This window comes from Talpa occidentalis, unplaced genomic scaffold, assembly GCF_014898055.3.
Source record: "Talpa occidentalis isolate TD23 unplaced genomic scaffold, MPIMG_talOcc4v2.1, whole genome shotgun sequence".
Lineage (NCBI taxonomy): Eukaryota > Metazoa > Chordata > Mammalia > Eulipotyphla > Talpidae > Talpa > Talpa occidentalis.
The window spans coordinates 49,625,095-49,769,273 of record NW_026555331.1 but is presented as its reverse complement, the minus strand read 5'-3'; the positions used below and the strand labels follow the sequence as shown (position 1 = coordinate 49,769,273).

At 40.0% G+C, this 144,179-nt stretch overlaps 1 protein-coding gene across 5 annotated transcripts; it reads right to left on the bottom strand.

The window, feature by feature from the left end:
• Nucleotides 1–64,239: 64,239 nt before the first annotated feature.
• On the bottom strand, nucleotides 64,240–143,611 carry JPH1 (junctophilin 1). 5 transcript variants are annotated; one of them, XM_037505222.2, is made up of 6 exons: nucleotides 142,958–143,611; nucleotides 136,751–137,510; nucleotides 84,311–84,429; nucleotides 72,987–73,633; nucleotides 66,637–66,732; nucleotides 64,240–66,221 (listed from the first exon to the last, which is right to left on the bottom strand). In XM_037505222.2, exons 1-5 carry the CDS (start codon nucleotides 143,334–143,336, stop codon nucleotides 66,652–66,654), a joined length of 1,986 nt encoding a protein of 661 aa, XP_037361119.1. In that variant the 5' UTR covers nucleotides 143,337–143,611; the 3' UTR covers nucleotides 64,240–66,221; nucleotides 66,637–66,651. The 5 variants fall into 5 exon arrangements, with proteins under 5 accessions (XP_037361119.1, XP_037361129.1, XP_037361136.1 ...); XM_037505232.2 differs by having other exon boundaries at nucleotides 64,240–66,224; nucleotides 142,958–143,410; XM_037505239.2 differs by having other exon boundaries at nucleotides 64,240–66,074; nucleotides 142,958–143,410.
• Between the last annotated feature and the right edge of the window lie 568 nt (nucleotides 143,612–144,179).

Genomic DNA, 144,179 nt, shown 5'->3' with positions numbered 1-144,179 from the left:
TTGCAATTTGGTTGAAAATAATTGAACAAGTTTAACATGAAATTCAAAAAGGGGGTCAGGGATATTCTAAGTTTAAAATTCTGAGATAAATTCATTTGGCTCCATGCTCTTGTTAACTGTCTGATATTGCCAAGTCGAAGAGAGTAGCAGGGTTTTCATTTTTCCAGAGTGTATATCTGTCTTGTTAAAAGAAGGTTCTGCTGAATCATTCTTGTTATTTCTTTAGAAAAACATTAAAAGTCAGTGGTCTCTTTACCATAACAAGTGAGATATGCTGAATTCTGCAGTAGAGAAATGTAGAGTATAGAAGGGGTTCAAGCTCACTCCTTCCAAGAAGAAAAGATATATAGAGAGAATGACTTAAGTTATGTTGTCCAGAAGCAGACTTTGAGAGAAGGTTTATGTGCAAGTATTAAAAACAGTTGTCAGAGAGAGGAATGACGGAGGAAAGAAGAGGAAAGAAGACATTAGCACATGGAAGGGGACCCCACAGTAGAACTCCAGGTTGTGCTCCAGACTGATCCTAACCCAGTGATTGTGTAGAGGCTTTTGTGTGCCCGCCCCCATTAGTTATTTATTGAAGACCTTGTGGGAAGAGGTTGGGCATGACAAACCTAAATTCTCAGACACTTCCAATTTCCACGTTTGCAGGCAGAGTAGGCTCTGATAACTCTTTCAGAAAAGATCCTTAGGTGCTAGCTGCTGAAGGTGAAAACCAGGGAGCATACAAAATGATAGAAAGGGACCCCAAGGGACTTGGGCAAAGTCCTGGAGAAGAAAAGAAAAGGTGCTGGGGCTCCTTAGTTTTTCTCCCTGCCTCCTCCCTGGAGCAAAGTTTTAATGGGTGGTGGTTGGGGGGTGGTTCGAGTAATATCTGGATAGGTCGGAAATGTGCAAGGCTTGGCCTATAACAGGGGTCTTTGGGCAGTGGCTGGAGTCAGCCCTGAGTCGTCTTTGTGTTCCAAAGGGCAGGAAAGATGTCTAGACATTCTATAGTGGGGGCCAGGGAGGGGACATTGCACTGGTTCAGGGACCAACTGGGAGTCAGCAGACTCCAGCACTCTGCGTGGAGCTCATGAGAACCACAATGAAAAAATGAGCCAGTCAGCAGGGAAAGATAGCAAGGTTGTGAGGCCAGGGGTGTGGAGATGCAGGTGAAGTGAGTCTTTGGTGTAAGGCATCAATAGGACACACACAGAAACAAAAACTGAAAGGTCAGTCTCCCTTTCTTCTTTGTGCTCTTATCTCAGTGTGGGTTTCGGTTTAGAAGGCACTTTCTGGACAGTGAGAAGGGCCAGACTTGCACCTGGAGGAGAGGAAACAAGGAATTGAGTGCTTTGGCTCTCTAGTTCAAAAGTGAGAGAAAAAGAGGACTTTAGAAATCATCATCAGAAGAAGGGAGGCAGGCATGGGTTCCAGCAGAAGCTCCAACTGCTCATAAAGAGCCAAAGCACTTGTAGCTGTAGGGTCCCTCTGAAGTGTGCCCTGGGAGCTGGCAGAGAAGGATGGATGACAGGAGGGAGAGGGGAGAGGCTAGTTAATCTCATCACTCATTTCTGCAGAGCCTTCTTCCTCTGCTGGACTTTGGGCACCTTAATCATAAAACTGGCCCCCCTCCTAGGTGGGTTTCACCTAATGTAGAATAATACTCTTGAAATATGTCAAACATTTCCTCCACCTGATTGGCTTTCCAACAAATTAATAGTAAATATTAAAACCTTCCTCTCACACTCATAGCTTAGTGGCCTTCCTTTCCCAAAGTTATTTGTAGAGGAGAAGGGTGCAATCCTTTCATCTTTGAAAAATTATTTTAACTTTTTTTCCTTATTGTAACAATATCTTAGTCAATAATTCTACAACCTAAGAGATCTGTGATTTAAATTTTGGGATGAATTCTTATCTTTTTATCTATATATGTATGTACATATATGTATGTACATATAAGCAATATGTACATTTGTATTTTATTTATTTTTTTTAATAGTACTTTTTTTTTAAAGATTTATTTATTTATTTATTTATTTATTTATTTATTTATTTATGCAAGCACTGGGTACAGTCAGAAGCGCAGGAGGGTGAGAGAATTCACCAGAGCCAGAGCGGGGAACAGAACAGGCAGAAGGACCAAAGTACACTGCTGAGGGGAGCAGCGGGCAGCAGGAGGGGTCTACGCGCCATGTGAGACCCACCTCCGGTGGCCGGGGAGCAGCTGGGGATCGAACTGGCGCTGCAGAGGCTGCAGGCAGCTTTACAACCCTGCGGCACCACCAGGGGAGGCCCATGCTATACCTTTTAATTACTTTTGCTCTGTCTTAAGTGGGCAGAAGTGCACCTGTTGAGTTGGCATGAGAGACTGGGATTTAAGCAGGTTAGGTTTAGGCATAGAGACTCAGAAAGCAGGGAAGGCAGATGGAAGTCAAGGGTAGAGCAAGCCCAGACTGAACTTCCAGTAGGTTTTGTTGCCTGGACAGGGATCCAAGTCAATTTTTGTTTACTGACAGCTGAGATTCTCTGAATTTGCTTTTGTCCGCATTTTAAAGTTTTATTTCAAGTGTTAAAGTTTCAGATACTCTAAGAGATGCCTTTCCCTTTGGTAGAGGTAAAAATTCAGTTTGTTTAGGAATTGGCAGGTAATGCATCAGACTAGATTCACCAGGAAGCAGATGACAGATGGAGCTTAGTGAGCAAAACCTTGATTGGGCAGTGCAGCCATGTAAGGGAGGGAAAGGATGCAAGATTGAGTAGGAGAAGCTGATGTGATGCACACTGATAGCATCATCTAAATTCATCCAAATAGCCCTTCAGAATTACCCTGTATTGGGTCAAGATGGTCTGGATATTATCCCCTTTATACCCTATCAGCCAATAGATGTGGGCTACCCTGGAATGGCGTGACCTTGGGGAAGAAGCTCCTGGGACCTTGGTTTTCTACGAGTTTGTGAGAATTAGGCTCCTTCCTTATCAGTACCTAATTCTTTCAAAGACTGAAATCTGTCCTGTTTTGGGCAAAGATGTTGATTACTCTTATGGCTTCCCAAGAATCCATATCTATGCTGCACCATTTGACTGTAGGCGAGCTTCACAAAAAGAAAACATTTTCCTTCCTCCTACTTCTCCCATGATTCCTTCTGTCTTTGAACTTTTTTTATGTGCAGGCTATTTCAAGATCTACTTTCATACTATGTTTGCTGTGGCACATGTAAACTGGGAAACCCTTTGAAGCAGGATGGGTAGGAAGGAGTAGTGATGAGCTTTATTAATATTCAGAACCTCTCCTATCCCAGCCCCAGAATGCAAAACTAGATTAAAGTGGATTTTACGTATGGTCACTTTTGAGACACTGCCTCACTCTTCTCCATGGTCAAAGTCCCGGACTGAGGCATTGGGAGTGATTTATTTCAACTGTGAGTTCTGGTGTTTCTGGAATAGAGGCGTGGCATGAGGCCATCATATTAGGTAGAGGGTGGTATGCAAATGCCCAGAAATATCTGGGTTTTTTTTTTTACCCAACAGAACTATCAGTATGGGAAGATACAGAACTTGGAAGTTGCTATTAATGTGGCATAACTAATTAGCAATTTAAGGAACTTTGAAAGCACAAGGAGTTCCGTAACAAGATGACGTTTGCATTAAAAATGATCCTGGGTTGGGGAAATGTACCAGACATGCAGTTTATATAAGGAAAGAACATCCTTCTCTTCCTGATTAGGCCCCTGCTGCTTTTAGAAAGTAGTTGGACTTTATTTGATGGATGGATGACTAGTTCATGCTCTATCCATAATGCTGTAAACAAGAACCAAAGTTTCTTCCTAATTGTTATTGAATCATAATGTGCACTCATCAGGGAGTCCAGTCCTCACCAAAGAATGCATTTATGACTCAGTTTTTCTGGCTGAAAACAGGTAGCTTTTTATGTTTATCTGGTTATTTTTTCTTAAAATTTATTTGATTTTTTTCTCCAATTATGTTTATTGAAGTAAAGTTGTTTCATATCTTTATATTTGTCTTAGGGATTATAGATCCAAACCTCTACAAATGTAGAGATTTTCATACCACGCCCACCACCAAAGTTTCAGTGATCATCTTTTTCATAGATTTTGATCACTATCAATTCATTTCAGAACAAGGTCTATTGATTTTTGTCCCTGGGTTTAAAGTGGCCTCCATTTGGGACTTTTAAGCTGTGATTATTAAATGTATAAATTTAAGAAATTTAGAATCATACATTCCTTCTAGGAAGCCCTTTTATGATTTAATTCATGGGGAGGCAAATTCAGTAATTTTTTATAATGTGCTTTATGTTTCAGGGACCGAAGACTTAGGACTTTTATTTTTGTTTGTTTTTAAATACATTTTTCCACAGATAATAGTTGCACCTGGCATGGAATACATAAGATATAAAATCAAATACAGTGAAAATGAAGCTTCTAGAAAATTAAGCTAGCCAGTTTTTCTATGCTACCTCGAGATAACCCCTTATTATGAATACAGATTTTTCTGAAACATTCAATGCATATCAAGGCTAAAAGGTATATGTCATTTTTTTTTAAGATTTATTTATTTATTTATTTATACAAGCACTGAGTACAGTCAGAAGTGCGGGAGGGTGAGAGAACTCACCAGAGTCAGAGAAGAGAACAGAGCAGGCAGACTGACGAAGTACACTGCTGAGGGGAGCAGCGGGGCAGCAGGAGAGGTCTGCGCGCCATGTGGGATCCTCATCTGGTGGCCGGGGAGCAGCTGGGGATCAAACCGGTGTTGCAGAGGCAGCGGGCAGCTCCACAACCCAGTGCTCAACCGCTGCGCCACCGGGGAGGCCCTATGTCATATGTTTTTAATAAGAATAAAGCAAGCTTTTAAAAATAAAGTTTTGTTGTATTGAGCTACTCAAGTATGGGGTTATTTGTAACTGCATTACAACCTAGGCTTTCCTGGCTTATATGGAGTACTTTATTAGTATGTGCAATTCTTCCAACTTTTCAACAAATGAAAAGGAAACAAAAACTCTTGTTTATAGATACTGCCATTTATTTAACTAATTGCCTATTGATGGATATTTAGTGGTTCTATATTTTGCAATTGCAATGTGTTGTTGAATACATTTGCAAATTATGTTGTCTTTGGGCTGGGTCACTTTGATTCTTCATTGATTGAAGTGGAATCCTCTTGAATCAGCTATTTATAGGAGTGTGTGTGTGTGTTTGTGTGTGTGTATTGGGAAGGGACTGTGTTGTAGGAGTAGGTCATATTCACAAGATGATGCTTGTCCTTTTCAGGACCTGCCATTTTTCATTTTTTCTAGACCAATAGCTAGAATTATGTTTAAGTATGATCCAGGTAGGGGCAGACTTTCTCTGTTATGAGAAGCAAAGGAACATTTATCAAGAGAGCTGCAGGACAGGACTTATAGGTACCAGTAAGAATAAGAAGACTTAGTCTGGGAATTGATCTTGAGAGTTAGGACAAGGGAAAGCAGGATGTAATAAACAGATATTGACACGGGGCAGAATTCAATATGTCCATCAGAGCACCTCAGAGTCAGTTCTCATCTGCTGATGGGGTAGCCCTGGAAACTTGCGAACAGTACTAACACCTGTGCATGCTTGAACTATATTGGAATTGAAGAAAGGGGTCATATGCTCAGAAAGCTGGATTTGTCTGAATGAGGACAATGTAGACATAGAACTACATAATTTAAGAATGAGTCAGTCTGGGCAGAACTGACCGGGGACATTTCTCTTTATATTTAACTCACCAAAGTTCCTCAATTCATTATGATGAAGGATTAGAATCAATACCCAAGACAAATTAGAGCTGTATATTACTTAAAATTACTAATGGAAGCAAGAAAGGTGCCCTCTATGTCCCTGTTGGGGGAGAGCAGTTAAGATCCTCCATCTGCTTTTTAAAGTATTTGGAGTCAGAGCAGGGGGTTTTGCAAAATTCTTTCAGTTACCTTACCACTGGAAATTTGAGGTGTCTTCTCTTAGCTCCTACCTTGGGATTAGGAGAGAATATCCTCCTGAACCACACAGATTTTCATTGGAGACCTGTAGACAAGAGTTGTCAGAACAATCAAATATCCAGCTCCGTGGGCTCTCTGACACAAAATCTATTTCCTATGCATACATTTCTTGGTATTTTAGCATGTTTCTTCCTTAGCTCTGAGTCAAAAACAACTCTTTGGCTTTTAACACATGCACAGTCGCATTTATTAAAATCTCGATTCAAGTCTAACCACTATAAATATTTGATTTATAATTACATTGTAGAAAATCTTATCTATAGGAATAAACCAGAAATCATGTTCTTCCTTTCATATATGACATGGAATCTCTGTTACAACACATCAGGTTAACATATGAGTTATTAACATGAGTTGTGGAAGCAAAAATAAACCCCTACTGCGAGCAAGGAGGAAGCTGCCTATAACAAGCTGAACCACCCAGCCTGGGAAATGCAGCGACAACTTAATTGAACAATTGGTTCAGCAAGTGGTGGAATTTTACATTTCCTTACAAGACTATCTATTACCATAAAAGCAGAACATACTGTGTTTTTTTTGCACTTGAAGCACTACATAGCAATTAGGGGATGGGATCTGTTGTGTGTGGAGTTCAAAGAAAAGATGAAACCTGAATTCTGATGAACTGTATGGAATTTCAGTTTACTTTCCTGCAATGATCCTCTTGTGGAAACTCATCACTGCTTATTTATCTGCTGTTCTGTGCCAGTTAGAGGATTTGGGGTGGTGACCTTGACCCAGATGGCCAGTTTATCGTGTTCTGCTTGTCACAATTATTTTTGAGTAGCCTCTGATATTCTCACATGGAGGTTGCTAACCAAAGCTACAGGTGAGATTGCAAGTAGAGCTGGTATGATGAGGAAGTGCATGAATGGATTATGGAACAGGCAATGCTTTGGGAGAGCAATGACAATGACATTCCAGTGGTTTCTAAATTGGCTGGGAGTATCAGGGCTACCGTACACAGAGCTGACATCTCTAACAGTTAGCACCTAAGTCATCCATCAACTAAGATGCATATCAAATGTACATAATCGTTTAGATTAAGATGAAGCAGGATAAAGACATAATTAATGATTAACCTCCAAAATGACTGTTGAGCTTATGGATAGAGCCACATCAGGTTGTTATGAAACAACAGATATGTTGTTCTTTATTGATAACAAAATGGCAGTTGACCCAGTGCTTATGTTTGTATGTACAATCACCTTCAAATATTGACAGCTGACATTTATTGAATATTATGACATACTTATCACTGTCTAAATGATTTACAAGAACTAATTAACATACCCTATATCAGACCTGTGTGATAGATACTGTTATTGTCCTCATATCAAAATGAGACGCTGAGTCAGAATGGTAAGAGACAAACCTGAAACCACAGAACGAGTAAGTAGAGAGCTTGAACCAGGTTACCTCCTACTGCTCACTCCTAGGTAGTAGTGATGCTTTTGGCTATTTATCCTGAGATGATTTGCTGGTGGTGGTATAGCACTGAGCTTAAGATATCAAGGTTTGGGGGTAACCCTTCTGTGTGAGTCCTTCTTTTCTACAGCCTTAGATTAGGTAAGACTGGTTATTGGCTTACCATGAGCGCTAAAGTGAGAGTGTGAGGATGGTTGAGTGCAACTCCATTCCCATTACTAGAAATACAACTCAGTGTGCTCAATGAGAGTAGGTAGGGTCAACTGTATGTTTATGGAGATCTTCCAATTCCAAACTAAATAGTCAAATGCAAACCCTTCAGTTCAGTTATTCCCATTTCATAGGAAGTCATATAGAGTGCAATGTGAAATATGAGATAAGAGACATGTCAGACAAATGATAACTTCCATTTGTTCCAGTTGAGAAGTCTGTCTCTATTGGCTCAAATGGAAAAAGCAGCAAGATTGAATGGGGGGAGTTAATAAAATTCCAAGTATTGGGCTGTTAAAAAAATCACAATTTAATGTTCTTTTCTTCCTGGTTCCAATTCCAAACTGAGTGAAAGATGGAAGAAAGTGAAGGATTGATGCCAAGAGCCAACCTGGCACTAGATGGCATTTTCACTCAGTCACTGGAACAGCAGGGCAATAGCTGGCCTCATCTGCAGGTGTAGACTCCTTACCATGCTCCCTTGAGAGTGACCCCAAAGACAACTGCGTGCAGGCAGGCTGACTCTGCGTGAGAACCCAGAGGGGCTGAGCTTGCTGAATTCTTTTTCTAGACTCACTAGTTACATAACTCACGTCTTCTCCAGGATATGAGGGGTTACTGAGGAGCAGGGTGAGTGAATAGCAGTGTTAGTGCAGTTGATGGTCTTCTTGGGGGGGCACAAATGGAGATGAGTGGGAAACAAAAGTTAATCTTTGTTGACTCCAGGTCAAACTTTGTGTATGTGATAACACATGCAATCAGATAGTGGGAACAAGATTGCCAATTTAATAAAATAACACAAGAAGATATAACAGTTACAAAAAATTGGAGGTTTGACAGTGTAGACAGGCATTTGGATAGCCTCACCAAGGAGCTCCCTTAAAGCATTACATAAAAAGTTATATTGAGAAAAAGATGCAATCGTCCAAAATGATTGCTTAGCTGGAGGAATGCAATATTGCATATCCCCCTCCTTTCTATTTCTTGGAAACTGGAAGTACAAATGGAAATTTTAATTTAGAGTTATTTCTGTCACTTTTTTTTTTATTGAGATAACATTAGCTTATGACACAGCATGCAATTTAGGGGAAGAGGTTCACACCTCTTCAGTTGTATGTCACCACACCACACCACACCCACCACCATAGCACTCAATCCTCCACCATAGTGGAAGGATTTTAAAGTTAGATCATGTGTAAAATACCTAGTGGAGGACAAGCCAGAAAAAACTAGATTTTTCTTGTGTGTTCCACATGTCCAAAAGTTGGTGATTCAACTTAGATCCTGAGGAATAAGTCCCAAGGAGATATTCCAATTGTTTAGCCTCATGCATCTGATAGAGGACAAATACAGATTGATAACCTGGGGAACACGGGGTTCCTTGTGAAAATGCTGGGTGAATTTTGTAATTGTTATTTTTAAATTTGTATTACATTTATTTTCCAAAATTTTTGTAGTCAGGTTGTAGGTTGATATTTTAATTATTCCTAAGGGTCCTACATAAGTACTAATGGTCTGGAGAAAGCAGGTTAAGTGAAATGATACAATTCTTTACAATATGCAGCAAATGCATGTGTTGTTTTGCTGATTACACAGAATACATGAACGACTAGGAGGTGAAGAGAAAGTTGTCATAGCCTAATCTCTCTGTGCTTCAGCCTCCTATTTGCAAAGTATTTTATCTCTTTTTCTAAAGAAATAAAAGCAAGTGTCTCATGTTCTTTGGAAGAAAGGAAATACTTTAACCACAGTCTCTGTAAGATAGCATGTGAAAAGACATTAAATTCTAAATACCAATTTAAAAACATGTGGCTTTGCATCTTTGGGGTGATTGATTCTTTTTGAAATGTCACATCTTGCATATTGCTACAGTAGTGACTTTTAATTAGGCCCCCTTTTTATTTAAGGCTCATATAAGCATGCTGACAATTGTCCTACTCCTCCACACCTATCTTTCAAACAGTGCCCTTGTCCCCAAAAAGCATATATGATAAAGTGTGGTGAACATTCCTCCACTGAGCTACACCCATCCTTAGTTTTTTGCACCATCAAGAATTTCAAATGAAGATTGTCTAGACCTTCATCTATTGCTTCTTGTTTGGATTTGTGGGCACACACAGGCACATCACACCAGCCCTCCCTTCTACTCACTGTTTTCCTTTTAGGAGAATTTGCAGAAAATTGCATATTGCAAGAAAAAAACTCCCATGTTGCAATCTCTTTGCTCACAGCACAAAGTTACCAGAATAGGAAATGGACCAGGTAAAAGCAGCCAGGCAGGTGTGACCCAGGACATGTGGGGGGCCACCCTACCTCCTAGGCTGTGTGGAGACTCAAAGAAATAATTCAGGTAAACTATAAAACAAAGCCTGTTATACCATATGTGCTCCAAAAATATATGTTATCTGTTCTGAGAAATTGCACATGGCCTAAATTTTCAGCTTATTTAAAATCATCATAGTAATGGAAAAGACCCTGCAATAGAGTTCTCCAGCCCAGAAATCAGACATTTTAGTCTGATTTATGTTAGCACTTAGGTTTACATGAAAGATGTTTTTAGTCTTGTTTAAAATAGTTATAGTAATAATAGCACCAACAACAATGTCTATTGAGATTACAAAATTTTTGCTCATGCGATTTTATTGGAACTCTCAATGACCCTAAGTTATATTTATGAGCATTTTACAGGGGGCAGAGATGAGATGGTGAATTGAGGCTCAGAGAAATCAAACAATTCAATGATCCAGTGAGAAAGTCAGGAATAGAATTCAGATTTTCTGATTCCAAATTCTGCTATCTTTCTATGAAAACTATATTCTCCATTACCATTTTACAGACGAGGAGGAAATAACCAAAGTCACAGGGCTTATAAAATGACAGAGTTGGGATTTGGACCCCTGTCTGGGACTCTGAAGTTCAAGCTCTTAACCATGGCATTACATTGCCTCCCTGAGATGTGGTTTAATCTTGATGACATTGATAGCCACCTTTGAAGCCAATAAGTGAGAAATTGGAGGGCAGACTCCCATAGGTGCCTGGAAAACACGTAATGGATCCTTAACTCCAGGGCAGGCAGGGCTTTCTCATGCACATGGAACCTGATCTGCTGATGCAGGGAAGTATGTGCTGTGCTGTACTGGGGTGAAGCCCAGGACTTGGAAAGACTTCCAGTGTTTACTATTGGTCCTTTTAAAGGCAATTAGAAGACAGAGAGCCTGCTTAGGAAACCACAAACTCATAAGCAAATTTTTAAAATGTCTAAGGACTAGCTGCCATGTCTGAAAGTAGATAGAAAGTAATTCAATACCTTTGATTAGCTCTTTTTACCTAGTTGTTGTGCTAGAAAAAAAAATGACACTTTTTTTTTAAAGATTTAAAAATTTAAGATACTGTCTTGGTTTATATCTTGTGTGTGTGTGTGTGTGTGTGTGTGTGTGATTTTTAAAAAAGTAAAGTTGCTTCTTTTACTCCAAAATATAGCTCATTATTATATCAACAAACAACTCCAGCAATAAGATATTTTTCTTGCTGTCTCTTAGCAAAGACACTTGCTTTGGGCACATTTCTAGGGAGCTTCCTTTATAGTGCACCTGGGAAAATATGATCTACTGTTTTGTTCACCAACTTGAAATGTTGAAAAAGTGAAAATTTCACACAAGTTGGTTCCATCTGGCCTCTGTCCTTTTGGATTTCTGCCACTGGTATTGTTACAGGGCGGGGAAAGGGGCAGCCCAAACCCCGCAAACCTGCCTATTCTAAATAGGTTCTGCCATCTGCCGCATCAACACAAAACATATGAGACTTTAACGGAAAGGAACTTTAATACAACTAGGAAACAAGACAGGAAAGGCAAAGAATCTAGTTTCTAAATCAAGCACCCAAAGTTACCCGTCCCCTCGAGTAAAACTCCATCCAAATGGGATTGGCCCAGAGCAAGGCCCCAAAGCCTCTCACAAGTCTAAAGCACCTTCCAGTGGGGACCCACAGAAAAGGGTCAAGCCCGGAAGGAAAAGAGCAAAATCAAAATCAAGATAAAACCTGCCATTGTCACCTTCCCAAGGGAATCACCCACATCTGTGTCACCCAGTCCAAGACCAAAAGGCAAGCACAGTTTCTTCACATGTCTCTAGGCTCCATGTGCCTCCACCAGGTCTCCTGACTCTGCATCCTGTTTCTTTCCTTCCTCAGTTTCCTCTGCAGCTTCTTCTCTCCCTGCTCAGCTCCACCCTCCATTTGGGTGGGGCAGGGAACCTGGAACCTCCCCCTTTCCTGGGGACCACCCTGTTACTGTATGTCATGATGTAACTGATCAAAACTGGTGTTACAGTTATGTTTTGTATTACTGAAGGAGGTAGAAGCAGCTTTTTTTTTTCTTTTAAGATTTATTTATGCATACAAGAACTAGGGTACAGGCCAGAAGTGCAAGGGGGAGGGGTGAGAGGATTCACCAGAGACAGAATGGGGAGCAGAACAGGCAGATCTACTGAAACACAGCAGGTGAGTCAGAAGAGGTCTGTGGCACTGTATGGATCACCTCCCTGGCTGGGGATTGAACTCTTGCTGCAATGGCTGCGGATTGCTTCAAAGCGCTGATGCTTAACCCCTTGTGCCACCAGGGGGGTCCTGGAAGAAGCATATTGCTTTAGGAAATTATGAAATACAAATTCCTGTATGTAGGGTGACTATACTATTTATTGTGCAAACCAGGATGTTTTGGAGAGGAAAAGGGGTCATTATGACTTATACCAGAGCTTCAGCCTCAATTGCAGTTGTCCCAGAGAAACAGGACAGATGGTCACCCAGTTTTCCTGAGTCATGCTTTGCAAGCAAGAGGTTCTATAAGCTGAATGCCATATGTTGTCAATTATTACCCCTCACACCCTACTTTTCCCCCTTCCTTTTCAGATGAGCTGTGTGGTTATGTAGGGATCATCTAGTTAGAAACACACCATTCACTGTTGAAAGGTATACCACTCTGGCACCCTCACCAGGGTTCACTGGCTTTTGCTTCCTTGACAAGGCAGAGGAACACCCACCACCCCAGGAGTGTGTTTAAAGCCCAGGAGCTGGGGCGCCAGCTGCACTGGTGTAGGGAGTCAGTCCAGGGCTCAATACTTCGCCGCTCCTTCCCAGATGTAAGTTTAGAGAATTAATTACTTCTCTGAACCTCTGTTTTGCATTCTGTGGAATGGGCACAATGATAATACCTCTTTAGTCCCTTTTTTTTTTTTCAGTTGTGAGGATTAATGATACAGAAGTGCCTGATAAACAGTATTGTATTATACAAGTGTTGGTTTTTAAGTTTCACCTTTGCTGTTCACTAGCTGAGGAACACTGGGCAAGTTATTTCATCTCTCTGTCTCCTTTCTCTTATCTTCAGAAGAGGGGAATTACATGTTTCTCCAAAGAACTGGTTAAGCCTATAGAGCACCTACTCTAAGTAAACATGAATTACTTTCTTTTGAAATGGGGCTTTTCAAGGAACTTTGTACTTGAGTGACATAGGAGTTATTTCATCTCAGCTTAGTGGTTAAGGGAGGAGCTCTTGCTGTCTTAAATGTCCCACTTCAGGCAAAGGAACTGCAAAGAAGTGGTGTGGACTGCTTTGGTGGCTCTGAGGCAGGGGTCTGAATGCTGACTGGTGCAGAAGCTGGAGGGAGTGACAGGAGGATTCAGGGGGACAGGCTCCGAGTGGCAGACTATGAGCCTGCCAAGAAGCAGCTCTGGGAGCGCCTTTCCTTACACTGCTAAAAATACTGCCGGGGAAGTAATTTCTCTGGTCCTATTTTAGAAATCGGAGACAGATCCACCATATTCCTATTTGGATCCTGGTCAGCCTTCTGGTTTGAGTTTTAAATTTCAGGAGAGATTTTTCTGGGGAGAGTTAAAAACAGTATTTGTAGAGCTCTAGAATCAAAATGTGAAAGTACTGTTAAGGAAGATTTATGTTGGGCATTCTTGTAATTACTAGCAATTTTTAAACAAGCTTTATTAGGGACAATCAAGATGCTACAGTGACAAAATTCTTTGCACTGTGTCCTTGCCTATGTAAATAAATCAATAATTATATGATATAATTTTTTTATACCTAAGATAGTTTTATTAAGGCTATCTTCTTCTTCCTTAGTTTACCTTCCTCCCTCTTCTAAAATCTTCTGACCTTTTCCTTCCTCCTTTTCTCTCAGTAGATCTTGGAAGGTTTCTGTCTTTGTCATTCACTGCATCTTTTGTTTACTTGCTTTCTTTGGCAAACATTTACTAAGTAGCTATTTGCATAAAACCCTGTCTGGTGCTCTAGGGGAGGGCTGGGCAAAACACAAAGATGAGTAGCACATGATTCTGGCTTTCAAAGTTTCCCACCATGTAGTGGGAGAGACATTAAGTTCAAAACCCAAACAAGAAGGAAATGCCTCAAAGGTAGGGGAGTATTGACTGTGGAAACAGGTCACTTTACCAAAAATCAACTTGCCAAAATCATTTTGCCAAATGACCAATGTGATGAAAGACTAATTCAGATTCCATTTTCCATTGGCCCAGAGCTGCCGAGTACTGCTTGGGAGAAATAGTTTACTCTAAAATTTCCACAAACTAACCTTGTATTATGGGAGAGGCCACTTATAATTGCATCCCAGGGATATATCTATGGTTGAGTTCTCTTGATTCTGCAATAGAAGAATATTTTGTATGCATCTTTGTTGTAATCAGAACTTGGTTTACATAAATAACAGACTACATTTTCATCTTATTTTTGATTTGCCAGTCATGGTTCCAGAAGGAAACAGATGGCAACTATAAACTTGGAAATGTGAAGGTAGACTAGTAAAGGGACACTTTCCAAGCTGTGGGCAGGATTAGGGAAACTAACAAGGAAGAGCAGTTCCTTGGGGAAGGGTAGCTATAGATAGAGCCACCCAAGTGGGAAAAGGGTGTTTGGCTGTCACTTCTCACTTCATATCTCTTTCAGGAGCTTCTTAGTGGCCATACCCAACCACAAACTGAGGGAAAGGATTTCTAGGATCAAAGAAGGGGCAGAGTAGAACTAGAGGGCATTTGACTTGGTAGGTTATAATATCAAAATGTGGCACCAATTTACCATTTTGTTCAGTCAAGGAAGAATATATTTGTCATTTTGGACTTAAAGCTCAGTGTCATTTCAATTTCTTAGTGGCACCAAATTTATTAAGAATCAAAATGCACAATAGGAGGCCTGATCAAATTCTTTTTAAGCAAGACAGATTCTCACTAATGCACCAAATAGGTGGATATAGCAAATAATTTTGGTGTATGTCTTTGTTTAGGAAAGAGTCATTTGAGTGAAACTCTGTTTAATGCAAAGCCTTTTAAGAGGGTGTAGTGGAGGGCCTCCCCGGTGGTGCAGTGGTTGAGCGCTGGGTTGCGAAGCTGCCCGCGGCCTCTGCGGCGCCGGTTCGATCCCCGGCTGCTCCCTGGCTGCTCCCCGGCCACCGGAGGAGGGTCCCACATGGCGCGCAGACCTCTCCTGCCGCCCGCTGCTCCCCTCAGCAGTGTACTTCGGTCCTTCTGCCTGCTCTGCTCCCCGCTCTGGCTCTGGTGAATTCTCTCACCCTCCCGTGCTTTTGACTGTACCCAGTGCATGTATAAACAAAACAAACAAACAAATAAATAAAGAAAGAAAACATGCCTCTATAAAAAAAAAAAAAAAAAAAAGAGGGTGTAGTGGAATATTTGGTTTACCAATGCAACTCTGTAGAAGTTTTAGAGTCCAGCAGACTAATCTGAATTAGGTATCCTAGACTTCTCACAGAGACTCACAGGGTTTTAGGAGCAGGCTGGGACACTACATGATACGCTTGAATCTGTCACTGGAGAACAGTCCGTGAGCATATGGGTCTGAAACAGGAGAGATGGTTTGAAAGCAATTTTATAGGGAGCTGGCTCAATCAGAGCATCGCTGCAGCAATAAATCATTGTGGACACTGGACCATGCCAGGCCAATGTTTAACAGCGACACCATGTGGTTGGATGAAGCATGATACTAGTTCTCTAGAGGCCCTTCCTAGGGATTAAGAAAATTCCTGTGATTCTTGGGAATGTGAAAGAAAAGGGAGATTTTAGGGGCTTTGAGGGCTCAGAGTAACAAGAGTCTTTTTTTTTTTTTTTTTTTTTTTTTTAAGGGAAAGGCAGGAGCAGTGGTTGCAGTACAGACAGAGGGAACACGAATAATTTGTGCTACTTAGATTTTTCTCCCTATTTACTTCTGTCAGCATCCCTACACCAGCTTCAATTTAGAAGGCAATTTAGGATGAAAGGAACACAATCAAACTACAAATCAAGTTAAAGTTTGCATTTTCAACCTCCCCATGGGTCTCTCACCCACATCTCTTTCTTTACATGTTATCAATTCCATGTGTCTCCTTCCACATATCCCAAATCCCTGGTGTAAGTCCAAAGCTGAGAAGCAAGCAGCCCGTTCACATATCTCGCTTCTCCACTGTACCTCTCCCAAGCCCTTTCCTCCAAGTTTCTTTCTCTCTGCTCAGCTCCACCCTTCTTTAGGTGGGGCATGTGGAACCAAGCTTAGCCGAGGTTTCGCCATTTTGTATATCCTCCACCTTGCTATGTTAGTCCTTGTCCAGCCGCATTCCGGAGATAGTTTCAGCAGTCACAACCCTCACTCCACTTGGTGACGAAAAAGCAGACCACCCCAGCCACCAATGAGGGCAGTCCTGTCCATAAATGGGACAGCATCTCTAACCGTCCAATCAGTTTGAAACTGTAACCGCGCGCCAAAATGCCTTTGTAGTAGCCAATGAGTAATTGCCAGCTTCTTTCAAAGGTCGCGCCACTCGCGACCCTATAAGATACCCCTGCTTCCTCTGTTCGGGGCTCTCGACCTCTGCCGTTGCATCAGTGCGTGTCGAGGGCCCGGTCTCGAGCCCGTAATAAACTCCCTTTTGCATTTGCATCAGCTGTCTTTGGATTCTTGGAGGCTATGCTCGCCGAGTCTGCTGATCTTGGGCACAACAGGGCAGAGAACATGGAAACTCCCCTTTTTATGGAAATTACACTCTGTAACAGCGTTTTCTAACCCCTCCTGAGATAAGTCAGTCTTCCCTGGTTGATTGTAGTGCCAGGATGGGCACAGGGCAGGTTCTTTATGATTCGGCAGACCGGGATAAAGGAGGAGTCCTGGAACCCTCAGTGGGCTTCTCAGGCTTTTATTGAGCTTTATGTGTAGTGTGGCAAACACATACATGGCAGGCAGGGGTACCGGGGGGCCAGGAGGCCACTAGGCCTCCAAGCCCCCAGCAAGTCTTTCCTTCTGGGCTTCTCTGGCCTTCTTTCTCCCCTTCTTTCTCCTGCCTCTCTTCTGCTTCTCTTGGTGACCATCTCAATACTCCTCCATGGCCCACAGAAGTGAAAGACAGCTTGCAACAATGTTATAACTGACGGGACCCCATCAGGCAGGGCGATTCTAATGGTGGGAAGGCAGAAAAGCTTGAAAAGCCATTTAACCTACATTGATGAAACTCTCTGGGGAGGAGATTTATGATGATTGTGTTCCTTTTGGAAAATCTGTCTTTAAGGAAATTCAGAGAAATCCTCTCACCGCATTTGCTGTTTTTCAAGTTCCTACAAGTCAAAATAATTGATATCAACATGATATATTTGGGGGTAGAACTCCTATAGCCATATTTTGGGGTGGCATATTCTGCTCCTCTTCAACTACATCCCACCATCGTTGAGTGTAGGCCAATAGGCACCCACAGAAGAGCCATCTCATAGCTGAGTGGGACACTCACGCCTTAAAAATAGAGGGCATAATATAATGCTAAGCAAGGGAGGGAGGAGACCCAGAAATAGTTGTGGGGTGAGGCGGGGGAGGAACTTTGCAGGGAACTGAAGTTTCCAAAATGTAGAGTAAGGTTAAGGGAGTCTCATGTATAGGTAAGGATGATTGATGAAGGACTTACCTCCCCACATGAAGAGAATTAGTTCTATGCATCCATATGTCTATGCTTACAATTTACCAGAAGTGGAAAACAAGACAGAAAAAGAAAATTATTTTTATTGAAGTAACATTGCATTATAACATAAGTTTTAGGCATGCATCATTAAAAAGCAACTTATGTACATATTATTAATACATTAAATTCACCACTGAAAGTCCAATTCTATCTTCACCATACAATTGACTTTTATCCCATTTACTCACCACCTCTCCCCCTTCCTGTCTGATAACCACTAATTGGCTTATAGTTTCCAATTTTATTTTTGTTTTATTTAGTTCATCTGTTTGTTTGGTTCTCTATATATCACCCAAGTGAATTTATATGGTGTCTGTCTTTCTGTGTTTGACTCATTTCACTAAGCATAATACTCTTTACTTCCATTTATGTTGTTGCAAATGGGAGGATTTTACCTTCTTTTCTTCCAGCTAAGTAATACTCCATTACGTACATACACCACATCCTCTTTATCCAGTTGTCTGTCTATTGGCACTTAGATTTCTTTCTCAGCACTTGGCTATTGTAGACACTGCTGCGTGAACATGGGGGTGCATATATTGTAAAGAGAGTTTTTCAAAGGAGAAATCCTAGAGATTTTATCACAAATGGCCCCTTGGGTAATGGAATAATGGGGTGACAACTATTGGTAGAAACTGGCAATAGCAGCTACTTCTAGATGAAACCACGGCAAGTTTTCAGTGTAGCTTGCTTTCTTAAAGCAGAAATCAATACCCTTTTTTTCCCCCTTGGCTTTATGCATTTGACTTGGTAAACATTTATAACTTAAACAGAACAAATCCAGAATTCATAGTTTGGGGATGATGTCCTCTCAAAACAGCATTGATTTGCATGGAAAAGGATGTACTGAAGGCTCTTATAAATACTGTTATATAGTATCAAGAATTTGGAAGGAAGAATGTGAAACCAATGAAGAGTAAGATGAAGCTAACCCACTTGGTGAGGGGTGTGAAAAAAATGCAAATTTTATTCCTTTTGGAAATCCAAAAGGAAGAAAGGTGACAGATTAAGAACTTCCTTCACAATCACATTTTTTTTAAAAATACTGGGAAAAATGCTATCTTAAAAATAAAGTTTAAACAACAATAAATAAGAAATGGTGGCTTCAAGTAGTCTTTAAGAACACTGATGTTGTCCATTGGTATGGGCTAACTGGACAATTTTAAAAAGAGCAGATCTAAAGGTTTAATTTCAAAGCTAAATTTCTTCTCATTGGTAAAAATGTAACAAAAATGGTAGAAAGAAAACTAGAAGATTAGTTGGGAGATTAGATTTAAATTAAGAAAGAAATATTTTATTTAAAAAGTACATTTTTTATACATTTCCTTGATAATGGGGGGGGGTCTTAAAATATTTCAGAAACGCTCTTAACTGACAGTCTGCCATATTCCTTTGATATGAATTTTCTACCTGTCTCAAAGCACTGTTGACTTCTCTCTCCTGTGGTTTGCTTTTCCATTTGTGTTTTATTGTGAAGTCAAGGACAGTATCCATTGTCATATATGGTTGGTATCTCAACATGCTAACTTGCACAGGGTGGAGAGTTTTCACTTACAACTCAAGCCACTCACATATAATTACAATATGGTTTGTTGGGGCAATTATAATAATAAAAGCATACAGTTCAGTTGGTACTCAAAGGGGGAGATATGAACAATTAAGATAGGGTTCAGGATACCAGAGCCAGAGCTGCAGAGTTTGGTCAGGAACTTCCCTGGTGGCTAGCTCACTGGAGAGGAGTGTTGCTTCCCTGACACAGCAGACATTTGGTAAATGTCAAAATCTGGAGAGGAATTAGGAGACCCCATGGGCATGGAGTCCAAAGCATCTCAGATTGGCTCATTTCAGCTTCTATATTTATACTGCTTCAGACATGTGTTATCAGAGCCACCGATTAGGTTTTTTTTTTTTTGGGGGGGGGTGAGGTGGGGGTTGGACTCTCAGAACAGCTAGGCTTTTATTTATCCTTCTCTCATGTCTTATCAGTGTCCTCATAAACAAGTGGTTGCTTTCATTTTAAGTTACTAACTCACTCCATTTCAGTTATACCCATTTCTTTATCAGCCAGCAAGATTATAATATCCATACCTATAACACCCACCTCCAGCCACCCTAGCTCAGAGTCTTGTTTCCTCTTTCCCATTCTCAGAGTGCAAGGGAAAATTTTCCCACCTCTCTGGGTTTTTCTGAAATTGTACAAACAAACAAACTAACATCAGACAGATTAGGAGGAAAAACGACAATTTAATAACGTGTGTCAATTTATTGGCTGTAAATTCTAAATTAAAAGGGGGGCAAACCAGAGGTTGCATGCATGCTGAAGGACCTTGGCATCAATAAGAGGGGGTTTTACATAATGAGAAGGGGTTGGATTCAGATGGCAAAACATTGCCTTTAGGTGCTTGTCCTGCCTTAGATAGATTTCACCAATAAAAAGATTGTTTCTGGAGATAGTCCTAAAGCAAGGTAATTGTCATTCTTTAAGTAATTGTACCAGTTTCTGAGACCTGCAGGGCCTCAACTGACCTTAATTCCACATACCAAGGGGGTCATGCATTGGAAAAAGCCTACTCTGATCATCTTGGGAAAAGCCTATCTGCACCCTTGTGGGGACACCAGTGCCATGCCATATTCAATCTGAGCCAGACCCATGGCTTCCATCTTTGTACTCTTACCTCTTCCTATCATCAGCAGCTTCTTCGGTTTTGTTCTGTCTCCACTCTGCTTTTTCCTCACCCCAACCCTTTCCATTCTAAGCTGCTAGATTAATTTCCCTCAGGACCAGTTCTTGGCACTCAGAAAGCTAGGCTTATCCTGTCCCCTGGAGGAGCCCCAGATCCTTGATTAAGAATGGAAAGTGCTCTAAGGCCCCTTTAAGAATTTAAAGTCCTGTAAGATCCCTTTTCAGCCTCATTTCCTACTATTTCCTTTCACAGATGTTTAGCGCTGGCCCAAATCCAACTATTTCTATGCTAGGCTGGCATGAAACTTTCCCTGATTGCTGCCAGGTAGACGAAAATTCCACTGCTTCTGAATTCTCACAGTACTCTCCTCCTGCCCCTTTCTTTGGCATTTACCACATCTTAGGTTGTCTTATAATTTACAAGGCCCGTGTTCTGTCTCCTCCTCTAGACAGTATGCTGTGTCTGTGTACCTCTACGTCTGCCATCTTTGGACCTACTTTGCTCATGTCTTGGACAGTAGCTTCTGAATAAACATTTAAAACCAATTCATTCTACTGGATTCAGCTGGCATATTAGACTGATCCTAGGTTTGCTGGTCCAGCTCTGTGATGTAATGAAATCTAGGATTGATATCAAACCTAATTTATTCAGAGCTTTTGAAAATCAGGTGAAAATATGGGCATGGAGCCTCCGTGGTGGCGCAGGGGTTAAAGACAGTGCCATTGCAGCACAAGTTTGGCAGGCCAGGGAGCAGCCCACATGGCGCAGCCAACCTCTCCTGTCTTGCCTGCTGCCTCTCCTCAGCATTGTATTTCAGTAGATCTGCCTGTTCTGCTCCTCACTCTGTCTCTGGTGAATCCTCTCCCCCCCCACCCCCCGCACCTCAGGTCTACACCCCAGTTCTTGTATGCATAAATAATAAATCTTTTATAAAACATATGGGAATTACCTTTAGTTCTTAGGATATCCTTGAAAGGATTGGGTTCCCTCAGGTTTTTCTTGTCCAAGTGCTGACTCAGAAAGGAGACTCAATCATGTGGGGATCGGTCTGGGATGCAGGCGGGGGAGGACCCTTTGGATTTATCTATCTATTTATTTATTTTAATGTCAAATTTCTTTTTTTTTAAAGATTTATTTATTTATTTATACAAGCACTGGATATAGTCAGAAGCACGGGAGGGTGAGAGAATTCACCAGAGCCAGAGCGGGGAGCAGAGCAGGCAGAAGGACCGAAGCACACTGCTGAGGGGAGCAGCGGGCGGCAGGAGAGGTCTGTGTGCCATGCGGGACCCTCCTCCAGTGGCCGGGGAGCAGCCAGGGATCGAACCAGCGCTGCAGAGGCTGCGGGCAGCTTCGCAACCCAGTGCTCAACCGCTGCACCACCGGGGAGGCCCCCCTTTGTATTTAGCATGTAATTTTGGAGAATGATGACCACTGTGTTTGTGTATTTCCTTTATGTTTCTTTGCTTCCCTGTTAGTTCACCAGGGGGACCCAAGAGGCAGGAGGAGAGGGTCAGTAGCACAAGCAGTGCTGTGGTCAGTCACTGCACTGAAATTAGAAGGGATGGGAGACCAGCCCCAAACAGCAAGGACCAAGTCACTCTCTTCAAGTGGGGTGCTAAGGTCACCCTGTCTTACGTGATGGAAGACGTGGGGGTGTTGAGGTCTCCTCTCCCTTTACTTGGTCATCTCCACATTAGCAAGTTCTGCTGGTTCAGTCAACAATAAGATATTTACTGAGCACCTACTGAGCACCTACATAAGGCACTGGGCTAGATAGGGTAGGGAAATAAAGAGATGCTTAAGTTTTAGGCTCTGCACTTTAGAAATTTGTAATCTCATTGGGGAAGGAGGCATGTTTCATATTCAAATAGGCATGGAAAATGTCAATAATAGAAAATAGCATTGAGCATATAACATAATAATAATGGGGAACCTTGCTATAAACTACTGGTGGCTCAGAGGATTAAATCCACACAATGAGAAATATGATGAACATTGATGTAAGCCACTCCCCTCCAAGACAGGACGTTTCTAAGTTTTGCTTGGAATGTTTCTTAGACGTTTTTAAGTTTTGCTGAAGAACTCAAATAAATGGCAAATCATACTGTGAGTCAAAATATCTGATATTAACTCATACTCTGATAGCTTAAGCCATTCAATATATTTAGGACCTCTTTTTAGGACTCAGTAAAATTGTTTGCAATGAAATCTCAAGGTAAAGAAATGGTGGACTGCTGGGTGAAACTGTCTTTTTTTGGGTGAAAGTCTGAGACATAAAATCTTGAAAATATTTGGTGTTCTGATGAACAGTTGCCACATTCCTGCACATTGCAAATTAAACCTGGAGCATTTACTTGTTTTTGGCCTGAAAAAGATCCATGAATGACTATTAATAGATTTAATAGTTTGGTGTGAATGGAGGTCATCCACCAAGAGATACTAATTCTTCAGCAAGAATTTTCAAGGCGTTCCATTGATTACCAAAATTAGAAAGGTTCTTTGAATTTAAAATGACTAGTTCTTACAAAGCAGTCATAAAATCTATAAAAAGCTGTCATTCATGTATCTTAATCTACAAACCCGGAAGAAGCAGCCTGAGTTCTAAACTTGGAAGCCCTGAGGGTTTGCAGTGTGACTCTGACTAGAACGCCTTCTTAGTATCCCAAATCTCTCTCTCTGAAATAATTATACTAATATTATCTACCTCCTAGGAACATCAAGAACTGACAGGAGTTGAGACAAAGGAAATGTTCTAATTATTAGTGAGCCCAATTCTGACATTTAAAGGGACCATAAATGTTTAACCACACAAAAGGAATGCAGATGTCTTTCCTTTGGGAACTAAGAATCCCAGCTGTGAATTGTGTAGCCCTAGAGTTTCACTGCCCAGCACTTTTTGTCTGTTTCTCTTGGAGCAGTTTCGAACATGGTCTTTAACTGAGTGCACATTTATTTCTCTTTGAGATGGTTGCCCTAGCCTGTCCCTTCTTGCTGCCCTTCCAGCTCACCTCACTACCACTCCTTTGACCTCCAGGGACTATGTTCTCTCCCTGGATCTTCTTTTTCCCACCTCTAGATGAGTGATCTCAAGGAAAAGGAACCCCCGCCTAGTTACTAGTCCTAGGCTGCTCAGTCAAATCTCAGTAACCTCTTTGTTTGTCTGGGCTCTGCTGATCTTTTCTGGAGTCTCCACAGAACAACTCAGCTTCGCCCTGTCTCCTAGCAACCTCACCCTGGTACCTACACCAGCCAGACCCCTTCTGTTAAAACTGAGAAAATGCGATAATTCAGAGGGATTTTTATATAAAAAGAACAATAAAGGGAACAAATTTTTAAATATAGTTGAGTTTCTAGATTCTAGATTTTGATACTAACTTAACTATAGATTTGCTTGATTGGTGCAATTTCTGGGCATCTCTTCCTGGATCCTTTGGCTTGTGTAGACCTGCTTGAGGTGGATACTTATCTTTTTGTCCCTTCTAGATTCTGGGTGATCCTGCTGCTGGGTCTAGGGAGATTTAACTATCCTTGATCTTGCTTTTTTGTTTAGTCTCTGCAACTTTCTCCTAATATGAAGTCAATTCTCAGGTTTTAGCCATTTATCACCACCTACTACCCTATATTTAAAACTTTAACTAGAGTCAGATCACAGCATGCCCCATGAGGCTGATAATAAAGTTAGGCCAGGAAGCAGAGGCTTCCATAACAAAGGACTGTGGGGTTTTGTTAATTCTATCATCAAAATCCTGGAAAATATATATGAAAATGAATTCTTATGGTATGCTGCCCAACTAAGGAGGAAGAAAATCTACTTTTAAATCAGACTGATTGGGCCTGTCTGAGTATCTGGAATCAGTGTACTAGTTTCAGCAACCGAGAATTATTCCAATTTTTAGCTTGATTAGTTGAATAAAACAAACAAGTTTCAATAACAGCTCCCATCAAATGAGACATTGATGTGCTAAAAATCTTTTTTAAAAAGATTTACTTATGCATACAAGAACTGGTGTACAGACCAGAGGTGCATGCATGTGTGTGAGTGTGTGTGTGTGTCCTCACCAGACAGAATGGGGAACAGAACAGGCAGATTGACTGAAATACACTGCTGAGGGGAGCAGTGGGAGAGACAGGAGCGGTCTATTGTGCCATGTGGGTAGCTCCCTGGTCAACAGGGGATCAAACTTGTGCTGCAGAGGCTGAAGCATAGCTTCATAGTGCTGTGCTTAAACCCTTGAGCTACCAGGGAGGCCCTAAAAATCTTTTGCAAGCAGGCAGAGCACAGAATTCAAGCAGCTAGGATTCCTCGAGTGACCTTGCCATGTGTAATTTGCCAATCGCCAGCTGGTTTTGCCCCTCAAGAATGCAGAGAGGGTACTCCCTGTGTGCTACCTGAACAATACATGGGTGAGGGGAGTCTTTTTGTAAAACTCTTTTAGTGATATTCTCTGAAGGCCAGAATTTCTTATAGGGATGTTGTCATTACGATGGGGTCTCTGATTTCAGTGGCAGGATGAGTAGGTTGAAGAGGCTCCTCCAAATGCAAACTAAGTCTGGTTTACCACACTAAAAAGAAGGCATTGTATATTCCTTTCAAAATGGAAGACAGGTTGCTGTCCATTGCACCCTTACTATTTAAGAAAGAGAGTTAACAGAGGATATATTATTAACACTCAATGTATCAGTCACTGGATCTTCATAACACTGTGAGGCAGATATTCTTTGCTCTCCATTTTACAGGAGAGCACAGTGAATCACAGAGGTTAAGAATTTTGCCCAAGGGTCTCCCTGGTGGCATAAGGGGTTAAGCACAGCACTATGAAGCTATCTGTGGCCTCTGAAGCTTGAGTTCGATCCCCAGCTGGCTAGGGAGCTACCTACGTGGAGCAGCAGACCTCTCCTGCCTTGTCTGCTGCTCCCCTCAGCAGTGTATTTCAGTCAGTCTGCCTGTTCCGCTCCCCACTCTGACTCTGGTGAGTCCTCTCACCCCCCCATACCTCTGGCCTGTACCCCAGTTCTTGCATGCATAAATAAAGACATCTTTAAAAAAAAAAAGAATTTTTCCCGAGATCTCACAGCTACTAAGTTGAGGAACGAGGATTCAACTCTTCGACAGTTGTGTTTTGGAGTCTGTGCTATTCCCCCATGTTTAAATTTGGAGAAAACCCGAACACCAGGTGTCATCAATTCATGGAATTGCCATGAAGCTACTGATGTGTGAAGTTTAGGGACCCTTTTCTGCTGGGTCTCCTCCTCAGGCCCTCAGAGAACCTTAAGAATGTAGTCACATGGTACTATGTTTTTAAAGATATTTTCATGGCAATTCATTATGACTGCTATCTTTTTTACTCAGGTTCCTTCATTTCTCTTCCCCTTATGTCAGTGTTGTGTGTATTTTTGGGACCTGCTAAGGGGAAGTAAGATGGGGATTCATTTAGTTTAGTGGGATATATTCTGTGGTTAGCAGTCATTCTGGTGACTTATTAACTAAAGTCTATACAGATTTCCTTAGTTTTTTTTTTTTTAAAGATTTGTTTATGCATACAAGAGCTGGGGTATAGGCCAGAGATGCAGGGAGTGAGAGATTCACCAGAGACAGAGTGGGGAACAGAACAGGCAGACTGACTGAAATACGCTGCTGAGGGGAGCAGTGGGCGAGGCAGGAGAGGTCTGCTGCGCCATGTAGGTAGCTCCCTGACCAGGAACCAAACTCGTGCTGCAGTGGCTGTGGATAGCTTCATAGGTTGCATCTTAACCCTTGTGCCACTATGGAGGCCCGATTTCCTTAGTTTTTACCTAATACCCTTTTTTAAACAGTTCCAGGATCCTTTCCAAGGACAACATATTACATTTAGTTGTCATGTCTATTTAGGCTCCTCCTGGCTGTGACAATTGCTCAAACTTTCCTTGTTGCTGATAACTTTGATTGTTTTGAGGAATATTGATTGGTTAGATATTTTGTAGAATGTCCCTGTGTTGGAATTCATCTGGGAGTTTTCTTAGTTATATTTGGTTTATGTGTTTTTAGGAGAAAGGGCACAAAGGTAAGTTGCCATTTTCATCACATCAGCTATCAATATAATTTAGCACTGTCGATACTGACCACGGCTTCTTAGCTGAGATTGTGTTTGTGAGTCTCAACAAAGAGGGGAGGTGCTCTCCCCTCTCTCCCTTTTCATGCTACACACAGTTACTCAGGGAAAAGTTACTCTGTAAAGAGGTACAATCCGCACCTATGGAGTGGGGAGTTGTGTTCTCCCTCCTTGAGGATAGAATATTTACATAAATGATTTGGAGTTCTTGTCTCTCCTCTCCCATTTATTAATTAATTCAATGGTTTATATAAGTATGGACTCTTGTATATTTATTTTGTACCTTGGGTTATAATCCAATACTTCTTGATCTGTTTTGTGGCTCGAATTGTTCCAGCTTTGGCCATTGTACTCTTTCAGTTGTTTTGTTTTTTTTTTTTTAAAGATTTATTTATTAATAAATAAAATAGACAAACCCCTAGCCAGGCTCACAAAGGAAAAAAGGGAGAAAGCACAAATACACAGAATCATAAATGAAAGAGGAGAAATCACAACGGACACAGCAGAAATCAAAAGAATAATCAGTAACTACTATGAACAGTTATATGGAAACAAGTTCAACAATCTAGAGGAGATGGACAAATTCCTACAACTCTACAATCACCCAAAGCTAGATAAAGAAGAAATAGAACACCTAAACAGACCAATTACAAGCAGCGAAATTGAAATGGTAATCAAAAACCTCCCCAAAAACAAAAGCCCAGGACCTGATGGATTTACAAATGAATTCTACCAAACATTCAGAGACGAATTAGTGCCTATCCTTCACAAACTCTTCCAAAAAATTGAGAAGGAAGGGACAATACCAAACACGTTCTATGAAGCCAATATTACACTAATACCAAAACCGAATAAGGACAACACAAAAAAGGAAAACTACAGGCCAATCTCCCTAATGAACACTGATGCAAAAATCCTCAATAAAATTTTAGCTATCAGAATCCAACAATGTATCCATAAGATAATTCACCACGACCAAGTTGGATTCATTCCAGGGGCACAAGGATGGTTTAACATCCGAAAATCAATCAACGTTATCCAACACATCAACAAAAAGAAATATAAAAACCATATGATAATATCAATAGATGCTGAGAAAGCTTTCGACAAAGGGCAACACCCATTCATGATAAAAGCCCTTGAAATTCTTGGGATACAAGGAACATACCTCAACATCATAAAGGCCATCTATGACAAGCCAACAGCCAGTATCATTCTCAATGGTGAAAAGCTGAAAGCAATTCCATTAAGATCTGGAACAAGACAAGGATGTCCACTCTCACCACTGCTTTTCAATATAATACTGGAAGTCCTAGCCAGAGCAATAAGACAAGAGAAAGACATCCAAGGAATCCAAATAGGAAAAGAAGAAGTCAAACTATCACTATTTGCAGATGATATGATAATATACATAGAGAACCCCAAAATCTCCACAGAAAAACTAATTCGACTCATCAATCAATTCAGTAAAGTGGCAGGATACAAAATCAACACGCAAAAGTCAGTAGCCTTCCTATACACAAACAATAAATCTGAAGAAGAAGAAATCAAAAAAACCACCCCTTTTATTATCGAAACAAAAAAAATCAAATATTTGGGAATAAATCTAACAAAAGAGGTAAAGGACCTATACAAAGAAAACTATAAAACACTGTTAAAAGAAATAGAAGAAGACACAAAGAAATGGAAAGACATCCCCTGCTCATGGATTGGAAGAATAAACATTATTAAAATGGCCATCCTACCAAAAACAATATACAGATTCAATGCTATTCCAATCAAAATCTCAATGGCATTCTTCAAAGAAATAAAACAATTATTGATGAAATTCATATGGAATCACCAAAAACCCCGAATAGCCAAAGCTCTACTGAAAAAAAAAGAAGGAAATGGAGGCATCACACTCCCAGACTTCAAACTATACTACAAAGCCATAATCATTAAAACTGCATGGTATTGGCACAAGAACAGACATACAGACCAATGGAATTGAATAGAAAATCCAGAAATAAACCCACAGATTTATGGTCAACTAATCTTTGACAAAGGAGCAAAGACTATGCATTGGAGCAAAGAAAGTTTGTTCAATAAATGGTGCTGGGAAAACTGGGTCGCTACATGCAAAAGAATGAAGCTTGACCACTACCTCACACCATACACAAAAATCAACTCAAAATGGATTAAAGAACTAGACATAAGACCTGAAACCATAAAATACATAGAAGGAAATATAGGCGAAACACTACGGGATTTGCACATCAAAGACATCTTTACAGACACATCACCCAAAGCAGTGATAGTGAAGAGAAAGATAAACAGCTGGGACTACATCAAATTAAAGAGCTTCTGCACAGCAAAAGAGACAATAACAAAAACAAAGAGAAACCCCACCAACTGGGAGAACATTTTTGCACCCAACACTAATGATAAAGGACTGATCACAAAAATCTGCAAAGAGCTGATGAGACTCAGCAACAACAAAGAAAATAACCCAGTCAAAAAATGGGCAGAAGAGCTAAAAAGAAACTTCTCTGAAGAGGAAATGCAAATGGCCAACAGACATATGAAAAAATGTTCAACATCACTTGTCATCAGGGAAATGCAAATCAAAACTACCATGAGATACCATCTCACACCAGTGAGAATGGCACATATTAAAAAAACTAGCAACAACAAATGTTGGCGAGGGTGTGGAGAAAAAGGAACTCTTGTGCACTGTTGGTGGGAGTGCAAACTGGTCCAACCACTATGGAGAGCTGTGTGGAGATTTCTGGACCTACTAAACATAGAGCTTCCATATGATCCAGCAATTCCACTCCTAGGTATTTACCCAAAGGACACAGAAACATCAATTCCAAAGAGCACCTGCACTCCTATGTTTATAGCAGCACTGTTTACAATAGCTAAGCTTTGGAAACAACCCAAATGCCCAAAAATAGATGACTGGATCAAGAAGATATGGTACATATATACCATGGAATATTACTCAGCATTCAAAAAAGATAAACACATGCAATTTGCAGCAACGTGGATGGCACTGGAAGGGATCATGCTCAGCGAAATAAGCCAGAAAGAAAAAGAAAAATACCGGATGGTCTCACTCATAGCAGGAATCTAGAAAACTTAAATAAGGGACCAGGAAAATGAATATAAGAAAGTGAAAATCAAAATCAACAAAAAACTATGAGCCAGAGACACTTTTTGGGGGGTGGGGGGCGGGAGGGGAAGGATTGGGGTCAGAATGGGGCGTTTGCAATTGTATGGGGGAATATAAAAATAAAATTTAATATTTAAAAAAAAAAAAAAGATTTATTTATTTATGTATGTATTTATTTATTTATTTATACAAGCACTGGGTACAGTCAGAAGCGCGGGAGGGTGAGAGAAATTCACCAGAGCCAGAGCTGGGAGCAGAACAGGCAGAAGGACCGAAGTACACTGCTGAGGGCAGCAGTGGGCATGGCAGGAGAGGTCTGCGCACCATGTGGGACCCTTGCCCGGCAGCCGGGGATCGAACTGGTGCTGTGGAGGCTGCGGGCAGCTTTGCAGCCCAGCGCTCAACCACTGCGCCACCGGGGAGGCCCCTCAGTTGGTTTTTGTACCTCTCTGGCATTAAGCTCTTCCTTACTTTTTGGCACAAGATCTTCCAGCTCCTTTTCAGTTTTAGAATTGGCCATTTCTATAAGAAACCCTGCTTCCTTTTATTGAAGAAACCAGGATTTAGGTGTTAGGTATGCACTTTGCTTACTGGGGTGCTTCTATGTGGCATGTTTTTTAAGAGTCAGGCATAGAAGTAGCTTCAAAGTGTAGAAGTAGCTTCAAGAAGATTAGGAGAATCATCCTCATGTGAGAGCTCATTAATATGTAATCACAGACCCTAGAGCTACTGATTAATATCTACAGTTTAACAAGATTGCTAGGGGATGTGTAGGGATATCAGAACTCCATTCCACAGCCCCAACTGCAAGGAAAGCTGGGATTGTGTGGCCAGGGAGAGGAAAAATTATGGATAACGTATTGTCTCTTCAATCATGTATGCAGATATTTGCTCAATATTGAGGATCTGTTTGAATCATTCATGCTTAAAGCACGAAATTTATTTTTGCTCTTGCTCTTCCATTGCATATTTTTTTACACAAAACATTCATTCATATACTTATTCATCTAGTCCCTGCTATGTTTCTGGCACTGTCCTGAGTACTTATTGCACAATGAAGAAAGATATAAATATTCCTTCTTTGGTATGGTTTGCAATTCATATGCTAGTGGAGGGCATAAAAATGTATATATTAGAAAATGGTAACTGTTATAAAGGAAAGTAAAGCAAGTCAAAGGATAGAAAGTGATGGTGGGGGTGGGGGAAGTGCTGCTTCAGAAGGGATGGCGAGCTCATCTAAGTAAAGTCCTGAATGAAATCATTCAGTGAGGCCTGTGGTTATTTGGGAACATCCAGCTGAAGGGAACACAGGTAGTGGTTTTCTTAAAAGCCAAAGGACATTTTTAAACTAAAATTTTATGTCTCAGTTCCAAAGCCAGTTGTCAAAATATTCAGGGGCTGGAAACTTTTGAACCTAGGACTGATTTGTCTTTGTGTTCCATCAAGGTTTTTCATAACATATAGACCCCACTATTTTAACCTCTTTTGTCATCAATTTTTATGTTCATCCTCCTTTTATGCACTATGAAAGCAGCCATGTTTCAGCTTTTTAATGTTAGGATCCTTTTACACTTTTAAATATTGAAGAGCCCAAACAAAGATCTTTCATTTATCTGGATTATATCTATAGATGTTAATGGCATTGAAAATTAAATCTTAGAAAATTGAAACAGTTAACTCATTTAAAAATAAGAATAATATATCCATTATATATGCATATAAATAACAGAATTTTAATGAAATTAAGTATATTTTTCAAAACATAAAATTTAGTGAGAAGAATGGCATTGTTGCATTTTTGCATATCTTTTGAATGTCTGGCTTAACAGAAACTAACTGGATCCTCATCTTTGTTTATAATCTGTTGCAATGTCACATATCATACATCCGGAAAATTTCTTTGTATACCTGTGAGAGAATCAGATTTAAAAAAGCTAATAACAGCTTAGCATTATAAAATTGTTTTGTGCTCATGGACCCCCTTCAAAGGGTCTTATATACCTCCAGTAATCCCAAATCACATTTTGACAACCTTTCCCATTTTCCAGCTCAGGACACCACCTTAGGACAGTCTTTTACCATTCTGTGCCTTTCTGAATTTCTTTGTCTTTAAAATGGAGAGCGAACAGTACTTACCTGGAATGTGTGATGTAAGGATTAAATGACTTTCTTGTGACACTCTTAGAGCTATGCCAGATAAAACACAATCATTATCAGAGTTTTTTTCAAATACAGATGTGGATTATGACTCTTTTTGATTTGTTCAAAAAGATATTGTTTTTGACAATATCAAAAAGATATTGTTTTAATATTGTTCACATATGGTGTTTAATTTTATATGCCCCTACTTAAAACCTCCTTGTTATAGAAAATAAAGGCAAAGAGATGAAAATTAGCAAAAATTTATTGTTCTTTTCTCTTTTCAGGGAGACTTCTCTCTCACTGTACTTTAAACTAAAAAATTTTTTTTTCATATTGATAATCTCTATGATCAGGATGGGGCAAAACATGTCATTGCTTTCCCCAAGATGAAACATATCTATACCTGGTCTTATTTGCTATTTATTCTCATCATTGATCTGAATTCCTGAGAAGTCCAAGAAGAAAATTGTTTTCAACAACTATAATAATTCCTTAGGGATCATTTATTGTCAATGCATTTTTCATTTATAACCACTTTGCATATCTGATTCAACTGTCGTGACAGCTGTGTGATTCAAAATGCTAATCAAGCATTTTAACATGGACTGTTGACCTTTTTATCACATTCATGTTGCAGTGATTCTCTTAAGTCTGGATGTATGGCATTCATATTCTGCTGTTCTATTTTATCATGTGATTTAAAGTGAAAATGCTTTATTTTGTGTCACTTAAGTAACAGACATAGCATGCATGCAAACTTGTGTAGTTTTGTAATAGCTATGTTCAATGTAAGAGTACTTCAAATAGTAATACTACTAGGCTAATCCAAGAAGCATTAACAGTCTCCTCCCCACACACCCTGAAAAGGGAAGCATTTATGTAACTAATTAGTTTACCATAGTAAATAATCCTCTGACATTTATAAGAAGCATTCTTATTGCAGTCTGGAATAAATATTATGTTGCATGCTAAACTATAAATAGGGTGAATACTGGTGTCAGGTCCAGTTTTTAAAATGCTATGGAAAATAAGTGATCTCTGTCTGAGTGAAATGGGCGTTTCAAGTCCTCTATACCCAAGTGTCCAGTTGCTGGCTCAGGCAGCTATAGCTGCTGTGGAAACTTGATGATTCATCTCACTTTCCAGCATGACTCTACAAGGTAGCTGAAAAAGTGAGTGAATGTTTCTCTTGGAAAAAAAAATTATAGAAGAGGAAGGAAACAAAAATTGTAACTGACTTAGGTGGATTCTGTGTAGCATTAAGAGAATGGAGAAAATGGGGCTTTCTACATAATGGAAGTTTGAATTTCTATTTGGAGCTTAGATGATTTAAAGACTTTTGATAAGGAAATCTTGTTACCCCAATCACCTTATTATAGTTGATCTTAGCCTCCACCGTCTGTGTACTCTGCAATATCTTCAAAACTGCGAATCAGATGTAGCAAGAAGAAAGTCCAGAGCAGAAAACTGAGTGATGAAATAGCATGTCTACATGGAGAAAATTTGTTGAACCCACATATTTGAGTGAAACATAAATGAGGTGATCAATTTTAGACCTAATTAAGGTAGAGTGAAGTGAAGAATGGAAAGGAGAACCAGTCAACATAAGAAATTCATATTCTTGATTGGCAGTTTAATTCACAGTATGTTTTCATTCTGCACACTTTATGACTAGAAAAACAGTAGAGATGCAAAAAGAAAAAAGTAAGTGTATGTATGTTTGTGTAATAAATGGCCCGACATTGGTTTCTAAAAAGATATGATAGAGAGGATTGCTTCTTTCTCTTGGGAAAGTGAGTTTTTCAACTGCTCCTTGACTTCCTTGCTGTTTGGATCAGAATGCTTCACTGTTTTAAAGTTAGGAATTTTTCCCTCCTTTGTATTCTGTTCATGGAATGGTTCATTACCAGCTTCTTCATGAAGTTCTTTTAAATTTACTATCAAGGGGCTTCGAAGAAAGATTATGCAGGTGACGGCAAAATCATGATACATGATTGTCTGATGGAAGATGAGCTTCCAAATTCTTTTTCACGCCTAACATGTGGTGAGGACACCCCAAGCTTATTGCTTCCCTCACACAGATTTTCCTGGAATGTGAGGAGTTTAAGTGTGGTCAGCTCCAGGTAATCCCTCTCCTGGGGAGTGACCTCCTGCATTAGGAGATGACAGAGCAGGGCAGGGCTAGAATTCACACACTGGTAACCCTGATCCCCAATGAGAGGATCAGCTTTTAATTCTCAGAGGCTGCAATGGGGTATAGCGTGTCTCTGAGGCTGTTCAAGGTGCTGGCTATTGAAGGTTTCCATTATGTTTTGGTTCCTGCTGTCCAAGTGCATTTGCTTGGGGAGGGAGCTCCGGGTCACAGGGGTGGCTGAGATGGACTTCCAATGGGGAATATTTGGGCTATCTAGGGTATGCTGCATTGTGGTGGTTGTGAGGATGCCGCCCCCTACTTAGACCAGGGACCTTGAGGGTGAAGGCAGTGTCTCACTGGGGAAGTTGCTGGTGTCCTGCTTTGCTCATTACTGTGAGGTCACCTCTTCAGACCCACTCTGTGCCCCTTCAGCAGGAAAGCTGCCAAGGACAACAGCATCATTTTCCAGGGAGCCCTGACCTAGTCACCTATCTTTTTGGGATAGATGATGAGGGACATCCCTTCTTACCTCCCATAGATTCCCACCTGTAGGGAAAATGGAGTGGTTCGGGCTCCCCCACCACCCCACTTCCTGCCACTGGCCTCTCAGGCCAGCACCTGTGGCCTTGCTTTCCTCCCTGGGTTCATTGTATGCGCAATATAGTTTGTTAATGCAAAAAGTGCTTGGGAGAGAGAGTACAGGGTTTGCCCAGATGTTCTGGGCTGAGAGGCGGGACATGGGGTTCCTATACCTATGATTATGGGCACCTGGGCCGAGAGAGCAAGGGTGTGTGCCTGTGTGAAAGGAGCTCCTTGGCTCTAGTGTCAATGGCAGCCCCAGGCTGGCCTGCCTGCTAGTCTGCCTATTGTACCTGGTTCCCTGCTTTAGCAGTAAAGGCTTGTAAAATCTATTGAGGGCTCCAAGATTTCTTTACCTGTCTGCCAGAATCGACAGTGAATCCACCCACCCTGGGCCTGACTGCCCTGGGCATGCTTCCCCTACACCACCTCACTGAAAGAAAAACCCAGACTTTTTGCCTTGGCCTCCAGGGTCCTGTGTACCGTAGCCCCTGTGGTTCTCCTTTCCGTCACTCCTTCCATTGCTTAACTCACACCAGCCCACTGGCTGCTTTGCTGATCTTGGAATGTGAGGCAGGCATCATCCTGTCTTGGGCATTTGTGGATTTTGTTCCCTCTGTTCTTCAGACATCTGACCAAATGTCTTATCACAAATCACCCCCCCGTGGGAGGACTGTGTATTCCCTGCATACCTCGCCTCTCCTTCACTTCTCACTCTCTAACCCCTTCCTGGTGTTATTTCTTTTCACAGAACTTTCTAGCCACCTGACATATATTGTGTGTTCAATAGGATATGCTAAGTGTCCCTCTCCCAAATCTAAGTTACAGAAGCGCTGCCCCTGGGCATCTCCATTGCCCTGAACAGTACATGGTCCATAATAGAAATAGCCAAAAATATTTTGGATTGGTTGTTGAGTGGGTCAGGGTTGTTTTTTTTTTTTTTTTTTTTTTTTTTTTTTTTTTTTTTTTGGTAATGTGCGTTCACCGTCTGTCGCTGTGTGTTCACATTTTACTTTGCAACTTGCAGCAACTATGCTTCACTTTTGGCTGATTGATACCTCCTTACATTTATTCAGCATTTTCAGTTCCTATTTGACTTGACATTTTTAAAGTAATGTATGCTGTGAAGCCAGTATTATGAACTCTGTAGTCGGACAGGTTTACTTTAACCCCATTTCACCACTTAGTAGTTGTGTAATCCTGGGCAAGTTGTTTCATTCTATGGGCCACAATTTCCATTTTAGTTAAATGAGGGTATTAATACCTAGCTATGGGATTTTTTTCCAGAAGTATTAAGTGAGAGAAGAAATGTAAAACTGCTGGCACAGGGCTAGATACACAATCAGAGCTCAATAAATGTAAGCTCCATTGCTTCCTTCCCTCCTGCTTTCATGGTCAGTGACTCCCTCTTCTTGCTTTTCCTCTTATCTCTAGTTACTTCTCTGCCTGCCTTGTACACTTTTCCCCATACCTAGAATCACAATTGTTTTCCAACTCTGTCCCACTAAGCATTTTTTTCTCAATTTCTGGCCTGTGTAACCCCTACTTATCTCATCCACACTGACCCCAGTTACCATCTGTATGTTGGATGATTCCAAAACCCTTCCCCTGGCACCTGCCTTTATGGTAAGACAGCTCCACTGTCACCCACTGATTGTCCTATTTCATGCACAGTCCTACAGATTGGAATGTCACTGGGCATTCATCTCTAATCCCCCAGGGTTTAGCACAGTGCCTGGCCCTCAATAAATGGTGGTTAGTATGAATGGTGGGGCTAGTGCTGTTTTAGTGGAGCAGCTCACACTGGCCTCTCTCATCCTGTAGAGCACTGAAGCTAGGTAAATTGGCCTTTGCCAGATTTTGCCCTTGTTCCCCTATTACTTAGTGCATGTGATGGTTTGAACTTGCTTTTGGCTTCAGTTTTTGTTTTCTTTTTTAGAACTAGCTCAGTTTTTCTTCTAAATCAAATTTGAAGGATATATCAGATTCGTTCACCAATAAGTTCCTGTCAAACAGTGATATGCCATCATTACTTCCAGTGAGAAAGTTGGAGACCAAAATCATGTACCAGTTCTGCCAATAAGCAGCTTGTAGAAGTCATGACCTCTTTGACCTTCAATTTTCTCTTGTGCAAAATGGAAGAATGTTCTAAGTATTTGTGAGGATTAACTTAAATAAAGTACATGCAACTTCAAATGCAGGGCAATATCTTTAGAGTGTATGCTACGTATTTCTACATTTTATGCCATCTTGAAGTAAACAGAGACTAATGTCACATGGCTGCCTGCTCTTCCTTTTCTGAATCAGGAGTGTCTGAATCACAAATTGTAAGTTAAGTCTTGAGGAAATAGTGCAGTCCTTAAATAACCCAGAGTATTCAGGGCATGCTAGCAAGCTTTCTCAGAGGAGAGTTCTAAGAATCCCTCTTTTGAAACCCGAAATGGGATTCCCTATGGTGGGCCTGTGAGTATGGGGATGCACTCATTGTGCTGGGTCTCTCAATTCTGTTCTGGGTGTATGCAGGCCATTACCCTGGAACATTCTACTCATGTCCTATATGAAATCATTGGCAATCTCAGATGAAGATGTTGCTGCTGTGATTAGACATCTAGGAAGTTCTGAAAGAATGTTCCAAATATCAAAACCCAGAGTCTGTCTGGTGTCAAAACTACAGACATGAACTTGGAGGCAGGAGACCAGAGCAGGGATTCAGCCAGTGGACAGACCAGTTTATTTGGAAAAATTTACTCCACCATTGGTGCATGTCGGGTCCTTGTCATGTTCTTGGATTTCAAAGAATAAGAAATGGCCTGCACTTGTAGTGGAAGAAATTGGAGAAAGGGTTTGGCATTAGCAGAGTCTGTAGGAAAGGATTGCCCCAACAAAATGGCCCTTCACTCAATGGCATATACCACAGAGAACCTCAGAAATAAGGGACCAGGTTGCCTTGGATTAGGGTATTTGAGGGAATCTGGCCTGGTCACCACTCCATGCAGCCACTCCCTAGGAACTGTGAAAGTGACCAGATGCCTGTCCTCTCATCTCTGTATCCTGGTGACCTGGCTGTCTCCCTAGGTTCAGAGGAAGAACCGCAGGTACGGGTTGAACTGTGAGGAGCCAGAGTTATTGCTCACACATGTGGTTCTGCTGGATCTGCACCAAAGGTCTTCCCACTTAGAAATAACTTCCCCAGCAACCCATATTATCTGTGTGTTCACTGTTACAGATTTATTCCTTTAGACAACTGATGATCATTTGCAATGTGAATAATTTTGTAGCTACTAACAAGAGCTACATTGATAATCTTTGTGAGATTTTGGTTCAACTATGAACTCATTAAATTCTTACCACAATCTAAAAGGTAGGTATTTTTGTTATCCCCACTTTTCACAGAGCCAGTAAGTAACTTGTCCAAAGGTCATACAACTAGAAAATGAGACTGGAATCCAGGTTGACTATTAATTCATGCTAATAATCTCTATGCTATTTTATGAAAAGCAGCATTAAGCATTATTAGTAACTAGTTCCTTAATTTAAATGACAGAAGTTAATTTGTAGTGAGCATTTATAGTCTTCCATGTACCACACTAAGTGGTTTTTGTTTATTATTTATCATCAATAAAATCCATGAGGGTAGGTGCCATTATGGCTATCATTCCACAGATGAGGAAGATAGAGATTTAGCTTGAGGTCACGTAAGCTGGAAAAGTGGAGCCAGGGCTTGAAAACAGGAAGTTTTACTACAAAACCTGTGAGTCTAACACTATACTGTGTACAGTTGGGTGGGAGCAGAGACCTGTGAACGGGAATGCCCAGTAGGAAAGTTTTTGCAGGCAGAGAGCAGGCCCTGGGGAAGGTCAATTTGAGGGCCCTGGAGTGTGCTTGGGAAGAATGGGTGGGGCAGTGGGAAAGCAACATCTCTCTCTCACTCCTCAGCTGCAGCTGGGGCTGAGCTGTCTAGCTCTCCAGTTCAGAATTTGGGGAATAGTTTTTCTAGTAGAGCCTCACTTAATAAACATTCTATCACTGAACTGTGAAGTCAAAAAAGTTAGGAATCTTCTATCTCAACATCCCACCTAATGCTGTAAATTCCCTTATAGATACCAACTCTCTAGATTCTTACTTTACAGGAGTTTCTCAAAATAACCTCATATTATTGAGAGCTTTTATCGTAAATAGGTGTTGAATCTTGTCATATGCATTCTCTGAATTATTGATCTGATCATATGACTTTTATCTTTCTTTTTGTTGATATAGTAAATAACATTAATTGACTTTTATTTTTTTATTTTTATTTATTTTTTAAAAAGATTTATTTATACCAGAGCTGGGGTACAGGCCTGAGGCATGGGAGAGTGAGAGGAATCACCAGAGACAGAGTGGGGAGCAGAACAGGCAGATGGACTTAAGACACTGCTGAGGGGAGCAGCAGGCGAGGTAGGAGAGGTCTGCCACGCCATGTGGGTCTCTCTCTGGACTGCCAGGAATCGAACCGGCACGTCAGAGGCTGTGGACAGCTTCACAGCTCTGCACTCAACCTGCTGCACCACTGGAGAGGCCCTAATTGATTTTTATACCTAGAATACATTCCACTTTGACATGATGTGTGATTCTTGTAATATATTCTTGATAAGAATTTATTGGTAAGATTTGATTGAGAAATTTTGTAACTGTGTTCATCAGAATTCCCATCTGTTTTATAGAATATTTTCTGGCTTCCTTGAATCATATTTTCCATCCTGTCCAAGAATCCTCCATCCTGATTATTAATAAGCTAGGGTGCATACAGACATTCCTTAAGTATTTGTTCCCAAGAATGGGAACAACTTATAAATGCTGAGAGTCTCAAGAAAAGAAAAAACACTGAAGATATATAGATCAAGGTTCCCTTAGGTTCTCTCAATTTTCCTTTCTGTGTGTCAGAAATAGTGATGAATTATTGCCATTTTTTTGTTCTCTTGGAAAATTCCATGACTAACTTCACACTGACCTTTTATAATATCTCACTACCCTGCTTGTACTACTTAGATTGCTGAGGATTTTTATTAATTACTGCTAATTGTCTATTGGTTAATTTGTCAAATCCTTGTTGTCTGTTGCCATATAGATTGTTGAAGGGTCAGGACCCAGAAGCAATGTGATTAGAAAAGGCTAAGTTTTGATCATAGAGAAGCTGTCTAGAACCTTAAAGTTTTTATAATGTGAAGGCACTGGATTCTGGGCAGAGAGAACTCTAGCAAATGTTAGAAGATTTTGAGCCACAGCTAGTCAGAACTGACTGACTATTGGACTAGGCAGTAATATTCCAATATGTGCTTTGTCTTGCAGAAGAGTGTGTGTGTGTGTGTGTGTGTGTGTATGTATGTATATGTATATACATATCCACCCTTGAGTGTGCAGTTCTTTAAATCTGGTCCCAAAACATGCATACTTACCTAAATTTTCACTGCCTCTCCTTCCCCATGTCAGAGCAGCCTGGAATGAGGGACAGAGCTCTAGGCCAGGAGGGAAAAGTACTAGGATCCCTTCTGGGCTCTGCATTGCTCAGCTGGGCAATCTTGGGAACTATACTTTACCTCTCTGAGTCTCAGTTATTCATTTTTGAAACAAATAGCTTGGAACACATGGCCTTCAGCTGTAGAATTCTGTGTGTACTGTGGGTTTACCATATGCTGGGCATCTTTGTGGTATTCTCACTAAACTTCATTTTCTTATTTAATTCTTTGTGGAGCTGGTGTCATCCTTGATTTATAGATGTAGAAAGTGAACCCAGAGAAATTGAGTTACTTGCCTAAGGTCACTTAACCATTTAGTGTTGGAACCAGATGGCATCTGTAGATCTGGCTCCAAGTTCAGAGCTATTTGTCGTTTCCCCAGCCATTCTCCAGCCCTTACCCTATTTTTTACATCTGCTTCTCACCTCACTCCTATGTTCCATCATTGGAGGCTGTACCTTGACTTTGGTGGGGAAACCTGGAGATAAGAAAAGAAGGAAATCCTGTCTGGATGAACTGTGTAATCCTTTTTAAAATCCCTATAGGGCCTCCCTGGTGGCGCAGTGGGTTGAGTGCTGCACTGTGAAGCTGTCCGCAGCCTCTGCAGCACGGGTTTGATTCCTGGCTGGCCAAGGAGAAACCCACATGGCACAGCAGACCTCTCCTGCCTCGCCCGCTGCTCCCCTCAGCAGTGTCTTCAGTCTGTCTGCCTGTTCTGCTCCCCGCTCTCTGTTGAATTCTCTCACCCTCCCGCGCCTCTGACCTGTACCCCAGTTCTTGTATAAAGAAATAAATCTTAAAAAAAAAAATAAACAGGACAGTGTTATTTAAAATAAATAAATAAATAAAATCCCTATATCTACACCTTATTCCATGCTGGTACCAGCTGGTCAGCAACATTGAGGGAAAAGGAGAGTCCCAAGTATGAATGGTGAGCACAGAGAAACAGACTTGCTAGCAAATCTGCTAGATTTTCAGTGACTTGCACAGTAGTTGTCATGTTCTAAAATACTGAAGAATGGGAAATGGTTTATGTAAGTGAGATTAATACTAGATTTTAAAATTCTGATTTTTTCCTGATTGTGTCAGGTCTTGGGCAATGGCTCATTCAGCTCACTGACCTGCAGTTTTATCATCTGTAAAATGAGCAAATAATGGTAATTATTTCCTGGGATTTTGGTAAAGATTAATGTCTATGAAAGTACTTTGCAAGCTGTAAGGTGCCAAGCAAATGTTATTATTTTGTGGTAGGGTTTATGCTATATCAGTTACTGGATATAAAAATTGAAGAGGACACTGCTGACAATTAAATGTTGTTTTCTTGAGGTCCTTGTGGCCAGGTGATCTTTGGTTTGGGTGTTCTAGCTGCTGCAGGTCAGTCTCCTATTTCTCTCACCTCCTGTACTTGATGTTTACATGTAGAGCCGATTGAGTTGATTTAAGGCACTAGCTCCTTTACTCCCTGGCAAAGCTCTAATCTCCTAGTGTAGATTCTCCTACCAGAGTGCTTCCTAACAGCAGCATTTATTTGTCAGCAACAAGCTGGATAACTGGTGGGGAGAAGCTCCCCAGAGTGGCTTGGCCCAGTGGAGGTTAGAAGCTGAGGGTCCTGACTAACTCTGTCCAGATGTAAAGGGTGAGGGTAGCAGAGACAATCACCCTTCTTCCATTGTTGAGAAAGCCCCAGTTTACGCTGGGCACATGATGGCCAAGCCCCATTACCGTAGGTGTGGCTACACTTCAGTTCTGTGATGTGAGCAGAAGGGATGAATACAACTTTTGGGTTGTGCCTCTAGAGGGATGAGGTCTTTTTTTTTTTTTTTTTTTTAAGCTGTTTTTTTTTTTAAATTTTTTGACATCATTCTTCATATTTTTTAAAAGATAAGTTTTATTTATTTATTTTTAAGATTGATTTATTTATGCATACAAGAACTGGGGGAGAGGTCAGAGGTGTGGGAGGGTGAGAGGATTCACCAGAGACAGAGTAGGGAGCAGAACAGGCAGACTGACAAAGTACACTGATGAGGGGAGCAGTGGGCAGGACAGGAAATGTCTGCTGCCCCATGTGGGTAGCTCCCTGGCTGGCCGGAGATTGAACTCATCCTGCACAGGCTGCGGATAGCTTCATAGTGCTGTGCTTAACCCCTTGCGCCACCAGGGAGGCCCCATTCTTCATTTTTATACAATATTTGCTTTTTCATCTCAGGTATAGTCCCTGTGGAATTCCCACCACCAATTCACCCGTGTACCATCACCACTGTCCCTTGTGTTCTTTCTACCTCTGTTTTGATCCAACTCCCTCCTCCCCACACTGCAGAATGTCTCTGGTTTATAGTTATCTGTTGGTTTTGATTTTGATTTTATTATAATTGCTTTTTTCCCCTGATCCCTTATTTTGATTCCCTACATTCCTCCTATAAGTGAAACCATCCAGTATTTTTCTTTTTCTTTCTGGCTCATTTCACTGAGCATGATCCCATCCAGCTCCATCCATGTTTCTGTGAATGACATGAGTTTATCTTTTTTGATTTCTGAATAGTATTTCATTGTGTATATGTACCACATCTTCTTGATCCAGTCATTGATTTTTGGGCATTTGGGTTGTTTCCATAGCTTACCTGTTGTAAATAGTGCTGCAATAAACATAGGGGTGCAGGAGTCCTTTTCAATTAATGTTTTTGTGTCCTTTGGGTAGCTTCCAGGAGTGGAATTGCTGGTTCACATGGAAGCTCCATTTTTAGCAGTTTGGGGTACCTCCATACATCTTTCCATAGTGATTGGGCCAATTTGCATTCCCACCAGCAGTGTAGGAGAATTCCTTTTTTCTCCACATCCTCACCAACATTTGTTGCTAGTTTTTTTTAATATGTGCCATTCTCACTGGTGTAAGATGGTATCTCATTGTGGTTTTGATTTGCATTTTAGAGGGGTGAGATCTTTACTCAGTTTTGCCTCTTATTTGTAAACTGGAATGTTGACATGATGGCTGGAGCTCTAACAGCCACTTTATACTACAAAATGGAAGCTGCATGTTAAGAATGGCAGAGCAGTAAGATCGAAAAAGCCTGTGTCCTCAACCCCATAGGGTCATCATTATTAGTAAAGAACTACTAACATATTTTCTTACAAAGGGGAAAAAAGTTCTTTTTTTTAAACCTCTGTTACTTCAATATTTGATAGAGCAACTGTACTGTAGCTAATTCAGAGAAAAAGCATATTTGGTGCCCTGTAAGGATGGATACCTCTATATGTAATGGGAACTATCTGATGAGGTGGTTGTAATTAGTGGGGTAAGCTCAGACATTGACTTTGAAAGATTAATTTTGCATTGCCAGATAATAATTATTGGGGAAGTTGTTAACTTCTCTCTGTCTTAGTTTCCACAACTGTAAAATAATAATGACCTACATAATGGTAACAACTTCTAACATTTTATTGCTTAGGTGCCACTTATTGTTTGAATTAAGTGAAACAAAAGTTTTGAACAAACGTAATGCAAATGTTAATTATTTTAAACTTTATTATACATATATGAGTATTATATGATTTTCCCATATCGTTTTATTGTTTATTCAATTGCTTATGGTTATTGAATATTCCTGAGGTTTTGCATTCCATAAGAGACCTAGTTCAAAATTGAGCACACAGTAGATAATTATTGTGTGTTAAAGTTAAAACCAGTTTTTAAGTGGGATACTTCCATTTACAGAATATTTTTATCTTGATTTTTAAAAATTTTAACTGTTTTATGTATATAATATAAATTTTACCATTTTAATTATTTTTAAGTGTAAAATTCAGGGGCATTAGGAACCTTCACACTGTTAAGCAACCATCACTGCCATCTGTCCCTAGAAATTTTTCATCATCCCTAGCAGCAGCTCCACACTCATCAGTTACTCCCCCATGTACCCCCCCTTTCCTGTCCCCACTAGCCTCTATTCTACTTTCTGTCTTTATGAATTTGCCTAGTCTAGGTACCTATATGAGGTGAATCATACAGTATTTGTCCTTTTGTGTTTGGCTAACTACACTGGCATAATCTTGTCAAGGTTTATCCACATTGTAGCACATGTCAGAATTTCATTCCTTCTAATAGCTGAATAATATTCTGTAGTATGTGTACATCACATTTTATTTACCCATTCATATATGGATGGACACGTGTCATTTTTACCTTTTGGCTATTGTGAATAATGCTGTTATGAACACAGGTGTACAAGTTCTTGATTTATTACTAAAGCAGCAATTTTGATCTCATATCTGGACTGGAAAGCTCTGTTTCTCTGAGGTGATGCAGCACCGGGACTTGCCTGCACTATTTCTGTTGGAGGTATGCTTAAAAAATTGAAAATCACTTACTGATGCCTGCATACAACATTTGGTTTCTGGCACAGTGGTGAGAATGTTCGCATTGTGCTGTCATCTCTCACTTTGCATGGAAGGACTTGAAGGCACAGTGAGAACGTGGGGAGAGTGACACTGCTGTGTGTGGGCACAATGCATGTTTGTGCTCCATGTTAGTTCCTGGATAGAAGAGGTCCAACATGATCTCAGCCTATTGGATGAGGAAGGGGTACCTTGAGTCAGAGACTGGTATCTTGAAACTAGAGGTCAAACCTCTATACCCTGGTCCTGTAAGTGCAGAATGTGTTTGTCCAATAATCCCTTGGTCTCTCAGAGCTGCCTCTCTATTGTAGAAACAGAAACTGATGACTTTGAGGCCGTGTTACAGGAGAATGCCTGAGGAATGTGGCCATTACCCCAACTTCTGAGAAATGCAATCATGAGGATTCTCACTTAGGTCATCTAGCGCCAAAGACATGGCTCCTAAAGCCTGCAGATTTTATATCGGCTGCCAGTGAATTTTAGAATCCGTGTCAACATAGAAACCACTGCGTGGCCTTGGAGTCTCATGCTGATCCTGCTGTCTGGGATATCGGATTCCAGGAAGATGGGATTTTGACCGTCTCTAAGTTTCAGGCAAAGTCAGATGAGGACAGCCCAGGCAGGTGTTCTCACATGTCCTTGGTTTTGGGATCTTTCCCTTTGGGTTTCGATCACTCAGTAAAAATTCAGATCCTTTTATGCATTGTGGTTTTAAACTTTCTGTTTTTACTGCTTGCTAGACTGTGTAAAAGGCCTAATAAGATACACCAAGAAAAATAAGGATGTTGGCTATGGTAGAAAAAAAGGACTTACATTTAATTTTTGGTTAACTGCGGAAATAAAAGACTTGGTGGAACAGAATAGCTCCAACTTCACTAACTGGGGTCCTGTGTCATCTATTTGGCTTACTTGATTTCAAACACATAGTTTTTTTTTTTTAATTTAAAAGTGTATACACATTGCTTTAGCCTAGGAAACAGAGCTTGAAGAGAAGCCTCAGTGCTAGTAATTGGGAGGTACAGTGACATGGTGGCCAGAAAGAGGGCAAAGGTTGTGGAGGGAGAGGAAGAAATATAAACTGTGTGTAACTCTACAGAGACATAGACTGTGGATGCTGCTTCACTGATGGGTTATCTGGTTCTCAGCCCCATGGGATGACTCTGGACAAGATGTGCAGAAGCACCATCCCCTGGAGTAGTCCATCAGGGAATGAATGAGAAAGATATTGACTTGTTGGCGCTCTCCCATCTCTGTTGTTCCCTAAGTTGAAGTTCATCCTGGGGGTGTTTTGCCCCTGCACTCCTAGGTTGGTTCACCTGATCCCATTGCAGCTCTAGAGAAAGCAGACCCCATGGTGTGGTGCTTCATCTGAAGTGGCAGGGAGGTGCCAGAGACCCTGACCTGGGAGAACCAGCCTGTCATGGTGGTGACTGGGGTCAGGATGGGAGGTGGGGCAGGCATAAGAAGTCCAGGAGAGAGCTGAGCTAGAGACTCTGAGGCTGCCTCTAAGATATGTTCATATGGACGTGGTCAGCATTCAAGTGATTCAGGAGAATATCCCATAAATAAGTTTCCTTTCCACCACAGACCTTCAAGTCACTGTCTATAATTGGCCATAACACCCCATGTACACCTAGCGTTCATCGATGTTTATAAGATTATATGGATTAGAAAAAGATTTTACTGCTTCTGGCAGAAACCCCAGTGATATGACTTAAACAAGATGAAAATATATTGTTCTCTGTCATGTGAAAGTCGGAAGAAGGGAGATGAATGACATATTGTGGTTATTATGTTCCATCATATTTAGCATGGTTTCTGTCAAAGTTGCTCTATGTTCCAAAATAGTTATGGGCATTCTACTGTCCTCATTCATGTACCAGGCCAAGAGAAAAAGGAAAAGGCAAAAGGGCATGCCCTCCTAGCTGAATTAACCTCTTTGAAGCAGTTCTCAGAGACCCTGCTCTGCAATCCCACTTATGTCTCATTGGCATCTGTAGTACAGATGAGACCTGGAAATACGGTCTTTTTAACAGACACTTTGCTGCCCAGAGTAAATCAGGGCTCATCTAGTAAGAGTGAAGGAGACAATGAATATTGGGTAGACAACTGGCAACCTCATTTCATACAAATTCAGCACCATGGTCTAAAAAATGTATTGTGTCTCGGGTATTACTCCAAAGTAACACATATAGACTTACTCATTTGAATATCTGCTGGCATTCTGTTAATGGAAATACTAAAATTTACCCAACTTGTTCCCTATGGGTGGAGGTATTTTGATCATTATAAACAGCGTGTAGTTAACATTTTTATCCATATGTATTTACTTGTTATATCCCCAGGACAAATTTACAAATGAGTACTAGCTGGATCAAAAGACTAGCTGTACTTGACATTTTACTACATATTGTCAAATACTGTTTCAAAGTGTTGGCTTGAATTTATATTCTGCCCAATAGGTAAGAGTGCTTATTGCCTGCCACTCAGATAACATTATTATTACATTTTATGACTTCCTCCAACATAAAAATGGTATTTTGTCAATTTGAATTCATCACTTGTCTCATTAGCTTCTTAAAGAATCATAGAACTTATTAATTCTATCTAATACCTGGCCTCATACCAAAAATCAATGGATTAATGCTTCAAGATTCTGCATTTAATGATTAATGAAACTTAAATAATGTTATAATTATTTTAATCAATCAAAAGATTTTACAGAAAGATTTAAATTTGGGGTACACAAATGCTGTGTAACCTTACCACTATCAATACTCAAAACACTTTCATCATTGCGAATGTAAAATTTATATCCATTAAACAACTCTTCTTTCCAACCTCTCCCCAGCTCCTAGTAACCTCTATTTTACTTTCTGTCTCCATGAATTGCTTATTCTAGGTACCTTATATACATGGATATCCATGTATATATTGGATACATGGATATCCATGTATATATTGCATACAGATATACAAAATCTGACTAGCTTATTTCATAAAGGTAGTGTTCTCAAGGTTTTCCCATGTAGTAATATATATATCAAAATTCCATTCCTTTCTATAGTTTAGACATTTTATTTGTCCATGAATCGTTTGATGTACATTTAGGCTGTTTTCACCTTTTGGCTATTGTGAATAATGCTGTTATGATCATTAGTATATAGCTATGTGTTTGAGTTTCTGCTTTAATTCTTTTGGCTATACCTAGGAGTGGAATTGCTAGTTCATAAAGTTAGTTCTCTCTTTAATTATCTAAGGAGCCACCAAACATTTTTCCCGCGGTGGCTGCATCATTTTACATTTTACAGCAATATATGAGAGTTCTAATTTCTAATTTCTCTACATTCTGACCAGCGCTTGTTATTTTTCTTTCTGGTTTAAATTATAGCTATCCTAGGAGATATAATGTTGAACACCTTTCCGTGTCCTTAGGGTCATTTGTATGTCATCTTTGGAAAGTTACAAACTAAAATATGTTGCCCATTTAAAATTTTTTTAAAATTGTTCCAAAGAGTTCTTTATATATTATGAGTCAATGTTACTTATTTTTACAAAATTTTTAAAAATATATTACCTCATTCTTCATATTTGTACAATGTATGATTTCCCCGTGAAATTCCCACCACCATTTCACCCTTGCATCATCACCATAGTCCCTTGTGCTCTTCCCACCCCATCCGGATCCTTCTCCTTCCTCCTCCCCTACAGAAGTCTCTAATCTGTAGTTGCCTGTTGATTTTGATTTTTACTCTATTATAGTTACTTTTTTTTCTGATCCCTTATTTGGTTCCTCTACATTCCTCCTATAAGTGAAACAATCTGATATTTTTCTTTTTCTTTCTGCCTTTTTTCACTGAGCATAATCCCTTCCAGTTACATCCAAGTTGCTGCAAATGGCATGAGTTTATCCTTTCTGATTGCTGAGTAATATTCCACTGTGTATAAATTGGATCAATGTTACTTATCAGATATAAGATTTTCAAGTATCTTCTCCTATCCTGTGGTTTGTTTTATTGTCCCCCTTTTTCAATGATATCCTTGAAGAACAAAAGCTTAATTTTGATGAAAGTCCAAGTTAGTTTTTTTGTGCATTTTTTATTGTTTTTTACTATTTTTTGTGTGTTTTTTATTGTTATACTTAAGAACCTATTGTCTAAGCCAAGATCATTAATGTTTATTCTCATGGTTTTTTTTCCCTAAAAATTTTGTATTCGTAGCTCTTACATTTAGGTCTATGATTCATTTTGAATGAATTTTTGTATATGATAAAAAGTTTGGGTGAAACATTTTATTTTATTTTTAAAAAGATTTATTCATTTATACAAGAACCAGGGTATAGGCCAGATGTGCGGGAGGGTGAGAGGACCCACCAGAGACAGAGCGGGGAACAGAACAGGCAGACTGATGAAATACACTGCTGAGGGGAGCAGCAGGTGAGACAGGAGAGGTCTGCCACACAATGTGGGACCCTCGCCGGCCAGCCGGGATCAAACCGGTGCTACAGAGACTGTGGACAGCTTCACAGCGTGGTACTCAACTGCCTGCACCACCAGGGGAGGCCCTGTGTGAAACATTTTAAAAATGATTTTTATAAAGTGAAAAGCCCTTCATCAATTTTATTTATTTTTTTAAAGACTTATTTATTTATGCATACAAGAACTGGAGTACAGGCCAGAGGTAGGGGGTTAAGATGATTCACCAGAGTGGGGAACAGAACAGGCAGATTGAATGAAATACACTGCTGAGGGGAGCAGTGGGCAAGTCAGGAGAGGTCTGCTGCACCATGTGGGTCACCCTCCTGGCCAGGGATGGAACTCATGTTGCAGTGGCTGCAGATAGCTTGATAGTGCTGCATCTTAACCCCTTCTACCACCAGGGAGGTCCCCCCCTTCATCACTTTTAAGCAGTATATATTCTCCCTTCATTTTAATGCATTTTCCTTCAGTAGAGATTTGTTCATTCATTCTTTCAACAAGAAATCATCAAGCAAATGCCTTGTGTTAAGCTCAGTGATTGAATGCAAAGGGAATAAGGGGTGGTGTCTATTTCCAATGAGCAAACAGCTGGGAAGGAAAAAAGATAAGGTAATCAACAATTATGGTTACTTGGGCAAGTGGTAGGGAATGTTTCTCTTCAGACTAATGATTGATTTAATCTTTGAAGAATGAGGTAAAGTTTGTGATCAGGTATGGTGGGAGGAGGATGACATTCCAGAAAGGTTGAAAGCATGTGTAAAGAAAGTTCTGGAATCTATGAGGAGGCATTTTCAAATGTGAACATAGGTCACTCTCGTGTGAAATATTGTATTGGGGATCTGTATTACCATTCTGATATCATAAATCAGAATGGGAGCAGATCTTGTTTCAGGAAGCCTTTGCTATCATACAGGTAGGCTCAACCAAAGAGAGGTAGAAATGGAGGGAGCTAGGGAGTCAAGCAATACTTAGTAATGTTAAATTAGTGGGAGTTTGTAATGGATTAGACTTGGCCTTTTAAAAGGAGGAGATACCTAGGATTACAGTTTCAGAAAACAAAGGGAAAGGGTATGGGTCACTAAAATGATAAATGCAGTTAGGGACCTAAATGGGGTTTATAAACTTTTACCACATTTTAAGTAAACTTGGACCAGGTTCAACACTTTCAAAAGCCTCCAAAGAAGTCTTCTACTCTTCCTTCAAAGTCCAATTTATTTTCTTTCATTTAAACTTTTAAATAGGTTCTTGTACTATTGCTAACACATCACTGGACCAGGTTTATATTCCTTTCTCTCGATCCCTTCCTCTTTCTTTTTTCCTTCCTTTCCCAGCACTCTGGCAAAATTTTGTTGAAGTAGCCTATTCTGGGCCAGGGAAAGAAAGAATCCAGGACTTTATTTCCAGCACTGCATTTTCCCCACTGTCTCTCTGTGCTCTAGCTCTGCTTCTGCTTGGAGAACTCACCACATCCAGTGGTTAACAGAGGAATTGGCTTTCCTGTTGGTCCTTGGTAAGGGCTCTGCATGGAACTAGCAGACAAAGGAAAAGCTGTCATTAGAACAGGAAATGCAGATCATTGGCATGTTTCCTTTCATGGAAACAAATCGCCATTGAGAACAGTCCTTCCTCTGCAGCTGTAGCTCCCAGTACGTGGGTCTGTTCTTTGGGAATTAAAAATACATTGATCTGAGCTGTAAAAGCTGATAGCTAAAGGTAATCCAATTGCATATGTTATTTGACAGACTCTAACTGATGTGTTGTTTGGTCAACAGAACTGCCAGGGTGACGAATGAGCCAGCTTTGTGCTGCTGCCTTTCCTTTGCTGGGACCCAGCATTTCAAAGGCAAGATTATGGGCAGGGATACCTTCTTCTGAGGGCCAGGAAACCTGGGCAAACCGAAGTCAGTGCTTGTTGGTTTCCTTTGTTAGAGCCTTTTGATGTCAGAGTAGTGGAATTTACTTTTGTATTCCCCATAGTACACAGCACAGTATTTTTATAGAGAAAAGGTAATTTAAGTTGATTTGGCTAAGCAACCTCATTCTGAGAAGGTGGTAGCCTGGCTGTGCCCTTGATTTTTCTCTCCCAGCTAATTCTTAGGTGAGCTGATGGGGGCTTGGAGCTGGTGTGTTGGTTGCCCCCTTGAAGGACTAGCCTCTGGCTCACATAACATTGAGTGGACAGCAAGACAGCTGCCATGGAGTTGTGGAGCAGGGCTCAGAGGAGGAACCACCCATAAGAGCACCATGGGGAGGGCTTCCTGGTGGAAACTGACCTCTCCCTGTGCTTTCCTGAATAGAGGGAATTCCAGGTGGTAGATAGTGGGGGGTGTTGCCTAGTACCCATTTTTAGGAATGTGGGACTTACTCCCCAGCTGATGAATGTGCTGAGGAAGAAAGCCCTCAGCTGCTAGCCCTCTAGGGATCTCCCCAGCTGAGGAGAATTGTATCACTCAAGGACCTACCTCCTTCCAGAGGGAGTTCACATCTTGTGATGACCAAGGTGGGGGGTGGGGGCACAGACCTGGTCTTCTTCCCCAAATTGGGATGCTTCTGGAGGCTATCTCAGTCCTCAAGCTTCCCAAGGGTCAGCTGAGGCCCTTTTGGGGCTGCAGCATAGCTCAGCCTCTCCTCTCCTCCTCCTGCCCCTGCTCCTTGAACTTCCAGAGGTGCTGTCCAAAAGAGCTCCCTAAGACATCTGCTTTTTTAAAATTATAAATTAAAAAAAATTTAAAACATTTTTTACATCACTGTTCATTTTTAAACAATATTTGCTTCCCCTCACCCCATCAGGTGTAGTCCCCATAGAGTTTCCTTCACCAATGCACCCGTGCACCATCACCTCAGTCCCCTGTGCTCCTCCCTCCCTCCCTCCCTCTGATCCCTCTCCCATCTCCTCCCCTGTTGTGTTTTGTACTGTTATTTTTTTTGTACTGAAGACATCTGCTTTCTAACTCATCTCAATTGGCTTCCTGGAGAACTCCACCTGAAACTTCCCGAATCAGGTAATAACTTGCAGCTTTTATGGCCACTGAGTCCATGTGATCGGTACTATTCCTGGTGAGAGGGCAGAGGCCATAGAAGGCAGATGGCTACCCAAGAGCCCACTAGCCTATTATTTTATAGGACTTGTGGCATGTCCCTGTCCCCACCTTAACCTATCTTTAGAATTCTTGTCTGGGAGAGACACACTCTATGACTGGTGGGACAGAGCTAAGAGCATGTGTGAGAGGAGGCGTCAGAGTGTCAACTGGGAGCACCCATATTTTAAATGGCCTTGCAACTACTCTATTGAGTGTGAAGAGGAGAAAGATTGTGAGGGACAGGCTGAGAACAAGGTTCAGTGTTGAACAGGAAAGAGAATCAGAGTCAGAAGGATACTTTAGAGGTCTCAATCTTTTGAGTTTCTTTTCTGCTTGAAAAGATGGCTAATGTGCTAAATGAAGAGCTCAGCTCTGCAAATCCTCACCAGGAGAATTCCACTGTGATTGATTTTTTTTTTGTAGTGTGGATGAAAGAAAAAAGTTATTCTGTATTCCACTACTTGCCTATAAAATCATAATGTGTAATAGGGCGATCACCATTTGGAAATGTTATCTTACTATGAAGTACAACCTGAGGCTGTCAATATGAGCCTGGAAAATCTGATCAGCCAGGGCTAAATGGGGTCCCTTTGCTGCTGAGCAAATCCTTGAACCCGGGAGCCCTAGGGATTTTCTTGAATCAGTAATGGGATAGGGGTGCATGCTGACAAAATCTCTCCCCACTGCCTGGTTCAATGATGACTCAGCACTCAAGTTTCCAGAGTTTCTGAGGGACTCTGTGCCTCTACCCTGAGTTCTCTCTGTCAAATTCATGTCAGTTGGAGGCCAAGACCCAGCAGGGAACTACTGGGGATTGCTCCTGACTCCTCTTCTTTAGAAACCAAGAACATTGATTGGAAAGGGTCTGGCCTGGTCCTGTGAATGCACAGGAGCCTGTTCTTATTTCTAATTTTTAGGGTGGTGAAGAAGTTTGTATATATTCTTTAATAAGAAGCGTGCATGTTTGGAGCTAAATTTTAAAAAGATTTGATTTTGTAGGCAATTCCTAGTAGTAGTGCAAGGACAGGGAGGAAAATTAGAATGGTAGAATGGTAGTAATGGAGCTGAAAATGAGGGAGTCATTTGAGACACACTGGAGGCAGAATGTGTGGGAGGTAACAATGACTTCCACAGAGGAAAGTCTAGTCTCACCTCTGAGGGAATGGAAGCTGATAATGCCATGAAAAGGAACTGGGTAGTCAAGTCTCACAAACTCTTATGAGACAGGCTTCAAAAATAGATCTGGTTTCAAATTCTAGTTCTGTTACTATTGGCCATGTGGGTAACATTGGGTAGACAAGCACCTCATAGAGTCATTTATTTTTAAATTTGCAATATCTTCAATGATGATAATTACTTCATGGTTATTTTTTTAAAAGAGTAAGTTAAAAGAGAAACTATCACAAAGCATTTACAATAGTAAACCAGCATGCAATAAGCAGTAGTGACTGGGCAGAGTGATTAGTGCAATTTATGAGGGGGTGTGTGTGTGCATGTGTTGGGGGGTGTGGGCCTGCAGAGAAGGAACAGTTCTAGTTGAGCTGCTCAGAGAAACAGTTCTAGTTGAGCTGGTCTAATGAGGACTTAAGAGTTTGTGCTGATCTTCAGATCTTTGATATTTTAGAAGTCCAGTCCTTCCAACCATGGAAATGAATTGCTTTATCAATGGTCTCTTGTATTTTAGAGTAGATGTAAATGACAAGCATGAGTATTATTGATAGTCTCTTTCATAATTACATGAGGTTCAATTCTCTTTTACCATTTTAATGCAGCTGGGCTTTTTAAAGGGAGGATATTAAACCATAATATTTATTGTATACTTAAGTTCAAAATTGCTGTTAAGGATCCAGGCTCTTGCAACTTTCTGTTCCCTGTTCATACGGGATTTTGTTCTTATGCTTGTTGTCTCATGGTTGCAAGATGATTATCATAGCATAAAGCATCACAATTACATTTAAACAGAAGAGGAACATGGAACATCATTGTGTTCTTTGCAATCTATTCCTTTGATCAGATGAGCAGAAAGTTTTTTAGAAAACTCAGCTGAGTTTCATTGGTCAGAGTTAGGTCAGATGGTCATCTCCAAGGATTAACAAAAGACCCGAAGAAAGCAAAAATCTAACAAAAAGGAATCAGATTGCCTGACATTGTCCCCTATCCTAGTGGTAGATTTTTAAGAAGATTATATTGGCATATGATTTTGGCAGTTTACAGTTCTCACTAATCACCTAAGCATAGGTCACTTGACATTTTCAGGGATGAGTAGGCAATCTCCCTGTTTTCTAGGGAAAAAAACTAAAAGACCATTTTGACAAGAGATACTTTTTTCTTTTTTGGCTCCCCAGGGCCTATAGAGAATTTAATTTCCTTTCTATTTGTTCCTTTAAAAACAAAATAAATAGTGGGTCTCCCCAACTAAGTAATGACTAAAAAAGCTATTTCTGGACTTCAAGGTTAGACTTTGTTGTTGCTTTTTAAATTCATGCATTCAGAAGTAGGCTCAATTGCACAGAAAGCTACAACAAGGGCATAGCAGCCCCTTGAAGCTCATGCAGGAAGGAGCGTGTGCAGTGGGACTAGAGCTGCCTCTCTTCTGCCTTAGGACCTGATGGCAAACCCTATCTTTACAGGCTCCTCCTTGTAAGGAAAAACTTTCTTGGTCCTTTGCGATTCAGCTGAAGTGGGCATGAGTATTCACAGGTACTTACAGTAGTTGAATTATCAATCCCCTTGTTGTAAGATGAATTAGAAAAATATTATGTTTGTGAGTGATTCAGTGACCTCAGACTTGGTGATAAAGCAAACACCTTTGTAATAATAATAAAAAATCATTGGTGAAATTAATTTTTTTTTTTGAAGAGAGGCCATTTTTAAAAATGCAGCTAAAAAATCTGAGGATGGAGAAATGTGATGGTTGTACAGCAATGTGACTGAATTCACACTGTTAGAATAGTGAAGAAAAGAGCAAATAATTCATCCAAGTGGGTTTTTGCTCTTCATCAGTGTTCTCTTGAACTTCAGACCCACATATCCAATGCCATTCTATCCACTTGACCTGTCTCACAAATATGTAAAATGTCTACATGTCTAAACTACATTCAATGTCTTCATTTTACCTGTGTGTTCCTCCTCTCAGCTTCCCTTTCATCACCAGAGGTCCTAGCAAGCAGCCAAGTGCTGAAGGCTGAAACTTGGACATCGTTCTGAACTCCTACTTCGTTCTGAACTCCTACTTTGCCCTTACTCTCCACACCGAAGGAGTCACTTCAGGTTAAGCCTGTTTCCTTCATGTCACACTGGTCTATATGCCTCACATTGCCACGTGAGGCAAATAAGGAATCAGGAACTCTAAGCTCCAGTGAGCTCTAGTACACATTCTGCTGTCCACTAATTCAAATGCCTGAAAAATTTTCAGGTTATTAACAATTAAAAATTTTTGTTGTGGTAAGAACATATGATCTATCCTATCCTATTTAGAAAAATTAAATTTTTGTATTTATTTTCTTACATTGTTGTTATGTTTGGACAGTAGTGATTTCTCCTCTCAGGTGCAGTCCATGTAGTTCTCCCACCGCCACAGCCCCTTGTGCTCTTCCCTCCCCTGTTTGGATACCCCACTCCCCCTTCCTCTGCTGTATGCCTCAGATTTTTGGTCAGCTTGCAAGTTTTGCCTTTTTCCTGATACTTTGTTTGCTTTCTCTATATCCACTGTGTGTGTATATATCACATTTTCTTGATCCATTCTTCTGTTTTGAGGCATTTAGTTTTTTTCTCTATTTTGGCAATTGTAAATACTGCTGCAATAAACATAGGAGTGCAGGTTTCCGTTCAGATTAGTGGTTTTGTGTCCTTAGGTTAGATTCCTAGGAGTGGAATCACTGGATCATATGATAGTTTCATTTTTAGTGTTTTGAGGAACCTCCATTCAGCTTTCCATAGTGGCTGGACCAGTTTCGCATTCCTAGCAGCAGTGTAAGAGGGTTCCTTTTTCTCCACATCCTTACAAGCATTTTGAAAGTTTTTTATTTTGGGCTATTCTCATAGGTGATTGATATCTGAACAGGATTTCTACATATGCTTAAAACCTTTAAATCTTCCACAAAATATTCAACCCCCTTCTCATTTAGCATAGTAATATTAACACTAAGACAAAAGTATTGGGGGGGGTGTCATATCCTTGGGGAAGATGATTCTCTTAATTAGTTTTTGAACTGTCCAATAGCAAGGTTATTTCAGTTTGATGAATTCACTTGCCAGTTGTATTGGATACATGTATGTGCCAGGCCCTGTTTACTGTGAAATGGGACCAAGTCCCTGCTTGCAAGAAGCATACAGCCTAGTGGTAGAAAAGATTTGAAAAAGAAATTTATGCAGTGAGGTGCTGAGTCAAGCAATGTGGTCTGGAGTCATTGAAGGGGGACATTTCTTGAAGCCTGGGGAAGTAGAGGTCTGGAATTTAGATCCAGTGCTGGCTCTAAATCAAACTGTATTTCAACAAAGAATGTAATCAATATGGCAGGCGCTGGGTGTAAAATATCTCAATTTTTATTACCCTTGTCAGGTTGAGCATTTTTTCATTTTTTTGACAAATCCCCACCTCCCCCAGTATTTTCTCTTCTGTCTCCTTCCAATTTTTGCCATTTGCGGAAGATCTCAATGTTGAAAATAAACTTTCGGAGGCAGACAAGGAAATTGTCTGATGTTTTTTGAAGGACTGATTGCCTAAATCCTACACATATCTCCTGACAAAAATAAGGATCAAAATGTTTTCTTCAGAGCCCCCTTGTTCTCTGTCAATCTGCCTTCCTCTCTGATAAAAGGGCCTCCTCTTCCAGCTGGGTGGTCGCTGAGAAAGGTCAGTGGGACATGACAGGATCTGTATGAGCAGATAATGTCATAATCTTTGTGTAGATTTTTTTTTTTGTGCTCTTGTCAAAATTAGGGGAGAATGTCTACACAGATGGACAGAGGGAGTGATGTGTAGGCTTGCAAATGTGAGCACACTGATAAAATGGAAGTGTGTGAGTGTGCAAATCTTAAAAAATGAGGTACACTATCCTGGATTGAGAGAAATGTCTATAGATACTACCTGGATTTGAGGATGACTCGTGCATGTCATAGAAAATGCAGTGCTTTCAACCTCAGAGATCAGTGTTCTGTACAAATTAATTCCAAGGCCATATCTTCATGTTTTCTAGCTGATGGCTGTCAGGCTCCAACTGTGCCTGTGTTCTAACCTCTTGATCTAGAGGATAGACTCAGAGCCGCTGAGACACAGGGCAAGGAGCACTCAAGATTGGAGTCTGAGGCATGTAGGTGGGAGGGACCCTTTCTTTATCAGTTGTGTTTTGATATACAATTCTCTCCACCCCTCTGGGTTTTTGTTTTCTCATTTGCAAAATGGGGAAAATGCTTCCTAGTTCTGAGTTCTTGGGGTCAGATGTTGGTATCAGTTGTTGTTATGCAGATGTGAGGTGTGTGTGCACATGTATTTCCCCCCCTTTCTTCTCTTTACCATAACACCCTACACAGCTAAGCTAAGGGCCATGAATATGGTTGATATTTGATACTTACACATCTGTCAGCACATGAGACCAGTGGTTCTCAGTGTGGTTTTCCTGACCAGCAGCATCAGCATTATTTGGGAACATGTTAGAAAAGCAAATTTCTACTCATCAGAAACTGTAAAGGCATCCCAGGTATTTTTTTTTTTTTTTAATCTTGAGGTGATTCTAATGCTTGGTTAAAATTTGAGGATAATTGAAATAGTTTCCTTCCTTTCATTGTCAATATTGATTGAGATCTGGTAAAAGGGGAAAAAAAGTGCTGTGTTTTAATGATGAAAAAACTATTTCAAGTGTCAGGAGATGACTTTCATCTAATATCGGATTTTCCTTAAGATAGTGAATGAAGGGCCTCCCCGGTGGCACAGCGGTTGAGCGCTGGGTTGCGAAGCTGCCCGAGGCCTATGTGGCGCCGGTTTGATCCCCGGCTGCTCCCCAGCCACCAGAGGAGGGTCCCACATGGCGCGCAGACCTCTCCTGCCGCCCGCTGTTCCCCTCAGCAGTGTACTTCGGTCCTTCTGCCTGCTCTGCTCCCCTCTCTGGCTCTGGTGAATTCTCTCACCCTCCCGCGCTTCTGACTGTACCCAGTGCTTGTATAAACAAAACAAACAAACAAACAAACAAATAAATAAATAAGTAAAACATGCCTCTATAAAAAAAAAAAAAAGATAGTGAATGAAATGAACTCTTTCTTGTGACCTGAGAAAAACACTCAAGTTTAACTTAATGCAGGTTTTTTTTTTTTTTTTTTAAAGATTGATTTATTTATGCATACAAGAGCTAGGGTACAGGCCAGAGATGCAGGGGGCGTGAGAGGATTCACCAGAGACAGAGCGGGGAACAGAACAGGCAGACTGACTGAAATACACTGCTGAGGGGAGCAGCGGGTGAGTCAGGAGAGGTTTACTGGGCCAAGAGAGTAGCTTCCTGGCCAGGGATTGAACTCGTGCTGCAGAGGCAGATAGCTTCATAGTGCTGTGTTTAACCCCTTGTGCCTCCAGGGAGGCCCCTTAATGCAGGAGGTAACATTATCTCAAAGTCTATACCAAGCTGGGATCTGTATGAACAGCCAGTGTCATTATCTTCGTATTTGGTGGTAGTTGTTTTGCTCTCACCAAAATGAGGGGAGAATATCTACACAGATAGATAGTTATGTGTCGGCTAGCAAATGTGAGAAATGTCTGATAAAATGGAAGTATTTGACATTTTATCTTGATTAATTAGAACAGTGGTTCTCAAAGTATGGTTTCCCTGACCAGTAGCATCAACATTACTTAGGAAAACGATGTCTTCTCTGTTTTTTTCTATATAAATATAAACACGCAAACTTCTAAAGGATGCTACACTGACTGCTCAGTTCTGGAAGATATGACATGATATTCTGTCATGCTATTATTTCTGATTTGATTTATTTTAATTTTAAACCAGAGTCATTTACCTGTATTTCTAGCCACAGTAATTAAGCATAATAGCTAGCTAGGCCTATTAATATTTCTGCAAATCAGTGAATATCTTGATGCCCTACATGCATCAATATCCTGCCTATAACTGAGTATAATCTTTGTGGCAAGCCTCTGTCTGGCTCATTTCTCATACACCTTAATTGTATCTTTTTGTCACGCAGCTTTTGTAATAGATATTAATGAATAGTTGTACCTAGTGTATATAATGAGTTTTCTGTATTATTAAATACTCCTAAGCCTCTATAAGAGATGCATTGGTATGCACCTTCTGATTGGGTGTACCTTCTGATGACCATCAGGAGCCTTGAATTTTAATTGTCTGCCTTTTACTTTTAAGAAGATACTCATTTAGTTGTATAAAGTACAACTGATTCTGTAAGCAGAGTACATTCCTTAGGGCAGAACCTGCTGCTTAATGACCAAAAATTGCATTTAAAAGAGACATCAATTAAGTAGATAAAAGATGATTAAAGAAGACAATTTAGGTTCCAATCTCTCTAATCTTTCCTAACTTCATGTAGTGGAGCGATTCCTTTTGGAGAACTGTGAAATGGAATGGAATATAGGAGACTTAAAAGATAAAGAATAATAAGGCAGAGACTAATAGAAAATATCAGTTTAGCTGGGGCCACATAGTCAACTTCTTTGGTAAGAAGGAACAAGGAAATTAGTATGGAGCCCAGAGTAGGCTTGGCATTTGGCTGAGTGGTCTAGGAAGCCTTTGTAGGGACATGAAAATTATCTAAGTTTCAATTTATTGATGTGGTACCCTGGGCAAAAGCAGCCTCCATCTTGGGTTAAGAAAGTTATTTCATCAGTATGTAATAAATGTTTGTTGAAGGAATAAGTAAAAAAAATGCTAACAAAGATGAGAGACTTAAGTATAATAGTATCTACTCTATGTCGAGAGTCTACCTTTTGCCAGGGTGTTGACTGATATTATGTACTTTCTTATAAAAACACCAAGGCAAACATTATTGCTCCCATGTCACAGACAGTGCAACAATCTTTAGTGTGTACCAAAACAGACATGTTTAGTGCTAGAAAATCTAATAAATATGGGGAAGGCTTGAAGTGTGGCTAGTTCCATAAAAATGGCATCTGAGAAGGTGGCAAATCTGAATTTAGGCCTTCCTGTGCTTCTCTATTTGAAGTAGTACCCTTAATTAAGCTGATATGTTTGTCAGAGTGCACTGGTGAGTTGTATGTGTCTAGCATGCTACTGGTCTGGGGAGGCTGACAAGGAGCTATGTATGATCAGGTGTGATGAAGAGCTTGGGTTTTGCAAGGGACTAAGTCATTAGCAATGCACTGAACACATAGGTGGTATTAACATTCCTGAAAGTTTGCAGCAGGATAGCAAATATGTTTCTAGTGCTTCCTTTAATATTTATTCAGGTAGCCTGTTAAACGTCAGCACTCATACAGGTGGATTGTTAGTAGTTTGTGTACCAATGGAAACCCCAAAATATAGTTGGCCAGGATCTTTTTGATTAGTAATACTCTTTTGTGAAGCAAATGCTAGATAGTATTACTAGGAAAAATGAGATTTTTACACACAAAAATTCTGTTAGAAAAACCAATGGCAAAGTAAGCAAACTTTGGGAAATAATTAAATAATTATACTGGATTCATTGTATCATGACAAACAAATTGGATGTTGACAACAATCAAACCTTATATGGAGCTGAGACATATTTCATCCTTCGGCACTTTTTTTTCTGTTGAGATTAGTCCCAAATTCTTACTGGATTTCAAAGAATCAATGAGTTACAACAGACTTACGTGCTACTTGTGTATTCTTCTGAACATTGTGTGGATTTGGAAATCTCTCTAATCTTCCTGAGCTTTTTATTTGGTCCAATTATCTCATCTAAAACTACTTTTAAAATGCTAGCTCTTAATTCTTAATTGCTCTTAGCTCTGCAACATGCTATGTTTGAGCATCTTCAATTTTTATCAACCTCAGAAGCAGCTATGTGACCTAAGGTACTTACTCCACTATTTGGAAGGTGATGTAAAAATATGCCTGGAGTAGGAGAAAATTAAATGACCTTTGGCTTCTTACTTTTGTTTTTATTCCATAGGGGACATTTACATTTATCAAATTTTCTTCCAAATATGTGCCATAGATGGCAGGAATGTGACATGTGTAGTCCAGAAACCAAAGCCCTCCCTTGCATTTCCTTAAGCAAATATCATTAATTCCACTGTTTGATATTACTCTTGATATTTTATGAATGAGTTTGCTTGGGGCAAAGATGGGAACAAGGGACAGCTAAATCATTACTAAAGAGTTTATCAGTCGCTTAAAAGAATTCGAGAAAAGATTTGGAGGAAGAATGATAGATTCTTTAGTATATTTCTTTAATAATGAGCAAATTTTTCAAATACTAGCTGAACAAATCTCAGTTGTGACAATCCCACTAACATTCTACCTAAAATCAGATGTGGGACTTGAGAATATCAAGGAACTTTTATGAAAGATACAAAGTACTGAGAAATAAAGTATCAAAAGAACAACACAGTATTTATCTAAATATTTTAGGCCCTCTATATGCAATTTCTGGGTTCATCCTAGAGATCAAGTCCAAACACATACCAAGTTCATTTACAATGTGGCTGACTCCAAAGTACTGAGACATCATTTAAATGCCTACTATTTTTTAGTATTTTATAAGATTTTAAAAAAATCATAAATGCAAAAGTCACAAATACTGATTGTAATTACATTATTCAGAATGTGTACTAACCTCTACTACAGTTGTATCAGCCAAATGGCTTTAAGAAACTTATGGAAATGGGTGCATTCAACCCACACTGTTACTTCCAATGTCATCAAATTTTCCATCTTTTCATGGTCAAAGAGTATAAAAGTGTGGATTAATGCTAGCCAACATATGAAATGACAAAGATAAATCTGGCACTCTGAGACAAAGATAACTTTAGCTCCATGGCCTTGGGCATTTAACTGCAGGAAATCTTTCACAGTGATGTAAGAATCCAGTAAGACATTGACGTGAAAAGTTCTTTGTGAAGCAAATGCCTGACTTTCTACTCAGTTGCTGTAGATGAACAGAAGAACCTCTCAGTGGCCTTTTATTTTCACAGTGAGACTCACTGGTTACCCCTGAAGAAGGGCCAGGATGTGACCTGTGGCATGATTACACTTTATAAAGAGGCTTTTGGTGGAGTTTCATTATATTTTTTAATGTTTGAGACACTAAGAGGAGTTAAATATTTTCCTAGTTCTTCCAATTTGTAAAAGCTAACATGCACAAAGCAGTTATTATGTGCCAAGCACTGTATTAAGCATTTAACATAAATAAGCTCATGTCTTCCTCTCAGTCACCTGTGAGCTCCCTACTATGGTTATGATCATTTTATTTATTTTTTCATTAAGACTTATTTATGTATACAAGAGCTGGGGTACAGGCCAGAGTTGTGGGGGGTGAGAGGATCCACCAGATACAGAGTAGGGAACAGAACAGGCAGATTGACCGAAGTACACTGCTGAGGGGAGCAGCAGGCAAGACAGGAAGAGGTCTGCTGCGCCATGTGGGTTGCTCCCTGGCTGGCCAGGGATCGAACTCGTGCTGCAGAGGCTGTGGATTGCTTCATACTGCGGTGCTAAACCCCTTGTGCCACCAGGGAGGCCCAATTATGTCCATTTTAAACATGAGGAATCCAGGTGCACAGATCAGAGAGAAGGACCCACAATCAATCATGGTCACAACCACAATTTTATCTGTAGTCACTGCTTTCTTCAGCATTCACTGTAATATGTTGTTGGTTATCTCCATTTACTTCCATAAATCAGACCCCGTTTAGAGGCTATTATAAAATAGTAACATAACTGCACTTCTGGAGTAAGAAGGAAATGTTGGGAATAGGTGGTTTTTAAACCTGGGATAATCAAACACAGACTGATGAACTGCGACATTGTACTGGTAGAACACTCCTTGTCTACAGCCACATATGAAGTTGGAAAGATGAGGCCATGCAATTTTCCAAAGCAAGGGAGTAGGGTTGTAAGTTGCATGGATGCTGGGGAGCCTGCTCACCGCCACTCTTGAAAGAGTTATTGCATTAAAAGGCATGTTGAATATTTTCCAGTTTTCTTTTTTTTTTTTTTAAAGATTTATTTATTTATTTATTTATTTATTTATTTATTTATTTATTTATTTATTTATACAAGCACTGGGTACAGTCAGAAGCACGGGAGGGTGAGAGAATTCACCAGAGCCAGAGCGGGGAGCAGAGCAGGCAGAAGGACCGAAGTACACTGCTGAGGGGAGCAGCAGGCGGCAGGAGAGGTCTACGCGCCATGTGGGACCCTCCTCCAGTGGCCGGGGAGCAGCCGGGGATTGAACCGGTGCTGCAGAGGCTGCGGGCAGCTTCACAACCCAGCGCTCAACCGCTGCGCCACCGGGGAGGCCCTATTTTCCAGTTTTCTTAACCACAGTCTTTACCCTAGCTTTGGCGTCAGACTTCAAAATGTGTGGTGTGGACATGAATCTGGAATCAATAATCTTTCTAGCACCCTGTGCTTTTCTCGCTGGCTCCAAAATTATGTCTGTTTTGTGTTTAAGATCTGTCCCAGATTGTTGGGACACAATCATTTAAGTCGATAAATAGGTTAATACGTAGAGGGATAATTTTTGCTTTATTTATATGGGTGCCTTCCATAGCTAGCCCTCAACAGGAGTGACTAATTTGGGAATTTAAAGAATGGTGGCAGCTCCACAGGAAGTTCTTTTGGAAAAGGCCCTCTTACGACACAGCATAGGCAGCGTGGCTGCCTGTCGAGTCAGTCTTGGCCAGCCCTGAGGGTGGCTTCAAAGTCAGCCCAGAGGCTGGAAGTTCTCAGGCAGTAAGTTTATTCACTTGTACAAGGTGCCTAAGCTTCCAGAAATGCGCCTTTGCACTAGGGGCCATAGCAACATATTAAATTATTTGGGGTATGGTGGTAAAAAAAAAAATTCAAAAGATACCCATGCAGGAAGATTTACTCCCACTTTGAGTTTTCCTTAAAAGCAGGGCCAGATTTAAAATCCTGGATAAGGTACTAATGAAGGCACTTAGCAGAATGATTTCACTAAATTATATGAAAGGTTCAGGATGAAAGGAAGTTAGGAAAAATGGTGCCCTACACACTACATTCTGCCATGTGGCTTCTTTGAGCTCCTGCTCCCCAACCATTTCTATTGTTAATATGTCAACATATTTTTCTCTCAATACAGCCACCACTGAAAAAATTCACGTAACTCAAGACAGTAATTTACTCACAGAGGAAACAGACCTGCAACTTTATTAATAACCAACTTTTTTATTAGAGCAGATACAGTTGTGAAAACTGTACATTATACATTTTGGTTTTAAGGATTATAAATAAAGGAACTCACAGGTAGGGAGTTCTTTTTCACAGCAAGTAACTTTAAATAAACAAAGTCATGTTTTATTAAGTACATTGGCAGACTTCATGTGCTGTCCAAAATGTAGAGTACAGTATAACAACCCATTAGAAAGAGCCTTTCATGTAAAATACAGCTGTGCACATTTTAGAAAAATACCAACAATTTGAGCTTTGTTTTAAAAAAGCTTATAAATCATACATATATTTATAAATGGAACCAACATGCTCACCTTATAAACATATCCTTTAGTTATCTATTACCCATTATTTCCAAAGCATTACACATTTTAAATAAACACTTAATAAGATTAAATATTTTATTTATTTTTTTAAAAAATCAGCTTTCCCAGCATAAAGATCTATGGGGTTAGGAAGGAGCTGTGAGAGTACCAAGACTGACACAGGAACTTAAATGTTTCTTGGGTAAAAACATACTCCCTAGATTGAAAAGTCAAAGCAAAATGTAAAAAATAAATAAATATACAAGTTGCAATTTTCATTTGCTCTCTTTCTGCTTTCTTCTTTATTCCATATTGGTCACACCCAGGATTCTCAACATATTGTACTTCTGCAAAAAATACCACTGGGTTACTACCCTGCAGGTGACAAAGCATCAGTCAACACCTGTTCTAACATGTGACTTGTCTCTTCTTCATTGAGAAGGTAGCAAATATGGTAAAAAGAATCTGACTAAACCATGCAGATCGTGAAAATATTTAGGACTAGCTCCCTCTCCTCAATGTAATGTTTTATAGAGATTTAACAGGTACCTTTCCTCCCCTGATTTCTTTTTAAATCACAATTTTTATAAACACCATGTAGTTTCTCTAAGTAAGCATGCTTCTGAGTAATAAAGATAAATTATAAAACAGCAAAAAATCATTTTATGTCAGAATAACAAAGGACTGCAAAAGACATATTTAAATAAAAATGTCTAAGCCTTTAAAATGTGAAATGAAATTACAAAAGGACTTTGAAAAACATGAAAGGCATAAAATTGAGAAGCAGTGACTTAACAAACCTTTATGCTCTACCTGAATGTATTCAACAAAAATTTAAGTTGGAAAAAAAAAAAAGAGCAGTTATTAATAGCATCTTGCTTAACTTTCATGGGAATTAACATAGCCACTGACAAGATTTCATTTGGTTGTAAAGTACGTCAGCAATGAAACTAGATCCCTTATACACCGATTACTGCAATCCATGCAACATTTTGACTACACTTCTTAGAATTCTGTTGTCTTTCAGCTTTTAAAATTTAGCACCTCCCAGGTGCATAAATAATTCATCTCGATCATGTTAATGCTTTCAAGAGGAAGGTTAATGCCTTCACATTGCTAAATTTTAAAGATTTTTACAGGCTTAGGAAGACTAAATGACAAGAGAAATAATGTATTGCTATCAAACACATTTACTCCAGAATTCTGTTGCCTCTTTTCCTTGAGCTGCAGCACGTGTGTTTCATCCACCCAGGCCCGCACGTTGTAGGTGACTATACATCATATTTAAATCAACAGCAAAAATGAACATAGTCGTGCACAAGCAAACGAAACGTTCTCTCCCAGAACATTCCAGGAGATGTTAAAGCAGCAGGTCATGGCATAAGACTGGTGAGTGATGCTGCTACCTATTTCTTCTAATGAGATAGGAGTGAATGTTGGAGCGGCGGCCACAGCAACACAATCCTCCGACCGCATTCCTCAGGCAGTCGTTTGTTTCCCCAGCTCCCTACTAAAAACGTCAGATGGTAAAATAGTAAGGCAGCTGTTGACTTCCATCAAAAAAAAAAAAAAAAAATGCAGCTCCATACATTTCCAGTTTAGTCACACTTGCTAGGACAGATGGAGTAGCCAATGCCAAGAACTTCACCGGATGGGGCTGCTTCAGCAGATTTTAAAAAAGAATGATTATTAAGTTTTGCTCTCCACCATGGCTGCTTGCTTCAGCTCTCAGAGGACCCCAAGCCACAAAGCCTTCCCAGGGGAACCGAACAGGACCTCTGGCTGAATTTTCCAAGTTTCATTTCTCTCGCGATCCCATCCTAATTCCAAGCCTCCTTCCCTGTGTCTGACTGGGGTGTGCCATTTAAAGGGCTGATGACACCACCAGTTGTCATGACTTCACTGAAGGGTCAAAACAGTTAAATCATTAAGTAATTATGTTGAATCACATTCAGGCACAGCCAAAATTAAAGTGAAGGACAATATATAGTTGTTAAAAAAAATGTACATTTGACTATGGGAAAAGAATGTTAAATATTGTGATTTTATATAAAAATTAAGGTTATTCTTACCTCTCCTTATTCCAATCAAGTTAGAAAGTGAACAAAGAGAATGGCCAAGCCGATATTCAACAGCATGACGAGGACAATCATGATTGAATTAGGGCCCTGAAAATGAATCAGAACAGCACAAGCATAACTTTTCCAGGGTAATCCAAATGTAGGTTAGTTTACAAAACCAGGGACCAAATATATAAAAACTCAACAGTTGCAGTATGCCATGAATTACCACAGCAGTTCCAAAAGGTATAACTAAAAATAGCCAGGCTGTATTTAGATGGAGTCATCGCTGAACTTTCACTTAAAAATGAATCTAGTCTAAATTAATTCTGAAAAATGGCTCAAGAAATAATCTTCATTCACCTCAAAACTTTGAACAACAGTCTGGGTGAGGCACAGCTCACTATAATGGGGTTATAGGTCCATGGCAGTTGGACATGCCTTTTTTCTTACGGTGTAATTCAGACAAGGAAAACCTATTTCCTAATAAAGGCAGTAAGAAGTGCAGAGTGAAATCCATAGGACAATAAAGCCTCCTAGGTAAAAAAAATTCAAGAACTCAAAATGAGGTTCTCTGACTCTCGCTATTCCTGGACTTATGTTTAGATGCTGTTTCCTTAAAGTAAAAACTTCTAGTAGGAAATTGAACATTTTCAGTAATTATTTTGCAGGTCTCATTCCTCATATTTGTGTTATTGACTTTAATGCTTCAGAAATCAAGTTATATTTAACAAATCTCAGAATCTTATTTTGATAAATACTGCTGTAATAAATACCAGCCAGTTGAAGTACCTAACCTTTATTTACTTGTTTAAGAAAGCAAAGTAACCTTATATGAACCATCTTTTCAGATGTAACTATGCTTGACCATCTTTATTACAGAGCTATGATCTTGATCTTTACTACTAAGATAGAGTAATTCTTAAATAGCATTAAAAGTATTCTAAACTAGCCCTATGAGGTAGGTGGTTTTACTATTTTTACAGATGAAGAGACAATTGTAACTATATTTGAAAATCCAATGACACTACATTGAAAATATATTACAGGGACCTCAAGTTTTGTATTGGTGATTTGGGGGGCAGGAATACAATGAAGATTGAAATTGCCATTGGACAAGTGCTCATCTACAGGATCTAGGGCTTGAGTTACATGTCACTCAAGGTGGTCTCCTCCCGGGTGAGGTCACATCTTTCTGCTAGAGGTCAGAGCACCCTGTCCTTTACCTATCCTCACACTTCACCATTTGTCATCTCTTGTTTGATTGTTGTCTTCCCCCAAGACTATGTGTTCCATAAGGCAAGGGCCCCGTCTTGTTCACCTCTGTGCACCCACATGTCAGAACTGCTCAGTTCATTCATGAAAACAGTATTTAATGAAAACCTATTTTCCAGCACTTTTGCAGGTGCTGTGGTGTTGCTGTTGAACAGATTCACTGTAAAATGAAGAACAGGATATTAGTATAATCAGGGTGATGGAGACGAGGAAATAAAAATGGGTGCTTTTGAAATGGGGAGTATTAAGAAGAGAAACCTTAGTTCCCACACCCCCAGTAAATTGGTGGAAAATAAAGATTTATTGCAGGTCTTTTATATGCCAGAAATGGGCTAAGCATTCCTGTGTAGATTGTTCTTGATTTCTTCAAAAGTGATTATTCTATTTTATAGAGCTCTGAGAGTGTGTCCTACCCAAGGCTACTCAGGGAATTGGAATGAATCAGAACTACATTTAAACTTTAGTCTGTCCATGTCAGAGTTGCATCACTATTAGATTCATAGGACTTCTTTGAAAATACACTTGACCCTTGAATAACGTGGGATTTGAATTGCATGAGTCAACTCATACACTGATTTTTTGCTATCAAGGTATGACTATAGTTCAAAAGTTGTCCTTGAATTTTTGACTGCCTGTAGTCCCCACGTTGTTTAAGGATCAACTGTAATAACTTCTCATCCACTTCTTCAAAACAGGCACTTTAATTTATATTCCATGGATGTTTTTCTGCTACTATGGAATCAGTCTTGATAATGATCAAATGCTTTTTTGGAAGAGTTGTATTCAAAATTGATAGAATAGACCTAACCTCCATAACTACTCAATGTGGCTAACTTAGAACATATAATGTAGGAAACCCCATATAATTCAATTAATTGGTTTTTCGTCATCATCACTTAGCATAGAGACTTGCAGGTATTGGTATGGTATTACTATTACAAGCTTTGGTTAGATTTTGCTCATAAACATGTTAGGTTTTGGGATCATTCTGATTCTTTAGGGTCAGTGGAATTCACAATTCTCAAAGATAGCAATACGAAAGATGAGGAAGAGAATACAAGAAAGTTCAGTGACTTACAGTGGAGCCAGACAAAGTAGTAACGGTAAAGTTAGCTTCAAAAGTTTCAAGTTTGTCTGGATCTTTAACTCCCATTTCATAAGTCCTTTATGAGTTTATCTAACCCTTTAAAGTGGTTAGTACTTTGTGTGTGTACTTTTTCCAAGTGAACATACACATATTTTTCTTGCTATATTCTAATAAGCACATATGTAGGTATTCTAGCACACAGCTCCATTTATAAAGCTATTCTTAAAGTTGACTCAGGGACAATGAGGCTAACCCAGCAATAAAAGGTTCAAATAGCAAATCAGGTGAAAAATAAATTCTGGGCTGCTGTGTTTAACAGGCAGATATTAAAACATGACCTCGGTCTTTTTGATACATACACTGGGTACAGGGTGGAAAGCTTTAAGGCGAAGTCTCAGAAATATGACTGTGGTAACCGGTTGTAGATTAAAATAGCAAAAAAAAAAAAAAAGAAATCAGCCTTGCTTTTCAAGACTGATTGGGACAGGTGTAATAAAAGCTGTATCAGGGCAAAGTACAAGTCTTGATTGGAAGAAGCTTTCAGGCAGATAGAAAAGTAGAAGTCAAATGTGAAAGTTTTCCTTCTTTAAAGAGACTTTCACTCATACTGTGAGGAATAAACCTGAAGAATTTTCTGCTGAACAAGTATAGTTTACTTACATTAAGTCTAAAATTCTCTAAAATCTTGTGAAAAGAGCAGTTGAATTTACCATTAATAGCAACACTTAATTATATATATTTACTGTTGTGTGTCTATGGTTCCATTTGAAATGGGAAATTTCAGATCTCAAACTTAAAAGTGCAGGCAATTTTCAGGAGTAAAGATGCCTCTAGTGCTTCTACCTGAGTCACCCGTGTTGTAAAATTGTACAAAAATTTTGCTATCACAGACTCTGTTCTCCCAGGACATGAGTGTACATGCAACTACCAACAGAGGTATCAGATTCCTTCAGGAAGGTTGAAGGGTACCCCCTGCCATTTGTTTCCCTTCTCTTACCTCACATAATTAATTTACTCTGCATTAGCCAATATCCCACAAGATTTTCTGGGAGATTTCTAATTTCTATATCAATATTGAGGGTGATTCTGAGGATGAGCCAAAATTTACTGGAGTATTTGAGCTAACCTATGCTTCAACTAGTACAGAGCTGAAACAAACCAAATAAATAGCCAATGCTTTGCGAGCATTTACTATGTGTGAGGTACTGATAGTCCTGCATCACTTAATGGGAATACAATCTGAGAAAAGTGTCATCAGATTTTATCATTGTGCAAACATCAGAGTGTTCTTAGGCTAACCTAGATGGTATAGCCTACTACACACCCAGGCTGTATGTAGGGACCACTGTCGTAATGTAGTCCATCACTTACTGAAATGGCTTTATGAAGAGCATGCCTGTTATTAATTAATTTCCACACCAACACTCTGATATAGGTATAGATGAGGAAACTAAGTTACTGAGTAGTTAGGAAACTCACCCAAGTCACAGAGCTGGTAAGCAACACAGTTGGGGTTTGAAGGTAGGGAGTAAGGCACCAGAGTCCCTTAGCCACCAGCTTGTACCATCTCAATCCATAAGTTGGTTAACAACAATTCTTGATACAGTTTGAGTCGGAATTGCTATTTGTAGGATGACTAACCAAAATGAATCTCTTAGCTGTCCACAAGGAGCACTAACTTATTCAGTCTGGTTTTCTCTCAAAAGTCTGCTTTAATATGAATGTTGATATGGATTTTCGAGTTCTTTCTAAAGCTCTAATTTACAGTGTCCTTTCTATCCCCAATGTGTACATACTACTCTTGTTTAAAACGCTGTTCACTGACTACCCCAATCACGATTCTCCTCCTAACTCTGACAAAGAGGGTTATTAAGAGTGGGAAAGGAAGGGAAGGTTAATTATTAAAATCTTCAGTGAAGGTGCCAAGTCAGCCTTGGTTTCCAACTCCCTCACCATCCTCCCAGAGCTGCTCTGCTTCTCCGTGGGTGTGGAAGGGAACCCTGCAGCACTGTCCTGGGGTGAAGGATGCCTGACTGTAAGAATAAGACAATTTTGCATAGACACTTTTTCTAAATGAGGATGTGAATTTACCAAACATATCTAATTAGTGATGTTTTATTTGAAAGACTATTAACAGGTAAGAGGTAGGTAACAAGATCTCATGTGCAGGACACAGGTAAAAAGGAAGCTCCCCAGAGAGTTCTTGGAATCATTGCAAGCCCACTGTTGCGCACCCAAAAGTATGTTATAGGCCTTTGCATTATTGAATTTTCCCTACTAATCAAGCAAACTAATACTCATATATATGTGAAGGTTTATCAACTTGTGATATAAGTGTTGACAATCAACTGGGAAGTGATTTATTACATTTAACAAATTCTAACAGTGATATATAACAGTTATAAAATCAGGATTTAGACATACCGATGTTAATTTTTTTTAAAGAATGTTTACTGAATGGTCTTTTAATTTGTTTTGAAAACTATTCCCTCCCATGGAGGTTGACTGTTAGGAATTTAATCCAGTTAATCTGATTAGTTTATATTTAGATGAGAATTTGAAAAAAAATGAGAATCAGTGTTTGTAGGCATCAGCAAAATAATCATACTTAAGAGGTTTCAAACATTAGGCAATTAAAAAGATTAATTTCAAATGTTTATAAGTAAACTGGTGGTTAATTCTCGTTGGCCAAGATTTTAACCCTTACTGTTATGCAACTATGTCTCTGAAATTACTAATAATATTGGGTAGGGTATGGCTTATTCCCTAAGCTACATTTAACAACCAATTCTTGTTCCAAAGACAAGTGACTAAGTCCATAGGTCAGTCTGCCAACTTTTTAAATTAGTAATTATTTTTTAAATTCTGAATTTATAAAATCTGAAACTACTAACTGCAAATATCATTCAACAAGTGTCATGGTTGTAGATATTTATTAGTAATAGTTTTCTGGTTAAATAATAAAACCTTAACTGCTCTCAAGGCTAATAATGATAAACGAGGATCTACCAGAAAACTGAAATTTTTCAGTATTGATTTAAAACCAAAATATTTTTCTTAAACAGTTGAAAAATTTTAATACTCATTTGGGAAAAACTTTTTTTAACTGCCAAATCTAATGGGCTGTCAGAAAAGTCAAACTTCACAATAGGTAGAAAAGATGTTCTTTTATCTAAAGATGCTGACGGTGCTGGGTGTTAAAAGATAGACTAAGCTCTTAGAAAGTGGGGGAGCCATCTTCCTTGCTTCAGCTGAGTGACCAGCCCTTGACAGGAGCTATGGTTCCCTTCCAGTCCTCAGAGAGTTAGCTACTAGTATGTTCTGCATTTGTGTCCCCTGAAAATTCATTCATTGAAATCCTAATCTCTAACGTGATGGCATTTGGATAAGTGGTCTTTGGGAGGTAATTAGGTCATGTGGATGGAGCACTGGTGATGAATTAGTTCCCTCACAGGGAAAGATGCTAGAACTTGCTTCCAATGTCTCTCTGGCACATGAGGACATAGCAAGATGACTTAACTTGCTTCCAATGTCTCTCTGGCACATGAGGACATAGCAAGATGACTTAAGGTCTAGGAACTGGGGGGTAGGTCCTCAGCAGACAATGAAACTTACATTGAGCTGGGACTCCCTGACTTCTACAACTGTGAGAAGTAAATATTTGTTGTTTAAGTTATCCAGTCTATGCTATTTTTGTTAAAGCAATCTGAACTATGACAAATCTGCAAAGCTTACACGAAGTGCAGTAACTATGATGGCATAATAAGCTGACTACGCTTTCACTGATTTGAATTGATGTCTAAGGTATGTGGTTGACTGGACACTCAGGGATTTCTGCCTGGAGACCACTGCTGTTTGAGGCGACAAGCATGCTAAGCTCTACTCTCAAGAGTCCTGTGCTTATCTGGACTTTGCTAGCTTAGTTGTTAAGATGCAAGTCACCTAAACCTATCTGAGAGGACTAAAGAGAAGAAAGGAAAATATTTCTTGTACAACTTACTGAATTGGCTTCCTTTTCCAAAGAAGGGCACGATTCATTGCTTGCTGGATTCTTTGGTATAGCAAGTTCAGACTTCTTAGCTTTTGGCTCAGCTTTGCTTTCTTTGGCAACTGATTTTGTCACAGATTTAGGGGCGCTCCACTTGTTGGGTGATGGCTTGTGCACCAGTGCTGAGGAAGACTGGCTCGATCTGCTGCTTTCCTCTGCTTCATCTGGAGGATGCTGGGGAGCATTCAGTTTCACGTAGTAGCCATGGTACTGAGAATGCAGCTCCCCGTTACTGGGGTTAGGGACATGGTGGCGGCCAGAGTACTTGGACGATGGCATGCCTGCTCCCACTTCCTTCGAGGGAGCCTTTGACATCAAGGGCTTATTGACTGTAGCTGTCACCTGCTCATCTGCCACACTCCTTTTGTCTTGGTTATGTCTTGCCCCTGAGCTGGGGTTCTGCTTCTTTGTGAGTTTTGGGGAAGGCTGGGGAGAACGACTCTGCTTGGGACTTGGCTCAGGAGACCTTGGGGGTGTCGTGCCTTTGCGATAAAAATGAGGAGATTCCTTTGGTGTAGTTGGTTTTTCTGGTACCTTTTCTTCTGGATTTTCTTTAGCATCTACACCTTCCTGAAATCTCTGTTTGATATAATCTGGGCCTGGGGGAGAAAAGGAAGGTGATAAAACAAAAATTCATAAAGATTTATTCCTCATGGCTAAGTAACATTAGCCTTTTATCTTGTTTTCTTTACAAGTCTTTGACTAAGCACAGCACATTTCATTCCTTTGAGGAAAGAGATTGCTAAAAAGGTGCTTTTTTTAAAGTTAAGTAAATATATACCATTACTATTTCTTGATAGCTATAAAATTTAAGCAAGTCTTGACTTCCCTAATAATTGCAGTGTTCTCTTATTTGCAGATTACTGAGGTAAATTATGTTGATGGAACACTGATGACAATACCATAATTAATTTGTGTATTCAATTTGTGGCATAACTAGACAAATTCTCTTATGTTTAATGTGTTCAAACACTTACATATTAATGTTAGATATACTTAATAATAAAATCTCTGGTCCAATCTACATATACTGTAGGAAGCAGAAATGGGAGCTGCTTTGACAGATCCCCAAAAGTGACAGTTGCCAGCAAAGGATGATACTGATAAAATACTAACAAGAGACCATTTATTTGGTGGTGGGAGGAACTTAGGCAGTTCAATGTATATTCAAGAAAATTTTTTTCTAAAGTTAGTACTTTGAGCAATATGCTTTAGTTATCTAGAAAAAGTACAATAGTCAATTATATTTGAACAACAAAGCACATTTTCAAATGCTGTTTTCCTTATCTCTTAATTTACCTATCAGTAATAGAACAAGTTGAGAAGACTTGGTCATTCAAGGAATCTGTGTTAAACTTGAAGCTATGTTTTGGATTCCACTGGATGTATTTTTGTTATGGTTGCTGATTAACTCTCAAATGTGAACCTAATCACTTTTGAAATGATGCAATGCTTCTATGGACATAGTTGTCTTAAGTGTGTTAGGAAAGGCATTTCTTACATGATCATATTTTTGCCCTTCTAAGATGTGGTTTAGAGATATATTCATTCAGATTAATCTATAGCTGTTCTTATAGTAATATGTTAAACTCAAGGAATTTACTCAAATGTGGAAGTACATTCTAACACTGACTTTTAGATTTTAAAAAATTCTAGCTTTTAGAGGACTTAAGCAAAAGGAATTCAAATTGGAAAAGTAGTATAACTGTCACTATATGCAGATGACATGGTAAAAACCCTCAGATAACTGAGAAAGCCCTCAAAACTCTACTAAAAAACTAATTGAAATAATACATCAGTACAGTAAAGTTGCAGGATAATCAATTTAAGAAAATCAGTTGTTTCTACATGCAAACAATGAGCTAGGAGAAAAAGAAATTAGTACCATTTACATAGTAACAAAAGAAATACATAGGTGTAAACTTAACTTGAAGGCTTATATAATGAAAACAATATGACATTGCTAAAAGAAAATACAAAGATATGGAAACATATTCCCTGATCATGCATTGGAAGAATTAACATTATTAAAGTGTCCATTTTACCCAAAGCAATATACAGGTTCAATACTATCTCTATCAAGGCTCCAATGGCATTCTTCAAAAAAAATAGAACAAATATAACTGAAATTCACAGGGAACCACAAGTGACCCAAATAGCCAAGACAATCCCGATAAAGAGTGATGGTATCACACTCCCAAACGTCTCAAACTGTAGTAATCAGAGTAGTAACAAAAGCATACACACAGATCAATGGAATAGAATTGAGAGCCCAGAAATAATCTTTAGACAGTTAATCCATGAAAAAGGGGCCAAGAGAATACACTGGAGAAAGGAGAGTCTCTGCAACAAATGGTATTGGGAAAACTGGACAGCCCCATGCAAAAGAGTAAAACTAGATCACCATCTCATACCTTACACAAAAATTAACTCAAAATGGATTAAAGATTTGAATGTAAGAGCTAAAACTATAAACTGCACTGAAGAAAATATATGCAAAGCACTCTGGCAGTGATGTCTTTGAGCAAAAACGATTAAAGCAAATATAAACAAATGTGACTACAAACTAAAATGTTTCTTCACAGTGAAAGAAAGTACCAGTTAAACAAAATAACACCCAACTGAGTGGAAGAAATTATTTTTACTTCATACATCTGATGAAGTGCTGATATCCAAGGTCCAAAAAGAACTCACACAACTCAACAAAACAACCCAATACAAAAAGGGGCAAAAGAGTTTAAATACACTTCTCCAAAGAAGACATACAGAAACAGACAGGAAAAAATGTTCATCACTTGTGAGAAAAATTCAAAACCACAATGAGATAATACCTCACACCTGTGAGACTAACCCATATCAAAGAGACCAGAAGCAAGACGTGTTGGCAGGGATGTGGGGGAAAGAGAAGCCTTTATACATTGTTGGTGGGAATGTAGACTAGCATTTTCTCAAGATTTTAAAAACAGATCTACCATGTGATTCAACAATTTCACTTCTAGAAATCTACCCAAAGGATGCAAAAACACTAATATAAAGGGATAGATGCACTCCTATGTTCATTGCAGCACTATTTCAATAGTGAAGTTATGGAAACAACCTATGTGCCCAAGGACAGATGAAGTGGATTATAAAAACGTGTATATATACACAATGGAATATTACTGTTATTTGAAAAATGAACTCTTCCCATGCGCAACAACATGGTTGGAAATAGAGATACTGTATGCAAAATAAGTTATGAGGACAAATACCAGATTCCACTAATATGTGAAAACAAATACAAAACACCAAACCAATAACAAACCCTAGAAATCTGCTTGTAGAATTGAGGCCACAAGATAGGGGGAATCACAATGGACTATGGTGGAAGACTGGTTGTGGTGACGTGCATCTGAGAAGGTGCTGTTTGGCTATTTAAAAATCATTAACAAAGCTAGATTTTTTTTTCCTTTTTGAGGCAAGGGAATAAATATACTCCAAAGCAGTGGTGCCATATTTGCTGCCTCTCATAGGCTTACTGTGGTGCAGCTGAAGCTGGAGAACTCTCAGGGAACACAGGCTGTGGAGTGCTATGTTTATCCCCATTCTTGGTCTCACTATTGCTGCCAGTACCTCCCACAAAGGAGATTATATGCTCCTCTAGAACCCCAATTTTTAACAGATATTTCCAAGCAGATACCTAAGGTCCTGGCATCCAATCAACCTTAAACTAGGTCCTAGAAAAGATCCCCCTTCCTTGGAACACTGACAGGTCTTGGTACAATACCCTCAACAGCAGGGACCTGTCAACCCAACACAAATGTTTGAAAGTCAACCAAAAAACAGTGGAAAGTTGAGCAATGAGATTCGACACTAACACAAGGCCACTCCACTAAGACTGGAGAAGGCAACTGTTTTGCTAATAATATATAGAAATAAAAACAGAAATATGTTCCAAATGACAGAACAAGATGAAATTTCAGAAGAAGTAACCTACCAGATAAAGAACTGAAAGCAGTGGTCATAAAGATGCACACTGAACTTGGGAGGAAAATGGATGAGCAAAGTGAGAACCTCAACAAAGAAAATATGTAAGCACCAAACCGAAGTCACTAGACAAAGCAATAGAGGGGTCAACAGCACAATGAGTGAACTCTATAAGGGTAGGGGAGCTGACCCAAACAGAGTAACAAATAGAAGAATTTTAACAGATGAAGATAGCTTAAGAGACCTACGGTACATCAAGAAGAATGTTCACATTACAGGGTTCCCAGAAAAAAAGATACTGAGAACAAGGTAGAAAACTTATCTGAGACCCAATCTGGGGAAGAAAACAGATATTCAAGTTCAGGAAGCACAGGGTTCCAAATAAGATAACTCATGAAATACACAGGACGATATAATCAAATGTCAAGTTAAAAAATCTTAAAAGGAGCAAGAGAAAACATATCATATTTTTCATCAGTTTGTAAGCCAGAAGAGAGAAGCATGATATATTCAAAGTTCCAAAAGGGAAAAAGAAAAACCAACACAAATTGCAAAGCAAGAAAATACAATCTCTTCAATAAATAGTGCTGGGGAAACTAATGCAACATCCAAACAAACAAAAGATTACTATCTTAAACCATACACAAAAATTAATTCAAAATAGTTATGATTTCAGTTCTTACATTCAAATTCTTAAATTTTTAGAAGGAAATATTGGTCTTAGTCATGTTTATATGGATTTAACCCCAAAGGCAAGGAGCAATAAAAGTAAAATAAACAAAATAGACTACATCAAACTAATAGCTTCTGCACAGCATAGGAAACCAACAACAAGAGGGCAACTTACTAAATGAGAGAAAATAGTCACAAAACTATATATCAGATAACAGGTTAATATCTAAGCTATATAAAAAATTCACACAACTCAAAGGAAAAAAGCCTGATTTAAAAATAGCTAGAGGATATGAACATACCTTCCCCTCCAAAGACTTAGTCAATATCTCAAATCACTAATCACAGGGAAATACAAATCTAAACCACAGTGAGATTCTTACCTCACATCTGTCAGGATGGCTATTATCGAAAAGATAAGGAATAACAAGTGTTGGTGAGTATATAGAGGAAAAAGGAATCCTTGTGCACTGTTGGTGGGAATGTAAATTGGTGCAGTCACTATGGAAATCGATATGGAGATTCCTCAAAAAAATAAATAGAACAACACTATATTCCACCACTTCTACTTCTGGGCATCTATCCAAAGAAAACAAAAACTAATTTAAAAACATACATGCATTTTTCACTGCAGCATTATTTACAGTAACCAAGACACAGAAAGAATCCAAATGTCCACCAATGAATGAATGAGTAAAGAGGTTTTGGTATACTTAAGATCTTCCTTAACTTGTGATGGTGTTACTTCCTAAAAACCCATTGTAGATCGAAAATATCATAAATCAAAAGTACATTTAATACACCTAACTTGCTGAATATTATAGCTTAGTCTACCCTGCTTAAATGAGCTCAGAATCTTTACATTAGCTGACAGATGGACAACATCATCTAACAAAAAGTCTGTTTTATAATAACATTTTGGGCTATCTTAATGCAATTTATCAAATACTATACTGAAAGTGAAAAATACCTTGTGGAGTAGCAGTTTTTTACCCTTGTGATCACATGTCTGACTGGACAGTGTGATTCAATGCTGCTGCCCTCCAGCATGAGAAATAACCAAAATTCAAAAATCAAAGTATGAATATATCTTCACTGGATGTGTGTTGCTTTCACATCATGGTTAAGTTGGGGACCATCTGTAGTCAATAGAATACTATGCAGCCATGAAAAATTGAAATCTTGCCTGTTGTGATATGAATGGACTTTGAAGGTTTTCTGCAAAGTGAAATAAATCAGGCAAAATGTATCATTTCAATGATATGTGGAATCTAAAAAAACTATTTAAAATTATGTAGAGATAAACGATTTAAAATTATATATGGTAAACATATATGTATTACTTAGAGAAAACAGATTGATGGTTAACAGAAGGGTGGAGTGCTGGGGGTTTGGCAACATGGGTGAAGGGGATCAAAAGTACAAACTTCTAGTTACAAAATAAATAGGTCAAGATGTAATAATAACACGGAGACTATAACCAATGTGGTATTGCAGATTTGAAAGTTGCTAAGAAAACTTGGTAAATATTTATTTTGATGATCATTTCAGAATGTGTACAAATGTTCAAAATTGTTGTACACTTAAAACTAAAATAATGTCAGTTATAATTAAAACAAATTCCAGGTGACTCAAATGTACCCAGTTATGGTCATTTGAGAACATGACCTAATGCCATTTTTAAATGACTATGTCCGGTTGGAAACGGTTCTAACATGGCATACTCATATGGGGACTGGCCAGCTAAACACAACTGTACTTTCCAGTACAATTATAATTTCCAGATTAAATGCTTTTAAAAACAAGACATTTATATAGTGCAGAGGACAGAAGTTTTTCCTGGATGGCACACTTTGTGCCTGCTACTTGTTCTTTGTAGTAATTTGTGTTGGCATTGCAATGTCAGCAGCATAAAGTTGATGAGATGCAGCAGTTCATTTAGAAAAAAAAAAACTAGTCAGAATATTGTCAGGGAAGAAAATTATGACAAGTTTCAATAGTTGGTGCAGTTTGCAATTTCATCTTTTTTATAGACTATATCGATGAACCTCCCTTTACCTTCCCTGAGAATTCATAGTGGGGAGAAGTCAGGTTCAGATACAGGACACCTGCTCACTGACACAAAACGTTTAGCGCATGTCATCTACCAACACTGGAAGGTTACTTGTTACAGTTGGCATAAGGCTCTGAACAGATATGGCAGATGGTAACAGCAGGGTACCCAGCTAGTTCCTCATAGGTGAGCCGGCTATGGGCAGGAGCACTAAGAAGATTCCCTCAAACAAATGATTACAAGGGCAGCGCTCATAGAAACACTCTGTAGCAACATCAGAAGTTATTAAATAAAATAGGACCAGATTGAAAGACTCTAAAAAGATTATGGAACTGGTAGCAGTATCAAGTATGTTCTATATGGAAGGATTGCTACATTCCTATAGGACTTTGCTGTCCCAGCTGTAACAATACTGCAACTTCTGTGACTATAGTGGCTGTGTTCTTGTCTGCAAGCCATGGGACACCCATTCCAGTTCTGTGCACATGGTTAGTCTCAATTCATGCTTGTGGAACTGAAATATACCAATATAACTGGTAAGAATAATCAGCAAACTCATGAATTAAGTTCATGTCAATTAGTAGATTTTCCATTTCCCTTTTGTTGTAAGAAAAAATATGTTGAATTTTGGGTCCTGGAAAGCTAGTTTAGGAATCATCAATTCCATGTTTCCCGTTTCTTAAAAATATTACATTATTAATGACAATTATATAATGAAAACGTGCTTTGATTTATAGATTTCTAATTCATACAGGAGATATAGCTTGGTTAACTATGGCCCAGAATAACTGATATTAAAGACTTCCTTTATCTTGAATAATACACAGTGTGTGTGTGCATGTACACATGGTATTAAGGATTGAATGTGTGCCTTTCCCCCACCAAATCATAGTTGAAGTCTTGGGCCCCAATGGGTACTTGGGAGGTAATTAGCCTTATGTAAGATACTAGAGCCCTTATAAAAAGAAAGACACCAGCTCTCTCTTCCCTTATATATGCACCCAGGAAATAACCAGGAAAAGACGGCTCTCAGCAGAACCCAACTGTGCTGGCACGCAGATCATGGACTTCCAGCCTCCAGAACTGATAAGTAAATGTCTGGTAAGCCATCCAGTCTATGGTACTTTGCTACACAGTCAAACTGACTAATAAACATGCTTAACAGGGAAGACAAAGCTTTTTGAGGATGCTGTCTATCTCCCAAGAGAGTTTAAAGTAATAGATTTACCACATTCCAGGGCAGTGTTTCCCACACTTTTAAAATCTATGCCCAGTCCTACATACAAATGACAAATGTAAAATTTTACACCCTTAATATTACTTGAAATTGCAACATCAGGACAGAGTCATAAATCACTTTCCCAATCATCCTTCTCATATATCCCACTCCCCATTACATTCTTAGTGATCACCATCCAAAGTCCATTCTAGAAACCTGATTTCATAAGCACTTTCAAGAAGAGTTATACCTTGGGGGAGACTCACATGACCAAAGGTCACCAGGACAAATGTATCATAATAGAAGACCAATTAATTAATTTACAATGAACAATGTAAATATTACACAGGCCAGAGGACTTGTACTGAAGCCACTAGTGCAAGTTCTCCCTATTGGTTGATCTCCATGAACAGCTCAACCAAAATTAGATGGCTACTGGTAAAAGTGGTGTCAGGACAAGGAGCATGAAATGAAATATCTAATGGCATCAGACTGAACTGGCCTGATGCATGTATCCTATTGGATGATCTTGCCAATAAAGTCATATACCATTGGCTATAGTTGCTTGTGTCCTTCTTTGTAATAGAAACTTCCTTGCTGATGCAACTGGAAGACCCCAAGGCTTCAGCCATTTTCTCTCTGTAAGTGCTTGGCTAGGCATTTCCAACTTTTTGCCTCCTGACTTTTTCTATTTCAAGAAAATCGTGTAGTACCATTTTGAAGTTAGGGACAATCTCATTTCTAAGTTCTTGGAGATGACTCACTATATTATTTATGACAATTTAGGATTGTGTGCATATGTGCAATTACCTACATACACATTCACATGCGTCCATTTGTATGCTTATTTTTTGTTAGGATTGAGCTCTGACATGATAAAAACTAGAGAAAAAACATTGCCACGTGGGATGGTTTTAACTGAACTGGAGAATAATGCAGTTTTGCATTAGAAATGTAAGAGAACTGGGCCTCCCCGGTGGCGCAGTGGTTGAGCGCTGGGTTGAGAAGCTGCCCGTAGCCTCTGCAGCGCCGGTTTGATCCCCGGCTGCTCCCTGGCCACCGGAGGAGGGTCCCACATGGCGCGCAGACCTCTCCTGCCGTCCGCTGCTCCCCTCAGCAGTACTTCGGTCCTTCTGCCTGTTCTGCTCCCCGCTCTGGTGAATTCTCTCACCCTCCCGCGCTTCTGACTGTACCCAGTGCTTGTATAAATAAATAAATGTTAAAAAAAAATCTTTAAAAAAAAATGTAAGAGAACTACGATGGCAAATATCTGAAAATATTGCCAGGTCCTAAAAAATAGGTAACTAACCATGAAAAGTGTTCAAAATGTAAGCTCTGAGACATCCTTCTTCCCAGGATTAATGACTTCTCTGCATGACACATGCATTCCAAACAATGGAAACATTTTTATCTGGGATATGTAAATTAAATGAGCAGTCTGACTTACAAAAAGTACTTGAAAGCCTCTTTAGAAATGCCTGTTTGATTTGATCACACTGTAAATACAGCATGGAAAGCATGAGTTATGCTCCCTTGAGAAGATCAATACTACTCAGTACAGAAAAGGCTTTCTATACAGTTGCTGAAGGAAGTGTTGGCTGTGGTCAAAGGAGATTGTAGCCCTCCATCCCCCCCTCAGCCCTGGTCTCAAATAGACCAGTTGTCATCTCCTGCTACTGTGAAGCATTCATTACTGATGGACAACTTGCTTATTATGAAGCTGTTTTAATTAGGAAAGGGTAGGATTACATTTTCCCACAATACTTTTTTCTCTTAAATGCTTCTGTTCTATAAAAGGCTTTTAAAACTATTTAGTCTGGGAAACTAAGGTGATCTTCCATATCATTTACCTCTAGGTAACACCTAAAAGAAATCTATAGGGACCCTATTCTCCAACAGAATTTACAACAGAACCAAGAAATTACCATCTGCAGACAACAATAGTTTGTTTGCTTTCAAAACAACTCAAGCTCAGGGCTGCTTTGTGAAGAAGCCTTGTCTCCTGATGGCCAGCCTGTTTCCCAGGGGCAGATGCAGGACAATCCCACTTGGGGAGCTGAACCCTTTCTTAAACTCTAAAACCCTTTAACATGTAGTTTGTAATGTACTAATTAACAGGTTCCAAGGAAGTGTGATTTTACTTCACACCAGAGGTCACTAAAAAAGAGAAAGTTTCCCTTTCCTAATAAAATAAACATATATATTACATGATTAAGATCTCGCCAAGAGGTTTAAGAAAGATACACGTGAAAGAAAATACCCATTATCACTAATTGACTCCCTTGTCTGAACTATTGCAGGATTCAGTGACAACTCCATATTGGGCAATCCAACTGGTCTTTCATAAACTGAGGTGTCTTTAATGTGGCCTCTGTCTTCATTCTTTGCAGAAAAAAAAATCACTATCATTCCCTTCTCATTTCGCCATCCTTCATTATAGTCAGATTTCTCACTTTTATATGGATCTTGCTATTCTGTTACCTTTGATTTACCTTGTTCATTTATTCACAACAATGCTCTGTGGTTTCCAGTGTTGTATCTTCATTGGAACCAAACATGTACTGAGCATACATGATGCAGCATGATTTAATACAAATCGATGTGGAAAAATTCTTATCAGGAAAATAGAAATGTTGATATTTAAAACATTTTGGTCTCTTCACCCAGAAATCTGTTGAACTGTCAATCACTATATTGTTATAAAACAATGGAAAAACATAAAAACGTGGCTATTGTTATCAATAATGGTATATTACAGAAAGAGATGGCGACATTCTACAGAAAACCACCAGGAGGAGTGAGTTAGATATTTAAACCTACGCGAATACTTGTTGCTATTTTACATTTGAGAGGCAGATAATAGGACTTATTTTTTGATGCTGTCACTTTCATCTACCATGACATGCATTCTTAACCTGTGCAGAGTAGTCTGTCTTTAGGTGACATACTTTTTCCTAACCCTGCTGCTGCTTTGGTTATGCTATGACTGTAAAACAGGTACTTACTGGTTCCTCTCTTCCTGCTACTGTTACTGTTGCAGGTGCCTCTGAATTTGGGGTATAGTTATCTGCAATGGTCAATAATACACAATTTCTTCGAAAGAGATCTTTCTTTTAGATTTCTGTCTCATTTATTGCTATCAGCTCAAAGTTTGTTCCGTGGATGGGAAGGCAAAAAGGGATATATGCCAAGGACTAATCCAAATCTGTGGTGCTACCACTCCAACTTCAGATATTTGTACTCTACCCACCCTCCCTTTTTAAAACAGTATTGCTGGTATTCACAAAGCATAGAACTTTAAGTCACAAGGAAAAGGAAACAACAGGCAATGCTCCTACCTGTCCCATTACAGGACACCTGTTTTACCTGGTTGGTAGAAGTCAGGAGACAGCTCCCGGGCTACAGCTCTAGCGATGTCGCACTCCTGCCGGGCGGCCAGTGCAGCCTGGTCAGCGGCGTCAGCTTTTGCTCTTGCATGTGCAGTCCTATATGGAGCACAAAAGGCAATCAGCATGTGTGGAACTGGAGGGGATCATGCTAAGTGAAATAAATAAGAAGGAGAAAGACAAATACTGACTGGCGTCACTATATGCGGAATATAGATAAATAAAAAGGGTCAGACAGAAACCAGTAATAAACCCTAGAAATCTGACTCTAGAATTGAGGCAACCAGGATAGGAGGGGAAGGGCTGAGATAAGGCTGGTGAGGGGATCCAGTGGAGGACTATGGGTGTCTTGGTGGTGGGTGTGGTAACATACATCTGAAGAGGTGTGATCCTATGGCTCTGAGCAACATACAGAGTTGTAAACCAATGTTACCTCAATTAAAAAAAAGAAAGCGATAGCAAGGGCAGCACCTGAACATCTGTTAATGACACCTGGATAAGCAAACTGCCACCCCAGGGAAAGAAATGACAACTGTGACCACAGCCAGACAACAGCAAGTTTAGCTGTTGTTATATAGCTGTGATTATTCCAATAAGGTAACATGGATGAAACTACCTGTATGTTGCCACATTCCTCCTTTCAAGGAGGACATGAATTAGAGCACATGAATTAATGTTGTATTTATAGATATAATTACTATGGTAGAATTAAGATTGTTCCTATAAGAATCTGATTAAGAAGGGTCTATCCAGGGTGTATGTGAGTGGAGTAGCTCTTGGGGGAAAATGTAAAAGTTTGATTTAAGGCATTGACCAGTTTCCATGGTACAAATACTCCCACCAGGGTCAATTTCAAGATACCAGTGTGACTTGTGGGGCTGCAAAGAGATACACTCTGCTGCTCTCAGCAGCCAGTTAAGAGCTGAACTGCTCTAAGAATGTGTTCAGGAAGGCTCCAGTCGTCCACTTAGACTCTTTAAGAGCGTTTCTCACACACCACCAGAGGAATATGTGAGGCAGAGTTGCAGAGAAGGAAAATGAATCTTTGTCCATCCTCACTTATAGAAAGCACTTATTTCAGGTGCAACACTAGGACCAGGAAGCAGGCAGTAGGAAAAAGGACAGTGAAAAAGAGGTCTCCTTGCCCAGCAAGAGGGGATTTTGGAAGGTTATGACTGAGAATTTTGGGTCACCTATTTCCAAAGGGGAGGACCTTGTCTAATTAGTATTTACAGGATGATCTTGAGCAGTTGTGCTTATAATTTTGCAAACTTTGTATTTTATTAATACTAGGCAGAGCTAGAAATAACTGACCATAAAAGCTTATCGTAAAAGAAGTGCTTGCACTTATTTCAGAGATGGCAGGAGAGTAAGAGTTGGGAAATGGTGTTTGCTCTAGCTGATCAGAGGAGAGGAAATACAGGTGACAGCTTGAAGAGGACAGCAGAACAAATATTTGAGACTAGACAGCAGGAAATAAAAAAACAGGGAGGATAGATCTGAAATGAAACCATGGGGTGAACTAGTAGGAGGTACCATTCTCAAATTACTTTCTCTACCTACCCCCTCTCATCGTGTGTTCTCACTCCTGGGTCCATTTCACACCCACATACAACCTAGCCAAATTTAGGGGCTTGATGTACTGCAATATAAACTTCATGGAGATTGGGATTTTTAATTTTTTGGTCCTCTGCCATATTACCAATCATAGGAAACTGCTAGGCACATAGTATTTATGGAGGGCTCACTGTACGATAAATGAAACTATCTTAGGAACAGTTGGATGGACAAAACTACGGAGACATTAGAAAGATAAGTGGCTGCTAAGGTTCAGTGTAAAAATGGGGAAGGGAAGAACAGGGGAGTGAAACTATTGTGTATGATACTGGAATGAGGAGATACTAAACATCATGCAATTGTCAAAAAACCACTATGCTTGCACAAAGAGTTAACCCTGATGTAAATTATGGATGTTAGTTATACCAAATGTACCCATAAAGCAAGATGTGGGGGAGAAGAGGTATGTAGGAATTCTTTACTTTCTGCTTAATTTTTTTTTGTAAACTTAAAACTGTTCTATAATAAATTCTATTTTTATAAAAAAATTCTATTCTTAAAAATTAAAATTCCAATTATCAAAGTTGTTATTTTTGAATCATAGAGACTGTTTTAGATTATATCTGTCAATAGGTTACCATGAAATATGAAACAAAAATAAAATGCAGAGGGTAGGGACACATTCCCAAGTGACTGGCTGTGGTGAAAGCCCAGCGGGAGTCACTCCGATGATGGGCGGTGAGTCGTCCTGTGTGTTGTGCCTGAGAATCACTGGATGCCTCCTGTTTTGTTTTTTCAGTTTCTCAGAATCTCGACTCCTTTTATCCCCCTTAGAACTCTTTAAATCTGCTATTCTCAGCTAAAGCCTAATTATGTCTAGGTATCATAATTAATGAAGCCTAAGAGTGCAGAGTCATGCTGCCTTATAATAAAATCTGCTAGCCCTTCAATGACAAATTTACAAAACTCAAGTACAATATAGTCACAACCACCACCATAGTCAAATAAAATGAGTTATCTCTACCACCTTTTACAATATGCTAAACTACAGCTAACCATTCTGCAAATATATTTTGGAAGCACAGCATCAGTAAAAGATCACTTGTGATTTATGGACCTTTACTTTTTTGCTCTTTTCTGTAAGACCAAACAGAAAGAGGGTCCTTTGCCACCTAGTGTTCCTCTTGTGTCAGTCAGTGCTCAAGCATAACTCTCAAGGTGAGTCAAACTACCTTTCAATAGTCCTGGATCTGATGAAGAAGTAGAAGAGAACAGGAACCTATCTGAGTTTGCTGTTGTTACCCAGCTTTTTGTGACCAGGTCATTGATATGTTTAGATTTTTTCTAAGAAAGATCTGGGTCTGACCCTGGCTCATGTTAGTGAATTCATGTGTTCAGTCCCAGGCTCTGGTCCAGAGCAATACACAGTCTCTTTAATCAGTCAACTGATAAGACATGCCATTGTTCACGGATGGGTGGGATGGCTAGCTGGTTCAGGCTAGCTGGTCTAGGGTACTAGCTGAGACAACCCAAAGTGGAGGCCCTGCTGCTGCAGCTGTGACATGGAAAACACACACACACAAGGAACACACATGCCCAAGAAGCAGCCCTTCATTTACTCAAGAGGCAGCTGATATCCGGTAAGTCTTCTTGAAGCTCCAAATATCGATACTATTATCTCATTTACTTTGCCACATAAAATGCAGTAAAAAGCAAATTCTTTCTGCTAGGCATCAGCGGTTAACTTTCTGTTAGGGTGATTAATTTTTACAAATAAAAGTTTCAACTTGTGGAGAGTTATTAGGTATGGGTGAAGAGATAGAGAGAAACCCAGGCAGCTGGCTCAGCTCACTCAACAGCTACGTGACTCCCTTCTGGACACAAGCCCTGCAGAGGTCATGGGTGAGGTGCTGAAGCAGTAAATGTGGAATTTCTGAATGTTAGACATCACCTATACTCAAGAATTGAATTACAAATTATTTTTCCAATCGGTAATTTGATGAGTGTGTTTTTTGTTCTTTAATGACTAATAATGTTTTCATGAAGTCTCAAGTCCATTTACTCAGAAAAAAATAGCCTGGCTTTCCCAATTTTTCCTAAACATGATGCTTTTACAAAGAAAGCATTATCAAGAGTATATTGAACATGTTCAGCATAGACACCTTCTGCTAAGGCACATCTGATGCCAGGGATGTCTGTGCTGACTTGTGTCAATCTTTTCTACATCTGTTCACTGACATGGCTGATAAAGATTTTTAGCAGAATACCCGTCCATTCTAGATTAAGGTAAAACAGCATACAACAGTTACACATTTTGCAGTTTCTACTTTTTACACACTCTCTTATGAATAAACTGCTTCAAAAACATGCTCATTTTAATTTCTAAAATTTGTAATATATTAAGTCAAAGTTCACTAATATGACTCTTAAAATTTGAGGCAGAGGTATAATCTAACTGGTTCAGGGGCTGTACATGTGATTTGCTTTGATGCTCAAATGTTTAAAGGCAACTGTTAGCAAAATTTAAAAATAAGAACAATTATACTTAAGAATCTCAGTTGATAGCAACACTATTCTCCTAGTCACTCAAGCCAAAATCCTTGAGTCAGCCTTGATGCTGCCTTTCTCTGACACACCATATCCATGGTCAGCAAATCCAGTTGGCACCACTTTCAAAATATATCCCCAATGCAACCATTTCTCATTCTCCTCACTCTAGGTCAATCACTGTCATTACTCACCAGGACTACTGCCAAGGCAGACCTGACCTCCCTGCTTCTATCCTTACTTACCCTTCTATTAATATTTCCCTTCTGGTTCTCTTGCAAGTGCCTGACAATAACCAAAACTATTTCCTGGATTATGGCATCAAGGACAAGAAAATATAAAAAATTATGACCTGTCAGCCTTCTTTCTAGACTGTGACAATATTCATCTACGAGAGACCTAGATTTATGGAAAACAATTAATTAGCACATACAATTGTAGTCCTTTTTATGAGAAGCCAGTATGAAGCTAAGAACACTCTTGATGCGAACAAGGACTAGGGGATCCACAGAGCTGAAGCAGATGCTTTCTCAGTTGCTGCACATGTCTTTCAATCTTGGTTGAAAGATTTGATACTCTGGTTAAACCAACCTGGTAAGGCTCAGCATATACTCTTTCCGCTAAGGTACATGAGGGTCCCTCAGATGTCTGTCCCAACTTCTAATGTTCAGACTTATGTCCATTAACCAACATGGCTGATAAGGAATTAATCTAGGCTGAACAATGGTGCTGTTAAAGCTCCATCCTCAGTAAACTGGGTTTGGAAAGACTATGTCTTATGAGTCCAATCTTTTTACTTAGTAGTTCTTGAATGTTAGTTTTCTTCTAATTTTTTTTTTTTTTTTAAAGACAGGACCTGGAAGAGCAACTTCAAGACAAAATTCTTATGGCCTGATTTAAAATAAGCTACATCATCAGCAAATAGCTGTCCTTTTTGCCAGGGCAGGAGTTTATCTCTTCCTTTCCTGTAAGTGAGCTCAAGTTATTTAGATATAGAATGTAAACTAAGGGGCATCATATCCCATTGAAGTTTGGTATTGGATATTTCCAGAGCCTAAATTTTCACACAGATATGATGAAACAGGCTTTGAAAGCTTTAATAATGGCCAGACGCTGAGGTGAGCCTAGGTCACAGACAATTTTTGTCCATGAGATTAAATATTAAATCATGTAACGTTAGCTATTAAGAAATACCTTCATAGAACTGTAATTCATATTATACCTCTGGTGTTCTATCAAGGAAGAAGCAATATTCACACAAACAATGTTTATATGCCTTTTGTAAAATGCTGTTCATAATGTCTATCATCATGTCTGTAAAAACCTTTGTGACACATTTTTCTTAAGTGTCAGGAAAAATCTGGTCTTTGATGATAAACTGGGGGGCTTTCTTGCATTGTACAATAAAATCTGTGTAATGGTTGTTTCACTTTTTGTTAAGGATACCAGGAAAATGGGAGTAAGATTCTTCTCAATGTACATGTATGGTTCTCTTCTCTGACTATAGGACCTTAACATTCCCCAGTATCAGGAATGGTTTTATGGGTGTGACTCATCATAATATCCTGCAAATCCTTTTTTGAATGCTGGAAGATCTTTATTGGGGAAAAAAACTGCTGTATCAATCAGTTCTTGTTATACTAAGTTTGCTGAGCTCTAACCCCTCTCAGGGTCAATGTCAGGACACTAGAACCTAGTATTCAACTTCTTTCAGGATTTTTTTCCTATATCCAGAATATTTTCAAGTTTGGAAAATAATTACTTTTTAATTACTTTACAGACTTTACTCACTAACATATGATCAAACTTAATAAGCTTAAAGGCTATATTCTTTGGATAGGCCAGGTCAAAAAGCACATTTCGAATCCTCAGATGGAATATGCCAACTAATTGGCTATCTTACATTTTATTGAGTTTTATAAAATTTATCTAAAATTTACCTCCCCATGTAATTTATGCATTGAGAAAAAATCTGATATAAAAAATTAAGGACTATTTTAATCTTGTAATAATTTTTATACAAAAGTCCTTTTTAATGAGGTCATTCTAAAGCTCAGAAACAGTACCACTAAATAAGATTAAAACTTCTTTAAAATATAATCACCTGTACCCCATGGCATGGGAGAAAATATTGCTGATCCTATCTCTGATAATGGATTAGTATCCAGAATATATCAAAATCAAAAAACCTCATTAAAAAGTGAGCAACGGACTTGAACAGACACTTCCACAAACAAGATCTACATGGCCAGTAGGCACAGGAAAAGCTGCATCACTGGTCAAACTGATCACCAGGAAATACAAATCAAAATCACACTGAGGTATTGCCTCACGCATGAGAAAGGCTATCAAAACCCAGGAAATAACAAGTGCTAACCAGTATGAGGAGAAACTAGAAAACTACCCTGCTAGTGGGAGAATAAAATGGCTCAGATGCTGTAGAAAACAGAAAGGTAATTCCCCCCAAAATAAAAAACAATAATCACATAATCTATCACTTCTACTTTTGGGTATATTACCAAATGAGTGGAAGCAGGGTGTCAAAGAGATATTTGTATAAGTATGTTCACAGTAGCATGATTCACAACAACCAAAAGGAAGAAGCCACTCAAATGTGCCTTGAGTGAGGAATGAATAAACCAAATGTGGTATACAGCGATGTAATATTACTCAGCCCTAAATAGGAAATTCTGATACAGGCTGCAATAAGGGTGAATCTTGAGGAGATTATGCTAAGTAAAATAAACCAGTTACAAAAAGATAAATTTTGTATGATTCCATTCCTAGGTGGTACCTGGAGTAATCAAATGTAGAGTGGCATAAAGAAGGAGGGCAGCCGCCAGGACCTGGGGGGAGGGGAAACGGACTTACATACCAGGGACAGAGCTTTAGTTCTGCAAGATGAAAAAGTTCTGGAGACTCAATGCACAATCATGTGAATGCACCAACACTACTGAACTGTCTATTTGAAAATGGTTATGATGGTAAATTTTATGTTACCTTTTACAGTAATTAAAAACACAAAGCAATCACATTATGTATAAGTATTTATAGAACATCCTATATGTCAGAGGAAGTGAGGAGACCAGAGGTTGGGCTCTCAGAGGGACTTAGAGGAGCAGCAGCTGCAGTAACCCCAGCCCTGGCCTGCAAGTGTCTAAGGAGGAACAGCCCAAAGGAAAGCAATAACTGGTAGATATTTTAAGGGAAGAACTGTCACAACTTTGAAACTTGAGGACAGCCTCCAAGTCTGTTTTGCCAGCTTTTAACAAAAAGTCTGATGCAGAGGTGGACCTCAATACTATTTGGTAACCTCTCAAGATTTCTGACTTGGTATCTAGATAAATGGCTTTACTACAGATAGATATTGTACAGGTGGGAGGGGGAGAAGCCTCGGAGGTGATGACAAGCAGATGGTGACACTGTCACACAAGTAGGATTTTACATGACACTGTCATTGTTGGAAATATGAGGCTGAAAGGCAAAGTAAAGATCAAAGTTAGAAAAAGGAATGTGGGCATCATGATCATGGAAGATGAGTTCATGAAAGGTGGGTGAACCCATCACATGAGTGAGTCAAAATGGCAAACTGAAGAATGTGATGAAAGCACTCTAGGGACTCAGTGTGGGAATTAGTAAATTGAGAGGTGGCAGCATACTGACAGAAGGTGAACTTCCAATAGAACCATTCAAAGTTCTTGTTCCTGGATAAATCTGATGCTCCTTTTAGGAGTTAAGTGGGCCAGATCTGAATTTCTATCTTTTCTGGGGCAGCTGCATGGACTGGCTGAAATTAAGTGCAGACAGAATCCGAGGAAAAGATGGCTTGTTGATCTGTTGTATGCTGCAGAAAAGTGAGAAAAAGCTGTATTTGATGAGAACTTTCGAGAGGGCAGCTCTCACATAAAGGTCACTTCAGAAACCAGACTAAAGGGGGTCAGCAAGGAAATGAGCAGAGGAAGTAGAGGAAGCAGGTGTGGGCTACTTGCTGGAGACTTTTGACCCAGAAAGGAAGGAGGAAATTTGGACAGTACCCAGAAGGATTAGCTGGGTCAAGGGACAAGATGTTTTACTCCTATCTTAAGAAAATGAGAGCAGATCCTGCTGAAAGGTAGAAAGAAAGACACTCAGAGAACCAGAAGAAAATGAAGATGCTTTGAGAGGGTGACAATTGTTGGAGTCGGGTTGTGGATAACTTGGAATAAGGAAACAAAAAAATAGCAATGGTGATCAGCTGATCCGATGTCGTAAGGTTACTGGGAGAATCCTAAGCTTGAGAGAGACAGAGTGCTGTGTGCTTTAGAACCACACCGACCTCGGTTCAGACCCAGTTTATCAGATGGTAACTGGGTCACTTTAGCCTCAATTTGCTCACCTAAAATGGGAATGTAATGATCTTTAAGAGTTTTCCTGGGTCAGAATTGATTTATATGAAGTACTTAGTACTAATTTAGGTTATTTAGTCAATTATTATTAGTCTTCTGAAATTTAGTGGTGCGAGGGCTTAACAAGGCGACAATGGGGAATCAGCACGTCCAAAACGCTAAGGAGTGGGAGAAAGGGCACTGACACTGCTGGCTGGGATGACGCGGACCTAACTTCAGGTCTATGCAATTCTGCCTTTTTCTAATAGGGCTGTTTTCTGGGAGAAGCAGAGATGGTAAAAGGTGGCCTTGATGGTACAGGGTAGTGACTTGAGGGAGGAGGAGGAGGATGCAGAACAGCACAGAGCTTCCGGGAGAGAAGGCACGCAGCCCACAGTGGACTTTGGTCCAGATAAACTACAGAAGGGTTAAGCTAGGATCAAGTAAAGAATGTGAAGACAGTTTGACAACTGCAAAATCGTATAATTGCAGATTATTTAGTTTTAAGATGCTTTTTAATTGATGGAAAGAAGGTTTTTGTCTTTCCTATAGCAAATTTTATAGAAAGTGCCTTTGCTTGGCTAAATTTGGCTTACTGCTAAAGGATGAATCTTCAGTTCAAGTTGTTAGTAGGCTTTTGGTAAGAAGTAATTTTAAAAGGGTATCATACGGGCCTCCCTGGTGGCGCAGCGATTGAGCGCTGGGTTGCAAAGCTGCCCACAGCCTCTGCAGTGCTGGTTTGATCCCCGGCCGCCAGGCGAGGGTCCCACATGGCACGCAGACCTCTCCTGCTGCCCGCTGCTCCCCTCAGCAGTGTACTTTGTCAAGTCTGCCTGTTCTGCTCCCCGCTCTGGCTCTGGTGAATTCTCTTACCCTCCCACGCTTCTGACTGTACCCAGTGCTTGTATAAATAAATAAATAAATCTTAACAACAACAAAAAAAGGCTATCATACTCTTTGAAACAACACTAGTATAAACATTTTCTTTTATTGCTGTAGTAGACACATCTGGATGTGCCTAATAAGGTATCTTAACAGGAACTTTGCAACTTTTGTAACCGAGACACATTCTGGGCAATGAAATTATGTCAATGCTATAATTTCTGTATCAGTGTTGCTAAACGACTTATCCTTTACCAATGGTCCACTATGGGTACAATTAAAGTATGACAAAGGATTAGACTACATGAGGCTATCCAAAGGTCAAAACACATGATGACGGCAGCGTTCAGGTAAGGGACAACTGAGTGACTGGAACACGGGCAGCCTTAATCTCCACAAATGCCCAGTAACTGTATACTCTGGTATACAACTAGCCCATTGTATAAACATTTATCCATTTAAAAAAGTTAAGCAAACATTATTCACTTCCTAAAAATGACAGAAATTCTCTAGAATTCCTTGAAATCAAAGTTGAACATATTGTTAGGTAATAAAATATCCATTTTCTCTCTTCTACTAGCTAAAATGTCTCTCTCAAAAGCTCAAATTTACCAGTTTACCATTTCAGTTTGTTCTGTTTCACATGCTGTGAAATTGTAGTGTTTATGAGAGGCCTGCTCTGGGAGGCATGCTGAAATAGTAGCAACATAGTTATTCTGTCTCAGCAGACTAGTGTTCCCTTCATGTTTCCTGGTAGGAATTGTTAATTACATTTATTTCATGCCTGGTCCATAGCATGAAATCCATTCAATAGTTCAACTAAAAAATCCCTATTTCTATTTTCAATCTCTAGTTTGTTGCTGATGCAACAGATATTGGGGACAATAATACAATAAGCACAAAGGATTTACTCTGATTTATGTTAACCTTCTGGTTTTGAGGAAGTGGCTCTTGAAAGTTCTGCTCTACCAGACAGATTAAAAAACACAATTAGAACTGGAAGGGCCTCCGAGAGCCCACAAAGTTCCTCCCTGTGGTTAGACAATTACCCTCTCTTCTGTAGGGATTTGAGATTGAGAGAGTCTAGGAAAATATTCAAAGTCACAAAGCTAATTTAGCAGGGCAAGCAGGCAGAACTTGGGTCTTCTAACCTTTAGGACAAGCAGGTTGATTATGGTGCAAAGAGATATTGTCCTACAGTCTTCTAGATTTTGCTTTAACAAACACTCCATTATTTATTTAATCTTATGGCTATAAATTTTTTCTGCCATAAAAATTCACTCATTCATAATTCTGTCTTCTTATATTCATTCTTTCTTTTGAGTCTACTGTGTCTATTGCCCTCCTTATTTCTTTATTTGATTTTTTAATTTTAATAGATTTATGACTCTCATCCATTTACAACTATAAAATGTAAATTCTGAGCTTTCTTCTCCTACATGTTTTTTAAACCAGTTTTGGCTGACTTTCAAATGAAATAACACAGTTTAAAAAGCATCTTACTAAAGACTAGAGAAAAGATTTGGTTTTCATCAAGGTTATTCTTTAACAAGAACATTTTTAGGTGGTGTTAAAAATACTACAGATTCATCCAACTCATAGTTGCCTTCCCCAAATCACCAAATTAGTAATTAACGCCTCCGAGTTTTAAAGGAAATATCAGAAGATCACCTAGTTCATCCTGAAATCTTTAAAAGTTTTTTTCTTCACAAGAATCTCAAAATATCTGTTGCTTTTACCTGGTTTCAGCATCTGCTTTGTTTAACTGAGAATAGAGACTTTTCATCCCAAAACTCAACAGATAAAATAGCTTATCCAAGGATATTGAGAGAGATGAGGGCAGAAACAAATTTATTTATTATTTTTTAAGACTTATATTTTATTTCTACAATAGCCGGGTTACAGGCCCGAGGTGCGGGAGGGTGAGAGCCTTCATCAGAGACAGAGTGGGTAGCAGAACAGGCAGACGGATGGAAAGCACCGCTGAGGGGAGCAGCGGGTGTGACAGGAGAGGTCTGCCAGCGCCTTGTGGGAATCTCCCTGGCCATCCAGGAATCGAACCTGTACTGCTGAGGCTGCGGACAGCTTCACAGCACGGCGTTCAACCCGCTGAGCCTCCGGGGAGGCCCCAGAAACAAATTTATAAGCCACATGACTGATTTTCTGTGTATGTCTTTAAATAAAAATAACATTTGGTACAATTTGAGGGCAAAGGCAAGTTCTGAACATGAGTATATGTAACATCAAGACAAAAAATGTATATATACTTCTTCATTAGAGATGGTGGTAGAAATGCAAGGCAGGGTTCAAATAAAGTAAAAGGATCATGTTAAATTCTGGCTCAAATAATAAGAATCCTTTCCTCTGATCCTGAAATATTGTCAGCGACCTGTTTCAGTACTGCATCCTTCCAGTGCTTATAATACTTGGGATATTCTTGACCAAGAGCCTGCTGCTTGCTGGATACCTACTCTAGACATATTTTGATGAACTTTTAAAATTTTTCTTGATAGTAGAATTAATGGACTCTGGGGCTGGAGTGCCATGCCTCAGTGGGGTGCAGACTCCTGCTGCAGCCATGGTGGAATGTGGGGTCTGCCTTCCTGGACGCCATTCCTTAGTGACAGATGCACTAACCCAATAGAATGACTCCTCACTAATCTGAGATTCAGACAGAGTTCAAATAATCTCAAGAAGAATTCCAGGCACAGAGAGGAATGCTGCACATCCCAAGAACGAGGGGTAACTTAGGATGAGATTTGCACTTAGGTAAGCATTTTTCTTGTAGCCCAAGAATTCAAAATCTACTGACTGCCATCCTGTAATGGGGAGAAAGTCAGAATGCAGTCTGGAGGGGTAGGAGGTGTTACCAGCCCAAAGCCTGCCCTCCCTCGGTAGAGGGAGATCCAGTGTGAGCAGAAAGGTCAGGGCCGAACCTGCTCCCTCGCTGGGTTCTGACAGCTGCTCTAGAGGTCTTCAGGCTTACCTCCGAGCACCAGGCTCTACTTTCCATATTTTCTCAATGTGCTATGGGTTAGCCAGCAGCAGGAGCAGTACAAGGAATAGTTCTTCCTTCCTTTTCAATATAATCATAGCCGTCTATGAAGTGACAGCAGACTTGGTAACAAAAGGATGTGCCTTCACGTTGTGGCTACTCTGCTCTATCTGAAGCAGGAACATGGAGTATCCCCTTGCACTTAAGGCAGAGGATGCTGTAGCCATTGGAGGTTCTCTAGGATCCTGGTGGAAACGGACATTATGTATTTATAATTTTGGACCCAAATAACGCTGCAGTGGACACGATAGGAGGCTGATACTTCACATTCTTTACTTTTCCCTAGCAGGAATGAGATGGGGCACAAAAAACCCTATTATAGCTGCAGTTCCTTTGAAGCCCAAGGAGGTGAGGGACATCAAGAAAGGAGAGGCCTAGGGCCTCCCTGGTGGCGCAGGTGGTTGAGCGCCGCACAGTGAAGCTGTCTGCAGCCTCTGTAGCGCGGATTCAATCCCAGCTGGTTAGTGAGAATCCCACATGGCGCAGCAGATCTCTCCTGTCTCGTCCACTGCTCCCCTCAGCAGTGTATTTCGGTCCTTCTGCCTGTTCTGTTCCCAGCTCTGTCTCTGGTGAATCCTCTCACCCTCTCGAGGATCTGGCCCTGTACCCTGGTTCTTGTATAAATAAATAAATATTTGAAAAAAAAAAAAAAGAAAGCAAGGAGAGGCCTATAGAAGTCAATCATAACATCAAGAACAAGGCAATTCCTTTGGGAGTACGTGTGGATTCCACAGGGCTTCTTCCACAAAAGAACTGGAATGCCCTGGAAAATGGCATTTGTTTCACAGAAAGGAGACTTTAAGAAGCCTCTTTCTATCCACTACTGGGAAGTTGTGCTGTTAGGAGCTCTTACTAATAGCATTACCAATGTCCCGCTGTTCCTTGTCTTTCTGTTGATAATTCTCCAAGTTTCAGATCAGTTTGAATATGTATACCCTAAAATAATCACCCCTGGCCTCTCTCCCATTACTGTCCAAATCCTCCTTTTGAGATCAATCTCTAATGCTTTGCATTCTACCTTAAACAAAACCAACAATTTAATGATCTATAAATGTCTAGAAATGCTTTGAAATTATTTGCCAATCTGAGCACACTGGTAATTCTACTTAACCCCTACATACCATGATTATTTTTCTTTCCCTACTTACCATGTTTCTATTGCATGCATCATCATCCTGCTCTGTCCCCCCCTGCAATTCTGGTGGTGAAATTATAGCTTCTTTTCCCTTAAATTTCTCCCTGACAGATGATCTCTGCTGGCAACAGTTAATTGCTAATGTGAAATTTTCCTGCAATGTTTTTCTGAGATATCATGGCAATAGCAGCTCAAATGAGTGATCTGGCAAAGTGGAAAGAAGAGGGTGGTGCTGCTGGTCTGAGGCACAGGCTCTGTCACACCCAGAGCACCAAGACTGCAGTCAGTCACCACAAGGGACATATTTTAATATGATGAGTAACTTGGGCAAGTTAGTTGTTCAACTACCTTTTCCATGATTCCAGAAAACAACTTACTGACGTTGGCTCTGAAAGTGCAAAATTACTTTTTGACACAAACCATTTGCATTCTATATGTAAATATATGATATACACACATCTTATTAATGTGACTGGAATATATACCAACATCAGCAGATGTTAAAAATGCAAAAGTTTTTACTTAAGGTTGGTTTGTCATCACTTGGGGCAAATACTAACTGTCCTTATCTGCTAATAAAGTGTTTGGGGCTTTAGTTGAATCCCAGGAAACATGACAGAGTTGGAACCAATAAAAACCAAATACCAACTAATTCAGGAATAATTCAATGGGAATATTAGCTAAGACTGTTGTACCCTCTACTAACACAGCCCTGGTAACTAGTTTAGTCAGGGCTGCTCCTATTTTTAAATTATAATTTCATTCTGTATGGCACCAGGTTTCCTTGTCAAATAAGGCTTTATTACGGGTTTATTGTGTAATTCAATTCAAGGGTTAAACATGTCTTCTATGCCTGGAAAGCCTAACTGCAAGGGCATGGTGTCCTTGACTCCTGATGAGAAATCAAGATTGGACTTCAGTAACCAGATTTTAGTTTTAAAATAGTAATATAACACATTTTATTCACCTTCTGAAATAGCCTTCTAAGCTTCGCAGTGCTTTAACCAGTCTTCTCTTTTACACTCTGGGAATTTACATTGACCTGAAATATCAGTTATAAAGCAGGACTGCAGGAGTCCTTAGCTGTGTGGTCAGCCTGGCCTGTCCGGTGCAGCTCAAAAGCCCGTTTTTCCGTCCCTTAGCCAGCTCTTGGCAAAGAGCCCCACTCCCTGCCATTTGCTACTTGTTCTGGGCTATTTTAATTCTGGACAAGTTGTGGTAGTAGGCTATATTTAAATTGGCTTGCTCTGTAAAGAAACACGGCAAATGCACGTGGCACTTTTCCCTTTTTGACATAATCCAATTGTTCTTTGGCTTTGAATCAAGTGTGTGAGGTTCTGTATCACACACACTGGCTCAGCTACCACCCCCCCACTTCCCAGGGGTTTACTGCCCAATAGGTGGGATGGGGGTGCTCTTTTGGGAGGGATGAGCTATGACAGGGACCTGTGGGGCAGTCACTGAAAAGTTAACAGTAAGCTGGAAAAAACTTGAATAATGAACAGTAAGTCAAGACGCCTCTAGCTCTGACTGAGCACTACTGGAATATTGGCAGAATAATTTTTCGAAGACCAATTTTCAGATACGAATTCTGTAAAATATAATGCATTCATTGAGAGAGTCTTAAGAGAAACTGCACACACATAAAAAGAGAGCTTTTGCAAATTTTCTGAGTTTTCAGAAGTAGACATTCTCTTTTTGGACCTAACGCAACATATTTTTAATTGAAGTAACACTGCATTCTAACATTAGAAAAGTTTCAGCTGTTCATCACTGAGACTTAGTCTGTGCATATATTACATTAAGGTCACATCTGTGTGGTCATTCTGGCCTGCAAAATCTCTACCACTGTCCCCTTTCCCCTGATTTTCCCAGCCCCCTTTCCTTCAGAAGTGAAATTCTAAGAAATGCTTGGTTCTATTCTGCCCTTCCCCACTGTGCCCAACCCCTGCATTGCCTCAGTCTATACACTTCTGTGCTAGACCAAGTTCTTCTGTACTTACAAGTTCTTAACTGGAGTTATGCTGTTGTTTCAAAGAGGAAAATGTCCCTAATCACTAAAAGTTAAATAAAATACAAAAAAAAAAAATCTTTCTTACAGAACTGTTGCTTGAGGTCATATAAACTTTCATAGTTCAAAGCTAACCTACAGTCAGAATCATGAAGAATCAGAAGACAGTTCACTTTTAAGAAGTACTTTACAAATCCAGGACTTTTGCCTTAACACCTTACCAGACAACTGCTGGTACTGATATGCTCATTTTGCTGGAGTAGAACAAAACCCAGATTAATTATATGGCCCTATTCAAATAGCCAATCTAGAGAGATGAAGTACAGAAACCAGGGTTTCTGCCTATTTACTTTTGAGATATTTACTTTCACTGCTTGGGCTATTAGGATTTATATGGTGTCGGCAAAGATTCTATGTGGCTTCTTGTTGAACAAATTTTACTACCCAAACAGGTAGTAAAGAGGCTTTTATTTTCTAGAAAAGGCAAGAAAACCATTTTAGACATATTGTGTTACCAAAGTATTCACTCACACAGACAGTTGATTAATATAAAATCACTCTTAAATGTCCCTAATAAAGCAGGGGCCAATAGAAGTCAATTTGATTACAGGTAATCAGGGCTGTAGACTTTGAAACTTATCTACATAGTAGAAAAACCACGAGATGAAGAAAAAGGATCAAAATAGAGATGCCAGTTTTTACTAGAAGGCGCACAAGTGTTACTAAATATATTATGCTCAGAAAATCATGAAAACACAACTTGAAATAAATCTGATATTACCCTTAGTGCTCTAAATTTCAGAGAGCTAATTCCATATTTGAAGAAATAAAATGCAATCTTCTTTCCCTAATGGATTCCCAGATTCCTTGGTATTCCTTTAGGCAAGAAAATCACTAGAGGTCTTCCTACTTTTTCCATTCTTTTTCTGTGACATGGTCCAAGCTCATTCTTAAAGGCAGCATGACAATGAAAAAACATAAGCAGCTCTTATATCACAACTGTGCATAGCTATTCAGAATAAATCATACATTTAACAAGTCTGGATCAATATTCTGCCTGAAAATGCCACCAGTGGGAGTAAACTGTGGCTCTATCACAGGTGGCAAGAGCAGAGTATCCCTACAGGAACTTCAAATCCCTTAATGTAACTATTCTAACAGTGCTCAGGATTTCCCTCCCATCATAGCACTGGGAGGTGGTCAGCACTGATGGATAAACAGAGCTTTATGAGCATTTTCTTAGGTCAGAATCAAAGCAGGAAAAACACCAATTCTGGTCTTTTACTTTTTAATAATTTAAATGAGCAGTGGCAACTTTAAAGACATTTTTGATAACTTCCAAATTTCTAGTTCAACTTTTATTATACTTCCCTGTGATTACTACAACTAATACACACATACACAGATAGATGACACATATGCCAAGATGAAAATAAACAAAGGACTATGTGTCATTATTCTAAGAATGAGAGGATAAAGAAGAGAAATTATACCCCATTTCTTAAGGAGTCCAGAAAGAAACCCTGGGTGATGGGAGCTGAAAACAAGGGGACACAGGCCAGATTTCTGGATTTTGGAGGGGATGAATGGATGGGCCAGGTCCCAGAATCTGAGGCTGCAAAGGTGGGAGCAGGATAACTCTGTCCACTGTGGCCCAGAGGTCATTCCTGCCCTGGCCTGGTGGCACTGACAGAAGAAAATACAAATGAGAGTGCAGACCCTTCCTAGACAATTCAATGGTTTGTAATCTACAAAGTGTCGCCATTGGAAAAAATGTAAACCCTTTGGATATATTTATTGTATTAATTTAATCAAGCAAGTAAACATTGATGACCGAGATGCTAATTACTGTTAGCATTCACTGAATGCTTTTTATATGCCAAAGTGAACTTGCATTATCTGTTCTAAGAACTCTACATGTCACAGCTACTATGGTTCAACCCCACCCCTATACACACCCCAGTCAAGCTGTAGACTTTTCCTATGGTGGTCTTTCTTTTCAGTCTATCCATGAATATTGGTTTTCTTCATCTGAAATACAAAAGATGAAGATGTTCTTCTAGACAGGAATTTTTTCTTAAACTAACAAAAATATTTCTCATTTTGGCATGAGTTGGTACTTGTATATGTCCCCTCTTACAGTGACATATGTAGTTTAAATAAAAGAATAAATTGATGAGATCAAGTTACAAATGATTGTTAGTTGTAATCGCTTTTCAAATGATTTTACTGCGAGAGAAGGGTTTATCAAGTTGCAACATCTCCCTGAGGTCATGGTAAGATTCGTTGAGGCACTGCTTGCTCTCTCATTGGGGTTTCAGCATTGACACATGCCAAGTCTCCTAAAATCGGCACTTCACACCATGGCTGTGGCATATGAAGCCTGCTGCCTGCCAGGCCACCCTGAGGCCTCTTGCTGTCTCATCCTAGTCCCGGCTGTCCCCTGCCATCTGGAGGCACTGACTGTTCACCCCCCATCCATTGCCCTGGGCATGCCTTCAGGTGTTTTTGCATTGGTAATATTTGGCACTGAAAACCAGGTACCTCAATCTACAGCATATTGTTACAAGCAGGCATAAATATACTTTCGATTAGATTAGCATAATGGAAATTTCATGGTCTCCGTGGACTTCTCTATAGATATAGACGTGTTGTTTAGGATTCATAAATTTCAAGAGTGCCAAACTAAAATTATCTCTTACATCATATTGGAACACACTCAAACTTCAGTTTCTTGATGTTTGTCTAATCCATTCCTATAGTGGTTGAATTCTAGAATCAAACAGACTGGATGCAAATTAGCTCTTATCACTCATTGGTCTGTTACCCAGGCTAATTTATTTAGCCTCACTATGGCTCAGTTTTTCCATCTATAAAATGAGATTAGTGGTAAAACCTACCTTGCAGGGTTGGTATGAGAATTACCGATGATAAATGTAAGGCCCAAAGAACAGAAAGTGCAGGAAAGCCAGGCAGAGAATATTCAACACCATTATAGGTAATATTTACCTATTTTGCTAGAGAACTTGAAAATATATTCAGTTTCTGAATACATAATAAATTCACATGGTTCAATAAAATATGAAAAATAACAGCAAAAATCTCCTAACCTTGTCCCTCACTGTCTCTGGTACCTAGCCACTGCTAACCACGTTGCTGTTTCTTTAACTACATACAGGAGGGCCTCCCTGATGGCGCAAGGGTTTAAGACACAACCTATGAAGCTATCTCCAGCCACTGCAGCACGAGTTTGATCCCCAGCCAGGGAGCTACCCACACGGCACAGCAGACCTAGCCTGTCTTGCCCACTGCTCCCCTCAGCACTGTATTTCAGTCAATCTGCCTGTTCTATTTCCCACTTTGTTTCTGGTGAATCCTCTCACCCCTACACCTCTGGCCTGTACCCCAGTTCTTGTATGCATAAATAAATCTTTTTAAAAAATACATATATGAAAAAAGTAGTAGAAAATGCTATTTTCTTTTTCAAAACCGAAGGAAGTGATACATGCAACACTACTGTAGCTTCATGAAAATCAACCAGAAAAGAGGGACCACACAGGGTATAAGGCCTTCTTATACCAGGCGATGGACCCCTCGCCCAGCATGAGAGAAGCAGTGAGAGGAAGGGCTCTGGTGAAGCAGGTCAGTGGGTTCTAGTCAGAGGACCTATGTTTGGGTCCTGCTCCTGCCAATATGCAAGCCATGCAACCCTGGGCAGGTTAGAGAAAAGTCTTGGAGGCTTAGAACTGCCCATCAACATTTTTGTTGTGGAGATACAAGAGAAAAATGTGTGAGAGTTTTGTAAATTTTGAAGAAGGACACATACACACACATGCAGACATGAGCACGCATGTGCACATCATTACTACCAGTTAGAAGCTGCCAAATCTCCACTCTCTCTACTGGAAACATGTGGATGTGGAGAACATAAATTCTCCCTTTCTGACCTGTGACTGGGTGCATGACATTCCTTGTCTAAGGTCACAAAGACCTCCTATTCTTTTAGGGACAAAGATCCCTGGTGGAGTGTGCTCTGTGCCTTAGATCGACCTTTTCCAAGTTGAGTTCAGTTTCTCTGATGTAAACTTCTATCAACAATAATTTTTACCCGACACTAGGAGGCAGGAGGAAAATGAGGAGTAGATGATGACAGTGAAGACTAGTGGTTTTTGCTTCCTCCGAAGCAGCCAAATGTGGGCAGTCCGTGTGGCTGGGGGTACATTCCTTTGTGTTCCTGACACTGGCTGCAGCTGTTGTCCTCACTTCTTTGGGGGTCTGAGCACTGGATGAAGAGAAGCTCTGTATTGGGTTTAAGAGATTTGGATTCTGTTGCTGATTCCTTACTACTTAGGATCAGAGGCCCCTCACCTCCCTGTGATATACTAGTTTCCTCTTTACAAGTTTAAGGGGTTAGAATTAGGATGATACTAATACTTCTTAGAACAGAAATTAATATACTTGCTCTACCCCGTATAAATCAAAGGCTGATGCAGTTCTGGCTCGCAGGTGCCTCTCTCCATCTCTCCATACCGTGACTGTCCCCTGTCTCCTTCCAACAGCCTTTCCATAAAACCTGAGCACTCTGAGGTCTGAAACTATAGTTTGAAGAGTGCCAGAAAAACAGAGTTCTAAAGTCCCCTGCCACTTGAATATTTAATAAATGTGGTAGTTATACTTTTATTTCAAGGGACATTGCTTATTTTATGTAAGTAAAAATTAGGCCTTTTTATTTTTTAAGTGATAATAGTCTTCTTGCTAAATGTGATCGATTTTTTGGCTTTGGTCAATAAAGTTAGATTCAAGAAGGAGAGGTGAATTACCATCTAACTAGAAACTTCCTACAATTTGAATGATCAAGAACCTTTATCTGCACAGCAATCAAATCATCTGTGGAAGGTAAAACATGAAGCTGTATATATAAAGCTCAAATATCCTTAAGGATTCAGGGTTGATTATTTTTCTACATGGACCTCTAATGCTAGCCACAGTTTTGCAGCATTCTGTAATCTGCCAATTAAACCTGGAATAATTAATCACTGTATCAACATATTTTATTAAATCTGAAAACTGAGAAAGACCTTAGAGTCGTTTAGTTCCAGCTCACTCATATATATCAGGAAGTTCAGATCTAGAGCACTTAAGGTTATACCACAGAGTCACACTCACATACACCCACTATGGAAATGTGTGCATTTTATGAACCCAACCTTCCCAGTGCCAGCAGTGTTGGAGGCATGATAATAGAGCAATGGAGGATGGAAAATGTAATAATCCTAGAGAGATGGGCACAAGGTATCACTTTACCTGCTTTAAGCTGGTAAAACTTGGGGGACCTGCCATTTTCATGGGACCATCTGAGACCATCAGGTTCAGGGATAGCTGTTCTAAATGTGATGGCCAAGAACTGGGCTACTCTTCAGCAAAGCAGACAGATATTTTCCAAGTATCTGTTTTTACATAATTGTCCTCCTAATGCATGCACCTTTCTTGTTGATGAAAATGAAATGATGAAAGTGATGAAATGTAGGGGGAACAGGAAGGGAATAGCATGAGAAAGGAGGATGACAGGGAAAGTGAGGAGGTGGGTTCAACAAGGCAAAGCCCATAATGTGCCCACAAATGTGCCAGAGCTAATTTTAACAATGAAGAATGACAAGACCCCAAGAAGAAACAAGAAAATTAAAAATCTATTATTTATATATTAATGTAACATGTGTGTGTAAATATACAAACAAATGCATCCACTCTAATAATAAATAAATGTACAACACTACCCTGCAATTATTCAGCACCTATATTCCAGGATCTTTGCTAAATACTGCATGAACAAATTCACTGTGAAGGACTCTCACGAGAATCCTTCAAGGTTACTGCTCTCTCTATTATGTATAAAGGGCCATGTTCAGATAGGGAGTGGTTTGTCTAAGGACACAGCAGAACTGAGGCCTGAACTTGTGGATGTTTAGTCAAAAAGTCCCTGATCTTTCCTCCACATTATGCTGCTGCTGACCTGGAAATAATTTAAATATTATAGGGAGGACCCTGCCAGCTTGTGATAACTGTTTGCTGGTTGGTTTTTTTTTTTTTTTTTTGGTATTTAAATCAAATATAATTCGGATAAAATACCTTTAAGTTGATCATTCAGATAAAGATTCTTATCAATTCTTGGAGCCACAGACAAAACTAATAATCAACTAGAAATTAAGTAGCATCAGTTAACCAACTCTGCTTATCATTGTCCTCTCTGTATCAGAAAGTCACAAGCGGTCCTTGGGCATTTAAGGCTTGCCTTAATATAGTAGGAGCAAAAACCCTACTGATCCCTCAGAGAGCCAATCTGGTGAAGAGAGCCGAAAATACTAAGTGGACAGATGTGTTTACCCAATTATTTCAGTTGAACAAACCCAGTCTCAGTACCCAACACACTGAAATAACCCCATTCTATGGCCAGGTTTTTAATTAAAGTATGATAAGAACATTCTGTTTTCATGAGGATTTTTAAAAGATGCTCAATGTTCTTCGGATTGCTGAGAACCCAAGTACCAAGCCCTGGCTCACCGCAATATGTGCCGGATTCATTCTCATCTGTCCTGTGTGGTTAGTGGTGGCCACTCTGCCTCTGACCTAACTCAGCCCATAATTAGCCCCTCACACTCATGCTGCTGTGATCTTAGGTGGCTGGATAAATCTTAAACTCAGTTGGATTTCCCCCTCCCACACCCTGCCCTTTTCTTATAACCACAGATGCCGCCCACCACCAGCTTCTCCTTTCCTAGGAGAGCTTGGCAGCAATCATCTGACACTGCAACAGACTGAAAGATGGGGAGAGGACACACAGAAATGACCAGGCTGGCTCTAAGAAACCCACAGGAAGACATCTGAGCAGTTGGCTAACCCAATCCGAGATGAAGAGACCGTTCTAAAGTCCCACAGTGCAGGAATCACACATGATGCATCTCTTACATTAGCTCACTGAATCCTTTCCATTTCCCCACCAGGAGGCTCTATAATTATCCTAATTGTATTGATGAAGTAGCCAAGGCTAAGCTGGAGTCAAGGCGCCAAGCAGTCTTGACAATGAAGTATCTGTTCTTTCCACACTCCACAGCCTTAAATAACATCAGTTCCCCCTTACCAGTCTACACACTTCCTCCAAGTTTTGCCTATTAAAGACCTGAACTATGATTAAGAAAGATGTGTGATGATTTTATTCTAAGAAAGACGACCCAGGAGCTATGTGCCCAAGTACAGAGTATATTCCGTTCTCTACCAGAAAATTTTGCTTCTGTGCCATTAGGATGGCGATGCCCATATCATACTGTGGTGGGCACCACCAGCGTTTTGCACTGTAGAAAAAATTTGAAATGAAGAAACTTTTGAAGGCATATATTTGAATTTAAATAGGTACTGTAACATTTTACTAGAAGTACTTCCATGAACTGCATCTTGGTTCTTAAAGACAGAACACAATGCTTATTATTACACTGCTGGTGATGGCGGGTGTGAGAGGCAACCTAAGTGTCCATTGCTAAGGGAATGGTAAGCAAAATGGGAGTCTGAGCACTTCAGAATACCACACAGCAGTCAGCACCAATGGCCTGCCAATGAATAATTTAAAAAGACATTTTATAGAGCCCTCCCTGGTGGTGCAGGGGTTAAAGACAGTGCTATCAAGCTATCACCAGCCACTGCAGCACAAGTTAGATCCCTGGCCAGCCAGGGAGCAAATCCACATGGCGCTGCAGACCTCTCCTGCCTCGCCCGTTGCTCCCCCTCAGCAATGTATTTCAGTCAGTCTGCCTGTTCTGCTCCCCACTCTCTCTAGTGAATCCTCTCACCCCCCAACACCTCTGGCCTACACCCCAGTTCTTATATGCATAAATAAACCTTTAAAAAATACATTTTATAGTGGCAAGGGAAAAAAAAACACTAAAAAATTATATAACAATATAAAATGATATAACTACCCTTTAATTAAAAAAATCTCCAGAATGTTCCCTTTTATCATGTATTAGTTTAGTTAGAAAATCCTTATGGAGCACCCAGCATGTGCCAGGCAGTACCAGTAGTGAACGAAACTGGCATCTTTTGCCCTGTTAACTGTCCAACTCCATTGTAGAGTCACAGATGGTAAACACAGCAACCAACAAATAAGTATATTGTAAATAACTGTGAGTGCTTTGATGGAAAAGACCAGGCAATATGAGCAGAGAGCTCTCAAAGAAGCCACACAGAGGACTTTTTTACTGTGATAGGCAGGATGAATAGAATTTGGCCAGAGGAATAACAGGGAAGGCTTCCTAAAAGATGGAATTTAGGTAAAAAGACCTCGAGGTAGGTAAGAGTGACACTTTTAACAGTTTATCAAAGAGTCAGGTTGGAGAAACACCAGGGTGCTTAGAATGTGGTGAGTTGGTGGGGGGTGAGTGATGAGAAGCTGGATGTAGAATCAAGCTGAACTTTGGTCACCTTAAATTAAGTCTGTGCATGTGGACTTAAATTTGAATGCCTGTAGGCAGGGAAGAGTTCTTCATTTTACCAAAAATCCCATGACTCTTTATTGTGTCCTGTCTACTGGACTCATATTTTTATGTTACCTTTCCACTTCCTACTATCATTTGAGTTTTCTTTCACCTATCGTATTAATAGTATGTGGTTTTGTGAGTAGAAAAGAGAATGGTCGAGTGCAAAAGTTGATGAGTGTACCTTTAGGAAGAAGCAATAAAGAATCTGCAAAGAAAGTGAGAAATAAGAGTCTAAGTCTCAAATGGGAATGACTTCAAGCAGAAGAATTTTCTATCTAAAATTAGTGAGCAGTAAAACTCTTCAAGATCCAGGTCAAATTCCACTTTCCGTAAAGCAATTACCCAAAAGTTTCTATTATTAAGAACACTAGCTTTCATTGATGTATCTTCCCCATAAAGTTTAGTGTTTGCCCTTGATTATATTTTTTATTGCATTTCTCTTTTAGAGTCCCTCCTGACCTAATCCCTGGTTCCCCAATGAGTTATAAACCCTTTGAGGTCTGCAGAAAAAATGTAAACTGTTATTATATTAACAGTAAATAAAAGAAAATGAGCAATGTGACATAGTGACATTCATGTACACTAAAACTACAGAAAACACTACACTTTTCCATGTATGCAGAGTCAATGATACATAATAAATATCTACTACTGTGTGCTGATAGAGGAGAAAGGAACGGGCCTCGGTGAACAGATACAGGGGAAAAAGAGAAAATGAGAGAAGAGACTTGCATCAATGGTTGTATCCGGAAGGCCAGGGGCTGAGGGCTGTGGTTTTATCAATCTTCTACACTGAAGGCTTAAGAAAATGAAAGGGGGTGGAGAGGACAGAGGTAGATAAATAGAGGATGGATATGTTATAAATCCTTCTCAGAGCTTTGCGTCCACAGTCAGCTTTACCCTTCAGTTCCGTTTTTATTTTATGACGGTTATAATAATATACAACCATCAGTTCTGGGAACCTCCTTAATGCATACATGTGCACACAATTGCTGTGCTGCCCCCCACCCCCAAGTCCTGCACAATCAAACCTGGATTCGAAAGCACAGTTTGTAGGCTCGAAGACTAACAAACTAAAAGTGGTTAACTTGTTGGTATCTGAATTGAAATCTTGGACTGACTTATAAAAAATTGCTTCATTTTCTCTTTGTAAATATATAGACGGGTAAAATCTAAACATGCAGAACACAGAGATCAAAGAAATGAAAAAGGAGGGGTGCTAATAAAAAAGGATGTGATCAAAGTTTGAGTTTTCCTCCTTCTACTCTCTTCCTTTCCCTCGCTCCACCCTCTACCCAGTGAATCTCACTGGTGGCAGTTGTTGCAAATCTCCTTCCCTTGGACCCCAGCCTCTGAGAGTCCTGTCTTTTAACTTCAGGCAGTCTGCAGAGCCACAACCAGCGGCTGGAGAAAAAGCCATTGGGAGCCAGGGGTGGTGAATGAACTCCCAAACAAACTCCCCACTGACACATCACTAAAAATAAGTATGCTTACATGCATAACACATTTTTGGAACAGTAAACTGAACTCTTTTATCCTCTCTAGACTTAATGTTTCATATTCAGCTTCACAGAAAGTAAAATGCAGGTGCAACAACTCCAAGCCTGCTAGGTAGTAATTTTTGATGTATGTGATAAACTCACATCTGCCAAGAAGTTAGGGAACTGCAGAGAGTGGACAGGCACCATACATCAGCTGGGCGTCCGTATTCCAGTCAAACGCTGATAAGGCTCACTTGGGCATTGCCTTATTTAGTCAGGCTTCTCTGCCGAAACACCGGTGCCCGGTGACAACTGCGCATGCTTTTACCAGGCTTCTCCTTTCAGTCATTGGTGCTGACACACCAATTTAATAAAGTGTCTCTGTGATTTAAACAGTCTCTTGCCTTTCCTAATGGCAACTTTTCTTAGATTAATGATATTACAAATAAATCCAAATATCTTTACTTGGCAAAGAATTCTCATTAGGAATACTGAAAACTGAGACCTGTTCTTAAGGCTTCCCCCCACAACACTGAACACATTATGCATTTTGTTATTGGTTTGGAAAGACTGCTATATTTTATTCAAAGTCTATTATTAGTACTATTTCTAATTGTATTATTCTTTTTTTCAAGACAGGCATTATAATATTGCAAAGCCATATACTGGAAGTATTAATTTGATCTAGACCTAATTTTGCTCTTAATTGTACAAATATATATGAACCTTGTGTATCTATATACACACGCACACACATATGTACATAGGCTATGCTATACATTTAAATTTACTTTCTACAAAATTACAGCATATGATCCAGTTTTCATTGCTTACAGAACGAGGAAGTTCTTTAGGTACTGATATGGGATGAATTCCAATATATATTGTTAATTTAAAAACAAGGTATAGAATGGTGTGTATTCTGGACTACAAGTCTTGAGCTACAATTCCATGCTTTAAAAAAGCTTTAAAAATCAAAATTTTCTTTTTTTTTAAGAAACTTCTCTGAAGAGGAAATGCAAATGGCCAACAGGCATATGAAAAAATGTTCAACATCACTTGTAGTCAGGGAAATGCAAATCAAAACTACCATGAGATACCATCTTACACCAGTGAGAATGGCACATATTAAAAAAACTAGCAACAACAAATGTTGGCGAGGTTGTGGAGAAAAAGGAACTCTCCTGCACTGTTGGTGGGAGTGCAAACTGGTCCATCCACTATGGAGAGCTGTGTGGAGATTTCTGGACCTACTAAACATAGAGCTTCCATATGATTCAGCAATTCCACTCCTAGGTATTTACCCAAAGGACACAGAAACATCAATTCCAAAGAGCACCTGCACCCCTATGTTTATAGCAGCACTGTTCACAATAGCTAAGCTTTGGAAACAACCCAAATGCCCAAAAATAGATGACTGGATCAAGAAGATGTGGTACATATACACCATGGAATATTACTCAGCATTCAAAACAGATAAACACATGCAATTTGCAGCAACATGGATGGCGCTGGAAGGGATCATGCTCAGCGAAATAAGCCAGAAAGAAAAAGAAAAATACCGGATGGTCTCACTCATAGCAGGAATCTAGAAAACTTAAATAAGGGACCAGGAAAATGAATAACTATAAGAAAGTGAAAATCAAAATCAACAAACAACTATGAACCAGAGACACTCACTCTATGGGGGGTGGGGGGAGGGGAGGGATTGGGGTCAAAATAAGGGGGTTGCAATTGTATGGGGAATATAAAAATAAAATTTATATAAAAAATAAAAAATAAAATGATGAATAAGTTCCTACTGAAAAAAAAATTTCTTTTTTTTTAAGTTTAGTACCCAAACTTATTTGACAGCACCATCTGAATGTAACTTATGTGGTGCTACTATGGCTCTTATTTATCCCCCTTAGTGTAAATAGTTGGTTTCCCTGGAGAATTTGTATGTTTGATGATTTGGTGCAGCTCAGATCCCCTGGGGGGTTTTATGTAATTCATTCTATAGGCATCATATGGCTTTTCTAAGATTCAGTAAATTCTGAAACATATCTGGACCCAAAAGTTTTTTGATAATAATTACAGACTTGTAGGCTGTAACCATTTGTGTCAAGGAAGCTAATATGTCTATCTGAATATATGAATTATTAAAAAATATATATAAAGATACTACTACTAACATATATAAAGACAACATTTGTTGTCTTCTGGGAGAAGAACTGGTCAGTTGGAGTCAGAAGTGGGAGGAAGATTTATTACAGTCTATACCATTTTATAACTTTAAAATACTGAATCATGAACATGTTCGCTATTAAAAAAATAAAATTAAAATAAAAACCACCAATCATAAGCATATGACAAGAGCCTGGTCTATTTAAAACATAGTCTGTTAACAAGTCTTCAATAGGCAAGGTTTCACACCCACTGTTAGTGGGTCACTTTGATCAGCCTCCTCAGTCACCATGAACTTCAGCTTCTCTTGACTCTCATTTTAAGCATAGCCAAGTCTTTCCAATGCTGCTGACTCTTCTTTCAAAATACTGTTTACAGTTCATTTCTTAAACGAGGCTTCTGCCCCCTAACCCACATGTGGTTACCTAAGTTATGGATATAACTATACAACTCACGTAACTGGCCAGATACATATTTGTCTTATCTTTTATATTACATTGGAAATTCATGAAAGTGGGTGCAAAATAATCTGGCTTTAAAATTTTTCACCCGCACTAGCTTTCTTGCATTGATGGTTTATTATGCTATGTATAAACTTGGTCTGCCAATGAAGCTTCCAGGCTTGCCCAAATATTAAGTGATAAATATTAGCTGAACTGAATTAAGGCTATAAAACAAAAATCATTTCTGAGGAAAGCTTTATAAAGTGAAATGGAAAATACGAACAAGGCATGCTTTTGAAGACTCAAATACCACCTGTAATGACTAGAGGTAATGGCCACAGCAGACAAGATGTTTTTGTGAATTTATAATTTCCAAGTGCTGATACGTGCGCTGATGGTGGAGAAAACCCAGTTACATTTTGATGCTCTTGCATCTACAAGAAGTGGTCTAGTAAAAGATAAACTCATCCCCATTTGCAGCAACATGGATGGAGCTGGAAGGAATTTATGCTAAATAAGCCAGAAGGAGAAAGATAAATACCAGATGGTGTCACTTATATGTGGAATATAGAGAAACCAAACAAAGGGTCAAATGAAGACAAACTTTAAAACCAACCCTTGAAAACTGATCAGAGATCTGAGGCATCCAAGTGGGGAAGGTAAGGGGAAGGGAATAGAGGGAAGGCTAAGAATGGGGGAAAGGAGCACAACGGACTGAGGTGGAGGACTATGGGTGCTTTGGCGGAGGATTATGGGTGCTTTGGTGGAAGACTATGGGTGCTCTGGTGGAGGGCTATGGGTGCTTTGGTGGAGGGTTATGGGTGCTTTGGTGGAGGGCTATGGGTGCTTTGGCGGAGGAAGAGCTACTCAGTCCATACCTGAGAGGAGAAACCCTACGTTGTCAAAATATTAACAAAGATGTCAAACAACAGTACTTCATTAATTAAGAAAAAAATGGCGATGAGTGTAAGGTTGCATTAGTTCCCTGAAATAATAAATAAGCTATCTACTGATTGTGATGAGACCAAGGACCTAATCTAAGAACCAAAATCTACATTGTATTAGTATACATCTTCAATTCAACAATTAGTCCAGTTTCTCTTTTTTTAAAAGACAGACAACAGAGACTTTTGAAGAAGAGTAACATTACATCCAGGCAGGTAAAATTTCTCTCTGACTACATATTTCATTCAAGTCTACTGTGTTCGAATTCTGTATTCAAAACAAACAAAAACACCTGCCCAAAATAAAATCTTATTTTCTCTAATTTTTATTCTTGGGAATTAATAATACTAAAGAAACTCACTGTTGAGCTGTGTCTGTATAAATGAAATGTCTACACAGATTTCAATACAAATATGTACTTATTAGAGATGAAAATCAGCTTTTTCATTAATGCCAGAAAACCTTGGCAGGAATTCCAGGTCATCATTCTCATTTTACAGATGAGAAAACCAAGTCCAGGGAAGTCATAGTTCACTGGATGTATTCTATCTGCTATTCAGTGTAAGGTACACAATTATTAATAAGAATTGGCTGGACTTATTGAAATAAACTAAACATGCATGCACAGTGGATGGGCACACACCCACACTCTAATAAGTAGCAAACTCAGGTCTGTACAGAAAGCAGAGCAGAGGGCAAGATGGAAGGAGCAGGAGAAGACAGCCCTAGAGAAACTTTGGCAGGAACAGGTTTCATCTTCCCATCCTCCATGGGCGGCTAAGCCTCCACTCTCCTCTCCAGCAGAATTTCAGCTGCACCAGCACTTCTGCCTTCCAATCTTCAGCTAACTTGTTTGCTGACCTCAGGACACGGCAAGCACCCAAAGGGTATGGGCTGCCTTTGAAAACCCATTTCCTGAACATAAACCATGTCAGTAGGAAGACACTCTCAGTTAAAATCCATTAAATCAATTGGGATTACAAATGACTTTAGGGTAGAAATAGGCCAGGTAGAGCTACTCATCCAGAAGGACATGGGTGTTAAGTCTAAAGGTGAATAAGGGAGGAAACACTGGGAAAAAGGCCAAAGTGGCCAGAAGGCAAGAAAAAAATGGGCAGGATGGTTAAGGAGATGGTTAAGGAGCATATGAGCATTCAAGGAAATGCCTCATGAAGAAGGTGAAACACAAAGAAGGTTAAGCCTATAGATAATTTTTCGAGAGATGCATGTGTGCATGATCCTTAGTCAATCCTAGCCATGAAGGGCAGATTCACATCCTTGTAATAAGTCCTTGTTTATTTGAATATTCTTTTGTTTGAATGTTTGCAATAAGAGATAATATATTGTGTAGAAGCTGTCTTGGCCTCAAAATGACTTTCTAACTACTCACTTCTTTTGTGCATGGAATGAGGATTTAAGTAAGAGTTTGTTACCTGGCAAACACAAACTCACCCATATGTGAAGGGCATGGACGAGCTACTCTGAAAGATACCAACAAACCAACTCCAAGAAATACATCTTTGCTATACCACGGGATCCCTTAACCAAGCTACCTTCAACGAGGGGAAAATATATGTTCTTCAGAAATCTTACTGGAGAAAATGGGCCAGCAGGGCAGTTAGGTCTGATTTTCATTTCTTTATAGGATTAAAAGGAAATAAGTGGCTATCAGGGCTCACATCACGCAGCCGTGGCTGTGAGGGTCTGTTTCACTCACAGACATGCCAGCAGCTACAGCATAGACCCCTTTAGAGAAAGTCACACAAATCTGCTTAGTGAAAACAGTAAGATGGTCTAACAAGATTTAGAATGGTTGCTATAGCTTTGATTTAATAAAAAGGCTAAAACCCCAGAGGTATTTAATTGAAAAATGCACAATCATCACAAACTTCCAGTAGCACACCAGGAACTGGGAAAGTTATGAGCTATTCTCCACGTTGCCCCTGTTGTCCATCCCGCTACCCCACGTTAGTGCCGTCTTTCTCATACTGTTCTTCTGCTTAGAAAGCAGTCTCCCCCATTTCTGCTTGTCAAATCCTTCTTGTGGTTCAAGATACAACTCTATGTATAATGTTATAAACTGACGTTACTTCAAAGGAAAATAAACCCCCATTCTCACTCCTATCCCAGGAGACTTTTCCAGATGCTCTCAGGGAAATACACCCTTGCTCTTTTACATTTTGTCCAGAGCTGAGAAGATTGTTAAGAGTATCACAGATTCTCTCATGGCATTTACTCTTGTCCTTGAATTACAGGGATGTGCTAAGTTCTACTACTAGAGAACAAGCTTGCTGGGTGGCAGGGTTATCTCTGGCTCACTTCTTAACTAGCAGCACTTACTCATGGAAGCACTAAGCATTCACTGTAATAAAGGGGTGGTCTGTGCCTGCCACAATGCCCAGGGCAAATGGCTTTGAGGGGACTGACTCTAGCTCCCCATTTCTGACTTTGTGCTTCTGATGTCATTTTGCATCTCTATATGGGGCCAAAGGCTGGTTTTTAGCTATTTCTTAAACCTAAACAGATACACTTAGAAAAGGACATAATGAACACTTTTTAATAATCTCATGAGAGACATTCACACTGTTTGTTGACCCCTGAACAATGTGGGTTGGAATTGCATGGGTCCACTGACAAGTATATTTTTTTCTATCCCAAATTCTGCACTTACAGATTCAACCAACCTTGTATTTCTATTGGCTGAATCTGGGCATGTGGAACCTGAGGACGTGAAGGGAATTATTCTCAGATTTTTGACTGCATGGGGGCGGGGTGCCCCTAACCCGTCATGTTGTGCAAGGGTCAACTATAAAGAGAATTTTTTATCTAATGTTATATTCTCATTCTTTAAAGTCTACCTATTTCTTAAGCTGACTGAAGCAATATGAAGCAGGAATGTAGAAGTGCAGACATGTAGGTGGGCAATTGTTTAAAAAGAGAGAAATCCAATCAAATCCTGTTTAGTAAGGCGAGACCCAGGACAAAGACACAGGTGTTCAGCTCAAAGCTGTTTAAACTTCCAGAGCAGACAGCACAATGGTGAATCAGATCTTAGTCTGAGTCTCAACAAAGAAACCACATCACAAAAATCTGTCTTTATATCTACAGCTTGCATACACCCTAGAGTGGTCTTTAAACCTTCAAACAGGTATGGCCATGGGCACTGTAATATGGGGGTTTCTCTTCACATTTGTATGTTATGTATTAGGAGAAAATCATTTATCCTGTTTGAGAATTTGGGTGAGAATCTCTACAGCCATCTTTCCAGTGAATTTGGCTAGCCCAATAACTGACCATGTATATTATTTGACCTTCATGAAGATAGTGCTTTAAAAGAATTATATCCTTGGATAGACCTAACAAAGCAGAATGAATTCACCAAAAATCTATGTGCCCCTAAATAAGAGCAAAAGCTCAAACCTGCACAGTGCTCTTGGGTCCAGGCACCATTCCAAACATTACTGATGGATGGTGCACCCTTCCTAATCCCCTGAGAGGCACCACTACTTATCACACCCATTTCACAGATGAGGAAATTAAGGCTTGCAAGAGGTCAAGTTGTTTGCCTGAGGCTACTTAGTTAAAATGTGATAAAGGCTGGAATTTGCTGTTTGATGTTTGTGCACTTACTTACTAGACCATACTGCAGAAAGATCTCAAAAGAATTCCCTAAGGCTCTCTGGACAAAAATCAGGCTGTCAGGTGAAAGATTTATTTGAAGTGTTTCCCTTTTTCTTCCTTCTGAAATTCTTTGCTATGCAGACAGCTCACATTCACTTCTTCCTTGATTTTCTGGCAACAATAATTGAATTAGAGTTCACTTCCAAACCTCTCTTCCCAGGAACAGACAGACCAAAAAGAAGGATGCTACGCTATGAGAGTTCAAACTATGGAACAAGAGACAGGCACATACCACCATCTGTGAGATACTTCTGCCAGAAATAGGATAGCCTGCACCCAATCGTTGAAAGATCCTGAGGAGCCAACAGATACCCATCTCCCACCTGTGAACCTATAGCCCCTGGGAGACATGGGGACTCCTTGTGGACCACAAACCAGACCTTTCCTGGGCTGCAGGGGAAAGCTGCATTCACCTGTCTGCATTCTCAGATCTGCCTTCCAAAACATGATGCAGGCCTCACTCTGGTCTGTGCTGGGGGAGTCCTGGGGGTTGTGACCTGCAAGTCTGAGAGAGCTCCTGGTGGGAACTGGTGAAGACCCTGGAACCAACAGCACCAAAACAGGAGCAACACAACTGGTTGGAAGGGGAATTTACGTGAATGGGCTCCACGTCCAGGCCCTGGGGATTTGCCTGTAATCTGACTTGTTCCCATTGAAGATAAACTCCCCAGTCCTGCTCTTTCTGCACCTCTTTCAGGCAGCTAATATAAACCTACCTTATTCACCTCCCCAGTTTCAGTTCTAAGGGAAACATTTGAATGCTGTCCAGCTGGACGGGAGAGGAGCCAAGATGAAGTCGGCCACAGGGAATGAAATCGGGCCAACAGCAGGCCTGGATGGACCTGCCCAAATTCACACACAACAGAGCCAAAGTAAGCCACAATGAGCACCAGCAAAAATCCTACACCAACCTCCCTTCTCCTAAGAATTCTTCCTCTTCCTTGGACAAATTTTCTCTCTGGTGATGCTCTCACACATCGCCTCAACTGCCAAGTTTAGCTCTTATTTAATTTCCAGCTGCATTGCTACTCATTGACATATCCATCTCTGTTACCCAGTTATAAATTTCCTGGAGGGGACCTCCATGGTAGCGCAGGCAGTTCAGTGCTGCACTGTGAAGCTGTCCGCAGCCTCTGTCTGCAGTGCTGGTTCGATCCCGGCCGGCCGGCGAGGACCCCACATGGCGAGGCAGACCTTTCCTGTCTCGCCCGCTGCTTCCCACAGCAGTGTATTTCGTCAGCCTGCCTGTTCTGTTCCCCGCTCTGTCTCTGGTGAATCCTCTCACCCTCCTGTGCATCTGGTCTGTACCCCGGTTGTTGTCTAAATAAAGAAATCTTTAAAAAAAAATACAATTGCTGTTTAAAAAAAAAAATTTCCTGGAGGATCAAGGCCCTATCTTTCTCATTTTTGTTTCTCCAAAGCACCTACTCCACTTGCTTCCTACAGATTATCCATTGAAATGATGACAAAATTTACTTTAACATGAAACATTTACCATTTACTTTCCACCGCAAATTTATAAACTCATTTAACGCTTACAATAATCCTGAAAGTAACTATTATGGATCATTTCCCATTTCAGTTTCTACTGATGCAGTCAACAATTACTGAATACTTCCATGCTGAGTTTTGTGAAAAGATAGCCCTTTCCCTCAGAGAGTTGACATTTTGGGCCAAAGAGTGATGAGAAAACCAGTAGGTATTACATGATGTGATCTAGGAAAGGACACGACACCTAATCCGGGTGGATGGTTTCTAAATACCTGGAGGAACCAAAAGATACTTCAAGAGGTGACTTGAGCCTTCCTGAGGAAATAAGTAGGTGTCTCCAGGAATGGAAGAGTTCCTTCTAGTCTAAGGTGATCTTTTCACTATCCTTGGCATGGATGTATTCAACGATTGTTGGTTGTACTGATTTATTTAACACCCATAGAGTGTGACATATCGTGGTTGGCAGGATTCATATACGCTAATTTCATTTACTTCTCCAACTTCATATGAACTAGATGCCAAATCACCCCTTTTGGGGGATAAAAATATTAGGCTTTAAAGGCCATGTAGTTAGGCAACATTTGAAGAAAAACTTCCCCTCAGCTCAGTCTGGTAAGTTCTCAGAGGCTTTCTGTAATCCTTGCCCCAACCACACGGGGCCAATACCAGGAGGAAGAGTGGAATGTTCTCCTTCAGGTGGCCTGCAGATGGATCTCTTGGTTCTTGTTCCTGGTCCCTGATCTGAACCTATTCGGGAAAGGAGTGCAGTCTCCAGGTCATGAGTCAACCGGAGCTTGAAAACTGCAATTTATTCATTCTCTCAGGTTTCTTGAGTATGCGTCAGAAATCAGTATCACTGATCATGAAGGACTTTCTGTAATGAATGACCATGTCCACTAAACTTAAGAAGTTTTATGTAGGAATCTCAGAGCTTTTTTAAATCGATGTAGTATTGAGCTGAGATATGAACTGCTAGAAACTCTATTCAAATCTTAGCCTTGCCCTGCAGATTCTAAATCTCTAAGGAAGAATACCTATTCAAAGATTAGAAATCAATCAAAAATATTTAGAGTACCTACAAAGTCTTGACCACCTGTGCTAGTTTAAAAAAAGGTTTTTATTAGTTATGTAGTATGCAATAATAAGCATAAAGTAGGCCACTAAAGTCTAAAAATGACCCATTCATGATTATCATTTTCTTTCCAGATGTAATATAAGTAAACATTTTATTCTGAGTATAACCCTCAGAGTTCTTACTAAAAATGATTCTAGTTAGCTTTAGATTTGTGCTTAATTATTAGGAAAAACTTTTCTTCCTAGTAATTAAGTTCAGTACTTATTCAGACTTCTGAAATCCAAAATTTCAGTGAGAATTTCATACTAACCACAGAGATTTGATTACATGAAGAAAAGGAGGAACAAAAAATTAAGAGAAAAAACTCCTGAAAATGTCACAAGAAAATCTAGTTATGTATAACTTATACCTTTTACATCTCTCTCTAAGTGAGCATCTCCATATAGATGAAAACTACTAAGCATGATTCAGTGCAGTCCATGATTTTGAAAAAGCAATTTATACCTGAGGAGTTCATGATATAAAAAAATTTGTTTTGATTCATTTAAAAAATGCTTATCAATTAATAAAATTTTTTTTGTTTTCATATTGCCCTGTTTTATGAAGTGCAAGAGAAACTTTTGATGGTACAGAACAGAATATAGGACATGTAACAGTTTCTTCTTAGTAGAAAATTACACCGCTTAACAGAAGCCTAGGACCTCATCAAGTACCTCCCCAATCTGCCTGTCCTCTCGCAGGAAGGGTGAGTTCTCAGGCAGTTAACTGGACACAGCCGTGCATGGAGGGGGGCTTTTATGCAGGCACTTGACACTGCTAAGTATATGCAGAAAGGATGGACTGTGCTCTTGGTGGCAAGGTGGATTCCCTATTATAAATGAGACAGGGGGCATCAACAGAATCAACCTGAATGAGTTAGAGACCAGACAAAGAAAAGATGTAGATGGTATCATGGAACATAATAAACATAAAACTGACCCGACCTTGGTTTTGTTCCTAAGCTGAACCTGAGTGCTCCTGGCAAGACTCCTACCTCACTATTGTTTTCTGTGCTGCTGTCCTTCTGGGTAAGATCTGGGGTGTTAAATTAGCCGCTGCAAAGTTTTCACATTCCTTAACCAGTAGCAGGTATTTTTTTATGCAAGCGTTGTGCTTATTCTCTTGATTGATTTTGTATTTTCTACTGCAAGAAAGTTACAGATTTTAGTTTCATTCTTTTATATGACTTATCAAAGATGACAGGCAGAAGAGTTATGAAAGTTCTGACTCCTATATGGCTGACCATCTGGTACTCTGATGGCTACTGTACTGCTGGAGTTAAAAAAAAGAATTTGCTCATTTGACTTTAGACAAAGAAATTATGCAAATAGAGATGCTAGCTATAACCACAATCAAACCTTTTCAGTATCTTTCTTTTCTCATCTTACTGAAAAATAACTGTTTCCATACCATCGGTTACTATCCCTGACTCCTAAATTTCTCTACCCCAGCCCTCCCTACTCACATTGCTAACAACTCTACTATAAACTGCAGTGTAAATCTTTGATTGTGATGTTTTCACTTCCTTTGGAAGCTCTAAAATGCACAAGGCTTTGAAGTGCTATTCTTACAAGAATCTCAGCTCTGATTTGTCTCTCCTCACATGTCCATGAATTGAAAGTTTCATTATATTCCTCACCAAATTGTTTGTCATTAAACACGGTTGACCTGTACTCTTAGCTAACTATGTGAGATCCTCACAATTTTTTTTTAATTTTTGAGATCTCTTTATTTTTTCCCTTTTCTTTTTTTATTTTTTACATCATTGTTCATTTTAAAACAATATTTGTTTCCCCCCAACCCCTCATGTGTAGTCCCCATAGAATTTCCTTCCCCAAACTCCCTTCTTCACAACCAGTCATGCACAAGATAGGTTCTTCTTTATAAAATTCAAGGATCCTGTTCTTTATGTCTTAGTGCATTTCTTCATGTCCTTGATGGCCCCGAACCCACTCCTGCTTGCTGCTGTCCACAGCTAAAATCACTGTCCTAGATGTTGTTTTGCTCATGTTACTAACTTCCTCGGAACTCTGAAAGGGTTTCCACTTGTGTGTTGCATAACACCTGATTAGTGCTTTTAAGATCTTTTAACAGTCAGCACCCTTATCTAATTGTCCTCTTCTGTCGCCATGACTCAGCGATGCTCCACACCACCGCAAAGCAAAAACACTGCAAGTCCTGGATTATACACACCAGCGAGGTGGTCAAAATCCAGAAGGGTTGTGAGTGCCCTGTTGTACACACATTTATAAGATTTCTCAAAGAGGATGACACTCCAGAGAGTTGTATCCAGTGTCTCCAACCTCCTGCTTTCCTATTTTTCAAATTCTTTTCTTCAAACCAACAGAATTATGTTTGAGGATTTTCAGGACTACCATCCCTATCACTCTCCATGAGTTTACTAACTTTCTGGATCATCTGTCCTGGTGATAGGATAAGGGTGAGAGGGAAGTGTTTGCCCAGAGAAGATCCTTGTTTTCAGGCTCTGTTGGCCATGGGAGTTCATCAACAGGGAACATTAGAAGATTAACAAGGCTGTGAAGCTGAAAGATTTACTGCTGCCAAGCATAAGGACAGTACTGCCCACAGAGGTCGACTGTTAGTGATCTTTAGGCACTGAAGTATCTTTCACTCTCATCAGGCTGTGAGTCATCAGATACCTGTTGTTCCCCCACCTGGCAAAATCTCCATTTGTCTCATGTCAAATTATTCCTTAGCTTCCCTTCAAACTGGGGCTCAGGCTCAAATTCTTTTTTTTTTTTTTTAAGATTATTTATTTATGCATATAAGAACTGGGGTACAGGCCAGAGGTGCAGGGGGTGAGAGGATTCACCAGAGACAGAGTTGGGGAGGTAAACAGGCAGATCCACCAAAATATACTTCTGAGGAGCGCAGCGGGGGAGACAGGAGAGGTCTGCTACCATGTGGGTAGCTCCCTGGCCTGCCAGAGATCAAATTTGTACTGCAGCTCAACAGTGCTGTCTTTAACCCCTGCACCAACAGGAAAGCCCCTCAAATTCTTTATGAATTCACTTCAGAGCAATTCCACCTGGCACCAGAAACACCAATTATACTGGAAACTCCTTTCTTCATGCTCTAATTTCTCTCCCTTTTCGTACTTCTTGGCATTTCTTTAGGCCCAGCATTCCTATGTTTACATAGATTTCTACAGACACTGTTATGGGGGATGTTTGAGACTTGCTTTTCTTTTCTTTGTTGCCTTACGCCTTCTAGCTCCCTTGAAATATCTTTCAGATATTATTGGGCACCAAATACAGTCGAGTCTTTGTAACATTACAAATATAGCAACTGTAATTTAAAGAAAACTTTTCAACAATAAAGTTTAGTAACTGAACGTTAACACCACAAAATTAACACTTAACATTCTGAAGCAAGAAAGAAAGGGAGAGAAAGAAAGGCAGAGAGAAAACCAGTCCCTAACTATGCTCCTTTTACATGTTTGCAGTTATGGAATTAAACATTTAGGGACTTCTCACTCTATTTTAATCATTCCAATAATGGGCTGAAAGCTATTTTTGTGACAAGTAAGAAGAACACCAATTTTGAAAAATATGGAACAAAAAAGCCTGGCATAATTTTGAAAAAAATGTCAAATTCATACACTAACATGAAAAAAAAATGCCAAACATTATAAGATATGTGCCTTAGTAAAGATACTTATGAACTGCTTCATTAATAAGTTAATATATTCTTTTTTAATCCCTGTAAAATTGACCATGTAGATATATACAATAAGCAGCTTTTTGTATGAAATGAGACAGACCATTGATGCACAAATAGCTGACTGAAGTGTTACTATTTCCTTTGAATGAACTTTATCTCCAACCAAGCCTAGGCTTGTGAAGGGCTGGGCCGCTGCTTCCTTTTTCTCCCTTCACATCCAGCACACTACTGAGAATATAAGAACTTATGGACACTTCAAAAACAGTTTTAGTTTCTTGTTCCTAACAGTTTACACAGTGGACATGGTCTCTTTCCATCCACTGTCTTCCGATTGAGGACCAAGTCTGGAGTTGGAAAAGTGAAAATGTTAGTGATGTTTCACTATATTTGCTAACTGAATAATTTCTACAGGAAACACTGGTAGAGTTATGTGAAGTCAAGTGCAAAAGAGGAAAAAAGAGGGAAATTTACACAGCAATTGAGGGCCAGATTTGGGTTTTCTTTGACAATCATGTCCAGCTTCCTTCCACTCCTATTCTCTTGCTAAGAAAGAGACCCTGGAGACCTTGAGAGATTACTTGTTTAATATGTTTGAAATAAATCATTCATACTCTAAGAATGAATGAATGTTTTCACTAATCTTATTTAGGAACATTGGCAAATAGACAAACATTTAGATTTGCCTCTGTTCCTCACCCATCACTTCTAGCTCTCAATTACAGCTAATTTTATCCCATCCTTCTTTTGAAGCCCTGCCCTTGACTGGGTCTTTATCATCTTCTTCACAGACCAGGCCTCCAGTCTTGGAGACACTTGAGTCCATCTCAAAGGCTGATGACTCTCTGCTCAAGTCCCTTTAAAACGTCCCCAAGGCCAGTGTGGAAAATCCAGTCCCCAAATCTTATGACCTCATTTCTGATCCAATTCCAGTCTACACTTATGTGTGCCTGAGGATAACCTGGGGAATTTGGTAAGTACAGACTTCTAGTCTCACCCACGGAAAGGTAAGTTCAACACTGGGTGTAGAACTAGAAATATTGGTGTACTCCTTGTGATCAGCTGTGGCAGTGGATGGCCCATACCTGGAGAAACCCCACTTTTCCACTATCCAGCTGCTTATAGGAACTTGCCCTTTACATTGACTCTACTTTCTCTTCCTACTGTCAGGAGTAATTGCTACTCACTCCATGGCTCAGACTCATTCTCTTAAATCCCTTATATATCTGGCATTACTCCCTTGTGTTTTCATAGCTTTTTCTCCTTAAATTTACCATACTATTCTGACATTATCTGTTTATGTTATTCTTAATGACAAAATTTGTGGCTGTTACGTGAATATTGTCTGTTAAGCATTATGGCAAAATGACGAATTATATCACCAAGTAGTATGGCTTCCAGGCAGATCTTCCTTTATGAGCTGGAGAGCACATTGGGAAAAGAAAGTAATTCCTACCTCAATTCTCAAAACTCAGTGGAGGTTAAAGGTTCAGGCTCTGATGTTACACTGCCTGTGATCCGCCCTAGACAGGTTGCCTACCTGTCTAGTGACCTTCCTATGCCTCAACTTCCCACCAACTCAAAGGGGTGCCATGTGCTAAGATGACAGACATTAAGTTCACAGCCTGGGTCTAGGCGTCCAGTAACCACTTACAATTAGGGTCTGTATGTAACTGAAAGGTAGCACCCCAACTGCTATTCTTAGACCAAAGGGGGGAGGGCACATGTGCACTAATGCATAATATACATGGGGGAACATTTAGCAGTGGTCACTCTGCTTCTACATCTGGAAACACTGACAAAAATGAATGGAATGCAAAATAGCTAACTTTGATGTCTGAGTCAAATATTACTAATGAGCTCCTGTTATTACCAAAACCCTTAACTTGTAGACTCTATACAGAAGTAATTTTAGTTAAAATTAGGTTGATACATAATTTAAATGTAAATTATTGAAAAACTTAATTTTTTAAAAGAAACCACTAGTCATATTCCCTTTAGCATTATAAAATTCTTATCTACTTTATGTACATTCTGTTGATAGCATTCCTCTCATGAGGGATAAAATTACTTAGTTGAAGAAACATTTTGTTAGGTTTTAATGTGGTGCCTGACAGCTATGGACCTTGAGTATAAGCACAAAAGACTAATGTGACTAGGCAAAAGAAGGGGGTCTGGTGGGGAGAGCTGCGGTCAAAGAGCCCAGCAAAATGTCTTTGAGAAGTTCAAAGTTGGGGCTAGTTGCTTCCTGGTGAGTCCTTCCAACCTCCATTCCCATTGCACTCACAGCCCCTGTCCACTGCACAGGCGTGCTACAATCTACCAGGATATTTTCTTTTAATGACAGGTTTCGTTTCTTATTCATCTCTGTATTCCCAGGGCCTAGTGCCATATTTGGACAGAGCTGGCACTAAGCAAATGTTTGCCAAATGATGTTTTTTTAGTATAACAATTTAGGAGAGTGATATTTTGTTGCAGTATTTTGCCAAGAAAGAAAGAGGCCAACAGATCTTGCTCACTGGATCGCTTGAACACAAATCATAAAAAGCATAATTTCATCGATTCTAGAACAGGCATCCTGATACCTGGATTGCACTGACACAAAGGCAACAGATTCTCAGTCACTAAATGTCAGAATTGCTTTATTTGTACTTCCTAAAAAGAGCTGCATCTTGTATCACATGGGTGGAATTCCCTTCTCAGGGTGCCTCATAAATGGTTCAAATCTTTCTGCATTCCAGGCCCATGTTCCACGCTATCTTTGGGACATCATCTCAAAACTCAAGAAAACAAAAGTCCAGACTCATCTTCCTCCCTAGCCCTGTACTTTCTTCTCTGGTCCCTGTCTGAATAAATAACAACATCTCCCCAGGCCAGAAACTCAGGAGTCACTCTGTCTCTTCCTTTTCTAGGTCCACCGCACTTGTCTAACCAGTCATCAAGCCTTGTGAGTCTGCTAGGGAGGCTCCCACCCGTACACCCAGCCCTCTGTTAGTGCTTAGCTGAGCCCCACTTTCTCTTATCTAGATCACTAGGTAATGGATTACAATTTAATTTTTCTCCAGTTTTACTGCCTCAACTCTTCGCAAACCCTATACCACCTGTAACCAGGATTATCTTTCTAAATTTGATCATGTAGTTCTTTTTTTAAAAAAAGATTTATTTATTTATGCACATGAGAGCTGGGGTACAGGCCAGAGGCACAGGGGGTGAGAGACAGAGTGGGGAACAGAACAGGCAGATTGACCAAAGTACACTGCTGGGGGGAGCAGCCGGTGAGACAAGAGAGGTCTGCTGTGCCATGTGGGTATCTCCCTGGCCAGGGATGGAACTTGTGCTGCAGTGGCTGTGGATAGCTTCATAGATTGCATCTTAACCCTTGTGCCACCAGGGAGGCCCTGATCATGTAGTTCTTTTTCTTCAAATTATCAATAGATTTTCCCTGTCTGTGAGACAATGTCTGAACTCCCCTATGGTTCAGCAAGACCCTGCTTGCTTCACCTCATCTCTTCCCATCCTACCCCCTAGCAGTCTCCAACCATACCAAACTTCTTACAAGTGGATCATTACTCTCTGTCCGCTCCTCCAACATCCTCACATCTGTGGCTCTCCCAAGCTAGGACAATGATGGGACTGGAGGGGATTATGCTAATTCAAATAATTCAGAAAAACAAATCTGGATAGTGTCACATGTGGAAAACAGAGAAACAAACAAAAAGGGTCAGGTAAGGCCAAACCAGTAGCAAACCCTAGTAATCTGACTGTAGAATTGAGGCTACCAGAAGGGTAGAGGAAGGAGGGAAGCAAAGTGGGGAGAGAATACAATGGACTATGGTGTGGGACTATGGGTGCCTTGGTAGTGGGCATGGTGTGCTAATATATACACCTGAAGTATATAGCCTATACTTTGAAATCATAGGCAGTCTTGTAGAATGATGTTACCTCAAAATAAAACACTCCTGTTCTAGCCCCAGGCTCTGATTAAGATCCCTCTAGGTACTACCTAAGTTCCCAGCAAGGAGTCAATCTTCCATCAGGTCCAGTCTGATTAAAAAAGACTGGGTCCTAATATAATTTTACATTTACATAGTATGTAATCGATTAATGTTACAAAGAGTCATTCAAATTATATTTCACTGAGCTAGAAACCTAAGTTTATGAAATAGGCTTTCTTGTAACTGAATATCTTTTCTGTGAATTCAGGCCAGAGTGTTAGCTGATGACAGACCAGGGCGAAAGGCACCATGCTCTCAGGGTGCTTACATCACTGCATGATCACCTTCCAGCCCACAGCTGATTTCCCCAATTCCTGAGCTGAGCCAGAGGGGTGGGCACACATGCCCAGGGCTGGGGTGGCGGGTGGGAAAGCCCACTGTATGATGCTTCTCTGATCTCTTGAACCCTAAACTGCGAGCCCCTATGGGACACCTCTTCAACATGTTTTGACTAACAGGCTCCTCACATGTATCTTAAACCTTTCCCCTATTAGACAGAAGTAAATGTATGAAATTTTGAAATACTCATTTAAAAAAAAAAAGTTCCCACACCCATGTAGAAAATTAGGGACTTGACAAAGTAAAATTTTTACCTTATATAAAATTTTTTAAAACAAAAATAAAATTAACCTCTGAGTTGTTTGAAAAAATGCTAGAAAGTGAATTAATATACTTGGCTTGAATTAAGTTTCTTTTGGCACCCACGGAAATCCTAAGAAGATATGACTTCAAAGAATTGTCCTATTTTGGAGGTAATCTTGACTCCTTATTAAATTTCCGATAAAGCAGCTTATTTTGAATTGAGCATATTATACAAATAAATGCGAAACACCAACTAAAATAGAAGGGCAAATTATTAAAAGCTTATTTGGTTTTATTCTCAAGAGGCGGCTGTACTAAAGCTTAATGACTTACATAAATACCTTTGGCATTTGTTGGATCCTGTTCCTAAACACAATGTTCATATTTCATCTATAATAAGAAAAGCATCTCAAAGATTTGCAAGGCTCTAGCCTTGCAAGCGTCCAGTTTGGTGTCTTGAGTAAAGTGAGATTGGCAGAGTCAGCTTAATCCATAATGGAAAGTTATGAGCTGGGCGCTTTGGCTGCCTGGCAGCTGCTAGTCAGAGGAGTCTACTAGCTATGTTCCCAGCACACACTACCCTATCTCTTGCCCCAAAACAGTTCCTCCAGGTCAAAGCTAACATTCACTTGGATCACATAGATAGAACATGAAGGCAATCATACCTCTAGCTTTCCAGACAATACTATATAGTAGGGTTGTTTTCATTAGAAATGAAAAGATACCACACAGAAATTGCTGCTTGAATTCTTCATATTTACAGAATCAGGAAAACGTTATATTTCAGAGCTAAATGGGATACAGTCAGCTGAAATTTATACTGTTTAAGCAAACTCAGATTTCAATAGTTAAAACAAGGCCAATATATGTCCCAAACCCTACCTTGTGATCACCCTGAAATTTTTTTCCTCCAGTCTTCACCATCAGTTTTCACCAAGTCTCTGCAGCATTGACACTACCTCTGATGGCATTCACATTATATAGAGTATCTTCTCCCTGCTTCATCAAAGTGAAGAGCCATGCCTACCTGATTCGGGGATTAAAAAAGTATGTTTTTAATGGCCTCAAAGTCTTGATAATTATATGTGATATTTGGCCTCAGACTTATCTTCACTATATGTATATGCCTTGAGCCTACTTGTTAATCATTAAACACATGAGTGCTCAGTTTCTCAGTGGGTCTGAATTGGAAGGCTGGAGAGTTTTGGAAGAAACATCTTTAGAAACAAGAGGAGAGTTTCTGAAGAAACAGCTTTAGAAACAAGTTAACCTCAGAACATTTTACGAGGTTCTCATAACACAGTATGTCCCCATGTTATGGGTAATCTGTTAAGTGAGGAAGTGGTACATCATCATGGCTGATGGGAGAAAGTGGGGGAAGCAGTTTCTCTGTGTTCCCCAGTTATGCCTCTGGACTGCCATTCTTAATCCCCTGCTTGGGGGCAGAACACAGCAGATGCCTGGGTTATCTTTCTGGTTTCAGCTGCTCCCTTTGCACACCCACACAGAGAATTCTCAGTGACTGCTCAGTCCATCGAGAAGTCCTGGGCCCTGGACAGGCAGAGGTATCTTTCTTTAAACAGCCAGCAGAAGAATGTGGTGCATATCAGAGCAGACTCCTCACTCTCCCCCCACTGGAAGTGGGCATTCTTTGGTAAAGAGGAGAAAACATGTATTTAAAATTTTTATGTGTCATACAAAAACTATAGTATACATAAAGGATAATGATGACCTATGCTGACATAACTAAGCATTATAAAGATAAAAGCTTTACTATACTGTACTGTTTCCAAAATAGTAACCCAGGATAGCTGGAATAAACACACATGCCATTTCCTATTTATTTTCTTTTCAGTCCTAACAAATAAAATTGCCAGGCCTCTCTGATGGCACAAGGGGTTAAGTCTCAGCACTATGAAGCTATCCACAGCCACTGCAGCATGAGTTCGATCCCTAGCCAGGGAGCTGACCCACATGGCGCAGCAGACCTCTCCTGTCTCACTGCTGCTCCCCTCAGCAGTGTATTTCAGTACATCTGTGTGTTAAGCTCCCCACTCTGTCTCTGGTGAATCCGCTCACCTCCATGGACCTCTGGCCTACACCCCCGCTCTTGTATGTGTCAATAAATAAATCTTTTAAAAAAATAATAGAATAAAATTGCCTGTTGATGGTACATTGGCCTCACAAAATGTAAGGCTGGGCATGGGTGAGCCCTGATACACACTCCTGTCTGCACTCAGCTGGTCAAGCTGGGTGCATCCAAAGCCCAGCTGTTGCTTATCCCTGATTCTGCTTCTCAAGTCTCCCTTCCCTTCCTACTTCCAACTTTACAACAGTCTGACTTTTTAGTTTTCCATCAACTTTCACTTTCCCAACTAGGACTTGTAGGCGGAACACATTTTCTGAGACATTAATTCAACTGTGTGATTTATGGTTTACAAAGCCCTGTCATACCCTTTGCTATTCAACCACCCTTTTCTGTATTGAATAGGCAGAAAAGTATGATGGAGACCTCTGATCCTTCATTCTTATTGAGTGAAGGGGTTTCTTCCAGCAACATAGGTAAAATCCTCAGAGCCAGTTACTGGGCAGAATCAGCCTTTTCTCTTCTCCCAGACCCTTCAGGAACACCACTCAAAGAGAGGACCAAGATGCCGTCCTCGAGGAAAAAGGAACGTTTGGTTGAGAGCTTAGTGGATGCCAGGCAACTTGCTACACTTTCTCCCAGAAGCAGGTAACTTTCAAACTTTGAAAAACAGATTTGGGAATCTGCCAAACGTGGAAATAAAAATGTTTTTTCTGAAAAGCAAAACCAAAACCAAATACCAACCCTCTGTGAAGAAAGAGGGTATTTATCAGTCTCCATTCACAGGTAACTTTTGTACCTCTGAACCTGAGTGTTTTAACCAGGCCTCAGATATGTTTGCAGAAGGGCTGGTTGGTAACAAGTTGAAAAGGCAGCAAAGGGAGATGTAGCTAGTGAAAACAGGAGATCTAGCTAGTGAAAACAACCAAAGTTCTTAGCTGTACATTCATTCCTACATTTGAGCTGATTTTTGCCTAAAATTGCTTTACCTACTTAATAGACTCTTCATTAAAATGATGTACAAAACATTATAAGGAATCTACCTTCCTGCAATAGTCACTTATGCTAATAACTGAAAATTAACGAGAGCCCAAAGAAGACATTCATAGAAAAGGTCATCTAAAATTGTTTTCAAATATATGACATGACCACTAACATTACAGAAAATATAGATACAGAGAAACTAAGATTTTCAGAAGACAAAAATCTTTGTTTAACAGAATTTAAGAATTTCAAATCCTGGCCCTTTACCATAACTTGGTAGAGCTTTGAGGGTTTTTTCCCTCTAAAATTGGTAGTAATAAGTTTAATTTGATCCAAAAATATGCACTGACTCATAAATGACTTTGGGTTTTAATTATGAATAGGTGAAATGTAAATCAAGTCAAGTAATTTGGTAAGAGGCTCTTTCATTGAATGTGATTATTTGATCTTAAGAAAAATGACTACCTGAAATGGTAGGACAAGAAAAATTCCCAAAAGGAAATAAAGACAGCTGGACATTCAGCAAATTTGATTTTCAATAAGTTCATGTATTCTGACATGTATTTTGATGATGTCAAGGATATAGGATAAGTCAGAGTTGCCACAGTTGTATAAGCTGACTTCCTGGAGTTTTTATATTTGTTAAGAAAATCACTCACATACATCACTGGACAAACTCAGTACCTTAAAGAATGGGTATAACAGTATGACTTCACCTGAAGCTTTACTCTATGGCCATGCCTTGGTTTATGTCACTTTAATGATGTCAATTTACCCAATAGAAAGAAGACCCTTAACACAGATTTTTCATTTTCTTCAATTTCTTGACTCTTGTGAGATTACAGCATGCTGAATTATTACAGCTAAGTTTCCTTCCTTAAAACTGTTTATAAATGTCCAGCAAAACGGAACTACAAGCACTGGCAGCGCTGATACCCTAAGTAGGTATTTAATTCATTTAATTCACTTTTCATAGAATAAATATTTACTAGAGCTTTTACTAAAGTGTCCTGATTTAAGCAAGATGCTGGGTATACAGAAGGGGACAAAGCCCCCTTAGGGTGGCTTTGATGAACTATGATGACAATTTAGGCTAGTGGAGGCATTTGACTGAGAGGGTGGCAGTGATATGGGAGGGTGTGAGGTCAGGAAAACTCTTCTGTTTAGAGGGGACCTTATGTCTAAACCTAAAGATGGAGGTGCCTGCAGGGCTGGCAGGGGAGCCCCTAAGTGTTCCTGGCAGATGGAACGAAGACCTTCCTCAGAACTGAAGCAAAGAGGCTGTGGCTGAATCAGTCTGGATATGGAGGCAGGAAGAGTGTGCTATAAGACTGTAATGTAGATATTCTAAAGAAAAGGACAGAAATAGTTTTCGAAAATCCTACTGGGAAAATACATGTCATTTTTAAAAATTTTAGTCCAAAATTGGTAGACATGGAATCCAACCTCTTGTTCTGAAAACAGATGCAGCAAGCTCACTTGCACACCAGATCCCCTGAGCTTGAGGCCCTCCACATTCCATCTGGTTGCTTCCATGCCCCTGTACAGCTATAGTGTGACCTTAAGCACAGGAGGCTGGGCAGGGGTGGCAGCAGGTTCCCTCCTGACATTACTCCTCTAGGGGCTGCTGCTACCACCTGAAGAGGCACTAACAATTAGAGAGAGGTTGACAAGAGCACAACCCCACCCTGCTGGCCAGCCAGCCCCAGCAGGACACTTCACAATGGTGCTAGAAGCTGCACATTCAAGCACAGGAAGTTGAGCCTCCAGGGGGCTGGCCACTATCTCAGCCAATAGTGTCAACTATTCCATTCCACTCTAACCTCCTGCTTTATTTCCTTTCTTTTAATCTGTCTGATACCACAAAGCTAGTGCCGACACCTGTGGTTCTCAATAGTGTTAGGACAGTTTGCTCCCAATCTCTTCAACACACATCTTTCATACTTTGGTATACTTATTTCTTCGAAGGCTCAGACTATACGAAGTTTTTCTTTTGTCTACAACCCTTGCTAATTAGCTATCCATTTGCACAGAAGCGTGGTTCTCTTAGAGCCACTTGGTATTTGCTACCTCAACCAAATGCCTTCACCTCAAAATTCCTCCTTAATATGTATTTCTTCAGGAACAGTAATTTGAACATCTCTTCTAAGGAATTATTAGGGTAAAAAAAAGTAATTTCCCCAGAAGAGAACTATAATTAAATGAGTGGAAGAGTAGGGTGATCTTGGTTAGAATCCTAATCTCTTTGCCTCTGAAAATGAGTGGCTTGAAATATTCAGAGTTGCTCTCTTATCTTTTGAACATTTCTCAAAAAACAAGGTTAAGATACTTTCTCAATTCTCCTGACCAGGACGAAGAGGAGGGGAGTCAAATATTTTGTTAAATCTCATAAATATAGTACTTTTTGAATCTGAACAAAAGCCTAAAGAAAGGTTACTGGCATCACTTACAGCTTTAACTGCTAACTGGTTAATAAAATATTGACAGCTCCTAATTCATTATCTGCTGTGTTATTTATATCTGCTGTTAAATCACCCCATATTCCCTAATCGATAGGAATTAAACAAGGACCCATAATAAACCTTCAAAAATAGTAAACACACTCTTGTGTGTTTACCCAGGAGGAGCATCACTCCTCTTACTTCAAGGAAGCAAAGGAAAACTCCACATATCTACCAAGTTTTTGTAAGTCTTTGGCACAAAAGTGGTTGGTTCCATGTCTCCTGATTTCCCTATGGAGACAAATCTGGATGATGCAAGTGTTTCCCCTCAGAACTAACTTGAGGCTTTGCTACTAGATAAAACAGGCTGATGGTACAAAGCTGATTCATTTTCCTGGGACTTAAGAAACAAAAATTTCTATAGTATAAGAAATAACAGTGATAGAATGATGATGACCACTACGTGGGAGGAAAACTGAAATGGTCAGTAACTATTAATTGATCATCTTCCTTTGTTGTTAAATCATGAACCAGTGATTTCTTATTCTACCTGGACAGGAGGAGGGGAATAGGGTCACTTTATGTTCTAAAACTTCTGATATTTTAAAAAACAAAACCATTAATAACAACGGCTAGAGGGGCAGAAAGGAGTGAACAGATAGGCATTACAAAGGGCCAGGGTTTATAATAATAATATACCTAAAAGTGCTTCCCCCTATAGGCAGCCATATCCAAAGCCCTAATAGAATCTTCTCCTCAAACACTTTTTAAAAGAGGATATAGAACTTTAAATTAGTTATTATAAAGGACATGTCAGTCCTCCAGCTACCTTCTATAAAATCAAGGCACAGAATTCTGTATCTTAAGTAGTCATTAAAGCAAAATATCTGGAAAGGGGACTAAAGGATGAAAGTAAGAAAATATAAAACATTGAACATTTAAACTTTTTTATCTATTGTGTCATCCAAAATATATTTTCTTTTTACTGTGGCAAGAACACTTAATATAAGTTAACAAATTTTTAGGTGCATAATACAGTAATGTTAACTATAGCTACAGGGTTCAACAGCAGCTCTCTGGATTTTATTCTTAAAAGCTACTTCCAATTTCCCTCTCCTTCCAACCTCTGGCAATCACCATTTTACTCTGTTTCTTTTAGCTTGACCATTTGAAGATACTTCATATGTGAAATTATGCATTACTGACCTGTGATTGGTTTATTTCAGTTAGCATAACAAATTGAGCATTTTTTAACCTAAGTAAAATCTTTATGAAATTAACTGGATAAAAGTATAATACAGTAAACTAAATATTTCTTGATTATAAACTGTATTACACAGTATTCCACATTACATAATATTACCCCCAAAAGACTTTCAACAGAGAGAACACGGCTAGGAGTTGGGTTAGAGTTTTGATTTGAGTATAACCAAAGATTGTATTTGCATCACAAAGAGTTCCCTATCATTACACAGATTTCTCAAATTTAATAATAAAGTGAATTATTAAAGCAAGTACAGACATTTACTATAACTTTCTGCATAGGTTTATTCTCCATCTGCCAAGACTGAACTGCCTCTAGTATATCACTGGTTATGAGATGAAAAATAAAATGGAAGAACCCAGGAGCACATTTAAAAGGAGAGGTTAGGTTAATAAAAGATAGTATCACCGGCTTGAGAAGGGTCAGAGAAGCTGGTGGGAGAGATGTGCCAGTATCCTATCTACAAGCAAACCAAAAAATAATAGAAGCATGGCTTGATGATCAGAGTAAACAATGATCTAAAATAAAGATGCTTGGCAAAAAAGGCATTTCATGAAGGTTTGCATTAATAATGAATATTAACTTTAAAATAGGATTAGTTTAGGATAAAATTGGAAGGCTTTTAATGTATCTAAAAATGTCATAAGACTTCTTCTATTTTCCAATTAGTGTTTCAGACACTCAGAAGTAAACAGTCTCATCAAGAAGGGGCATTTAAAACATACATACATCATATTCTGGAAGTATTAAGATGAACCATATCAAATCACTGTGGGGTTTTTTTTTTTGTAGATGAAAAGTTCAAATACCAGAAATTTGCTTTGGTTCAAATAAAAAAAAATGGGACTCATTAATTCAATGTTAAAAATTAAACCTGAGGACACACTAATATTTTGTGGTTTAAAAGGAAGTTCATTTCTGTGAAAGAATATTACTGAAGAAGGAAAAGGATTTTTAATATCCTACATTAAGTATATGTCTCAAGTCACACAAAACTGGCCAATCAGAACATCTTAAATTAAGCCAAAAAATAAAAATTTCCATGTATAACTATGCTTTTTACTTTCTTTTCTAACATACAAAATTTATCCCTAATAAAATCCTATTCCCAACAGATTTCTCCACACCTCTCTGGATCCCCGAACCCAGCTACTAATGGCAAAACTTCAAGCACACAGTCCTGTGCCCACATACACCTCACTTCTCAGCCTATTATGCACCCGCTTTCTCTGACTCACTCCAGCCCTTTTCTACTGCTCTACTTTTCTTCCAACCTTGGCACACGGCACACTGACAGTCCCATCTGTCCATGTCAGGTCCCCCCTTTCCTTTAACACACCAGTGATCTAATCTTTCCTGCATAGAAAGTGGCCATTCTTGTGAATTTCACTTCCTCTCCCTTTCCCATGAGTGTTGTGATTATAAAGAACACATGGTAGATTTTGTCATATAACTTCCCACTTCTGCCATATCTAGATCTTTGTACCTTTCTCAAAAACCAATTTCACCTACAAGTCATCAATAAACAGAATTTGAATCTCATAAATTACAGTGATTTTCTAAGAGGATTTATACACACCTGCAACTTAACTATTAGAATAAAGGGACTCATCTATACTAGGAATGTTTCCATGTAGATGGATATTTTCTTTATGACACAAAGCACAGTGTACTCTGTGGCTCCATTTCAATGACATAAAAAAAAAATAACTTTCTCAGGAAAATGAATACAGGATCTGACTGAACTCTATTAAGTATTTGGGAAGTAGTTTATAATAGGAAGGGGACCTCAATGTGCTTGCAACAGTTTTTGCCAATGGATATTGGAACAGTGCGTCTCTGACTGGCATTCTAATGGATTAATCATTTTCCAGTTTGGGCAGTTGTAGGACGGATTTGGTGAGGTCACCAACAGACCGACAAACATTAACATTTGGTATTCCACTGTTTTGAACAACCCAGCAAAGCCATACACCCAGCGTTTACATACCTTGAATTTGCTATTTCCACTTTGGTTCTCGCCATGGCGGCAGCCCTCTGTGCACCTTCAATTGCTCTGTCCACCTTCTCCCTAGTTTTTGTATTTCGTATGGGTATAAGTTGCTTCCTTATTCCACGGACCAGGATATTATTTTTGTACTTTCCCTCTTCTTTAGAGCCGTCAGGAAACACAGTGCAGCCATATCCATGCCTCTTGTTGTTTGCCCACTCGCCTTCATACTTCATGCCATTGGAGCGCTCGCTAATGCCAAAACCATTGCGCTTGTCGTTCTTCCATTCGCCCATGTAGGTTTCCGTGGTAGTGGCATCAACGTGGTCTTCCACGGGGCAAAAATCACAATCTATGTCGCCGAAGCTGATTGTGGAGTTGGCATCACTGGAACTAATTCTGCTCATAGCCGCGTCGCTGCGGACAGAGCTGCGCTTGCTTGAGATGGAAGACTTGGATTCAGACTTGCGAAGTTTCATGCTTCCTAGAAGGGAGCCCCTTCGGAAGAGGCCACCCTTCTTCTTGCCTGGGAGCTCGGCGTCTGCGTGGAAATTGAGCACAAAGCCACCGCGGGTACCCGCTGGGCTTTCAGCTGCGGCCGCGGCGTCGTGGAGCACGCTGCCATTGCTCTGCTCGCTGCGCAGCGAGGCCAGCGAGGTGCGCAGCGGGGACCGGATCACTGTGGCCATGCCATAGGGCACGCTCTGGCGCACGCCGTAGCCATGTCGCATGCCGCCAGCCCACTGGCCCTGGTAGGTACCTTGGAGAGATCACAAGAAACCGAGCGTTAGTGGAGGGGGCAGGCACGGGGGTATGCGCAATGATCACCTGCAAGTCACCAGGCCAGGCACTGGGAGTACCTGGCGTGCAGAGCAGGCAGGCGGAATGCCATGCCTCTCCAAGTCAACCTTTAAGGGATACTTTCCCTCCACGTGTGAATTCCCGCCCTAGAATTTTGTGTCTATGGCTGTAATGTAATTGTACTGGATTTTCCAATAATCTGGTCATTTCCATTTAAAAATTTATATGGTCATTAGAAAATAAATTTTTCTCTCCTGAAAGCAACACTTCAAAAACCCATCTTAGGAAGGTAGATGAAGAGAGTTCTCTTTGTGAACTTTATTCTCATTTTAATAATTTAGCTGAAAAACACAAATTGACTTTTAGGTCTATCAGTACAACATTCCAAACACAAATTGACTTTTAGGTCTATCAGTACAACATTCCAAGAAGCTCAGAGAGTTAAAATTATTTGTGATCTGAATGAATACTTGGGACACCGGTCTTTAAACAGATTACCTTAAAATTTGTACCATTTTCATCTTTTTGGGGGTTGGGTAAACTAACATTCAGGTTTATTATTTAGATGGGCTAAGACCGATTTGAAAACACTATATCCTGAATATAGGAAATTAGTGCTTAAAAAAGGGCAATTTTTTAACATTTTGTATTTCTAAGTAAAAAGGTTAATCTTTGTCCCATATGACAACAAAATTCTGCTTTCTCCTGGTCATTCTCTTCTTGGATTTTCCCAGCCTCTGCCACCACACTGTCAATCACATCATAGACTAGATACATTCTGAGGCCAGGAATTAACTCCTAAGAGGACACAAAATTTTCCAGACTCATGACTTGGGTATAGTGGTCTGTAGGTGTTTGATGACTTAAAGTAAACATCTACGTGGCTAAAAAGAGCACTCACCCTGGCTACTGTAGAAAACAGATAAAAGCTGAGATAAGGTCAGAGAAAAGCTTCCACTCTTAATGGTATGGAATTCAACTCAGCAGTGTCTGACAGTGCCCTTTCAAACTTTGTTGACATCAGATCATTTTTTAAAAGAATATTATGCCCTTTCAGGAATAGGATAATCTCCTATACAAAGCATTTGTTTGCAGTGAATTTTTCTATAAAATTAGTAATGACATTTAGAAAATAAACTGGCAGAGCTTTTAAAAATAACGTTAGGAGAAACTGAATGTTAAGATTAGAGGACTTAGAATTTTCTTTTCAAAATCAAGGCCATCTCCTTTAATTAGAGGTAAGTTTTAAATTATTGTATCCTCCCCAAAGAGGCAATGTGGACATTTTATGATGCAATTACTCTCTATTACTTACTCACAGTTATTCACCATTTTGTAAAAATTATGACTACACTCTATCTAGACTTCTTTTAATTTCAGATTATGTAGATATACTTTGCAGTTTTCATTTTCTATTGCCACACACAGATCTCCATTGCACAGCACACAATTATTAAATACTGAACAATAATGTGAGTGGTTTTATATCACAGTATTAATAACATGGGCTGCACTTACATATTAATAATCTGATGGCTCCAGAATCATAAGTTTTGATTAATTTGAAGACTACCTTCTCTTTCTCTTTGTTCTGAAATATTACTGTTAATGTAAGCATACACTAGCAGGGACACATTGAAATACTAAAAGGGTCTGGTATGTGAATGTCACGTTCTGGGTAGATGTGAAAGCCTTAATCTTTAATCTATGACCTACTGAGGTGGGTGGGAAAGAGCTTTCCCAAAAGAAGAATTCCCAAAGGATAAGCTAATTATAAAGAACATTTCAGGTTAAGAAGCTTCCTCCTGAATATTAGCCACCTCCAAACACCATGACTACCTTAATGGAAGGCAACTGAGTTATTAGGAAATTTCAGTTTTGATTTTTCCTTTCCTCATATAAATCAAATTTAAATTCTAGGGTAAAGATTATACAGTCTAACCTATGTGTATTAAAACAAACCAGCTTAGTTTTAATTTGTTTGTTCAAATAAACGAAGAATGCTATTATCATTTCCTTTTAACTTTTTTTTTTAAGATTTATTTCATTTATGTATGCATACAAGAACTGGGGTGTAGGCGAGAGGTGTGGGGAGGGGGTGTGTATGAGGATTCACCAGAGTCAGAGAGGGGAACACAGTGGGTGAGACAGGAGAGGTCTGCTGCACCATGTGGGTTAGCCCCCTGGCTGGGGATCAAACTACTGCTGCAGTGGCTGGTGATAGCTTGATAGTGCTGAGTCTTAACCCCTTGCATCACCTTTTCTATTTAATGATAAGTTAATTTGCTAGAACAATTTCCAGGGTGCTGTTTGATATCAATAAATATTGACACTTTTAAAATGCAAGCATAGTAAATGTTTCATTCATAGTAAATGAAAGAATATGAACTAGTTTCCTTACACTACTATCTCTAAAAGTTAAGACAAGTCTTTCAACTTTCCAAAGAAATATTGCTTGCACATTTAAGCAGCTTAAAGCAACAGCAGTAATTAGAAAGTTAGGTCTCTGCTTAACTCTCAACTAGAGAGTGGGGGCCACATTCCTCCAATTTAAATCCCTGTTAAATCCCTGTGTATGGAGGAATTCCTAGAAACCAATTTACAATCAAACTGCTAGCTCACTTCAAATTTAAAACAGATTTACTTTATTTAATAAATAAACCTAGAAAACAGGCCTTTCTTGAAGCAAGTAGGTCCCACTGTTGCTCAAATAAAGTTCTAATTTGCACCTCTTGATTCTTTAAATATAGATACATATTTCACAAGCGTCAATTATTTTTATGGGTTTTCACCTGGAAGCTGATTTTCAAGCTATAGTCATTTTAATGGCAGTCTTGTAGTGGAAGCCCTATGGTTCAGAATGAACTCCAGTCAAATTCAAACCGTAGTCTGCCAAACTTAGTTGCATGCTATGAATGGGTGTATGCAAATATGCAAATAGCTAACAAAACAATGTGACTTCCAAGATATTTTCAATAGTTTTATGACAGGTGAAGAAAACGAAGTGCAGCAGATGGCAATTTGCACAAAGCATTCTGGGTACCCAGACTTGGGTTTCACTAGTATGGTACTAATTTATTCTTAATATTCCATGGGTTTCTATGTCAGCAACACTTCACACACAAATCACTAATAAAATAAATGAAGTGATGTTTCTCATGTGGAGTTACTACTTCCTTCCTCCTCCAGTTTAATGTCACTGCAAAATACATGGAATTAGTCTCCTTAAATCTGACAGAGGGTGTATGGGGTTGGGCATGTGGTGGTGTGGAGGGGGAAAAAAAACAACAACTAAACAACTCCTAAAGAATAGGAAAGGTGTATTTTTTACTTTGTCCAAACCCCCTGTATGAGATAAATTATGACAATACACTTCCACTTAGACCCCCCAGGTTTATGATTAAGGCTGTTCTAACTAAATGGAAAGACGTGAAAGAAAGTAGAAAACTGACTAGCTCAGAGTAGTTTAATTCAAGTTATTTTTAAGAGGTTCCCCTCCCTACCCCATTGGTAGCATACTCAATTTTTTTTTTCTTTTTGGGAAGAAAAAGAAAACCACAGTCCTATGGTGAAGCCAAATTTTAAGGTCTTTTTAAGTTAGTTTTAAAAAGGCAGATTATTCATTAAAGTCATCCTGGATACCTACTGAGTCTTTACAACACATACATAGACAACTTTTACTGTACTATATATATTTTTTGATTACTAGGTATAATGTGTACTTTAAACCAAAGGTTTGTTTAATGACTAGGAACTTTCAAGGAAGATGTATTTTTAACTTTCCAAGGTTATAAAATAAGGCACGCATTTAAAAAATAAATTTTGCATTCCACTTTTGAGCATGGAACTTGTATTGTAGAGCTGGGGCCTCTAATAAAATTCAGTCACAAGCTAATGTGTTTATAGGGCTGTCAACCAAGGCACTCTAAGACTATTCAGAACATTTAGGGTCCTAATTAACTACCGTGCAACTCAGGATTCATGCAGCCCATATGAAAGTAGTAGGGAAAGTTTTCCCCCTCTCTTTTAATCCATGAGAACCATATCCTTTGTTTATACTGTAGGATGAAAGGATGTCCTTTTAGCAAATCCTACCATTCTGCTGTTTTGCATTTGAAACACGGTTCAAGTGTTCTGAGTAAGTGAAGTGTACAAATTGTATAAGCTTTTATATAAGCAAAGGCATAACTGGGGTTGCAGTGGGCTGGAGAAACTTTTAATTGGATCCTTTTAATATCCTCCAACTCTAATTCCAAAGGGTGACATAGCCTTCTAAACATTTTTCAATTAAATATGACTGCTTATTATCAGAAAATGTATTTTGCCAAAGCATAAGCCATTCATCTTTCTCAGCTTGTTCACAAGGAAATTCATCAGGTTTTGACACCTGTTTCCATAACGTATACTTCTTTCTAAATTAAAACAAATAAAGGAACTCTGCACACACAATGTCTCTTTCAAATACTGTTAAATATTAAAAAGAAGGGAATTCTGCTCACAGCTAGCAAACTCTTTATCTCATACTTCTCACTACAAGACAGTAATCAGTTCTGTCATTCTCTGAAATAAACGTAGCTGCTAACTTAACTACAGAGCATACCTTCTTTCAATTCAATTGTATTTTTTTTTTTTTAAGTACAATTCATTTCTAAAATGTTTTCCTAATGATTTATCCAGAGATCTCCATGTCGGGAAAGACTACCCTTTTTTTTTTTTTTTTGATAGAAAAACAATGCTTTAAGGAACCGAATGCCAACCACGAAGGAAAATTCCGGAACCTCTGGCCCCCACCTGCATGAGGTGGTCTCTCCTCTTCTATAACCACGAAGTTTTCAAACGCACCCCCCATAAGCGGCAATTCCCCAGCATCCTAGTTATGGGGTTCTGGCTTCTATCTTTAGGCGCTTAGAGGACCAGAAGCGAAATACGATTCCACGTGAAACCAATGCCGGGAGCGGTCAAGCACCCACTGCCAGCCTCACCCGCGCAGGGCGTCCGCTCCAGCTACCGGAGTGGCAATTTCAAACCCGGCCGGGAGGAGGGCTCAGGAACGTAATGTGACGGGCTCAAGTGACAACGTCCTCTCTCCAGCCCAACCCTCCCGGGCGGCGCTCCCTCCTGCCGGAGAGGCGCTGGCGCCGGCCAGGTGCATTCACGCCTTGCTCCCGCGGGTGTGGACACACCGCCGGCTCCACGAACCGGGTCAGCTCGAACCCTCGCACACTAGTCGCGCGTCCTAACGCACCCTTTGGGGGCGGGCGGGCGCGGCAGGTGGGCGGGAGTCTTCCCAGGTGTTTTGGCGGGTTTCCGGACACGTGCGCCGCGCGTCCTCCCCGGTCGCCCGCAGCCTGTGCCAAGCCCACCGCGCTCTCTCCGAGCAGCCGAGCCGCCTGCGACGCCGCTCACCTCCGTCCCCGTAGGTCTCCACGCCGTACCCGTCCTGCAGCCCGTTACTCCAGGTACCCTCGTAGCGTGCGGGGGTGCACAGGCTCTGCCGGACCCCGTAGCGCCCCTTGAAACCATGTGACCACTCCCCCCGGTACATCCACTTGCCCTTGGTTTCCACCCCCAGCCCGTGCCGCTTGCCCTGCGCCCAGTAGCCCTGGTAGGTGTTGCCGCTGGGCCAGGTGTAGCCTCCGACCACCTCGAAGCCGTGCGACCAGGAGCCCGAGTACTCGCCCTGGCCCTTGGGCCCCGTGCAGATGCCATGCCCGTGCGCCTTGCCCTCCTCCCAGCCGCCGCAGTAGGTGCCGCCATCGTCGAAGTCGAACCTTCCGCCCGTCATTCGGGGGGCAGCCCCGGCGCGCTCCCCGCGGGGGCACGGGCGCGGGCAGGGCCGGGCACGGCAGGGTGTAGCTCTGGGGCGGGGGCCCAGCCGGCGAGCTCGCGACAGCGCCCCGGGCTGCTCGCGCCGCCGCTCGGCTCCAGTCCGACGCCGCCTCCGTCCTCCCCTCTTCTTTCGCCGAGGCCGCCGCCACCTTCCTCCTCCTCCTCCTCGTCCTCCCCCCCCTCCTCCGCCTCCTCTTCAGCCGCCGCCCCGGCCAGCGCCGCGCGCGAGAGGACAGCCCCGGCTCCGGAGCGGACCTTCAGCTGCTCCCGCCAGCCCACGTGAGCCGGGCGCCGCCCCGCGCCCGCCCCTCGTCCCCTCCCCGGGCGGGCGCCGAGGCCCGGCCCCGCGGCGCTCCCGCCCCCCCCCCCCCCGGGCCCTGCCCCCCACCCCCACCCCGCGCCCCGGAGCCACAGCCTCCCAGGCGGGCGGGACCGTGCGGGGCGCGGGGGGCCGCGCCGTGGGACGCCCGCGGGAGGGCGAGTCCCCGGGGACGCGCCCCGGCCCCTGCCCGCAGCGGAGCGCGCGGCTGCTCGGGTGGGGGCTGCGGGTGGGCGCCGAGCCTCGGGGGCTTGCGTTTGGGGTTTATCGATGTGGTTGAGCTCCTGGGAGGCCACGTGTGTGTCGAGGGGAAACTCATGTGTGTCTGTTCATGTGCGGGGGTTTGCAGTTGCATTTTTTTTCTGCATTCCAACTTGTGTACTGTTGCATTTGTCATGCTCAGCTGTCATCATGAATTAATACCCCCAGATATGTGTGCATATGATACAAATCAGCCGCAGCCTGGCTGTGATTGTGCAG

Coding starts and splice junctions, on each gene's coding strand:
- JPH1 (XM_037505222.2), bottom strand. CDS start 143,336: ATGACGGGCGGAAGGTTCGACTTCGACGATGGCGGCACCTACTGCGGC. Junction 137,511..142,957: donor GGAGACCTACGGGGACGGAG/GTGAGCGGCGTC, acceptor GATCTCTCCAAG/GTACCTACCAGGGCCAGTGG. Junction 84,430..136,750: donor GTGGAAATAGCAAATTCAAG/GTATGTAAACGC, acceptor TGCTCCATATAG/GACTGCACATGCAAGAGCAA.